This window comes from Chanos chanos, chromosome 1 (genome assembly GCF_902362185.1).
Source record: "Chanos chanos chromosome 1, fChaCha1.1, whole genome shotgun sequence".
Taxonomy (NCBI): Eukaryota; Metazoa; Chordata; class Actinopteri; order Gonorynchiformes; family Chanidae; genus Chanos; species Chanos chanos.
In genome coordinates, this window is record NC_044495.1 from 39,873,069 (window position 1) to 39,977,210 (window position 104,142).

The following is a 104,142-nucleotide window of genomic DNA, read 5'->3' on the forward strand; positions in this document are numbered from 1 at the left end:
TCTGTTGTCATCTTGTCTGAACAAGAACTTAGAGAGAATTTAGAACATTCCAATTCGACTCAAAATATGAATTACAAAATTGTGTGTGTTTTTTTTTTTTAAAGCAGGCTGTAAGATTCACTCTGGCATGTCTCACATCTCTCAGAGCTAAAAACAGAGGTGACTTGGTCTCAACAGGCCTATTAGACATCGTATACTGTAGGACACAATGTAATGCCACAAGTACCCAAAGGGGTGCAGTAAGTCATCTGCAATAGTATCCCAAACTGGGAACCACTCTTTTGATACGATGTCTATTTCACTGATTCTGTTTATAGAAATGGTTAGTTTTCCTTTCTGATTTTTTTTTTGTTCCTTCTCTCTTTTTCTTTATTTTTTTTATGCTTATGGAATGGAAAGAACAAACTGGAAACACAATGGCTATTCTGTTTATATCTTGATTTTGTTTATATTGTAACAAATTCATTTTTTGCATAACCTTTCACCCTGACTGAAATGCTTCAAAAATAGCAATAAAATATATTTGATTGATTCGTCTAAATTAGAATGCAACATGAAAACACGCCCAAACCCAAAAGAAGACACAACAGTTAACCATTTGGTTTCCTGTACATAAGTCAGTTTGTAAGACATCCAATATCTAAACTTGGTCAAAAAAAAAAATTACAGGCAGAGTCTACAGGCAGTTAACAGTTTGAGGAGACAGATGAAAACCAGGTGATAAACAAACAAGGATAAAAAAAAAAGAATACAAAAGGTGAGCACAAACAGTTACAAAGCTATTTGGATTGTAACTGGATACTTCAAACAGTTTTAAGGCTGAAGCACTGCTAGACGGACTCTCTGAACATTAGAACAAAAGTGTTCATAACCTCAGTAGAAGCACAGACAAAGACTGACCCAAGGCTAAAAATAAATCAACAATCACACGTTTTAAACAGTTATATCTGATGTTTATTAAACAACATCACCAACCTAACTAGTAAACAGGCACATTCTGTCATTGGCCAATGAAAGACTCAGGCTGACAGATACAGGAGAATGTACGGATTGAAGAGCCTGAGTTTTTGTGCAATCCTGCAAGGTAGGCGAGTCCTCATAAGGCAGAGTTATTAAAAAAAAAAAAGGCAAATCATAGAAAAACGAACTCTTCTGAATTGAGTTTAAACAGTTTGTTTTTAAATAAACAACACAAAGGAACAAAGTCTCTTATACGACAGTTGACAAGAGATGAAAGTTTCACATCTTGTAGGTTGTTCGTAGTTGTACGCATCCCTTGACTCAGTCCTCCACAGCTGACGAACAGAACAGTCCATTAATCCATAAACTTGCGGTTCTGGTTGGGACCGAATAAAGCCACTCGGATTTCTGGCATCATCTACAAGTAAGGTAGAAAGGAAGAGGGAAGAATGTTGAGAATAAACTGTGTAAGACAGCTGACCGCCCGTCTATCAACTTCTATCAGCTTCATGAAAACATCAAAGAACCATTTTTCTTTGAGACAGATGACATAACCTGAAATAGATAACATAGCCTGATAGGACTGTTGGATATATAACAGAGGGGAAAGGACTTTGATTTTGACTTTGTCATTATGGTGTTTCCTGATGTGCTCTCTCTACAAGTAAATTTTGGTCATTTCAAATTCAAATTTTGTCATCCAATTCCAGACTCGTCCACAGACTCCCCCCCTCAGCCCTACCTGCTGTGCTAGGAGGTCTAGCCTGCTCTCCAGGGTATTGGACACCTTAATCTTCCCATCGGCATTATACATCTCCAAACCTCCAGAGCTGAAGAAGACAGTATGTTACAGAGCACTGATTAAACACCCTAACATAGAGAGCCTGTCATATACAACTACAGAGTTATATCTCAGGGCTCAAGTGCGACCATTTCACATTTCTCGAGATAACGACATAATTAAGTTGTTTTCTTGAGATCTCGAATTAATTATGTCGTTATCTTGAGAAAACAAAGTTTTGTTATTTCGTGATAATGACAGAAAACAAAACAAAACAAAGCAAAGTAACAATGTTATCACGAGAAAACGGAATCTAAATTAATTGTAAATTCATGGCTTCTTAGGGTTTCTGTAATGCGCCTAAATATTTTTTCATGTTCGCACACCAACATTTTTACTCGCACATGCGAGTGAAATGGTCACACTGTAGAGTCTTGCTAGTATTGATAACAATAATATAGAAAGCACAGAATATGTATTTTGGGTCCCTTGGAATAATCAAAAATATTATGACAGAGAAGATAATGTGAATAAAACATTGTCTTCTCCACAGATAGCTCATTAACACAATATCAGTTAACACAGTACCATCTGCTACATAGTTTGACTTGTTTGAAGTGATTTTGTTTGAATAATCACTTGCTTGAATAGTCATGTACCATAATGGAGAGGTACTACCAAAAAAATTAAAATAATAATTTGCTCCGAAATGTCTTACATGTCCGGGGAGAGGAAGTTGTTCTCATCAGTTTGGACATCAATGTTACTCTTCACAGTGTTTTTGTAGATGGGGATATTCTTCTGAACTGCAGCCTAAGTCATAAAACATCCCCACCAAAAAATAAATAAATAAAAATAAAAAACATACATACACACACACACACACACATATATACACACACACACAAACATATCTATCTATCTATCTATCTATGTATAATACATACATTTATCTCTCTCTCTCTCTATATATATACACACACACACACACACACACACACACACACACACACACACGTAAACAAAGACATTTCTATTGTATAACATATATACTTCTATTTATAAACCTGAACAACTTCATGAAGGTCCACGCAAAGATCACCGATACAGCTAACAGCACAGGCATAATGCTGAGAGAACACAGCGGGGGACAAATCCTGCCTACCTGCACCAAGGCCAAATCTTGCTTACGACAGCGGATTACCACTTTAGGCTCCAGCAGCTGATAGAAACCCTGAGAATGAGGGTGAGAATGTGGTAACTGCAGTGACCCCATTAACCTTGTCATATCAGACATCAGTTTTAACTCTTTACATGAATATGCAATGAATATGCAGTTTACCATCAATCAAACCATCCTTTGGTTGCAGTGTACTATAGATGTTTCTTTGACCATAAAATTAATTTAATGACCAGTTTGTAGCTTTAAACACATTGTTGGTAGATACCAAAACAATAACTAGTCGGTACAGTTGACCAATCACCTTCAGGTCACCTTGGCAACTACTATAAGCACAAGTCTGCCTCTTAGATATTTATCATCCTTTTTACCTGTCAAAATGAATGATTGGATCTATACCTCAAATCATGAAAGGGAAGATAAAACATAGAGCACTTTTTTGATTCTGAGAGAGGCAGGCAGACAGATGACAGGGCTCATAACTGTCTTTACCTGTAAGACAAGTCCTTCCAACAGAGACGGGTACTGAGCTGGATCGTTAGCAATTTCAGCCAAACGTTTCCGCGCCTCATTCAGAAGATCCTGCAAAAAAAGTGAAATGTAGAGTGTTAGATCCTGAGAGAGAAAGAGAGAAAGGAGGAGAAAAAGAAAGAGAGGGAGAAGGGCAGAAAGAAAGAGACAGCGAGAGAATAAGAGAGAGAGAGAGAGAGAGAGAGAGAGAGAGAGAGCAAGAAAAAGAGAAAGACAGAGGGGGTGGAAAAAGACAGGGAGAGAGACAGAGTCAGAGAGCGAGAGAGATCTGTACTCTCAGAGAAGTCTCCCATACCGTGATCATGTCATCACGGGCTTTCAACACCTTCAGTCTGGCTTGGTTCATCAGATTAGACATTTGACTGTGGAACAGACAAAGTTGAGTGGCACAGCAGTTAAGCATTAACACAAGAGTTTTATGCATTTGATCACCACACTTCCCAAAAAAGTGACACAAGGTCATGCATTTTTCTTTTGAAAACAAGCAAAAAAAAACAACAACAACAAAAAAAACCCCATTAAGTTACATTTTTTTCTGTTGCTCAATCTGCTTCTCTTTTTTTTCATAGTACTCCATTATCTTAAGCCTCTGGGTCTGGACAAGTCGTCCTTTCTCAATGTTAAACTCTTCCTCTGCCTGTGGACATAGACAAACACAGACAACATGTAACACAAAGCTGCCTGCACTGGTCTGGGATCAATACATATTTAAAGACTGAAAGATTCCCCTCTCAACAGTACTCTTAAATGACCCTCCTTCCCCATTTCTGCTTTGCTGACGTCAAATAAAACTGATCTGGAATGTTGAAAGTATCAGCAGGCATTAATACACCACTGAGGTACACTTCCCCAAGTCTTAAGAAAAACCCTGTGCAATGGCTCTGGGATCAGTTCTGTATTCTAGGGTTTCTCAAAAAGAAGAGGGAGTGAAAGACTATCTCTCTCTTTGCTCTTAGGATTGTTGTCTGGTACAAACACTAAGGCAATTTCACGCTACCTTAGCATCAATTTCTTCAGCCTTTTCATTTGCCTCCTGTTCAATGAAAGCCATCATGTGCTTGATCTAAAGAGAGAGAGAGAGAGAGAGAGAGAGAGAGAGAGAGAGAGAGAGAGAGAGTGTATTGTGCCAATGTATCTACTGCATCAAAATTTATGCAAAGTTAGGACAGTTATGGCAACGGAAAAGTTTCAAACTCTGAGAATTCAAACGTTGCACATGGAAATTCAGGTAAAAGTTAGGTTAGGTTTAAAACCATGAATGTATACGTGAGCCGAGTGTTTACACAATTGAATAACATGACGATGTCATCGACTACAGCGAGTAAGTCACATAAAACCATAGGACCAAATGGTGAAGTTGTAATGTTGATTAGTACCAGAGACGGCCCAGTATGCCCAAAGTTATGACGCCGAGTTAGTTGGTTAGCTTACCTGTTTCTGTACATCTGCATCGCTGAGCGCCATGGCGATTCTTAATGTCAGTTAGCACTTCTACAAAAGTCTGAATGAGTTAATGCAACTTTATGTTAAAACGAAAAAGCGTGATTGTCTAAACAAAGCAAACAAAAAATCTGATCAGCACTTCAGAAACAACTTAAGAGAGTTCCTGAAAATGTCACATTTGATCACCTGACGAGGATGTGTGTCTGCTGTATCACATGATACTGACTTCCGGGTTAGTAAACGTATTCGTTGCTAAGAGGTCCAACTAAATTTCCTCAACATTTACATAACCTTCAGAAAGTACGCTGTTAAATTTCCCTTCTGAGTCTGCTGTGCATCTAAAAGAATAAGAATTGGGAATGAATATTAGACTTTAGATTTTTGTCAAAATGGTATTTATCATTACATCATAATTTTACTGGGCGGGAAAAATAACATCTTAAATTATGCAAGCCTGGAAAATTTTTAGACAATTCCAGGAATTAGCATGTTACTTTAGAAAGCTGCACAGTGTGCGTCCTGTAATTTTGTTTTACCTTATCTAGAAGAGCTGGAGAAAGCACATGTTATCACTAGTGTCAACGCAGGATGCTGACTGTGAGTTTCATGGTGTGGACACAAACGAGTTGCGAACATACAAAATGTTTCCAACTTTCTCCACAAACTGCAATGTATGGAACAATATGCACACGATGAAACATTCAGTTTGCCTCCCAGAATTAGGGAAATAAATATGTATCAGATTTCCATATACAAGCCATACTCTTTAACTGAATACCTGTCGTTTTATGTCATATGTTGGATAAAACAATGAAGAAAACTGTATAAAGAGTATTAGGAAAATATGAATGACCGTATAATGACAGTATCTGAGAAAAAGTTACTGACTGGGTCCAAGACCGTTTTAGTAATAATAATAATAATAACAACAACAACAAATAACTTTATTTGTCTAGCACCTTTCATACAAGAAATGCAGCCCAAAGTGCTTTACAATAAATAAATTACATGCACCAAGTGCTTCACATGAAAATAGTCACAGAATGAACATAAAAACAGGGAGAATAAGATAGAACATAAGATGGGGAATAAGACCCAATAAAATAAAATAAAAATACAGTTAAAAAAAGAATTCATAGACTGCAGAAAATCAAGTAAAATACAACATTTAAGAAAAGTGCAGCAGTGCATAAGTGCAAGGCAAAGAGCAAAAAAGAATTTTAGGCCTGTACCAGGAAAGTCATAGCTAGCTAAAGGCTAAAGTGGAGAGATAAATTTTTAGCTTTCTTTAAAAAAACATTGTAATAACTTGGACAGGGAAACAAACTGCAGTCTCCAGCTGGTTAAACATGCCAACAGCAGACAGAAAAAAGAAAAAAAAAAATGAATCATTGTATCAGGCATAAACAGCAGATACTGCTGAGAATCCAACATATGTTACTCGGAGTATAAGAGCTGTCAGCCTTGGTTAAAGTGAACCACAGGCAAGTCTGTCCCCATCAAAGCAAAGATGAGAGCGTGTGTATTCATCTTTGCCCTGCTGGCAATAGCCCATAGCAAGAAGCTCTTTATTGGGTAAGTTTAACTGAAGTTCATAGAAAGAAACAGATCTCAAAGCAGATGTTTTACATTTGATGTTTTACTGCCACAGTTCTTTTGTCCAGTGATCCTATCAGAATATCCCAAAAGGAATAGTGAGAAAAAAGCATGAAAATTACAGTATTTTTCATTCAGTTTCTGTGCACATAATTCTGCTCTTGGTGCACAAATTGAATCAACAATTCACTGTCAGTTTATGCTGTTACACGCATTGTTCCACTGGCCAATGAACTTTGATTTTTTTTTGTCAGTCACTTTAATCACTGTCTCTCCTGTGTGTTTTTTTTTTTTTCTTTTTCTTCAAGACACCAAGTTCTTCGAGCCAGTCCAGAATCCGATGAGCATGTTGAATACCTGAAAGAGCTCGAAGGAGATCAGTACTGGGGGGTATGTTGATTTTCTCATAACTTCGCCTTTGTCAGTATGCTCAGTATTTAGATGCATATGGTATTGGGATATGCTTTGTAAAACAATTCATAGCATCTAAGCAAAACATCTCCCTTGCCAGTCACTCATTGCCACAGCATAGTGGAAAGAGATTACATTGCACATGGCACAAAATGCCTTGAATGCTCATATTCAGTATTCTTGTGTCCTCTAGCTGGACTTCTGGACTCATCCAGTGTCCCCTGGTGTGCCAGTCGACATCCATGTCCCCACTTCAAGTCTTTACGCCACCACGAATTTCCTTACTCAAAACAAGGTCCCTTTCACTGTTATGATCAGCAATGTGCAGGTGAGAACAACAGATTAAGTAATCATTGATATTTATAATGACAAAAAAAAGCCACTTATATAATCATCTGAGAAGATATGAAATGTAAATGACACCCGGAGGCTGTTGTAAAAATATGCCAACCTGCGCTGTTTTAGGAACTCTTGGATAAGGAGCAGGCAGAGGTGGAGGAGAACTCCATGAAGGAACGCAATACAAAGAGTTTCAACTTTGCAGCTTATCACACACTAGATACCGTGAGTGCACATTTAAAATCATCCAATGCATACATGTATTTTGCCAAAATTTCTTCGACACACAGAAATGTCCAAAAACTTGAGAGAAAACTTTTTTCCTCAGTGTTTGTAATTCTTAACTGAAAATCAAAAGCACATTTGTAGCTAAGTGGATTACAATGGATTTTCAATGTGCCTTTACACATCCCACCTTCATAGATTTATGATTGGATGAACACTCTTGTTGCTGCTCATCCTAATCTGGTCTCAAAAGTGAATATTGGAAACTCCTATGAAAATCGCCCCATGTATGTCCTCAAGGTGAGAAATATGTATTTTTGATTGTCATTTCATTGGCTTATTAAAATAATGAGCAGCCACATGTACAGATATGAATTCACTTCTGAGTTTGGTGCATCTGTAATGGGCTGTGATTTCAGTTCAGCACTGGGGCAAACCGTCCTGCAATCTGGGTTGATGCCGGAATCCACTCCAGAGAGTGGGTCTCCGTAGCCTCTGCTGTGTGGATGGCCAACAAGGTAAGAGACCCAGATGGGATTAGTATACATCAGTGTACAGTGTCCAGAACATGCACTCACTGAGCTAAGTCACTGAGCAAATGCCCTTCTTGTACTTTGCCTTTTAAAACTTTATTTAAAACATCAGAGCACAGAAACCCTGCTTTCAACGTGTCCTCCTCTGAAATATATCTGCAATATTTTTTTTTAACTAATTTTTCTTTTTTCTTTGGGTCATGTAAATTACTTAAGACTGCTGTGACAACAGTTACAGATTTTTATGAATTTACTCTTTAGATTGCCACCGATTATGGTGTAGATCCCTCTGTTACATCTTTTCTGGGCAAAATGGATATCTACTTCTCGCTTGTCACCAACCCCGATGGATACGTGTACACCCACACCTCCGTGAGTCCCTGTTTGTCCTATTATTAGAATGATCTGCTTCGTAGATTATCAATTATTTTCAAGAGCAATAGTGTAAATAGGCAATGCTCAAATCTCTTGACCCCCTGAAATTTTTTTTTTCTCTTAGGACCGCATGTGGCGTAAGACCCGCTCTAGGAATGCTGGTTCCACATGCGTAGGTGTTGACCCCAACAGGAACTGGGATGCTGGTTTTGGTGGTATGTATCTGTAATCTTACCGCTGGTTGTCAATGAGACAGTTATACATGGATTAATATTACATTTAGAGCACAGAAACAATGCACATATCATACTTTTGAGCTGATTGAGGACTTCCATCACTAAGTTTAAAAGCCGCTTACTCTCCTTAGCAGCATGCTGTTTCAATTTTGGTTGTGTACTCATGTCCACCCAGGCCCTGGTGCCAGTAAGTACCCCTGCTCTGATTCTTACCACGGCCCCTACGCTCACTCTGAGATTGAGGTTCAGAATGTGGTGAACCTCATCAAGAACCATGGTAAATTCAAATCCTTCATCTCCATCCACGCCTACTCTCAGCTCCTCATGTATCCCTATGGATACACCTGCTCCAGCATCCCTCACCAGGCTGAACTTGTAAGTGCTCTCATTTCCTTTTCAACTTCCTGAGATTTTAATGATTTGTTACCAGTTACCACTCAAAACTTGTTCCTTATTGGCCATATAAGAATAAACTAATGATAAATATTGAGAATGTAGTAATGTTTAAGTCTGTGGTAGTTCAGTATTCCTGTTTGTTTTTGACACTGTTACTATAGGACTCTGTGGGAAAAGCAGCAGTCAAGGCTCTTTCTTCTCTGTATGGGACCTCCTACCAAGTGGGAAGCATCTGCAACATCATCTGTGAGTATTGGTTTTATCATACGCAGGCCTGTCACAATTATTACAAAACATGCCAGCTGACCCCAAAACAATATGAAATGTACAGAAATGAAATATATATAACATTTCCTGTCACAGATCAAGCCAGTGGCGGAAGCATTGATTGGTCCTACAACCTCGGCATTAAGTACTCCTTTGCTTTTGAGCTGCGTGACACTGGTCGCTATGGTTTCCTCCTCCCATCCACTCAGATCATTCCAACAGCATCTGAGACGTGGCTGGCCCTTAAGCACATCATGGAGTATGTTCGTGACCATCCTTATTAAGGGAACAGCAGCTTAAGCTTTGGCTAATAAAGACTTCTAAGTCAAACTGTCCCGTTGTCTGTTTTCCATGAAAATTTTCAAAACGGAATCATTTTTTAAAACATAATGCTGACTGCAGCTGTCACACTGGTCCACCAGCGTGCCTTGAACCTCAAGACATGCTTATCTCTAATATCAAATACTCCAGATATCCAAAATCAGAGGGTTTTAACTACATTGTTGAGCGTCTATACTCCCATACAAACCCTGTAATGCAAATGGGATTCACATACTGTACAGCTCATTCAGTTCAGCACTGTAAACAAACTCAAGAGTTCAAAATGGTCAAGTGTTTGAATTTAACTGTTTTGGGCCATTTGTCTGTTTCTCACTTTAAATAGAGGAAAGTATTTCATCCAGTTTTATTGATCCTATTGATGTACTTTCTGTCTGTGCTTGCATGTAGTACAGTTTGTTATATTCAACTCATTCAACAATCCATTGATTTTATGTTTGTATCTTAATGTAATAGTTTGATTGTCCAATGTCAGGAGGGGAAGACCAACTCAGCGTGTTGATAGTCTCTGATACAACTCTCAGAATTTAAAGACAATACATTATCGTGCATGGATTTGATGGATAGTTCTAACAGTTTGACTCTACTGACACCTAAAGAGCAGTTTAGTTTAGTCCAGCAGACAGGCTAGACAGGGGTCAAAATCCAGTCCTAGAGGGCCATGGTCCTGCTGTAGACCAACTAAATACAATCTCTGATTGGCTGAAGAGTGTGCACACCTGTTTTCAAGGTGAAAATCAACAGGTAACGAAGAGGTGAAAACAAAAATCAGCAGGACCCTGGCCCTCCAGGACCTGATTTTGACACCCCTGGTCTAAAGAATGCATTATGCTGCAATAGTGCATCATGCATTGGTATTTATCCTAGCTCTTATTTATCAGACAGTACCATTGGTTAATAGCTTAATTTAGTTGTCAAGGTGTTAGAAGATGAATCACCTTTGTAGTGTTATCAGTACATATCCTATGTGTGAAAGCACTTCTGACATAATCAGTAAGAAATATGATATGACAAATCCAAACAAAATAGTTCAGCTAAGAACCCTTTCCCTCTCTTCTATTTCTTGGCTGGCTTTCTAGTTTGATAAAATCTAGTTTGTTTGTTTTCTGGACAAAATCATCCTGCGGGATCCACTGTCTTTGAACAATGTGTTTTCCCCCTTCATTTACTTTTCATACAATGTTACTGTTTGTAGATGGAGCTACTTGCCAACCCTCCAGATTCTCCTGAGGGTCCCATTTTTCAATGCCCCCTTCCCCCGGTTCTCCCGACTCCTCATTTCAGCAACAAAATGACTTCATAAATTCACTAGAATGCAGGAAAACAGTCTCTGAAATTAACAATTTTCTAAGGGAAGATCCTCAGATACCCTGGTTAGGTTTGGTCTCCCAATTTAGGCTATGGTGTCTTTAGGTTGGCTGATCAACCATACTTATTCATCATTGACCATTACTTGGCTTTTCATCTAAAAATGCTTTAAAATTGTGAATTTGGCTGATGAACTTTTTAAACAAAATTCCTTGGGGTTGAGGAGTAATGACCCCGGCCCCTGCGGTGGGTAATGTCACAGAGGGCCTACCCATAAAATGCACCTATACCAAATCTCACTCCAAACTATACTGAAAAGCAGGCAGCCCTGAGAGTCTTATCCATTCATTTACCACGGTTAACTATTGGGTTTAGCGACGAGAAACGCCAACAAACCTGTATGCAAATTAGTAGCACGCGGCGTGTTACAACTGACCAGCCTCGTTTTGAAACGGCAGTGTGAAAAGTTTTGGACAATTTTTCCCGCGCTCTCAGACTACGCATAGCGATTTTAAGTATTTGTATGATATCAGAACCCTGTGCTCTAAAGGATTCTATACACGTAGTTTATAATGGGGTACTTGAAGCAAATTGATATAAAAAATTTTAAGTCTTGGCGAGGAAACCAAATAATTGGCCCATTTAAACGATTCAATTGCATTATAGGGACAAATGGATCAGGTGAGTCGACATTCGCTTGCTAGCCCATAATGTTAGCATACTCAAGTTAGAACGGAAAATGGCATGTCGTCTTGCTGCTGTCAGCTGACTGCATCAACCTTTTCTACAAGGCTGTGGGGTCGCTACACAAAACCTCCGACTCCGACTCCTCAGTTTATGGTACCATTACGACTCCGATGTTTGTAATTAGACTAATTATATTTCCTATATTGCCTGAAAGCACACAACATACAAGGCATTTCATCACTGCCAACGGGAATCATCAGGCTACTTTTTAGCACCCTAACCTGTTAAAGTTTGGGTTTAAAGGATATAGTTATGCGGTTGTGGCTTTTTTAAATATTATTTTTATATTATTTGTTAGAGAAGTTACAAATATTGAGTAACATAATAAAAAAAAATAAAACTTACAAAATTAAAAAAGAGGTTATATTTTTATCAAAAGGTTATGAAGCAAAAGGTGTTTAAAGAAATAAACTATTCAAATGCTATAAAAGAAAATCAAGAACATCCTACCATGTAACAGCATACAGTAAGTAAAATAGCATTTATAATTTTATATTAAACGGGACTATTTGTTGACTTTTGCTGCCTAGCCTAGGCCCACATCGTAATCATACGGGTGCGAAGGCCTAGCCTAGGCCTAAAGGTTGAACATGATTTTAGGGGGTCGGTTTATACGCCTACATTTGGTTAGCGTCGGAGTCCATACATTTTTTCCGACTCCAGTAACCAAATAAATGCTTCCGACTTCACAGCACTGCTTTTCTGTCAGTCAGTTGTTAACAGTAATTTGTCAGAAGAGGAACCCTAGTGGTCGTCAAAATGAGGTACCGTAAAAGTGTCCATTCCTTTACAGGAAAGTCGAACATAATGGATGCTTTGGGATTCGTAATGGGCGAGCGGGTGTCAAACCTCCGTGTGAAGCATACCAGGGACCTAATTCATGGAGCTCACATCGGTAAACCTGTCTCGGGCAAAGCCAGTGTCACCATGCGGTACTGCGCCGATAATGGCGAGGAAATCAATTTCTGCCGAAGCATTTCAGGTTTGTTAAAACACTTTGTTCAGCGATGACTGTCATATAATTAAGCTATAAGTGAATTCTTAAATTGTAGTGCAAATGGAAGTTCGTTTCTGCTTTGGCCATCTGAACCTACATTTCTGTCTAGGGGACTCGTCGGACTATCGCATCAATGGTCAACAGGTCACTCTGGCTAAATACACAGCGGAGCTGGAAAAGATCGGCATCGTCGTTAAGGCTAGGAATTGTTTGGTGTTCCAGGTATTTTCCCACACATTTTCAATTAGATCAATTTGGTGTTACACAGAACATTCCCTCGAGAAATAAATGCATTTTAATCCATTACCTGTGCACTATAATTAGTACTAAATGTATAGCAATAAAGTTTATACTTAATACAATTAGTGAAGTAAGACGGATAGTTATGGCATATCTCGCAAACAGTCTTTTCTGATAAGTTTTCTGTTCATGTTTTACTAATTACTAATTTTACTAAGTACTAATTTTCATTTGGGTTATGTTGATGGTATTTACAATACACTTTATTGTTAAAAGTGACACACGCCGCCACTAATTCAAATTTATGTCAGGGCACTGTGGAGTCTATCGCCATGATGAACACCAAGGACCGGACGAAAATGTTTGAGCGAATCAGTAACTCCCTCGATCTTGTCAATGAGTATGACTCCTCTCTGGCCGCCCTGCAGAGGGCAAAGGAGGACGCCCAGTTTTGCTTTAACCGGAAGCGAGCAGCCACTGCTGAGCGGAAGCAGCTTTTCAGGGATAAGGCAGAGGTAAATGGAAACAAGAGGTAACCTAGGAGAGCATTTAGCTGGCATGGATTTGGCACTGAATCATATGAATATCCATATATCAGGTAGTGATGTCCAAACAGTGCCCTCTTTTGCTTTTTGCCCAGTACATAAATGTTGTAATTTTGTGTGTTGACAAGCTCTTGTGCTGTTCCACAGGCAATGAAGTACCAGGCACTAGTCGATGATCTTGAGAAGAGCAAAGTCCAGCTGAATCTGTTTCAGCTCTATCACAATCAGAACGGTATTGAGACGCTGTTGGATTCGCTGAGGCAGAAACAGGAGGTTGTGGCGACCAAGAAGAGCACCCTGGAGATATGGGAGCAAGCAGTTAAGACGCACAAAAAGGAGCATGGACGTCTGAACCGCGAACTCCAGCAGCTAGAAAAGGAGATCCGGTAAATCTGATGCAAGTGGTCTCCACCAGTGTTTTTTGACCACTTAAAGTTCATCTTAACCTTGCATGAAATGTTTTGTACTCTCTCTCCTCTCTGCAGGAGTCAGGAGCAGACCCTTGGCCAGCAGCGTCCCCAGTACATCAAGGCGAAAGTGAACGTGACGCATCACCAGCGCAAGGCAGAGGAGGCGCGGGGAGCACTGCAGAAGAGTGAGAAACAGTGGGTTCAGAAGGAGCAGCAGGTTGAGGAGCTGCAGAGAGAAATGGAGGAGTTAGAACAAGCCTGGAGAACATTTGAACGGGAAGCAGAGAAACAGAGAGCAAGGACAGGAAGGGATGTGACCCTGGGGAAGGCTCAGGTTAGATAGGGAGCCAGAGAAGGAGTTTTATCATTCACATGTACTGTCTCCTGTTATGCCAGTTCTAGTTCTTACTGTCTGGTCAGCTAAAACATTAAGTGCAATGATGTTGGGCTGGTGTGAACTGCTTGACTTCACTATCTAACTGAGGATTGAATGTAAAAGTTACAGGGACAGTGAATGCACATGCTGCGATATCAAAATATGACGGGATGCTAAGCATTAGTGTTAGATTCTGAGTTTGGTTACCATAAGAATACAATGTCTTTTTTTTTTTTACATTGTCAAAGACAGTTATAGGGCAGATGTGAGTGAGGACGCCGGTTAACCCTATCTTATGTTACCCTAATGCTTGAACGGTGATGGATAAGCTAAGTGAGGATCTGTTTCCTGTTGTAGCTCGAGCACTATGAGGAGCTGAAGGAACTGGCCAGGAAAAAAACTGCTGTCCTCAGACAGAACGCTGAGAAACTACACTGGGAATTAAAGGCAGACAGGGGGAAGCTGGAATTTGACCAGAGGAAGAAAAACGAAGTTGAGGTGTGCAGTTTAGAGATGGGAACCTTTAGAATTTGTCTTGTTACATTGTTCATTGACACAAACGATGGAAGACTTTGAAATAGACTCTTATTTGACAATATATGTAGATTATATGTGTATTTTGTGTGTGTGCATGTGTGTTTTGATCTGCCCTTACTCCATTTGTATTTTTAGAAGAGGTTTCGATATTAGAAGAGTTTTTGTTAATCAGTTAAGGGTTTTCCATGTTTTTCTTCGCTGTATAATGTGTCTCTTTCGTTTATTCCTGATGCAGGCACACCTGAAGCAGGCCCAGGACCAGCTGGATGACCTGAACAGACGGGCTGAGAAACTAGAGGAGTACATGAACACCTGCAAGTATGCTTGTTCTCTGTCCTTTAATCCACCTAAAGACCAATGAACATCCAATCAAAAGCCTCTCTCCCTTGTGCGTCTCACCTATGTTACCCTACTGTCCCAGAGAGGAGGGAACAGTCCTGTCCTTTCCCTCTGGTCCCCCCCCATAACTCACTATGCCAAGAGATTTGAAATTACGCTGGGATAATATTTAGTCCGAAAAGGAAGTACAAACAAGATACTCGAACATAGTTTCTTGTTCTCCAGCTGTGAGTTCTATCCCTATGTTAACAGAAACAGATGCAGATGGAACAGATCTTGACTTAGGTTATGCGTATGTAATCTCCACCAGGCTTTTTGGTCTGTTGTCTTCTAATGTGTGGCTGTCACTGGTGCAGTGTGACGCTGGTGGAGCAGCAGAGGCAGGAGGAGAGTCTTGTGGAGGAGCTGGAGAGAGGACAAAAGCGTATGCAGGAGGTGAACGAGGAGCTGTCTGAGGTGCTGGGTGAGCTCCAAAGCGCTCGTATGGACAGTCACGAGAGCCGACGACAGCAGAAACGAGACGAGGTGCTGGACAGCCTGAAGAGACTCTACCCTGACGTGGTACGTTCACACCTCCACCTTCACAAGGATTGGCTGGCAAGGCTGTCAATCATGTTTCTGTTAACGTACACCATGTTTTGCGTTTTTGTTCCGTCATTTGGACTGTAGGGATTGGTTCACTGTGCCCTTCAGCTTAGTGATGTATCTGAAGATTAGAAACCATTATGACTGAGTTATTGTAATACCATCCACTCACAGAATTATTGTTACCATGTCAGCTGTGTCATTCCACTTTAGTGATTTCAGTGTTGTAGCCTGTCTGGGCAGGAGTGTGACAATCCTCTCATGAGGGCCCTAGGTCCTGCTCCTTTTCTTATCAACCAACTACATAGCTGATTGGCTGAAGAGGGCACACAGCTGTTTTCTGGGTAAAAATCAGCATGTGATTAATTGACTTAATTAATTTAGTCAATACACAAGGCAGCAGGCCCTCCAGGACTAGTTTTTGATTTCCCTGTGTGAGATAAATTGAACATACACCACTGGCCCATGGAGTCTCTACCCATTTAAATGTGTGCGGTGCATTAAAATGGCCACTAGATGGCGACAGAGACAGAGAATAATTGAAACCCAGTCATTTGTCTTGTTCACACTGCTGTTGGTTCTCATCAGTTGGGTCGCCTGGTCGACCTGTGTCAGCCCATCCATAAGAAGTACCAGCTGGCCATCACTAAGGTGTTTGGCCACTACATGAACGCCGTGGTGGTGGCGTCGGAGAAGGTGGCACGAGACTGCATCCAGTTTTTAAAGGAGGAGAGAGCTGAACCAGAGACCTTCCTGCCTATCGACTACCTGGAGGTGAGTCTGTTAGGATAATTATTGATTAAGACCGATAATTATTGATTAATGAATAATTAGTAAACATACTGGTTATGGGGGTAACTCTATTACAGCACAGCCAGTTCTTATCTAAATTTGTCTGGGGTACAAGATTTTCTCTTAAGCGTGGCACCTCACGAAAGGGACAGAGAAAGTCCAAAGTGCTGTTGTATGTGGCAAAAGTTTCTGGTGATCCGTTCGTTTGAGGTTGCAAGGGATGATGAATTGACTCATACCCTCTGAGTTGACTAGTCAGCATGCCAAGTTTTATTCTTCCTCCGTGGATCTTTTCTGTAGAGAAACAGCTGTTGCGGGGAAAAAAAACAATATCCTTCTCGATTTTACTTTTCACATGTGGCTGCTTTATTGACTAGCCCTCCTGTTCCACAGTCCTCTTTTTTTTGGGGGTGTGTGTGTACCAGGTGAGTCCTCTGAATGAGCGCCTGCGGGGAATGTGGGGAGCCAAAATGGTGGTGGACGTGGTGCAGTGTTCTCCTTCTCTGCCCCAGGTGAAGAAAGTGCTTCAGTTTGTGTGCAGGAACGCCCTGGTCTGTGAGACCCTGAAGGACGCGCAACATATCGCCTTTGACCGCACAGAGCGTCTCAAGGTTATTCTGCACACACCAGAACTGCGGATACATTAAGTCACATCCTTGCACCGATTGTCTTTTGGCTGACTGGTTACTGTGGCAACGGTAAAAATGTTTGTCATGAAACATTTGGCCTGTGTTCCTGGGGTCTTCATAGACGGTGGCTCTTGATGGGACCATGTTCTCTAAGTCAGGGGAGATTTCGGGAGGGTCTGCACACCTCCGCAGTAAAGCCCAGCGCTGGGACGACAAGACCGTGAGAACACTGAGAGAGCGCAAGGAGCAGCTGACTGCAGAGTTACGTGTGAGTGAGAGAGAGAGAGAGAGGGATTCTCAATGTAACTAACGAAACTACAGGCACACTCCACACTACAGGCTTACATGCTGCTGTGTGCGTGTGTGTGTGTGTGTGTGTATGTCTGTGTGTGTGTGTATGGTTGTGTTTGTTTGCATTGATGTGTGTGTTACTATTTGTATGATATAAACCAGGCTCTGATGAAACTGAAGCGTAAAGAGGCAGAGCTGAAGCAGGTCAGTGCCCATGTGAAGGGGGTCCAGACACGGATGAAGTATTCCAGCTCTGAAAAGGATGTGATCCAGAGGACGAGCCTTCCGGCCAGTCAGGCGGTAATTGGGAGTTTCATTGCCCTAACCCAACCACAAATATTAACAATACAGTATTATCACTGATCTATGGTTTTTGTGCGTGAATGTGTGTGTGTTTGTGTGTGTGTGTGAATGCGTGTGTATATGTGTGTGTTTGTGTGTGTCTGTGTGGTTGTGTGTGTCTGTGTGGTGTGTGATCTCAGGAGATCTCCAGACTGGAGAGTGAGCAGAGAAACCTGGAGTCTCAGATTCAAATACAGACTCAAAATGTGGAGATGAAGGAAAAACAACTCAGACAGATGGAGGACCAAGTCAGACAGGTGGTACTCCATAATTTTACCTTATTTTATTTATTTATTTACTTATGACATCCTGTCTTTGTGAAGGGGAATAAAAGAAGAATTTGGTTTTGACTCACTGTTTGCTGTTTTCTCTGTGCAGATTGGGGACGTGGTGTTTTCAGACTTTTGTGTGGAGATTGGCGTGGCCAATATCCGTGAGTACGAGCAAACACAGGTCAGAGAGCAGCAAGAGCTTGATGAGAAACGGTGAGATCCTCGCACAGTCGGCCCCTGTGTCTCGCAGTCGCCGCAATCATTTCTTTTGACCTTCACCTGATACTAGCTGTCTGTGTTCACAATACCCGCACCATCCCTTTGCAATGTCATTCACACTGAGTGTGAATGCTAGTGTTCTGTAGACTGGTAGTTTTATCTGTGTATCACTGTCTGGTCTCATAGTGTTTCCAATACCATTTCAGCTAAAGGTACTGAACCAAGCTAAAAATGAACAGCGCAGTTCTCTGAATCTGGGCACATTTATAGTTGCTGAGATGTTTCTGTGAGTAAGCTGACCATGACTTCAAGACAAAAAATTTGGGGCGCTGTCATCCTGACTTCCTGTGGTGTATCATAAAAAAGAAAAAAAAATCATATCAGATGTAATAGCTGCCTCAAACAGACGGTGTTCTCACAACTGGAACGTCAGTTAGTCCCACAGAAATGGTTTGTGTTTTCAGAGAAGTTGACTGTTTTTTGATATTTGTTAATGTCTTTAGTAGATAACCCCCCTCCCAAAAAAGTGAAACCCCGTGGTGAATGCGGTAAAGAGTAGGGCTTCTCTTCCCCAGCCTGCAGTTTGAGTCTCAGCGTCTGCGGCTGAACACACAGCTGGAGTACGAGCAGGGGCAGCTGGAGCAGCAGCGCAAAAAAATAAAACAGGCCATGGACACCATCAGCAAAGAGGAGAAACTCATCTCCAACCTGAAAAAGGCAAAATAATCACCCAGAAATGTCTTAGCCACGACAAATGGATTTAAAGTTTAAGATTTAAAATGGCGAGCATAGCCTGCTGGATGGTTAGCTTTGAGAGTACCTGCAGGGTATGGTTAGTGTTAGTCTCTTACTCAGTCAAGAACAGTAGACAAGTTCTGCTTTTGTCCTCCTCTCTCTTTCCTGAGCACGGTCTCTTCTCTCAGGAGGAGGAGAAGCTTCTAGAAGCCGTGGATGCGACCGAGTCCAAATTAGGAGATTTGAAGAACCTGCTGGTGGAGAAGAAGGACCTGGTCAAAGGCGCTTCGGCCGAGGTGGAGCAGAAAGTCAAAGGCCTGCAGGAGACTTCCAGGTTAGCTCCAGTTAGTGTGTGTGCGGATGACAATGCTATCTCTCATTATCTGTAGTGAATGTCTCCTTCTATTTATCATATGTAATGAAGGATAAAATAATAGCTGTTGTGAGCTATAGCATGTAGGCCCGACTCTCTGTCTCTTACACACACACACACACACACACACACACACACACACACACATGCTTTGTCTCTGATCTGTTTAGGGAGTTGGTGAAACTGCAGAAGGAGGTGATCTCCGTGGAGACAGTGTTGGAGCATAAGAGGCTGTGCAGACACAACCTGCTGCTGGCGTGTAAGATTGAGGCCGTACCCATCACACTGCTCTCTGGGTCCTTAGACCAGATCAGTGACGTCCAGGTACGGACCAGTCCTATGGAGACAGGCATGAGTGGCAGAGATGCGGAAATAGAGGGTGTAAAGCCTAAAGTACGTTTTCATTTTTATTTGTGCTTTGATGTGAGTTGCTGTCTCGTCCTAAAACCCAGCTGGACTCTGAGTCGCCGAGCATTAGTTCACTGGACATCTATGAAAGAGAAGACCAGATGGTGATCGACTACAGAGGACTAGAGGACGAGCTGAAGGTGAAGAATTCTCTCAGATGGACACACCACACAGACACAGTGACAGTAACCATCCTTTGAGAAGACCTAGCTTCAGACATCAGTTACTCTTAGGTTATCACTCTGCCCCACATTGATGGGTATGTGTGATAATAATGTGGTTTCAGCTCTGCATGTGTGTGTGTTATGTGTCGTGTGTGTTTGTGTGTGATTGCGTGTGTGTGATTACGTGTGTGTGTGTGTGTTATTTGTTTTATGTATCTGTGGGTGTGTGGGTGTGTAGGTGCTGATGGAGGAGGAGGAGAAGGAGAAGCAGCTGGGGTGTCTGCATGAAGCTGTGTCTTCTCTGGAAGGGCTGCTCCAGCGCTCCACTGCTCCCAACCTCAAAGCTCTTGAGAAGATGAGGGAGGTGAAGGAGAGCTACCAAGTGGTGCTGGAGGGTAGGACGCACTCCCTCAAGCACTTACACCTGTCAGTCTCTCGTCATCTCAAACCCACTCAATCACGCACTCTCTTATCAAATCTGTCAATCTCTTGTCATTCAAACCCTTTTTCACTCATGTTGCTGGCTTATTGTCTCATTTTATGGACTTTTTTTTGTTTCATGATGTTTTAAATGACGTTTTTTTTTTTTTTTTTTTTTTTACCTTGCATGAAGATTGACATTTCTTCAGAATCATCAGTTGCTGGTGACATGCAGCGTGCTCCTCCACCACATGCTCCACGGCTCATGTCTCATTGTCTCCTTGCTTTGTATCAGCACTGAATACATCAACAGGCCTTTTCTTTCACTGTTTTGTTATTCAGCCTTTGAATCCAGTACAAAAGCAGCTAAAAAATGCCACCAGGAGTTTGAACAGGTGAAGGCCAAGCGTTTCCGTCTGTTTAGCCAGTGCTTTGAGCACGTGTCCGTGGTCATTGATCAGATCTACAAGCAGCTCTGTAGGAACAGCAGCGCCCAGGTACCGCTCTGACTCAACTGCATGGTTACGCAACGGGCTGGAACTTGTTTTCTCTTAATATAAAAAAAAAAAAACACACAAAGAAACTAAAACAAAATAAACATACCCTGAGAAGATATTGAGCTGTGCTTGAGGAGGAAGATGAAATTTAAATCGCAGGTTTACCTATGATTTTACTGTTGGCATTATTATAAATCTTCTTTCTATGTCTGTTTTCTTGTCTTTGACAAAAATCAAATTGGTAAATAGAACCTGAAATTATCTGCAGCCTGGAATGAACTCTCAGGGATACTGAGAGACACTGACATTACATACACATTGGGAGGCATGTGTGTGTGTGTGTGTGTGTGTGTGTGTGTTTTCCAGGCCATCCTCAGTGCTGAGAATCCGGATGAGCCGTACCTGTCTGGCATTAACTATAACTGTGTGGCCCCTGGTAAACGTTTTATGGCCATGGACAATCTGTCAGGGGGAGAGAAATCTGTCGCTGCCCTTGCTCTGGTCTTCGCCATCCACAGGTACCACAGACAAAACAGGCCGCATCGAACAGGTTTGGCCTGCTGCTTTCACAGAGAACAGTCGCTAAACTGATAAGTCACCAGGCATCTGAAATAAATTTCAGCAACAGATTTAACAACAGATTTCTTATTTGTCCAATTTTAAGTGGATGGTCAAGGGGATCCTGTTGTTTTAGTTTAGGATAACGATCTCGTGATAACACAAGTCGTTCATGGTATTGTGCTTAACTGTAAAGGCCAATGAACTTTGATGCAGAGCAATACAGTGGCATTATTGCGTAATAACATTGAGAGGCTTACAGGGCTTATAGAAATTCTTCTTAAATAAAATTTCTTGTCGACATTTTGTGCTGTATCCGTTTAATAACATCATTAACATTAGCATAATTACTCACATTATTTTTGTCAACAGATTTGTGTTTTATACATAGAGAGAAAACAGCGAGAAGGCTAAAGCAAATGTGTGTTTTATACATAAAGAGAAAACAGCGAGAAGGCTAAAGCAAATATTTAAAGCCATTCAACCCATTGATATAATGAAGAAATGAGAATTCCTTTGTTGTATTTCCTGATAAAAGTATTGTTATTTAGTCCTCCAGAACCCTCAAAGTTGTAATAAATGGATTAGTTGTAATGCAGTGGCTGAGGGATGAACAGTGAGTAAAATGTGTGAATAATGTTTTGTGTCAGTTTCCGTCCTGCTCCTTTCTTTGTGCTGGATGAGGTGGATGCAGCTCTGGACAACACAAACATCGGCAAGGTACGTGTGACTGTGAATGTGTGTGTGTGTGCACGTGTGTGTGCGTGAGACTGTAGTTTAATGTGGTTAAATGTGCTGGGGAAATAGCTAAAACATGATGTTGTAGTTGAAATAGTGACATGTTGTTGCTCTTGTTGGACAGGTGACGAGTTTCATCAGAGAACAGTCTAGAGAATCCTTTCAGGTCATTGCCATCTCTCTTAAAGAGGAGTTTTACTCACGGGCTGATGCCCTGTTTGGAGTCTACTCTGAGGTATGTGTGAAAACAAAAACTCTTACACGCTCACAAACAGATACACACACACACACACACACACACACACACACACACACACACACAACTGGCATGAAAAATTCAGTGTCTTTGATAATCTGTCTGATCAGTCTAGACTGTATTTTTCTCACTAACAAAAACTGATGTTTACAAAGCATATTTATTAAAAAAAAAACACACATCACACAAGCACCTGATTTCATCTCCTGTTCTGTACTGGGTTAGAGTTCCCAGTCCTTCAGCTCTGAGTCTGTTGTACACCTCTACACCTCTGTGTGTCTCCCAGTTTAACCAGTGCATGTTCAGCCGCGTCCTCTCTCTGGACCTCACCCCTTACCCCCTGGACAACGACCAAGAGAGAGAGACGGAGATGTAGAGGAGAGGGAGGAATGAGGGCGAGAGGGAGGTGAAGTAATGATGTGATTTGCTGTGGGGTTAAGGCTGTGTGTCTAGACTGTTCCAGCTGTGTTTCAACATTCCCTCTCTGACGTTTAGCTTCGTTCAAAGGTTATGTTACAGTTTTGCTGCTTTTTGAAAAAAATGTTTTCTTTTTCTCCTTTTCTTAGGCCTTTCTGATAACTAAATGTTAAAGTAGATGTTGTGATGTTCCTTTCAACTTCACTGTGTTACATATCCATGTTTTAGAAAATAAATAACTTTGGTTTTCAAAGGAAGTGTATTTTTGATTTTACAGCACTTTTACAGCATATTTTACAATCAACTCCTGCAGTGCCAGTTACACAGTCTGCACAGTTATTTCCACGAGTTATTACGTTAGTACAGTTTGGTTTTTATCCACTTGTCGACAGATTATGTATACTCACCTGATGGTTTTTTTTTTAATGGTACTGAAAAAGCCAGACTGAAATTTAAGAACAAGACAGGTCTTCATCTTCCAGCCTGGCGTATATCTGCGTGACAGCAGTTATAGTGATGAGGTAGCGAAGGTGGCTCAGTCCATACATGGGATTGGGTATTAGAAAAGTGCATTATAAAGAAAATTCATTATTATTATTATTATTATTATTATTATTTATTATTATTATCATTATTACAGATTTGTCATATATACACACACACATTTATAAGCACAGTCAAACTGTGTTCTAGTCATTGTAAAATGAATTATATTATTATAATTAAAAATGTACAGTATATCATAACTTTTACTTTACACTTTCATGTGTAATAATAGACTGGACAGAGTTCTGACTGATGTTCAGCGTTATGACGAATTTTGAGGGGTACGAAACGATGAACCTTTGACTAAAAATGCTTCACGGTGCACAGAGGATCTTCCAAAACCAATGCAGTTATCCAGAAGTCACAGTGAGCATAAATAGTTTAAAAGGAGTGAAGACTATAATAAATATATAATAAATATAACCTGTCTCATCAAAAGCTGCAGATTTAAAAATACATAGAATTTCAGAAATTTTGTTAAAGTGCTATATGTGTGTCTCCCTCTCTCTCACAGACACACACACACACACACACTTTGTGATCTCATAATTACATTTTTTTAGCTGATGCTTTTATCCAAGTGGGGACTTACAAGTGGGGAAACAATTCAAGCTCCAGTATAATGAGAAAAGGAAGCTTGCATTGGCCGGGAATCGAACCCGGGCCTCCCGCGTGGCAGGCGAGAATTCTACCACTGAACCACCAATGCATTACACTGATTTGTTTACCCCAGTTAGGTGTGGCAATCCTTGGAATCCTCTCTCTTTCTCTCTCTCTCTCTCTCTCTTTCTCTCTCTCTCTCTCTCTCTCACATTATTCCACACTCTTCTGTGTGTGCTGGGTTAGTTGACTATGCCCTCGTACACAGTGGCCATCATCCCTCTTCAGAGCGGTGTCAGTAGCCTGGACGCACTGCGTTTCTTCCTCTGGGTCAGTATTTCTCTGTCAGGTGGGACTACTGAACTAACTGTTTGGTTTGCTGAATTTGGCTGTGTATTTTAAAATAATAATGTAAACCTCTTGAAGCAATGCTGACAGTAAGCTTTCACTTTGCTTATGTCAGGTTAGCTTTAGATTCTTTAAGTTGTCAACATTGTACGATAAGCCTGTTCTAAATTCAAACTTGACTCTTACAACACATAGTAGACACATACTGTAGCACTGGTGTGAGAAATTCACAGCTTTATTACTAACTGCTAGAAGGCACAACCACATGGATGGCACTGTTTTTATTGTGTAAAAAGTTTGAAATGAATAGCAGTATAAGTGAATTTTTAGCTGTTACGACCGCTTTGGGACATTTATGAGGAACTTTGAAGTTATTTATATCTGAGTCAGTTACAACTTTCATTTGTGCTAAGTGTCACAATCCAAAGCTCAATTCCCACACCAGTCCCAGTCTTACGCATGGCTCGCATCTCCCTGCTGTACTCAACACCTCTATTTTCATTCGGTTATGACCAAAGCATGATCTCCTCAAGTATTTAAATGAAACAAACAGCATAAATGTATGTGAAAATATCTTTGTTTTAGCCTTATGCACACATACCAAGACCAGCAACATAAAGAAGCAGAAATTCAAATGCAAATCAAATATTGAGCAGATATTATTTCAAAAAACTGGGCTGACTTTGACAATGAAGTAGAGAGAACAGTATAGATTCACTTTCTTAAATGTTTGCATATTTCAATAAACTAGATGTATCCTAGATGTAATTTTTTCTGGATGTAATATGACAACATTAGTCAAATATAACAGGTACTTCCTATTACCATCTCAGAGACATTGCTGAATTGGGCACTTTCTGTTGCTTAGAAAGTACCAGTAAAAATACCAGTTTATTCATCTAGTCATAGCTTCACAGTTGTTATTACGCTACTTGGTTCCTCATCTTGTGCAAAATGGAGCTAGCAGGACAGTAATCACAACAACAACAACAACAACAACAATCTTCTCCTTCTTCTTCTTCTTCTTCTTCAGCACACCAGCAATCCATTCAGCATTGCTTCAGTCAGCAGTATTCACTGTACTGTCTTTTTTGGGGTTTACGGGCTGCTGTCAAACTGAGGCCAAATGCTCTGCTCTGCTCTGCTTTGTTGCTGCAGGTGAAGAGGCTGAAAGATCTAGAGAGGGAGAAGGACTTGCTGTGGCTGGGTCTGCAGGTTCTGGAACATTCCTGTAACACAGACCTCCAGGACAGCTCCAACGATGGAAGGCTTGGTGAGGTGGGTTCAATGCAGAAGATGCTGGCGCTCCTCTTCCTTTGGAGATAGAGATTATGCAATTTGTATGCAACCGCTTTTTCTTAATCCACCAGATTGGCCCCTGGCAGTTCATCAAGACCTAGATGATCTGAATCAGATGTATTGGTGTATAGTTCATGAAACTGACTGCATGTGTTGTTGGTCTTCTGCCATGTGATTGTGTGTTTAACAAGTTTGTTCCATGGTTCGGAATGTGCCTGACAAAGCTGATTTGACCTCATCTCTCTAGAGGAACCTCGGTACCGCCTCTCTGCTATGGGAACAAATACAGCGAGTGAATAGAACTTTGAGTGATCTGATGTGGTATCAAAGGAGACCACACCCAGGCCTCCAATGTAGAAGGTACACATTTCCTGATTTTAGTCTAATCTAATATGCACCAAAAGCATGACGGAACTAAATTACAGGCTGTAGCACTAATGTGATGTTTAGTGCTGTAAAAATGTCTAAGGGTGTGTTTCCCCATTCAGGAGGTGAAAGGAAGGATGCTCAGTCTCGACTCAAAAAGCAAGGCTTCCCACCTGATGTATTCGGGCAAACCCTGACAATCTTTACGTTTTCACGTTATGTACTTGTATGGAACTCACTTTTGTATGTTGCAAATTTCAATACATTGATTAAAGGACTGGGAGACCTCAAGTTACAAGTTTCAGCCTTGAAACGAGGGGGAGTCTGTTGTAATGTTGTCCACTGAGGAAAAAAAACTGTTTACATTCCTCTAAAATAAAGCAGTATATAGATTATTTTGTGTCTTGGCTGTTTGATTATAACGAAAATGTGTGATTACTGTAAAATGGACAAATTGGACCTATGTTTATTGCACTGCTTTATAAATTCGTGTTGCAATAAATTGGCATTTATATTATGGTTATAGCTGTCTTACATAAAACAAACAAAAGAACGAACAAACAAATAGAAAAACAATATGCCAAGACTGCGGCTAGGTACAATAATGTCACTAACAAATCATTTATCTGCGATCTTGACGTTCGACTTTAGTACATACGCGTACTGCGTTAGTGCCGAGTCCCTTCAGTGGTGACATTTCAAGTTTCATAACCTCGCTGTCAGACTCAACCAGTTACAAGCGTGTTTGTCACAAAACTCAGGGAGGCAGGATGCATGTGCTAAGCTGTGGTCTTTTATTAAATCACAATCAGCATCCAAGTCGTGAACATGCTAACGGTCAAGATCGAGGACATGCAATCTAAGAATCGTTAAGGGTGAAGAGAATAAGATCCTTACACTAGGAAAACACATAGACTTAACACCGCACTGCTCGGTACACTCCTATGACTGAGGGGACGGAATGAGTCTAAATGGTGTTCATGAACACAGGGAGGAATGAGGCGATTGTATGACATAGGCGTACGTGATAGTTAGGTAATGGGTATAAAGCAGCAGTTTAAGTGGTTAGTAATCGGGAGAATATGAACGCGGATAGGTCTGGTCAGAGAGAGGAGGACACGGGGGCGTGGCAGTGTACCGCAAGGAACTGCTGGGAGAGGTTGGAAGTTCTGCAAGTTTTCATTTGAACTGTATATTTAAAAATGAAAACTGCTGTAACTTTAAACAACGGGAGGGATATTCCACTCGTGGGTCTGGGAACATGGCAGGTTAGTCTGAAATTAAAGGCTTGTTCTCCTGAAAGAAGACCAACACATGGCAGTCCTGAGCCAGAAACACGTATTGAACTAATGAAAGCACACTCTCCGTCAGTATTTCTTCTGTTACGTTAATGTGCACGCTTGTAATCTAGCTTTCTCTAATGTATTAAATTTAAAAATCACGTAGTTCGTTCATTTTTGCGTTGTCACCCACTACTCCGTATTATGTAACTCCTTCAAAAGAAACGTATAATCGAAGGCATTTTTGTGTACCTCTCCAGTCTCCTCCTGGCCAGGTCACTGAAGCTGTTAAGGCAGCCCTTGCTCTTGGATACAGACACATTGATGGAGCTTTTATTTACCAGAACGAAGCAGAGGTGGGAAACGGAATCCATTCTGCGATCGATGAAGGTCTAGTGAAGAGAGAAGACATCTTTATAGTCAGCAAGGTGTGTAATTTGAAACTGATTTTTGACACCCCCATATTTAAGAGGTGAGTTGTTAAGATCTAACGCAATAATTTTCCTATTTCCCATCAGTTGTGGTGCACGTTCCACGAAAAGAGCCTAGTAAAAGCGGCATGTCAGAAAACTCTTCGTGATCTTCATCTGAACTATCTTGACCTTTATCTCATCCACAGTCCAATGGGCTTTAAGGTATAACTTCACAAAAGTGTCTCATCTGAATTGTAAAGAAATTATAAAGATGACAGGGTCATTATACAGTGCATTAGGGTTACAGCTTGTTATATGTCGCTCAGGCTGGTGACGAGCTTTTTCCTGTGGACAGTGAGGGCTTCAATGAGGCAGGTGCCACACGCTTTCTTGATACCTGGGAGGTGAGTAGGTCGTCATGGCAATCTGTCTGTAACTGCTCTCTTCTTTTCTCTATCTTCAGACTGTTTTATATTTTATTCTGATAGTATTCCCTGTGCAATGGGATGACTTAACTAAGCAATGTCTATTGTCTGTGTAGTGTTAGTGTATTGTGTGCCTGTTGTGAATTGGCTGTCCATCAATAGAATATGCTGGTTTTTCTTTTAACTTTCCAAGGGTATGGAAGAGTTGGTGGACTTGGGAATGGTTAAGGCCATAGGTGTCTCCAACTTCAATCGTGATCAAATTGATGCCATCCTGAACAAGCCGGGTCTTAAGTACAAGCCTGCCAATAACCAGGTACTAAGAGAGTGTTTTCTCTTTAAGTGCTGTTCAATATTCAATAGAAGAGTGCAGCACTCAACTAGGAGACTCTAGGCAAGCAGTAAAAATCCCAACACTGTCTTATTGTCCTTTATGCAGAACGTTTGAAATCTAAATGTACAGAACCGCAATAAACCAGAGTTTGACTTGAGCTACAAACCCATGAGCTGTTTGCCTGTGAAATTTTACTTATGTCTATGTATCTCAAATGAGGATCAGGCCCATATCAGACAGACATTGCTTTCTCTGTCTGACTTTAGATTGAATCCCACCCATACCTGACCCAGGAAAAGCTCATCAGCTACTGTCACTCACAAGGCATCACTGTGACTGCATACAGTCCGTTTGGATCACCCAGAAGACCATGGTAAGGTCAAGGATGCGTTGGACAGCTTAGTAACATCCAGGCCTCATCCTGCATTGACTCTGTTGCCACATAAAAAAGTAGAGTGTTACCTTTTTAGTTATAAAGCTGTTGTTCTTAATCTTAATTGTTAGTACCCTTTGGACACCACTCCTTTTCTCTACCTCTGCACTGCTCTGATTAAGTGCTGCTTTAACTAAGCACTCAGGTAGAACAGAGCTGTTTGGTTAAATGAGTCTCAAAGACAGGAATTATGGCATTGTTTTGAAGTATAGCTGAGAGAATATCCAATAACTGATGTTTCATTCAATTTTTTTTTTAACTTCACTTCTTTTCATTAAGGGCCAAAGCGGAGGACCTCTCTCTGATGAAGGATCCAGTTATAGAAGCCATAGCAACCAAGCACAACAAGAGTGTAGCACAGGTGTATTATTTCATTATTTTAATATTATTATCATATATGTATGTATGTATGTATGTATTATAATAACTTTTGTGCTAATACTGAGTTCTTTGCCTTTATAGGTATTGCTTCGCTTCCATATTCAGAGGAATGTGATTGTCATTCCAAAATCCTGTACACCCCTTCACATACAAGAGAATTTTCAGGTACCTGCTTTTCATTTGGTTAAATACTGAAATATTTCTTATATGATAGTTAGAAATACTGAACTATTTCTTGGAGGGTAGTTTGCTGTATACAGTTAAGGCTTTTCTTAACAAAAGGTTTTTTTTTTCTCACTCAAACTCAGTCTCAGTTTCTTACTGATACTCTTGATGAAACTTTAAGAAAACTCCCCCCAAAAACACCCAGAAAAATATAACATTTACTTTTTTGTTTTTCTTAAACACTTGCCACAGGATTATATATAATCATTTATAACCAGTAAGCGATTTGTAGGGGGATCAAGAGGGATGCCATCCCCTTTGTTAGCAAAATGACCAAAATGCATCTGCCTCGTTAACCTGCCACCCCCCTATATACTCTATGGAGTAGTGTCAGTGACCATTGGGCCATCCCCCCTGTTGGCCATTGGGCCATCCCCCCTGTTAAAAAATAACAAATCACCTACTGTTGACCTGCCACCCCCCTATATACTCTATGGAGTAGTGTCAGTGATCATTGGGCCACCCCCCCTGTTAAAACATAACAAATCACCTACTGCATATAACCAGTTGATTGTGACATTGTTGTAAGCCCTCACAGGTGTTATGGATTCTGATTTTCATCAACAAACACTGTTATTACAGGTTTTTGCACAATATTCTCCAAAATAGTTCTGCAGTCTTTTTCTATTCCCTGGTTTTAGGTATTTGACTTTGAGCTGAGTGATGAGGAAATGAAAACTATTCTCGCTCTTAACAGGAATTATAGATACTTCGTCTATGAATCGTGAGTAATCCTGAGAGCCTGAGCATACATCTGACTGTTAAACTGTATGAGATCCAAAAGTACTTCTAACTATAATTTTTATATTATTGCAGTATTACCATCGTCATCATAGTCTTACTGGTTCATTACATTAATAGGCCTTTGGAGTTGTGTCTGTTTGGTGCTAAAGGTGACGTATTTTGCTCTGTGTGTAATGTCTGAGTGTGTTCTCTGCTTTTGTTCTTTCATTTTCAGAGGGCTGAGACACAAAGACTATCCATTCCACACTGAATATTAGAAGTAATTTAATGTCTGGATGTAAACTAAAACTAAGTAGATTTCTTTGCATCTGATGAATTGTTTGAATTTATTTTGAGAAGTACATTGCTGCTTAAAGGTACACAACATAATGCTGACCAAAATCAGGATAACGGAATAAAGTCACATGACTTAGCTCTGATGGTGTCTTCAGTCATTCTACAGGCATGTGGGGGAAATAGCCTTACTGATACTCTGAGCAGCTCATATTAGCGTAGTATAAACCTAAATGAAAATATACATTTTCACCAATATATGCAATAAATGGGATAACCCACTAGTAGCTGGAATGCAAAAATTAAAAAATGATTTGTTTTTACGCCAGTCGATGACGATTGGTTCATATTACACGTAAACAAATAACGTCATCATTCTGCGTCTCGTGATTTCACTGGGTACATCACAAGTTTCGTTAGCTTCAACTTCTGTAAACCTAAGGCGAAGCATTGCATCACAGAACGTAACAATTTCTGAGTTTTGCTTTTAGAAAATTTATGTTTATAGGTAGACAAGCTTAAACCCGCTTAGTATTTTTCTTTGTTGTCGCCTGTCAGACTGAATTTGAATGGCTGTGACAGCAAATACAAAGAAATTAATTAGCTAGCCTCATCAGCTTTACCAAACACCCACACCTCAGTTCGAATCGCTGTGTTCAAATTTTAACTGGAAGACGCGCACCGATCGGAGATTTGGTAGTGTTGAATTAATCTTGAAGGACGACAAACAAACGAGGGAGGTAAATTAAATCATGCTCACAATGTTTTGTATTTCATGCAGTCTGAGAAGTAACAGTTAGCTGGCTGCCTACTACAATAGATTCCCATGTAATTTGCTTAGATCCTTGCTAATGTACTCCTGCATTGTCTTACCAATAAAAAATATTATGTATTTTGTGGGGTGCAGTGAGGTGTTGTCTTCTCGATCAGTGGATTTGTTCGCATCATGGGCGCCGAGCAAAGTGGAGATTCGGAGAATAAGCATTCGGATTACAATGCCACGGGTAAACCACAGTGATCTCTCTCTATTATAGAATATATAATTAATAAATAAATTAAGCGTTACAGGATGTTATAAATGGAATACAGTGGATGGTGCATGAAGAATGTGGAGCTAATTGCGCACTCTCCAGTAATTGCAGCGGTTGTTTATCTGTCGCAGTTTTTTTGTAGTTAATAGGAAATTAATTTTAGAACTCAAGTGAGATGACTGTGTCAAGTGTTCATCAAACATGTCTTCCTTTCTCTCATGTCAAGCACGTATTGCACTTTTGCAAACGCAGTAACTCAGTATCGCGTGAATTTTTCAGTTGTACCTTCGCCGGCGAAGCAAAGAGCCAAAATGGATGATATAGTGGTGGTCGCGCAAGGAACACAGTTATTACGCAACATTCATAATGACCCTGACGTCATCAAATTACAAGAAATTCCTACCTTTCAGCCACTTTTGAAAGGTGAGCATCTTTAAATGCATCCTTAGGAATGCATCCTTAAATGACTTAACTTTGTTACATTACCTTTCTCATGTTGTTGTAGCAGAAGTGATGAAGTTCCTTTCCTCTCTTTAGGTGTCCTCAGTGGACAGACGTCCCCTAGCAGTGTGAATCTGGAGAAGCTGGACTCTGTTCAGGTCCTGCAGCTTTGTGTACGCTATCAGGATCACCTGCACCAGTGTGCAGAGGCTGTGGCCTTTGACCAGAATGCCCTGGTCAAGAGGATTAAAGAGGTACACCTCAAACTACAGTCTCACAATGTGGATACAGAAGCCGTGGCTTGGCAGTAACCTTGAGAAATAGCATTTATGTTAATGAACTTTATGGCTTTAAAGATTATGGTTGTAAGACTTTTTCTTGGTGGGGAGGGGTAGGGGGGGGCTTAATTTATCATTTCTGTCAAAATGATATTTAAAATATTTAGAGTGGTATAGTATTAAGGCACTACAACAGAATTAAAATTAGAATTCAAACTAGTTTGGACTGTATCAAAAGAAATAACCAAACCTCCCAAAAACACAGAGGATTTAAGGTACACTGTATGGAAGATACCATATGTATTATGGTGCACAGTTGAGGGTTTTTTTTTGTGGAATTCTGTGACCCTGATGAGCTGATTCTCCCCATATGCACCAATCAGATGGACCTGTCTGTGGAGACCCTCTTTAGCATCATGCAGGACAGGCAAAAGCGCTACGCCAAATATGCAGAGCAGATCCAGAAGGTCAACGAGATGTCCATGATTCTTCGGCGTATCCAGATGGGCATTGATCAGACCATTCCTCTGATGGAGCGTCTCAACAACATGCTGCCCGAGAGTGAACGGTTGGAACCTTTCAGCATGAAGCCGGATGGAGAGGCGAGGTAGAGACACCCCTTAGGACTCTGCAGCCACAGAACGCCACAGACCTCTTTGTTACATAACATGGAAAATGATGCTTGAAACCCCTCACCAGAGGACTTTTATTGTGACACAGCTGTGCGTTGTCCTAATACATTTGTAACAAGACGGTTGATGATAGTCAATGCCCCAGAATGAAATGATGTAAGCACAGGTGGAAGAATCTCATTATGAAAAAAACACGATGAATTCACGTGCTAACTTGGCTTTGATTCATATTAACTGATGAAAGATGAACTGTGTGAAAGAACAGGTTCATTTCTGATGCATATCTGAGTTTGACGTTTACATACCTGACCATGTGCAATAACTATTGAAACTGATTGTACATGGTCATAACCCTAGTGGTAAGCCCCTGTTAAAAGAAAAAAGAACATGAAAGAAAGAAAATGTTTGTTGTCAGAATAAACTTAAATGTAAATAGGCAGCTCTGGTTATTATTGTGCAAAAACATGTTTTCTCTTAAGTTGTTCATAAGTTAATAATATCATAGTAAATAATATCATGTGCTGATTTTCATGTCATGCATCCGCTGGTTTTACTGAAGTTAATATACAAAGAGTTTGAATTTTGTTCGCTTCTGAGAATCAGGGTGTTTCAGTACAATTACCTTGAAGAATAATTCTAATAATGTTGATTGTGTTGTCTTATTTAACTTCACATGTTGTGAACATTCTCTAAATATATGAGCCACCTCTAATACAGCGGTGTGCACTAAAAAAAAACACGTGAGGTTATATACAAACAGCCTTGTAATAACTGATCTGAGAGAAGCAAAACGCTATGTCACACATGCTTATGTCTGCGCCATAAAACAAAGCAATGCAGAATACGTCCATTTTGTGTGTTTATTGGTTAATAATGGATAGTAGATAAAAAAAAAGATGATAATTTGCTGTACCCTTTTGTAAGAAGGATACTATGAGTAGCTTTAGGTGAATGTAAGTTGTAAAGTCATCGATATAAGTATATATTTGAATATAAATATATTCAGTTTAATTTATATAAGGTTTAACTACAAAAGAAGGGTTAAGCTGTGAGAATTTTTAATCAGCAATTAAGTTGTAAGACCATTTAGCCAGAGCTGTGGGACAACTGAAATTAACCTTTGTACATTACTAAAGAAAACTTATTACGTCATTTGTTTTGGTAATTTTGGATCACGATGAACTTTGGACAGAGTTACCTATATTTCAGCGGTGTAGTCATTGTAATCTTTACAGTTTTGGCATTACAACATACTATCTCGGTCACAAAATCGGTTAGCTGGGCCATCGCCTGTTTGTAAGACTTCCATGGCTTTGGCAGTTTTCCTTTTATTTTGAAGTGACCCTCTCCAGTCCTACAGGTGGCGATAAAAAGCTCCGAAAGCCCACGCCTTAAAATATGGTAGGTAGATAACAAATCAATTTGTTTACGTCTCCTGGATGTTACCCGCCAGATTACGACGTCTGAATTATTTGGTCCGTCATTTGTTGATACAGTTAGGGCAGATCAACAAAAACCATTATGCGACGCCTTGGCTCTGTCCAGCAAAAGATCCCATGCGTTTTCTTAACCGAAGTGAGAGATGAACCATCCAGAAAACGCGAGTGTCAGGTAAGTGCTTAAATTTTAGTGGTTCTGTAACATTAAGGTTCCGAGAGTTTTAAATCTGCTTTACCTGTCATACAGCAATGATGAACATCTAACCAGGTGCGTGTTGCAGTAACATTAACACGCAGCATGCGCTAGCAAGCTAACATGGCTACTTGAACAGGGACGCATGTCGTCATTGTTTTATTTTTATTAGGTGATACTGTTATTTCAGATGTTTCGGCATGATGCTGTGTTTAATTTTTTTTTTTAATCCAACAAACCATTTGTTTAACCTCTGTCACCATGATATACATGCCGATTATTATTAGATTACAAGAATCGACACCTTAATTAGCCGGTTAACTTTAACTCTGTTTCTAGTTTCCAGTCTCTGGGTTTCACCGCCGTATAGTTTTGCCTAAACACGGCGTTAATCCGTCTCTGATTGTCAGTGGCAAAAGCGGACTAGATCAAAATTTGCAGCACTTTGGGCCCTTAAGACTGGCTTTATGAAATACTGACCCTTTACAGCAGGGCTGCCCCAAATACTCAGTAAGACACGTCTCCCCGCCCCAGGATAACGGTTATCAGCATAACTGTGATATGTGTGATAAATGCGACGAATACTTTGGCCCGTTTTAACGAACACACCCCCTTTCCCGTGTGCAGTTGTTTCAGGTAGTAGCGACAGAAAATTTGAATCCGATAGCACTCAACGCAGACGTTTACAGCGCACTTGCAACGGAGAAAGTCGATGGCACTTGCTGCTATGTCACAACCTATAAAGGTTTGAGATCCTTCTCAGTTAATTAACGTCGAAATTCCAATTGTCGATGTAATGGAAAATTATCAAATGTTTTAGAACCTGTACCTTTCGATTAATGCACGAAGCAAGTAGACTATACGCCCTTACTAAATGCATTATTTATATGAGCGAGGAAGAGCTGATGGCTGGTTCTTTTAAAGGAGAGCCATACCTCTGGGCTCGCTTGGATAGGAAACCAACGAAGCAAGCGGACAAGAGGTTCAAAAAGTACCAGTATTCTCAGAAGAGTACTAAAGGTAATCACTATCTCCATTAAATTTCGAGCACTTCATTCTCAATTATACAGTGGCTTTCATCTTCACGGTAGAATGACTGTTTCTGGGTACTCGAAAACACTGCTGTAACGGGTTGTAATTCGGTTTACAGTCTTCGAATCACTGGTAATCTATCAGTCAATTTTATCGGGAATCTGCGTTTGCTCAGGTTTCACTTGGAATGTAGACGAGGATTTCAGAGCGGTGCCTGACTCTTGGATCCCAGCTCACGGCGTCCAACATCAAAACGGCCAACCTGTTCCAGATGAACACGGACACATCCCAGGTTAGGTCAGCTCGTTTTTCACCCTATATCCTCAGTGTCGTCATACGCGTGTGAACAACAGACTGCTAACTGCATTGTGTAATTCGATGTTAAAGGATGGGTCCCAGTTGACAACGAAAACAAACAGTATTGCTGGCATGCCTCTGTGGTAAACTACGAAGCAGGGGAAGCTCTAGTTCTCAGGCCACATCCAGAGGATGAGGATTTGCTTGAAATCATCAATGTTCCGTTGTCCGAGCTCATGGAGCAAACGCTGGAGCTCATTGGAACCAATGTTAACGGCAACCCGTACAGTGAGTATGACTTCGACCAAGCCATGCATCTGTGATTCCTCAGATCTGTATACTTGTCCTCCGTGAGTTGTTAAAATGCGTTCTAAGAATGTACATTACCAGTGAAATACTGCTGCCTGCTAAATGACTGTGTTGTGCCCTAGGTTTGGGCAGTAAGAAACATCTGATCCACCTTCTGGTGCCCCACGGCGTGCTGAGGATTAGGAACGCTCCACTGGTAGAGTACCAGGCGCTGCATTCCTGGTTTCAGGGATGTCACGAAGGACGCGTGGAGGGAATAGTTTGGCACTGTAATGATGGGACTCTGGTGAAGGTAAAGTCAAATGAAATGTCCCTTCAAGTACTCTCTCTGACTAGTCATTTTTAGCTAAATGTTATGTTTGGGCTTATTGATATTATTCTTTAAGTCTATGTTTTCACCAGAGCAGCACTGTTCTGGTAGTTAGACAGCATCTCTCTTTGTTAATTGTTCCTGGCAAGCGACCGTGTTAATTTATGATAAAGACCTAATCACAGTTGTTGTTTGGTCTTTCAGGTTCATCGTCATCACCTGGGCTTGAAATGGCCTAATGGAGCTACGGTGCTTGCCACTAGGCCTGTGGTTATCCACGTGGAAAAGTCCGACAACGACAGCAAAGACTCGCAGAAATCTTTATTTACAGTTCTCTCAAGGTTCAGCGGACAACATTTCAATTGTATTCAGGACATCCAGTTTGAGGCCTGATCAAGAGGACAGATCCAAGAAATGCAGAACATTCCTACATTACTGCCATTGCTTCCTGTTTACTTAAAAAGTCTTATGAACTTAACCTTTGCCTTTGGGTGGAGATGGCCAAGTGGACGAAGATGTCAATTTTAAATTGTAACTTCTTCACAGATACAGACATCCTGTATATTCACTTCCTAGAACTGACTAAAGCAGGTGTTTAATACATGAATGATGCTGATTTTACTTAAAGCTGTGAAATTTTCCCCCTTTTCTCTTGGGATAGAGCTCGGTTGTTTGAATTTTATTTATTCAGTTATGTAAAGTTGAACTCCATCCTGCAGCATGCCAAGAAAGCTTGTGGTAATTTCACAGCTAGACATGAAGAATATAGTACACTACAATGTGTATTGTCTTCCGTTAGGAAAAAAAAATTGGCCAATAAAAAGTTTGCAAGTTGGTTTAAGCACCAGCTGAAGTGTATCAATTTGTGTCCCCATAGCTTTAAAAGACCTCACATTTCTTTGATCCTCAAACATTTTTTTATTCTGAAACTGTACATTATGCACACATAAATTAAGCTTTATTTAAATCTCTAAAGCAGTTGTGACAATCACAATACAATTGTCAAAAGACAAAAAAAAAGAACATTTTCTGTAGAACGTGAACAAATACACATTGACTGTAAGGCCACAAGACTTGGTAGCATTTAAGAGGAGACAAAAGTCCTATGTTCTCTACATGGTCCATTCTATTCAAGCACAGACATCCATCGTTAACTGATGGACACGTTTGTCGGGATATCTACGCTCACTCCGAATCGATCGCTCAGCTTTTTCAGTTGTTCCTCCAAAATGATGTTCTTCTTCACCTCTGCGCTGTAATTGTACTTCAGGTCCTCAAGTTCCTCGAAAAACGTCGGGTCAAAGTTTTCCAGCTCTCTCTTCAGCTTCCTCACTTCATCCTCAAAAACATAAAACATAACATCAGTTTAAATTTGAGTTGACCAGACACTTTGATATACCGACTTGATATAGTGGTATGTGGTACCTGTAATTGTTGTTTTTCAATTTCTGCTGCCTTCATCTGTGCTTGGAGCTCTGTGTATCCTAAAGAACAAATTGAGCATGAATTTTTCACAGTTTTACAAAGCCTTAATGTCATGTGAAGGCCCATTGCACATGTGGGCAGTTCAGTATTTTTTTTTAGATTTATATGAAGATATGAATGTTTTTGACAGTCCATCATCTCATTAAACTGTCTCACCTGGTCCAGACATACTGGTCCCAAACTGTTCTTCATACATCTGAAGCTTCTGAAGAAGTGCAGCTTTCTCCTTCTCCAGTTTATTATTGGCCAATCTAAACACAGTGTAAGGCATGAAGGATGCAAGACCGGATATTTTTCCACAAAACAACTTTGTAATGTGTTTTGATCATGGTCTACCAGTGAGTACAGCTGACTGATGTGTCCCCATACTCTGACAAATGAAGGGATTTTTGAAAGACATTTTGTAATTGGCGCATCTTAAAAACATCACTTCAGTTTACTCTGTCTTTTCCCCTATAAATGACTAATTGTTTTGCTTGAGGGGGTTGACATTACCTTGATTATTTTGCTTGAGGGGGTTCACATTACCTTGATTATTTTGTTTGAGGGGGTTCATATTACTTTGATTATTTTGCTTGAGTGGGTTGACATTACCTTGTGGATTGGAACTCCCTGAAAAGGTCGTCTTTTTTCGCCCCTGCGGGAAAATTTTTGAGGAGCTGCATCTGCAAAGGAAGATCAGTAATCTTAATTATTCAGTTAAAGGGACACGTATTGACTGAAGTTTTTTATCAGTGTTGTGGTTAGAAAAGATTCCCCTCAGATGATTGACAGTTATGCATGGCGGGATGAATGCACGATGAATGAAGTCTTACCTGCTCTTTAAGTTCAGTGATGACACGTTGAGTGTCCTGATCCTTCTCTTTGGCTTCTCTCAGCTGTAGCTGAAGCTCAGAAAGACGGGAGTTCTTCTGGGAGACTTCATTCTCGAGCTCCTTCATTTTAGTCTCAAATAACCTGTTGGCAAAGGAAAGTGAGAAGTTTGTGTATGTCACTCAATACTACTCACTCACCGCACTCGCATGTTGTACGCCGGACTGGAAATGTAAACAGTCGTAACCTCAGACATGTATGAAAAGTGATGACAGCTGCTGGATGTGCTGATGACAGGATGAGTAGTTTGTCCAAATTATGTCTAAATGCCTACAACGTGTTTGCTTTGAGCTAGGGCTCTGCACCTCTTCAAAGTCATCAATAGTTTGCATTGAGAACTCACACTGCCTTAGCACTAAATGCAGACATAGTAGGGATGAGGATCTGAGTGGATTTGTATAGATTACCATACAGCTCTGTGAGAGCTGATGGCTGTAAAGGATCTGATGCAGAAATAAACAGATGGTTCAGTGTTAAATGTCACTGAGTAAAGGCACCTTGTTACCACGGTGGATTTCCAGTTTTTGCTCTCGGGCACTTCTTTGGACGACCCTGTGGCCCGGGCCAGCAGAACTCTCTGTTTGGCCTCCTCCAGCTCTGCCTGCAGTCTCTCATTGGTCACCTCTAGACTGGCCTTGGCAACACGCAGCTTTTCACAAGCCTCCGTCTCCTGTGGTGGTATAAAATGAGGATGTATTTTGATAATGGAAAGTGAATAGTGCTGTCTCATAAACAAAAATCAAAATATACTGTACTGTTTTGATTATTCAAAGCAGTCTATTCCATGACTGTCCAAAGAAGTTTATTAGGATTCCTATTAGCAGTCCTGACTATATGGTAGAGTGGCAAGGAAAATATCACAGACATGGGGAAAAATGCCTGAAATTCTGATGCGCTTAAAAAATGTAGAGCCATTTAAGGGGACATAGACTTGAAGATGTTGCCTACGCTAAAAAAATTCATGAATAATATAAATGAATTAATATAAATGAACTATTATACATTGGTCATATCATAAATAGCCTAATCTATATAAACATTGTTTACCTTTTTAATATTTTTGCGAAGCTGTTCATTTTCCATCACGATTTTCTCTACTCCTTTTGCTCTTGTTTCAAGTCTTGCGGTTATCTGTGCCTCTGTCTGTGTCTTCAGTCTGTTGTACTCAGACTACAGCAGAGGGGAAAAGAAGACATTGTAGATGTGTTTCACACTTCTAAGTGCTGTTATAGCACACATAATCATCAGTGCGTCATTCCTCTATTCATTAACATTTTAAATAAAATGATTTAAAGTAATTTAACAAGAGCCGTATTCTACGGCGCTAGTTACTAAACGAGGTGCATTAGTTCCTTTACACCCAGCGACAACTGACAATAAGAGAATTATTGGAAAACAAAGTCTGCTGATACATTTGTCTTAACAAATTTCAAAAGCCATCTGCCATCCATCTATCTGTCATTTCTATGTCAACAAATCAGAGCAGCACACGTGGAGACAGAAACAATATGAATATGACTATTATTACTCCTAAGATTATTATTAGGGAAATGTACCTTAAGTTTTGCGTGTTCCCGCTCCAGTTCGGCCAGCTGCTCCTGAGCTGCTGTGGCCGAGGTCTTTTTCAAACCCTCGTTTTCTCTCTGGACTCTCTCCACCACCTTCTTCATCAGCCCGATGGTCTTCTCCAACTCAGGGACAGTCTTGCCACTGCGGCCGGACTGCAAAGGAACAGGAAATGGTTACATGTAGAGTGCGTGAGAGAGTGCGGCTGAGAGTGGCGACAGTTGAACGCCAGACGGGTGTGGCGTGACCTACCCCGCGCACCTGCCCGAGTTTCCTCTCTGCTTCGGCTTTCTCCTTCTTCAAAACCTCACACATCTCTTTAAGGTCGGTGACCTGGTCCTGCTCATGAAGACAAGCACAGAACAACGTCACGGTAACACGGATGGGTCTTGTTTATGTTGCTATGGGACCAAGGTGACTAGTAGATTGGTCTTTAATAATTCTGCAGTGTTGTAGATTGGAATCCCAAGAATGCCTCTGCTGCTTTGCCTTTAAGAGAGGGAATTAACCTCAAGCACTGGTGTGACCTCTAATGTGAACAAGAGTGTCAGCAAAAATAAAAAAAAAGTAAAGCAACGCTGAAGAAAACTCTATTCCACCTTTGACTGGAAGGACCTGCCCCCCCTCATCCAAATGCTCTGTTTTATTTTTTTTTTTTTTTAAACATGACTATATTGACTTTAATTACAGCTAGACAGACCTGACCCAGTCTTGACCCAGCAAGAATTTAACTGCACCTTCAGTCTGGGCAGATCCTTGTTGGCCTGCTCCAGTTGTAAGCGCAGCTCCAGGTTCTCGGAGGACAGCTTCAGGTTTTCTCTCTGTAGCTCGTGCTCTTTCTGAGAGGGGGTGCCGGAGCCTCTGCCCGAAGTCTGTGAACGTAACAAGGAGACCACATGTGAGACAAACTGGACAGACCCGTTTAAAACTAACAGCATGGTTCAGTGATGAGGACTGGAAAGAGACACGGCGGGTAAAGTCACTACAGCGCAGTGGTGGGTGGAGGTTGGGTGGGGTGGGGGTCTTCAAGAGGCACGCCAGAGGACCACAAACAGGAAGCCTAAAAAAGACCTAACATGGCCAATCTCTGCTGTCTCAGCGTTAGCTCATTGACGGGAAGGTCTTACAACAATACAGTAACACAGTGTTATTGTACCTTGAAAGACCTGTGAGGTTTATGTTTTTTTTTCGACCCCCTCTTGGCGTCCTTGGTGACGACCTCATGCTCTAATGGCCCTAGAATGTCGTCTGTGATGTCGAGCTCGTTCTCTGTGACGTCGTCGGTGTCGAGCTCTCTGATCGGAGAGCTCTGGGGGTCTTCGCTGACGGCGGCGCTGGGATCGGCGTCCGGTTCCGAAACGAAGGACTCTTCGGTTTTCTCATCGCCCGCTCGGTTCTCGGACTCCTCTCCGGCTTCTGTTGAGGCTTTAGCTGTTTGTCCGTTCTGCTCACCAGAGGCTTTTAAGGAGTCGTGCTGATCCACACTGGCTTCTACGTTGCTGTTTTTGAGTCTCTTGGGCTCTGACGGTGCCAGTGAATCCTGATCATTCTCTGTCACACACAATTCTCTTTCAGTGGTTGAGGCACCAGTTAATTCAGCATGGCCTTCTACAATTTCAGCCTCCTCTTGTACCTCCAGGTCTGACCCCTGTTGTTGAACCTTTGGCAGGTCCTGCGCATCTATGTCTGGCTCTGTCTGTGTGCTAACCTCCTCAACCTTGCCATTAGTCACTTGTGTCTTTTTGTTATACTCTCCTTTTGTTCTCTGTTTTTCCTCTTTCTCTTTCTGACCTTCATCTGCTCTCTCCTGGACTGGCAGTGCTTCGTGTACTTCCTCTCTTTCTCTATCAGCATTATCTGCAGCATCAGGTTTCTCCGTCTCACTCTCTTTTATACACTCGTTCTCTCGCTCACCTGCTGCCACGTCTGTCTCCTCTTGCTCTTCAGAGTTTGCTATCCGCTCATCATCAGATTTCACGGCTTCTGTTTTTTCTTGCTCGTTATCTCTGACAGCTCCAGTAAGCTGCTCTGGTTCTGCATCGCTGCTTTTTCTTGTAGAGTTGGTTTTGTGTACCTCTCCTTCAGTTTGACTCTCAGCTGCTGTTTCTCGGTCTGCTGTCATGGTGACGGTCTGGGTCCCTTTATTTTGTTTGACTAGCATTTGCCCCTTCGACAAAATGTGTGGACCATCCAACGTGTCCTTACGGTCCCCCCTGCTCTTTTGCTGAGAGGCACTATTATCTTTTGTTACAGAGGACAGGGCATCTTTAGCCATGCTGTCATCGAGGATGTGAAAAGTTGTAGAGTGAGCTTTTTTAGACAATGGTCTGGCACGAGTTGGTGAGACTGAACTTTTATCCTTCATATGAAGAGTTCAGAGTTGAGGAGATGGGTGCAAGAGACATTTAGGAAAAGGAAAAAAAGCATGCAATTTATTTGGAAAGAGTGTAGACAGCAGAAATCCTACTAGTTCCACTACCCTTACCTTAATGCAATTTAAAATAAATAAAATAAATTTTAAACAAGATCAACCCTTATATATCTGTGTGCACTTAAAAGTTTGTTTATCATGCCAGATGGCCAAACAGAATTCCTGAGTGGATTGAAAAGTGACAACATTTCAGGGGAGTCAAGCAGTTAATGGTAGTAGTGCTTTACATCTGACTTAGGGACAGTGCTGCAAGTATTCTACAAACGGGTAAAATTAAGTAAGTAAGATAAGGTTTTAAAATGTTCAGAGCCTGTGTGCACCTGACATTACATTTGATTTTTGCAGTTCAAACCAATTTTCTGATGATAAATATTTACCAGTTAATAGGTGGATAACATGGTACTGGACTTTTGCTAGCAAGCCAGAATTCAAGCCATCTTAAGTCTGGTCACTAATTTTCACTCACCCATTTAACTGTTCCTGTGGCTGCTAGCAATCACGATCGTCACGGCTGACTTAGATTTCAGTGTCACTAGAAGACCAAACCCATCAAGAAATCCCTCCCAAGCTTTGACTGTCAGACTGCAGACAGCTCACTGCGAAAGGTGACACTTACTGATGGCCTGGATGGAGGCTCCTTAGACAACTGATTCTCCAGGGAGTGAAGCTTCTCCTCCAGGTACTGGTTCCTCAGGGCCATATCCTCCATTGCCGCATCTCGAGGTAAGGCCTGCTGCTGTCTACAGGTCACACAGGTGAAAGGTCAGTGAGGATGAGGTAAAACTTAAATAAATCCCGAATAAGTAATCAGGGGAGTCGACGATGCAAGAGCTGAAGTGAAACTACAAGCATTACCACATGACCACACGCTGAATGAACATTTATGTTCAGATTATCAAAATTATAAACCTCTCGCCAATTTGTTTGTTTAAATGAGGAGTTTCTGACTGGAGGAGTAACAGAACTACTTTAACATAAATGCTTCTACAGAAGCTTTTAAGACACCTAAAGACTCACTTTATGGTTTGAATGAGCTGCTCCAGGTCTGCGTTCCTCCTCTTCAGCTCCTCTACCTCTCTCTCAGATTCCAGCGTCCGTGTTCCCACCACCTGGTCTGCCGTCACTCCGCGGCTCCTCAGCTTTTTCTGCAAAGATGCCTTTTCCTGTTCCAGCCTTCAGGATACAGACAAAACCCAATAATCTGATTTCATCCTGAGAGGTAACCAGAGAGTATAATCTATACTGCTTAAGTCGCAGAGATCGGCTTTCTGTGGTCTGAAATGCGTGAAACGAAAAAGCTGGTGTAAAGATTAGTGTGTTTTATCTAACCTGTTGTAGAGTTCCTTCAATGTGGCATGCTGTTTGGACAACACATCCATCTCTTTTTCCTTCTCTTTCAGAATATTCCGTAGTTTGTCCATCCTGGCCTGCCATTTTTTACCCTCCTCCCACCTCATCATTTCTTCTTTGGAGGACTGAAGAGAGAAACAGTTACTTCACTGACAATGTGCAACTTCATGTACATTAAAACAGGACTGACTGGGGGAAAACATGCAAATGAGCTGTGCATAAAACAGGTATACACAAACAAAATGAATGTAATATAATATAATATAAATATAATATAATCATGACAATGAACCAAACTAGGAATAAAATAATTACAGAGAGTTTGACCAGTGAAAGGTGTCAGAGTGAAGGAATTTAGCAGCAAGTGAAGTCATTTCTGGGTTTTACGTAATAAATTTTGGAGATACATTCGATCATTAGTCTCCTGATTATTTCTTTTTTGCTTTGATTCAATATCTTGTGGGAGTGAATCTAGGGTTAATAAGGGGCTATGTGATAAATTCAGGAACCTTCTGTGACATGTAAGGACTAAACAAGGGCTTCGTCTTCATTTATATTTTTGGTAATTTTGTACAGTTTGACAGGGTGTGTTTGGGTCAGTGATATGTAGGTAAATGAGTGACTGTGACATCGGCATTTTCAGACTATGAGTAATAAAATTCTACCTAAGTCTTATCAGTGCCTCTCAAGTTCCTGGTGACAGGTCATTTTTCAGACTAAATGAATGCTGACGTGAACATATTGCCGCACAAGTCATGATTGATTATAACTTAACAAAAACATCTTGCCACATTACATAGTTTCCACTCCTCTAAAAAAAAAAAATGACACAATAAATTAATGCTGACATCCACAAACATTGCTTCCTAAGAAATGACTGATTAAAACACAGTCTAATTAGTAACAGGCAAAAAACCCCCCATCAAAACATCTCTGATATTTTAACACTTAGCAGAGAACAGATTGTAGCACTTAGCACAGAGTGGTGATTGATTTCCAGCATTACCCTTTAGTTTCTAATAGGCCTACCAGGACTAAAATATATGACACAAAATCAGATGCTTCATGGAAATCCAGCAGGAACTGAACACCATTAAGAACGGTGGAGTTGTACTCTACATTCTGAAGTGACAGCAAGACTGCCGCTCATGTCAAGAGTGTTTTTCTTTTTTTTTTAAGAGCACGAGAGCAGAGTAATGATGTTTACCTTGTCCTCCCTCACGGTCTTTTTTTCCGTGTGTTCGGACATATTTCTCCTCTCCAGCTCTGACTCCAGCTTGCGAATCTTCTTCTGCAAAGCCTCCACTGCTGGCCCCTTTCCTTCACTCTCAGCCTGACCCTGGACGAACAAACACATTTGCGTCAAACCGGGCATGTACAAAAAAGTAACAATTCCTCGCATGTGGACACACTTACACATACTTCACCATCAGTGTGAATAGTATGCATGTGAATTATGATTAATATTTATTACTAATAATAACTGTTTTGATTCTATGTTAATATTATTAATTCTGTATTATTATTAACTATAGGCTACATTAAAATGTCTAAATATGAACATATAAAGTGTATAAATTGAGATGAACAGATAAAATAGGAGAAAAGGAATAATTTGTCTGATATGCAAAGAAAGAAAAAAACATGCTCCATACTCTGTGCTAATGCTAATGCCATGGAAAAAAAGGCAAATTGGGTAAAAAGCTTTCTTTGCACATTTCAGCAGCGAAGAAACAGTAATTTTGTGTTTGGAACACAGAGGCCTCTGTCTGACTGAAGCTTCTGGTAGTCAGAGAGGAAACAATGACCCTTCAACTGCTCCTCTCTGTCTAGACACATTGATTTACAGTCAAAGACAGCCACTGTCCTCCTGCACAGAACACACACACACTGATGTTTAGACACTCACACACTCATAAAGGTGAGAACCTCCCTGTCTGCTCCTCTGCTATCCCTCCATCAGCGGAGCATTGGCTTCTGTTACTCAAGTGTCCTTTTAAAATCACTGTGAAACCTATCCTCTTCTACAATGACCGGGAATACAAACAGGTAAAGAATCTCACTGAACAAGTGAAGGTCTATGTTTCCCCTCGTTTTACCTTCACTTACTCTATCAATAGGTTAAAGAAAAAAAAAAAAAAGGGAAAGGTTTTGTGAGGCCAAAACGAACAGCAACAGACAGCTGACTGCTCTGAGGCAGACGTCGCCACACTAGCTCACACAGATGCCAGCTTGATCATAAAATAAACTATATATACGAAACCCATGGTAACTCTGTGAGTTACAGCTTTCACTGCTCCGATTAGCCCACGTAATTTGTTTCAAACTATCAAAGTATCATATAACCAAGCAGGCCTAACTATCTTCAAGTGATTAGCTTAAGAGGTTCTACAGGCTGTTAAGAGCTTTGCCACATTTCTTGGAGACAGTGTGTCATGCTGATATTCGCACGGGAAATGGGTAGGAATGACTTTGCCGACATTGACGGTACGGTGTTAATGAGTTAATGAGACCGTCACTATGGCGATGAGGCTGACCTGGAGTGAACTGGTGAGCCTTTTGACCTTCTGTTTGACCTCCTCCAGCTCATCCTGTAAGGTTTCTTTCTCGCTCTGCAGTCTGTTCTGGGTCTTCTGGCTCCTTTGGAGTTCCCTGTTCAGGTTCTCCACCTCCTCCTTCAGAGAGCTCTCTCTCCCTCTGGTCGCCCGCACATTCTCCTTAGCTCCCTGGAGCTCCTCAGTCAGCTCCTGAACACGTGCCTTGGAGGGACGTTGGGACAGCACAAAGCAATGATTCTCAAAATCAGTATTTTAACAGAGCAATCTCAACCCTTAACACATTTCAAACACAAATGATTCAGTGTGTTTGGTAAATGAGTAGGGGAGACCCACAGATGTGTTTGGGTTTTTTTTTTGTTTTTTTAGTAAAACCATTGTTCTCATAGGTAAGAATAACAATCAGATACTTTTCTAATATAAATCAGACAATTTAGTAAATAAACAAACTCTCTTTTAACTGTGATTTGCAACTACAGTAGCCAAGCCTTGCTGACTATGGGTATAAATTGATCTGTTGTTTTGAGCGCTGCGTGTTTTCTAACGCTTACTCTCAGCTCTTTGGTATGTTTGTCTACAATCTGTTCAATGTTGAGGGTCTCCTCCCGTTGTGCCGCGTTAATGATGATCTGTTGCTCGGCGTGCGACATCAGTTCTTTACGTAGTTCAAGAAGAGCTTTGCTAAGTGCCTACAACAGGGGGAAAAAAACCCACATTCAACTTACAAAGTAACAACCTTTAGTAGGCTGTGAAACAGGAAATTCCATACAGCAAAGTCCAGCTAAGACTTCAAAGCGACGCTGAAAATTCTGTATAATAGAAATATGTATAATGAAAAAAAAAAAAAAAAAAACGAAAAAAAGACACCTCAGTAAAAGAGCAGCTGACTACTCCTTCTCCTTTACCTTCTGTTGTTTCTCCTTCAGGGCAAGCTGAGCCTTCAGACGCTCCACAAGATTCTTCATCGTGTTGCTCGGTGACCTGACGTTGGCCTCCTTTTGGGCCTCCAACTCTGTACGGAGGTACTGCACCTCCTTCTCCATCTGGGCCAACTGGACCCTCAGCTCCTCAGCCTCCTGTGCCAGACCTTTTGTCTGGGACACGTGACGCTCCTCCAGTCTGAGGAACGAGACAATGTCGAGTTGACCCAATTGAACACATCAACTCCAGCCAAACAGAATCTATAAATCCTCTGGTACAAACATGGAATACCAACCATGCCGACATTTTTTTGCTGTCTAACAGCGTGTTCCCAGCCTGGTTTGTCTGTTTTATGACTGTAGATAATCAAAACTTGCCTTTTCCGCGAAACTCTTACGTCCACAGCTACAAACTATCCGACCCCTGCCACGCTTGACCCCTACTGTCTGACTGACTGGCTGACAGGTCAAATGTTCCACTGGATTACTTGTTCTCTTGATGTACACTACTTGGCACTCCCTTATAAATACTCTCTATTGACGCCCATGCTGCCCTGTGTCCATTTACTTTTATGACGTAGGTTTTCTGGCACTCTATGCTGGGTAGCGCTCAGCATTTTTGAGATATTTTATGTCTAAAGGTGCATATGTATAAAGGTACAATATATCTTTAGATTATGGTACAACAGACTCACTTTGTCGTTATATTAAGAGTATAGTTGTTTGCTGATTATTGTTGACAGCATCTCAACTATTAGCACTGCATCTTCTTTCTGAGTTTTGTGGCCCATTAGCACTGTTCCTACTGGTATATGTCCATAGGTCACTCTTTTTCAACTTTTTTTTGCTCTTGGTTTGTATTTTGCCTGACTCGGAAGTTGCTTTGGATGAAAGTGTTAGTTAAATGAATAAATGTAAATGTACATGTAAAGGTAATTGCAGTACTGTGACACTGCAGGTGGCTCTTTCAAGAAGAATCTATCAAAATGATGACGTCAAAATGATAATGTCAACAATGTGGTTGACAGTTAATCTTTAAAAAAAAAGCATGCATTTTAAACAATATAGATCAGCACTGATTTAATATTTTCAGATGTTAGTCTTTAAAGTGGCGAATCTCAGTTGCGCTCTACTGGTTCTGTGGGCTTACTTAGCCATGTCCAGATTGTGCTCCTTGGCCTGTAACACTGAGAGCTGTCTCTGCTTGTCCAGCTCCGCTGTCACGGCCCTTAGCTTCTGTGTGAGTGAAGACAGCGAGTTGTCTTGCTCCGCCACCGTCTGCTCCATCTCTGCCAAACGCACCAGGTGCTTGCTGGTTGGGACGGCAATGGTGGGTTTTTTCATTAGCTCCTGGAGAGTGAAGAAAGTCAGTGAAGGTCAGTGAAAGTCCATGAAAAGTCAGGGAAGGTCAGTGAAAACTCACTGAAGGTCAATGAAACAACATAGGCTAAAAGGCCAAGACAAAGTGAGGTAATGAGGTTTCAGTGCAGATTCTTGGGAGAGTCAGCTTTGTAAATATCTCTGAAAATATATTTGTTGATTATATGCATACACTGTGCTGCAGTTTGGGGTTCATTTTCTGTCTTTAGTGACTCACCAGAGCTGTCTGTTTAAAGCGGTCTAGAGATGTCTCTGTGTGCAGTTCCAGCTTCTGATGCAGCGTCCTAACCACTTCTTCATGTCTTTTAGAAATCTCTTCCTGCTCCTGGAGTTTAAAAAAAGAAAGCGAGGGAAAAAACAGAGATGCAAGGATGGGCTGAGATCCAAAGGGAAGTGTCAAGTTACTTCTAAATGAACAGCGCATAGATCACTTTCTCTTCTGAACCTTTTAACCATCAGGTTTTGTTTAAGGCGCACGTTGAGGAACATGATAATACAAGGGGTAGACCCTTCATGTGGATGCCAAAACGTCAAAAATAACTGCAAAACACGTAACGCTGCCTGTTCGACCACAGGTTATGTCATCAGAGCATATTTCAAATGGCTGGGTCGTAGACACAAAGAAGACAATTACTCATGTTAGCCAAAATCTGCCTGTCAATACAATTCAGTCATTTCCAAGCAGCATGGCAGGTTCTGCACAGTTTCAGGCTAATATAAGAGAATGATATTGGTTTCTGCGTGCGTTACATTCCTGTTCCCAACCTTTTCTGTCAATTGAACCCCTCCGACCCCAATTACTTTCCACAAGTACCCCTTTGACATTTTTTTACTTATTGAATTTAAATTGACATTGACATTTCTATTGCATTATCACAAACCCTCTGCAGTACTGCCAGAAACCTCTAGGGGGCCACGGGCCACGTTTGATAATTGCTGCTACAGAGAAAAAAAAGGCGGTGCCCAACTCTTTTTCCATCAGCGAACACATGTGCTAGTCCTCACTCTCCTCTCTCTCTCTGTGCAAACTGACTATTTTAAAACTGAGTGAAAAGGGCTAAAAAAAATGAAAAACTTTAAAAAACCTATCTCGTGTGTAAAGTGTCCCACCTGTCTAGCTCTAGCTAGAAGATTCTGGTACTTTTTCAAGACCTCCTCCTTCTGGTCAAGACGACCTTGCAGGTTGTTTATGGTCTGGTGGGCGACCTTCAGGGCTGGCTGGTTTTCCGGGTCATCCTCCCGTTTGGACAGGTCGGCGAGGAGCTTCTCTCGTTCAGCAGTGGCGGGGAGACGCAAGCGTAGCTCGTTGATGACTTTGTCCCTCGATAAAATGTTCTGCTCAGCTTTCCAAAGGGCTGCTTCCTTTTCTTTCAGCTTCTGCACAGAGGACAAAAAGAAAATTCATTTAAGTATTTCAAATATATATGTGTGTGTGTGTGTATATAAAATATTCTCAATAGTAAAAAAAGTTCTCAGCTTCATAGTAAGAAGACTATGTCATAATCTCAGTTTCCAGGTTATGACATAATCTGGGTGGTAGACAGTAGACTGTAGCACCTCATCCAGGACTTTGCAGGTGGTCTGCGTCTCCAGGATGAGGCGAACATGCTCTTTGATTTTGTTCAGAGCGTAGTCCAGTTGATTAGCAAGAGGCAAGTTAGGATCTGGCAGGGCACCTGTTGCTTCCTCAAACTTAAAACAACAACAACAACAACAACAACTAAAGGTCAGGAAAAGAATCCACAGCATAGTCAAATACCTAAACAACAAATTAAAAAACATACATTAAATATCAATGCCCTGAGGATTATTAACACATAACAAAATAATATGCTACTAATTTTAACTTATTTAATAAGAATGACTAATCATGACTATACGCTGAAATCAAGCCCACACCTTCTGTGCAGTGCCAAGGACTTCATTCTGCTGTTTCTCATACGTGTCCAGCTGACGCTCCAGTTCCACTTCCCGCTGATCCCAGGTCAGCTGACGCTCCTCCAGAAGCTGGCAGATTGAAATCATCTCACTTAAAGTCACTTTAAACACTAATTTGCTATTCTTATTGTGCAGACCCCCCCCATACAAACCATACAAACAACAAACATGAAACTTTCTAAAGAACCATATCTGTATTGCATATAACTGTTGTATACTGAACAACACAAAATGAAGGAAATTCATGGGTCAGTTTCTTCTGTCCAAACAATGCTAAGTTTAAATGTTCTAATATACTAGTCATAAACACATATTTATGTTGAAACTTCTCACATTTTTCTGCTGTACCAACTCCTCCTCTAGGCTGCTGATGGTGCGCTCCTGCTCTGCCACCATGTTCTTCAGGTATCTGATCTCCTCCCTCTGCATGCCCAGCTCCCTGCTCCTCCTCAGCTCCTGGAGACGTGCCTCCTCCAACTTCTTATGCCACTCACTGACCTGTGTGCCCACATCAGTCCAGCAAGTCAGGTTTTTCTCATACAATTAAGGCTCACTATCCAATGCTTCGACAGTTAGAATATGTATTACTGACAGATTACTACTTGCTACACAGCAGTCTAATGGTTGAATTTTAAACCTTTTCACAGTAAGTAAGAATGCGGTTGCTAAACCTCTAGATTACTCAGGTTCTTTCCTCAGTCCAAGAATTATTGCTAATCTGGAATGGATCTTATGTCTAAGGAGAGGTGGGATTAAACACACTTTCTGGGCTCCCTTGGCGTCCTTGAGCGTAGCAGTGAGCTCCTCTAGGCCTCTAAGTCTCAGCTCAAGCTCATGGGCCTTCCCTTCTGCTTTCCTCCTTTCTTCCTCAGCGTTCCTCATCTCCTCCCTCGCTCGCTGTCGGTCCTCCTGCAGACGTAACATGGTGTGGGAGAACTTCTCCTGTTGGCTTAGTGGCAGGGCTCCTGAGAACTGCTGACGGAGGGCCTGTATGGTCTGCCGCAGGTGCCTTGCTCTCTGGCGCCCCTCCTGGCGGGAGTGCCACAGCGCCTGCTGCAGATTATCTGTCTGCTGCTCCAGCCGCAGTTTCTGAGCCTCCAGCTTACGCAGCTGCACGGCAGAGGCCTCCAGCTTACTGATGGCTGCCGTCTCGCTCAGCTGCAGAGCCACGATGTGTTGATGGAGCTTCGCGATCAGGGCTTTCTCGTCTGACTGAGCCTGAGGAAATTCGCAATGACGTAAAAAGCAACAAACAACAACAACAACAGAAATGCGCGGTACACACACACAAGAAAGCGTATTCAGGATCTGATATGTCACGGTGTAAATGAGATGACATAACACAGAAACAAAAAGGTGAGTGTCTGGATGTCGCTCAGGTACCTCACCTGGTACTCCAGCACCTGTTTCCTCAGCGCTTCTGCCTCTTTCTCTCTGCACTGCTGTCTGGCCTCCAGAGTAGACACCTGCATCTTAGCCACATCAGACACCTCCCGTAACCTGGACACATCCCCAGCCGTCAGCTCAGACTCTCACACACATCCTATACATTAGCACTTTAATAGTGTTTCCCAACACTGCTCCTCAGCACCCACAGCTCTGCATGGTCTGCCTGCTTAAACACACCTGAATCATCTAATCAGCTCCTTATCACAGGCTTGCTAATTGGTTGATGAGTTGAATCGGATGTGTTAGTTAGAGTAGAATGCTGTCTGAAATGCAGGGGTGTAGGCCTTCAGGAGCAGGGCTTTGAACTACAGTTGGGAATCCCAGAGATATTGGTCTGATCAAACCATTCATCCATTCTCAGTCTACTGTTTTCTGGGAAACCCATTGGTCTGGTACAAGCTATATTGCTAATCTTCCATATAAATCAATGTGCTACTATGCAATAACAATTTCAACTATTGATAAGCTGGAAGAACAAGCATGAGAACCTGAACAGTGTTCAAAAAAACTAAAACTCGATTTATCAGTATGTAGGGCAAATTTAATGATTTCAAAGCAAACGTTCAACGCAAAATGCAATTACGTGCTACGAGAGGGTTTTGCCCAGTATACCAGGTGGGGTGTTCCACTGTTGGACCCGTAAAGTGAAGAGGGGAGATTAGGCATGAAACCCAAAACAACTTCTCTGCCAGACGAGCTGGCTTACGACCACAGAGCTACAAATCTCTCTGTCAGACTTACTTGGAAACTTCGATCCTTGACTCGACCTGTGCTCTTTCCAGCTGGGCGATTCGTGCTCGATCAGCCTCACTCACAGCTTTGCTCACGCTGTTGGCCAGCTCATCTCTCAGCTCCCTCTCAGTCTGCTGGGCCTCCAGGTTCAACTTCGTTAACTGCACAAAAACACAGACCAGCATCAACACTGGGCTGTGCTTTGTTTGTTGTATAGTGAACACTGGGGAGTATTTGTGTATGTTGTATAGTGAGTTTGATACTGAGTACAGTGTGAATAGGGCTGCATTATGTTTATTGTATATTTTTTGTGATACTAGGTGTAGTGTATACTCAGCTGTGTTTTAAATATTGTAGTGTACACTGGGCAGTACTGTGTGTATTGTACAGTTTGTTTGGTACTGGGTATTGTGTATGCTTTTATTTTATATATTGTATAGTGCAGACTGTATTGTATATACTGTACAGTGGACAGTGCATAGCATTTATTAGATGAAGTATGGTTATTGTTTGTTGTCTCTTCTCTCTGTCTCTATGGACATGTTTATGTTGCTGAACAAAAGAATTTCCCCTGCAAGGATGAATAAAGCTTATCTTATCTTATATTATCTCCAAGGCCCCTGTTTCAACGCTTTTCACGCTTTTAACAAAAACACATGCTTGATACATATATTATGTAAATGCTTCATAGTTTCACTTTCAGTAACAATATTTGATATGTGTTTTGCTGTGTTTGTGTTACATAATCACCCACGTGACTCTCTTTTTACTTTTTTTGGACTCTTCCCCATGAACTAGTTTAGTTTACTCCAGTGTAAACTGATTTCTCTTTTGAAAACTTCATAAAAAACTGCCCAAACCTCAGCAAACTTGGTCTCCAGTTCGAAGTTACGCTCCTCCACCTGTTTGAGGGAGTTTCTCAGGTGCTCATACATCTTCTGAGCGTGCTCGGCTCTCTGTCTCTCGTTGAGCTCTTTCATCTCCAGCGTGGTGATCCGTTTAGACACGGACACGATCTCGCTGTTGGCCATGGCTTTAGCTGCTTTATTCATCCCGCTATCTCCACCTGCCAACAAACACCGTGGAACTGTTTAGCGCGATAGCTCAAACAGACACCTAAAGTAGGCCTTAAAAAAATGTCGGACTTCAGGATTAACCTCAAAACATTGCTTTCATCTTAAAACATGTCTGGACTACTGAAAAGGCCAGAATTAAAAAAAAAGATATAATTTATGAATAGGAGTATAATGTGGTTATGACAGTTGCCTGTTGAGCTGATGTGTTCCCAGGCTTGTTCTAACGTGTGAAGTTTCTCTTTGGTGATCTCTAGTTCTTTGGATATGGAGCTGATGTGATCATGGAGAGAGACGTTCTCGTTCTGAGAGGACAGAGCACACGGTGGAGTCAAAGAACCATAAATGTTTAAACACGGCCTTAAACATTTCAAAATTCACTGAGACAGATCATTTCACAGTGAGCACCCCACCCCCACACCCCCAGTGAATCTGGAGCTCAAACTAGTGCTAGCTCAATTATGGAAGGGATATGTGGAAAGCATTTCATCATCTCCAAACCTCTAAAGTTTCCATGGTAGTTGTTTTCTGAACAAGGTGGTTATCTTTCTGAAGAAGATCTCTGTATTTGATTGTCAGTTCAGTATACTGTTTGTTGGCTCTTTCCAATTCAGATGCAGGGACGCTGTCATCAAGAGACTTCTGTAATGCTGCCATTTTGAAAGCCGCCATTTCCTGTTTAAAAAGAAAAATCAGTCATGGTGATGGGACATTAAGGTTTCTAGTCGTAGATCGTCTCACAAGTTTTTTCTCAAAATGCAAAATGCAAATGCAATTGGGCTGTCGTACCTTGAATCTTTGCAGGTAACCTATCTTTTCGGTAACAGCGACCTCCATTTGCACAAAGTCGTCCTTCAGCTTGCCGTTCTCCTTTCTCAGGTGTTGTTCCAGCTCCAGCAAGGTGGTGCAGCGCCTGGTCAGAGACTTCTCATTCACCCGGAGAACTGTCATCTTACGGGCTGCTTCTGCCACTTGCCTCTTGGTCTCCGACGGGTCCTTTTCCAAAGCTTCCAGCCAGCTCTGGAAAACCACACGTAAATTGGAGTGATGGGTGAGTGACACGGACAAGAGAGATTATGGACTTCTTTATATTTTGATTTTTCATGAACAATAAAGTACTGAATGTCTGAAATCTATTTACATTGAACTCTTTAATTTTCACTGCATCCACTTCTTTCTGCTCCTCCAGTTTGGTTTTCATTTCCATAAGCGAGTCTTTCTCCTTTTGCCAAGATTCCTTCTCACTACAGCCAAATGGAGAGCAGTCAAATACAAATACATATCAAGGACCCAATGAATCAAAGTTTGACACAGTCTTGTGTCTTTGCTTTGACAAACCTCTGATATTCTTTATACAGTAAACCTTGCTGATGGCGGACCACAGCAAATTTCCTCTTGTACTCCTCCAAAGCCAAATCTAGCTGCTTGTTAGAGTCATCCTTGTTTTTGATCTCCTGAAAAGAAACGGATACAGGCATCGAGTCATGCAGACCTCAACAATCAATACATCAAAACTTCCCATCAGATCGCTACGCAGGCTCAGGACCTTCTGATTGGCACCATAGGATTGAGAGAGTTAACAAACAAAAAGATTAATCTGAGGGTTAACGTTTAAACGTTGTTCATCTTGCAGGTTGTGGCTGGGTTGACAGTCACCTGCAGGAGCTGGATGAGGTATTCGTTCAGAGAGTTTATGACCTCCACGCTGCTTGGGGCCATTTCCTCAGGCAGACTTAGGGTCTTGTGAACGACGCCGCTTCCAACTGACTTCTGCGCTGCTTCTATCTCGATCTCTAAGCGCGCGACCTGTTCGGACAAACACAGAGGAATCGTAATCTGCTGACAAAGTGGGTGTGTCATCTGAATTAATTTAAGAACTGCCGTTTCAGAGGAGGGATCTACCTTTTCATTCGCTTTCATCATTTCATTCAGAGTTTTTGCGGCCTCCTCACGGGCCTTCTTCATTTCCTGCCGCAGTACCTCATTGCGGCCTGTCAGCTGGTCTATCTGCGCCCTTAAGTGCAGGTTGGCATCAAATTTTCCCTCAGAGTTCTTCATCTCTAGAGCCTTTGAACACGAGCAGGTCAACATAAGCACGCTACGAAAGCACTGAGTAACCAGATAAGTAATGCAAATACACAAACGAAGATATCCAAAGCACCACATAGCTCCAGTATCCAAACACAGGATTCTCAAAAAACAGATTTATGATTAGCTGTTTGACGCAGGCTTAAAAAGTGAGAAGATTAAACATAACTTAAGGTTACCAACAGCATGGAACTCCCTTCAGCATCACTGCAACGCATCAGCTAAACTGAAGCCGACACGCTGGTCGTGTCTGATTTAGAAAACGCTAAACGCTTTTCAAAATCGGGCAAGTTAACTTACGCTGACAAGTCTTTCCAGACTGGGAATGTTCATTCCTATTTGTGTGGCCGCATTCTTCTGGGCCTCCTGGATAGCTTGTAAAATGTCTTTCATACCCTGTTCCAGTTGTTTATTTTCTTTCAGCATTTCATCCACTGCGGACAGAGAAAGGGAACTCTCTTGTGTCCAGTAAACTCAAACCCAGATGATTTCACATGCATTTTCCACTAAATTGCTGAGGTTTGTTACCAGACGCCCCCCCCCCCCCCCCAACACCACCAAACTAATGTATTGCTGCATTTTTTAAAATAGAACTTCTATTCAGAACAGCATTAAGACATCTCACATTTGGCTTTAAATTGTGAAGATTCAGTTCTCTTCAGCTCCAGCTCTCTCTCCTTGTGGTTTAGTTCCTTCTGTAAATACTCATTCTGTGAATGGAGAGCGACAGTACAGTCATTCTACAACTCAAAGAGAGCTATATTTCAAAAGACCAAACTCATTCTACCGATTGAACGTAACAAGCAAACATATTGTTAGTAAGCAAAAGGAGGTAACTGCATCATTTTGGGTTTTTGTGCTTCATTAACACAACTATTTAAAAGTAAGTGTTTATTTTGTTAAAAAAAGAGGAGAAGAAAAGAAAAGAGAAAAAGAAAAAAAGAAAAAAGAAAAGAAAAGAAAAAGTAGGACACTGGCTCTGCTGTTAATTAAAATCTCCACCTTCTGCTTTAACTCATTGTCTGTGGTTCTGATTGGGGTTCGAGTCTGAGTGATTCTGGCTGGCCTCTCCTCTTCATCAACTTCAAGTAATGAATTGCTGAAACCAGTGTTTCCTAGAATTAACAAAAAGATATTTAAGGGTCTGAAACTTCTCAGGCTTAGTGACAAAGTCAAGGGAAATTTAAACTGTTGAAAGCAGACGCATGTAACCAGCTTCATGCCCTTGTTTGACCGTCTGCAGCAACCAGTTGCGTAATGGATGTGTTACCTTTGTCTTTCACCAACCCTCGTATTTGCTTTTTAAGTTCAAGCCTTTCCTCCTCTAGACGTTCGATCTGCATGAGAGAATGTGGAAAAGGTTCGGGGAGGTCAAGAACAAACGCGGATGTATAATTGAGAATTGAACATTAAATAGGTATAATTGTGGAATTTACCTCTTTCATCAAAACTTGGTTTTCTGCTTTGTACTGTCTCTGTCTCAAAGCCTTTGATCTTCTGAATTCAGTTACATCCACTTCTTCTTTTGGATTTAGACCTTGTTTAGAGGAAAACGTAATACAATTAAAATATATTCTAAAAATCTGAAAAGGACATTGCGAGATGGCCTGAGAAGGAATTCAATCCTTTAAAAAGCTGCCAAAAAAATCAATAAACTAATTCAAGTGAGTCACAGGTTGCTGCTGTCAAACATTTTTATCTCACCAAGCCTCTCTCTCAGGTCCTCATTTTCGTCCAGAAGGTCGTTGATTTTCAACTCTAACCGGTTAATCTCTTTAGTCATAACTTCTATTTCTCGGTCTCTCACTCTGATCTGGTTTTTACAGTCTTTGATCTCGCCGATGGCAGTTTCCAGACCATCCGTGCCCTGAAATTACATAGAACAGAAACATATTTCAGTTTGTTCTTTTTTTTTTTTGCCCCATGAAACGTGACAGCTCAGATAGTCATAACAAAGTGAGTGTTCTACGTGAAACTTCAATGACCTTCATTCAGATGACTCTCTTATCCTCGGTAGCTTACGATTATCACAGCTTTTATCCATGGCAGAGGTCACATACTCCTGGCATGAACCTACACGTGCCTGAAGGTCAGGGTTGTGTGAACAGTGAGCCTTCAGGTTTGGGGTTTATACCCACAGCCCTCTGGACACTGGACCAGTTCCCCTTTCCCACTGTGACACTACGTTCTGAGTTACTCAAAAAATCCATATTGAAATCGTGACCTTATTTGAAATTCAGACATTTTTTGACCTGATGGTCTTGTTCCTGTCAAACCAACCAAAATGTCGGTCAGTCAAAGGCAGATCCCCCTGCCGAGTAGACGTTCGCTTCATCACCATCACATGCTCTGGGCTTCATACGACAGCCGTTTTATTGTGGTGTGGGAAGTAACTTTGTGTCTGACAGGAAGCGGAAAAGGCCCTTTATGTGTGTAAAGTTTGACGTGTGTATTTACGGATTCGTAGAGTCTCATTCGTTGAAGCGTGTCGCTGAGCTCTTTGTCCTTGTCTCTGGCGTCTGTCTCGGCCAGTTCGGCTACCCGCTCGGCCTCCAGAGCTCTTGTCTCGGCAGCCTGGAGCTTAATCCTCAGCTCCTCCGTCTTCCTCTGCTGCACGCTTGACAGGAGCCCTGATCAGAAACATGCGAGCGCCGTCATAAAAAAAAATCTTACCACAGAGAAGACTCACATGCAGGACCCAGATTCAATAAAGAGCCTTCCTATTACACAAAGCTTTAACAGATCTTCATGGATCATCCTGACAGTTCCACTCTGAACTTTTGACGGATGGATGATAATGTTATGAAGTAGGAGGGGCGCAACTCCACACGCGCTCGATTATCGACACATTGTTTCAATACGCTCTTAGTCGTCAGGTTACCGTGTTCACGTTGCAGCCTGATCCCGTAGGACAAAAAAAACCCCAAACCTTTATCTTTCTTTATTGGCTTCTTCAGTTCCTCGATGAGTGCTGCGTTCTTCTCCATTTCAGCAGTGTACTGCTCCAGCTGGTCAGACAGCATTTTAATCTGATTGTCTCTCTCTTGGACAGCCTGGAAATGAAAGAAATAAAACTGTGTTTGTGGTCGAAACATCCGACGGAGAAAGAGCAAGGGGGTTTAAGCATGTCGGTTTGAATGAAGTCAAAGAGAGGGGACGGTCAAAGCACGTGTAACATACGGACGAGAGAAATAAAATAAGGGAAAAGAATACGACAGAAGATACTTACACCACAGAGCTCATAAATGACCTGGGCCAGACAGGTAATCAGAAAAAACAGAAAGTGAAGTGCATGAAAGGTATGCAGCAGATGAAATAAAAGAAAGATGAAATCATTAAAGGTGCACAGATCTGGCCTACACTGGAAATGGTGTGTAGTGTGAGAACATGTTAAGGAATTTTGGCTAAACCAAAGACTTAAAAAAACAAAACAAAACAAAAACAAACCCCCCCCCCCCAAAAAAAACCACATTTTTGTGCCATTGGAAGAAAACAATGAGCAACAGATGTGCAAAAGGAAAAAAAGACGTACAACAGTTATAAGGAAGCTTGGAAAAACTGGAAGGAATGAGAAAAAAAAAAAAACGAATAAGTGTCAACATTTCTTTCTCTTCACTGAATCAAAAGAGGCCTTTAACTCCCTTCTATTGAAAAATCTCAAAAGGAGAAGAATGTGCGTCAATTTGCTCCACACCTGCTGGAGTGCAATGATGTTTCGCTTGTCCGAGTCCATTTGGGAGACTCTTAGCTTCTCTCTCAGATCTCTGATCATCTGCTGGTACTCCAAGATCTCCTCATCCTTCCCTGACAGCACTTTCTGAGGGCATACATAAGCACGGTGCATATCAGAGCAAGCAGGATGGACCAAAAAAAGATCTGTAAAAAGACCTGAACTCTTACAAAGCCAATGCGGAAACCTTTAACGAGGGTCAGGTTAATAACGCCTCGTGTCTCTCAGGGCTATTCAATGTTTCTGTTTCATTTGGACGACTGTAAGAACGTGAACGAACACTGTGAAAGTAAAAAGTGATTCAGTAACTGTTAACCTCAGCAGTTGTGATCGGGCCCAGATGATAGGCAAAGAATGAATTAATGTGAAAGACTGAAAGAAACTCTAAGGAACTGAACACGAAGCAATGCTAGGTAAAAGCAGAGAAACAATCTCTGCTGACATTGGCAGTTGTGGGGAGGTGAAGGAGGGAGCACGTACCCTCCACTCATCCACTCTGGCGTTGACTGTCGCCATGACTGGATCATCCTCCTCAGCCCTTCTCTGAATCTGTTCTGTCAGTTCTCTCACCTACAAAATAACACACACACACACACACGCCCCCGCACACGCCCACCCCACAGCCACACAAACACAATTACCACCACCGTGAAACTGATTCAATAAAACCACATAAAACTAAACAAAACAATACCACATCTGCATGTGAAATTTCTTATCAGAAGGTTCCTGTGGATCATCTGAGAATTTCTCAAGGGCTTTCCCACAAAACAGGAGACGCCTAGTTAAAAAAAATGCGGGTTATTCGTGACAAGGATGACTCACTTTCCACAGCCTGGGAATATATCATGCGATCCTGTAAGCAAATTTTGAAACCCTACAGATAAAAAAAACATTTCTCACACAATACAATACAAGGTGCAGCTGTCTCTAGACGGGTACTGTCCAGCCAAGCTGGGAGATTTTCTTTGCTCTCACCAATAGGTGTGATTGTGCACGAGAAAAACAAACAAATGGGACGAATGAAGTTCACAGCAGTCAAGCAAGCAAGCACACACACACACATGCACACACGCACACACACACACACACACACACACACACACTATTTGTGTACTCAGTTCTGCACCCTGCTCTTATGGCGCTCCATCGACGTGTCTAAACCACCGTACAGCTGAACTACCATTAATGATTTTGTGTTAGTTTATGGTTTTCGTGCTGTTTTACCTGAAGCTTGGCTTGGTCTCTTTCTTTTCTCAGCTGGTCCATCATGCCATCCGTCTGCTGCACCACGATCTTCATCTTGTTGTATTCGTCTGTCATTTTCTCCATCTCCTTCACCGACTCCTCTAGATTCTGCTGCAGGTGCTCGTTCTCACTCTTCAGGTGGGCGACATCACCTTCAGCACGCTGCGAATGGAATCACGCCGATGTGAACGTGTGTAAACCTTTCGATGTACCACGGGAAGTTTGCATTAGTGTCTATGAAAATGAGTTTGAGCTCTGTGTCATTCACTTGGAAATGAGTTTGAGCCCTGGGTCATTCACTGATTTGTTCTGACTGCCATCTGTAACTTTTTAAACAGGCCTCCCTTTCAGAAGGCCTCCAAAAAGAAGTCTCCCAGACACTGATGTTTCAGCCCATTGCTATGGAGGGGTAATATGGTCTGGGTGATGGTATCTGACTAAACCTGAAAATAAATCGCATACATCCCATATTACTTCTATATTTCATATTTCAATGTGCAACTTTCACAAAAACAAACAGAAAAAAACAGAAAAAGCAAACAGAAAGAAAACAACGAAAAGATTGTAAAACAATGGTTGGCCAAACGTTTGTTGGCTAAGACAATGGGCCATTTTTGTATTTATAGTCTTTCAAGTAAAGATTAACAACTACAAAAAAAAAATCAGGAACTGACCCATTTTTATTGGCAACAACCACAAACAGTCTAAGGGGGTAAGGCTTACGGGAATACGTCAAGACAGATATTGAAACAATGGAAGTAAATCAGTGATATATACCCTGCTTACTCAATCACCAACTCATTACGTAATGTTTATTGTACGCTAACAATCGTCCTGCAACTCATGCTATTATATCATTCTCTTCCAAGATGGACACACCACATTAAGCTATTGAAGGCCTAAATAAACATCTGCATATCAGAATTAGTGTGTGAGCCTATGAGAGAGAGAGAAAAACAACACCTTTGGGAGTATGCTTCTTTTTTTGGATTGGGGGGGAGGAGGGGCGGGAGGGTCTGTTTGCACAAATCAGATTAAAGGGGATTTTTGCGATGAAGGCCAGCATTCACTGTGGAGACGTTATGTAAGTCGGCCGCGTGTGACAGGTTAGATCAGTGTGTCACCACACCTGCAGCTCCTCCAGGCACTGGTACAACTGACGGTTGGCAGCGTTCAGCTTCTTTTGAGTCTCACTGCTTTCTTCCCTCGACTGGACCGGCTCTTTCTGATCCAGCTCTCTCCTGTAGAAGTCCACGTCCTGATGGAGCTGCTCATTCTGTGTAAACAGCGACACAGGATATTTATTTATTGTCTGCCGTGAAGACACACGAGGATAAAACTACTCTGTATGGGTTAACTGGGCCCTACTCTAAAAGAAAAATCTCTCTCTACTCTGTTTCACTTACTGTCCTCTCTCTCTCTCACACACACACAGATATTTCTGTTTCTCTTGCTAATGCACGCACACATGCACGCACACTTGCATGCGCGCGCGCACACACACACACACACAAACACAAACATTAACAAATCTCTCTGTCCCTCTCTCACACACACACACACACGCACGCACACACACGCACACACACACACGCACACACTCAGCAAGATTCTACATTATTACCTTTTTCTTAAGCTTCTTTATCTTGCAGATGTAAACAAAGGAAGGAATTGAAAAGGTGATGAAAGAGGATAAGAACTGCGCCAGCAACTTAGGACAAAATATGGAAATGAAGATGACATACAGTGTCGATATGACAGCCAGAATGAAATCAGAAACAAGTTTATCAAATTGAGTATGTTTTGGCGGTTGCAAGTTCAGAAGACAGACAGGTAGGAGCAGGTGTCCTCTGTTGGTTTTGACTGCATAGCTAAGAAAACTCAGTAAACAAACATGCACATATTGCGGTATGAGGTGAGGACATACCTCTCTTTTCAGCTTCCTGTTTTCTTCCTCTGCCTCCTCCGCTCGGAGGGACAACTGAACGACAAACGGGGAATAAAACACAGTTTTCAGCGTCTGTTAGTCCTGAATTCAGATCGGCAATCCTTTATTACGTGAGACGTTATTATGTAAAAGGGACATAAAATATTTTGATAAACAAAAAAGCCCCATACAGACTTTTCCTGCACGAGGCCTAAGACTGGTCTTGCCTTATGTACAACCAGCCTTATAATTTCAAACTTAAAGAAAGGAACACACAGACAGACACACACACACACACACACACCCGTAAGCACATACGCTACACGCTGTACAGAAACTGTTGATGATCAGGTCACAGTACTGACAACCCGATGCACATGGAAACAGCTGCACGGCCAAATCTGGTCCTACCTCCTCGTTTGCCTTCCTCTCTTTAGTCATTTCCTTCTCCAGCTGGACCAGCTCCTTCTCTCTGCGCTCCAAGTGACTCTCCAGTTGGCGAATTTCATCCCGCAGGAAGTGGGTGCCTCGCCCCCCCGCCGACTGATGAGCCATCTGGACAGAGAGCATAATGACTAAACCAAGGGGATAAAAGGGCTGTGACTCTATTTCACTGCCCGCATTGCTAACAAAGCAAGAATTTATCCACTGTTCAGTTGTGTCCACAGTAATCCATTAAAAAACTACTGAGGTAATTTTATTAGAAAGAACTCACTACAAATTTTTCTCATTTGTAAAACATACACAGTTGTAACTGAAACAAGCATGCAACAGAGGGGAATTAGCTATAATCCTCTTAAGACTGTCATTCTCTGGGAACTGCTCAGAAGCCAGAGGATGGGGTGACAGCAGGTCAGACAGAAAACTATATAACCCATGTGGACAGGAGAAATTTGTCTTATTTAGTTAAGCTAACAGCGTATCTGATTAAAACACAAAAGGCAAGCGTTGTTAAGGCGTTGGGTTCTGAGTTTGACATCGAATGTTTGGCGTCAATTTAACTACAAACCTATTTTCAGTAAGGCCAAGTCAGAGAGAATAAAGTGCGCTTTTTTATTCTTTCCTCTCATATTTTGCATTTTTGTTTTTTATTTATGCCAATTAAAATAGCTGGATCTTGGCTGATACTAGATGATTTATGATTCAGTTAAATGGCTTGAAGTTATTACTATGTCAATATTATTGTTACATATGATTACACTTTAAAGCACTGTCATAGTTTGAATAGTTCTCCGACATCCACAATCTTACCTCGAGTTCATTTTCCAACTTAAAGATTTTGGCGCGAAGTTCATTTTCTGTCAGAAAATACACAACAAGTTAGAACTGTCAACATTTTGACAATCTGTTAAGTAACATCAGTAGTACACACACACACACACGTATGCATGTATCTATGTATGTATATATGTATGTATGTAGACACATACACATACACTCGCTCACTCACTTGCTCATTATCAGAGCAGCTTATCCTAATTAGGGTCGTGGGGGGGGGGGGGGGGGGGGGGGGGGGGGGGGTGCTGGAGCCTATCCCAGCGCTCATAGGGCGAAAGGCGGGGGAACACTCTGGACAATTCGCCAGTCCATCGCAGGGCAAACACACAGACAAACACACTCACACACACATTCATACCTAGGGGCAATTTAGTGTCTCCAATTCACCTAACCTGCATGTCTTTGGACTGTGGAAGGAATCCGGAGCTCCCGGAGGAAACCCACGCAGACACAGGGAGAACATGCAAACTCCACGAAGAAAGGACCCCGGCCGTCCAGCTGGGAATTGGACCCGGGACCTTCTTCTTGTGAGGCGACAGCGCTGCCCACTGCACCACCGTGCCGCCCCCACATACATACAGACATATATATATACGTATATGTGTATATGTACATTGCTGTCTACACATACCCATTCTTGCTTGCTCTGCACCAGCTTTGTCGATGACATCACAGGCACAGTTAACTTCCTCCACTTTCAACTGGGGTAGAATTATACATTGTCAAGTACTGTTATGACGCTAATTCCAACAGACTGATTACTATTAGAGCCCTTAATATGAGCTGTATTCACAGGAGTTTGTACTCAAATAATTCTACAACAAATGCTCAAATATAATCTTAATCCATACGGTCTCAATATTTTCATTTAAAAGAAGATAAAACTAAAAGATAAAATAAAGATAAAAGATAAAATAAAAAACCTTCACAAGGGTCTGGGAGATTCTAAAAAGCTGAAGCATTTGCTCAGATCCACTGTCCTTCAAGTCCCGTGGCTTGACCTGCAGAGACACAATGATTTCTCAAGCACATTTCTTTAATGTTCAACTCTGGCTGATGGGAAATAAATACCTCATTTGTTAACTACTGGGATAAAAAAAAAAAAGAATATTTCAATGGAGAACATCTGTAGTATTGGGACTAGACCCCAAGAAGTTGTGTCAAGGCCAGCCATAAAAAAAAACTTCAATGCTGAAAGGTGCTCTGTCTTCTATACACAGGTAACTGCTAAAATAAAGGAAACACCAATGTAATGCGTCTCAATGGAGCTTTATGCGGATATGCGCTGTCAAACTGCTTCAAAATAACAATAGATTTGCGAAGTGGAACTGGAAGTCTTTTAAAAAGACACAACACCGTTCCTCTGCATGGAAGTTCATCTTTGGCTTTTGGTAATGATAACTGAAAAACATTGGTTGACTCATCTGGTCAACTGACTTTATCCCCTGCGCAACAGAGTACTGCCTGAGTTGTTTGCAAGATTTTATTGAAAAAACAATAATAATAATAATAATAATAATAATAATAATCATAGTAATAAAGGGGTAATACATGTAATAAGAGCTTTATACACTACAAAAGGATCATAATATCAAACTGTGAATTTATTTAGAGACTTAACTGATGTCTACAGTCAAACTTATTCAGATTCGCTTTTCCTTTCATTTCAAATCAACGTATGGACATCAGGATCGTGGAGTGTGACCTTCTGACCCAAGCTGACCATAGCTCAGCATCACCTTAGCCTCTTTTTCATGAAACATCAGCAAGCTGAGCTGTCTTTACCACAAAGTGTCCTGCTAAAAAACCTTGTAGCTAAAATAACAGACATATACATGCACGGTGCATGAATATGCAGGCATCATACTCAGGTGTTCCTTCATTTTCGCGGTTACATGTATTTCTAAAGAAGCCTAGCTTTTTGTCCATCAAAATGCAAGTGTTTTCATTAACCTCTTGATTAGCGAAGGGAATTGATACATCAAGATTTAACATATATTTCTACAGCATTCAACAATATCACAATAGATTGAACAAACTTACATGCACAATCATTTTGAACTGAAGCATGTGAGACGTTAATACAAAAACAAGGGGGGGAAATCGATTGTAAAAATATTATATATACATATATACATAAATAAACAAGCATGCACAAACAGAGAGAAAACAATTTAGTTTATTTCATACAAGTACCTTCAATATCACATCCATTGTTTCATCTGCATTTTTTCCCAGGTCCTCCGGGTCAAGCTTCATCAGTTTATTCCAGTCAGGTCCTGGAGCCATGTTGTTTGCAATACCGTTACGACTTGATTATAGGGTGCTGTCAACGGAAGAGCAAGGCTTTTGGTACGTCGTGCATCACTGAACAGTTATTTTTTGATAATTGCACGCAGAAGAGAGGAGTAACTTAAATTTTCAAAAAAATGTTTTAGTTATGAACCTCACCTTCATAATTCATACAGCTAAGGACCTGAATTAATTAGCTCGCACATGCAATTAACACATTGTTTATTTGCTTTTGTGTGTACCTACACTAGGCGACTGGGAACTGACTAGCTAAGTTAGCTGATTTGGACATGTTGAAAAACAAACGAGCTACAACCGTTAACTTTGCAGAACTGATTTTAAAGACTCTGGTTTCAGAAGTTTCTGTTGACTAACATAAACACTGATCTTTAAAGGCAGTGCTATTTTTTTTTACAGACATCACACACTCAACCATACCTTCTCATCATTTTGCGTCAATGATCAAAGCTATTCAGACGGTCTGATTTCTCGCGCCGCTGCTAGGCTACCACTGAAAACAGTCGTATGTCGGTATGTCGAAAACAGTCACAACTTAACGTCACTGTCGTAAAACTATACTGATATAAAAGACATGGGAATGACCTAGTTACTTCAAAACCACATATGCTTTTGAATTAACACATGCATATTTTCTAAATAAGAGCATATTGTCATTGACAGAGCGAATGTCTGAAACATGATAATTTGCTGAATTAAATTGGTAGGATGGTTAGTTAGGTAGCTAGTCGGCTATATTGTAGCAGACTCCGCCCAGGAAGTGGCCGGTTTATCTATTTGTAGCTGCTAGCTAATACAGGAATAACCGCGAGTAGTGTATAGTTTTTTACGGGACTTGCGGTTACAGACAGATACACGTTCCCGTTATTTAATCATTTACAGACATGAAAAGGTGAGTAGCCGTTACAGTTTCTGCATTGGTGCCATTACTGGATTGAAGAAGAGTGTTAATGTGAATGGTACCCGTTGCCCATTAAAATAAAGTAAACTGGCCTTGTAGCATGTGGGCTACAATAATAAGGCCAATGTGACATCCTAGTTAAGTTGTTACTTGCTATAATAGCGGTTACATTGACTTTTTAAAATTTCATCTCTATGTTACTGGAATTGAAATTGCAATTATGCTAGTAATTCAGGAATAACCAAAAGTAGGATTGCATTGGAGCTAAGAAAAAGATAGCCTGTTAGCTGCTAAAACCGTTAGCTCATTGCCTGCTAGTTTTATAGAGATGCGAGAGAACTGTTTTGAGCTAACTCAATATCACAGACCCATTCAATCACCAGAGTTCACTGCCACGAATTTGCCTGGAACGTCACTGTGGTGAGTCAGGGAATCTAGAGCAGAATGAGACGCTGTCTGGATGATGTCCGTTTGACGCTTTAACTGTCTACTCTTGACATGGAGAGGAGATGAGAAAAGTTTGGCTGCATGTAACATCGCTCTTTAACATTTTGACAGGAGTGATCTCGTGTAGCCATAGCCACCGTTGTCTCGCTCTTACTTGTTTGTACCATTGAGACAGATGCATGTTGTCTTCATTCAGCCAGTGTTATAGAGAAATACTCGGAAAAAGGTTTACACCCCCCCCCTTTTCTTTCTTTCTTTCTTTCTTTCTTTTTTTTTTTAATTTGCATTGTCTAAGAAGCTGAGGGCGTGAGTAAACATGCTAGAACATATTCTTTACTTTGTGGCCCTTGTAGATTCAATGGATGAGCATACCCTTGATATTTAAATCATACATCTAAACATATTTTGAAGCCAATTTGAGACAAAGTGTACAGAAAACCTCACACCTATCGATAGAAATGGTAGTTTTAAAGACCTCATACTGAAAATCTGTGAAGGTAAACACATGTAAGTTTTAGGTTACATTTTTCTTTACTCGTTGGGTAGATGCCACTTTGTCATTAGTTACTGAACACAGGTGATCATTTTGTCCTTAAAACACATTAAACTTTGTGGTTAATCTGATGTCTGGCAGGCTTATTGTTTCTTGTGGTTTTAAAACTTAAATAACTTCAGTGACTGTCAAAGAGTGGAAACTTCAAATATGATCACTGATCAGGTCACTAACCAGCAACGCCTTATGTGAAAGCGATCTGGTATTGATAAAACCTAACTTCAGTGTTACAGGGCTTACAGTGATCATATCGGAGGAGGGAGTCAGTTGAATTGGAACTAAGTTGCTAGGAAATATTGTATGTCTGACTCTAGACCGAAATGAGCTACATGGGTGTGGAAGTACACTAATAGGACAAATTTCACCACTAGCTGTATACATAGTCATAAATGCATTACTTTTCCCTATTACCCTTGAAATTCCCCTGGTATTGATGAATTTAGCCTCTTAAACTGTGTATTTACATGTCTACAGTTTTCTGATATAGTAATGTGAATAATTATGAATGACTGTCTCTGTGTGTCAGTCTGTGCACAAGTTTAGTGAAGACTAAACATGTCTTGTTTCTTAAGCATGATCTCACATTTAACTGAGCACACGTCCCGTGATTACAGTGCTCGATGAAGGCTTTCATCAACAATGGCTGTCGTGTCGTGGAAGGAGATCTGTCTTCTGGTTGGACTGGTGGCGGTCTGCTACTGGAACAGCCTGTCTTGTGGTTTTGTGTTTGATGATGTATCAGCCATCTTGGATAACAAAGACCTTCGTCCTTCGACGCCTCTTCGAAACCTCTTCCTCAATGACTTCTGGGGGACACCCATGTCAGAGGTAAAACCTTGCAGTCACTGGATGCTGTTTTGTTGTATTTACAAGTGATATCTTGAGTAAACCAATGTTAGCTTGATTTGATTGGGATGTGCCCTTCCACAACATTAAACTGCTGTGTCTGTGTGCTAAGCTACCAAGTAACCTTTCTGAATGACTGTGTGTTGACCTATAGTACTGTGGTGCTCTAGATGTATATTTCTGGTGCTGTGTTTCCATGGCAACAGTTACCTATGTTTGTTGGTTTCCTTTCTTGTGCCTTTGCTAGGATGATTAAAAAGATTCTGTTGTTCCGCTGTGTTTAAATTATTCTTTTTGTTCCAGCTGTGTTCACACTCTTTTCTTGTGTTTAAGTTTTAGACTATAAATGATTTTGAAAGTCAGAAAAATTAAGGCACCACACCAGGCTTTGTCTGTAGGTGGTTTGTTTGTTTTATTTTTGCATTTTGAAAGGTATAAATCAGGTCCTTCATTTCAAATATGTTGTAGCTTGATATCAGTCAGGGTGGTTTCTGTGTCAAACATTACGTATTGTGACTCGGCTCAGTTTATGAAGTTTACGTTTTTACAGCTATCTTTGGCTTTGTTCCTGCGTGCTAGAGGCTTAGAATACGCCACCTTGTTTTGTTTTTTTTTTCCCCCATCCAGGAGAGGAGCCATAAGTCCTACAGGCCTCTGACTGTCCTTACCTTCCGCCTCAACTTCCTCTTGAGCGAGCTCAGTGCTGCGTCTTACCATCTGCTCAACGTTGTTCTGCACGCCGCAGTCTGTGTCCTCTTCCTACGCTTCTGCCGTCTTTTCCTGGACCGCAGCTCCAGCCTGGTAGCGGCTCTGCTGTTTGCTGTCCACCCCATCCACACAGAAGCTGTGAGTATGAAAAAATGCCCACAGTCCCCAGTACTCAGTAACCTCTATGAACCACACAAGCCCTGTTTTTTCTTTTTTTGTCTCCTTTTTTTTCCCTTTTGCCTTTTTTTTTTTTTTTTAAAACAAAGCTCTCGGTGTAGTCAGAGGAATGTTGAGGATGGCCTGTAAGTTGTTACGTTTCAGTTGCGTCGTTTGAAGGTCTCTCTCTCTCTCTCTCTCTCTCTCTCTCTCTCTCTCTCTCTCTCTCTCCCTCCCTCCCTCTCTCCCTCTCTCTTTTGTCTTTTTTTTTTTTTTTTCCTTAATCTGAAGCAAGCCCTTGGGCTTAACCAATTTCCTTCTTTAGTGTGGCGTCTGGATTCTCTCTCCATAGATAAATCTGGTTTCATTCTGGGAAGTGAGGAGCTTTTCATGTTGTCTGTTAACAATGATCCCTTCTGTCTGTTATTTGCGTGGAGCGTATCTGTGTGTGTGTGTGTGTGTGTCTGTTTTTTGAATGTGCCTGTTTCTAATGGACTTTTCTTGCTTATGTGAAACAAACATATGGTTTTATACATTCAGTCTACTTAGTAAAATTACTACGGCCCTTAAAGAGACACTTTTGTTTCTTTTTACTCACAGACAAATATGTGATTCCCTTTATGGTTTTTTTTTTTTAATTCTCATGACCCGCCTGTCCAGCAAATGATGTGTGCAATTCCAGTTGCTTCCATGTGGTGGCAGCACTGTCTTAGAGCAGACAAAGTGGTCTTTCATAACAAGAGGCTAAAGGCACACTTCCATGACACTGTTTTAGTCTGTATTTGGTCATTGTTTTTGTTTTTTTGTTTTTTTTTTTTGCCGATGTTATTAATTTTAGAGGCATATTATAAAATGTCTCTGATTAGTAATTGGAGCATTGTTTTGTTTGTAACAGAGAACTTTAACTATATCTAAATAGGATTATCTTTTCCAGACAAATTTGCAATGCCGACAGATTGTTGCGTTTAGGGAGAAACAGCCAAGTTTTTTGCAGGATCATAAGCCTTGCAGTTTAGTAAGATTGATTTTGATGACTTTTGTTGTTGTTGTTTTTTATTAAACAGAACTAGTGGAACAATTATGATAGCATCTCTCATGATTCCATCATTTAGGGAAATAACATTTGGGTTGGACCACGTGAAACACATTTTGGTAAAGTTTTACATTTTATTGTTGAATGAATCCGTATTTTAGACAAGCCCCTATAAGAAAGTCTTTTGCTCACTGGTTCGGTTAGTCACTTGCAGGTTTGTCCTTACAAGAACCAGGTGTTTTGTGTCATTCTTGAGCCATGAGCCATGCTCCTTTCCTTTTCTTTTCTTTTCTTTTCTTTTCTTTTTTTTTTCTTTTTTTTTCTTTTGAGGAATGAATTTCCTTGTAGCTCTTGACATACTTCAATATCCTCTGAGGTATCAAGTTACAACAGAAAATAATTCACCAAATAATTCACTGAAATGCATTTCGTTAATTGAAGCAACCTGTACCCGTTGCAGTGCGCTTATAGGTTTTTTTTTTTTTGCTCATCTCCCCCCCCCCGGGTCAGGTCACCGGAGTCGTCGGGAGGGCTGAGCTCCTGTCCTCTATATTCCTCTTAGCTGCCTTCTTGGCCTACACCAAGTCTAAAGCTTTGGATCACTCCATTGGTAAGTGTCATTACCCCACTAACTGCTAAATGATAAAACTCCCTTGCCAAAACAAGTTCACTCTTAGGACAACACACGCAGGCTTGAACTTGTTCTCTTCTCTCTGGGCTTTCAGTGTTCCACACCCATAGTCTTAGAGTACACAACTCAGCCCTTCATTGGCATGTGTTGTTTTGACTTGACTCGTTTCTCACCTCAACAATTATGCTGGCACCGACTGTGAACCTCATGAACATCAACCTTTTGCAGTGGCCTCTGTGGAGATAAGAGGTGCTGGAGGGGCCCCCCTTGCTTTTACTCATCCCCAAGAAAATACCCCCGCTGCACACACACATGCGCACACACACATGCGCACACACACACCACCCTACCTTTGATCAAAGAGTTGATAAGACACTGTGATCAAGTCATTCATAATAACCTGAAAATGCATCGTAAACTGGTTTTTCTTTTTTGGCTGTGTTTTTTTTTGTTTTGTTCATGTGAAATTAGCCCTGAGAAGCACACCTGACAGTAAACTGTTCCAGATGATTCTCTTGATAGAAGCATTACTTGTTACTTTTAAAACATTAGGAAAATGTGACTCTCCTGATACCAGATCATTAGGCTTTGAAGTGGCTGAAATATTTACCTCTGGTCATCCCAAGCTGATCTTTACTTTGTTCATTTAGTTAAATTGCCTGGGGGCTTTTTTGTTTGTTTTGGGTTTTTTTTTTTGTTTTTTTTTTGCAGTTTAGCAACATACATATCTATTTTTTTAAAACAGTTCAACACTACATTTCTGTTCCTTTATTATGGCTGTGACCTACCATTCAAGGATTTTCTTTCTGTATTGCTCAATAAAAATATCATCGTGCTCAAAATATGCAAGTTGTGACCTTGGAACTGTGAAGGTGGTATCATCCAGTTTCTGGGATTTATTGTTTTGGCTGAACAAGACTGCTGCCATCGTTCCTTTATTTGTGAAGCTTTCAACTTAATGGTTAAAACGCTTACTCGTAAAGAGTTTTTGAGGTCTTAAAGTCTCTTAGCCAGTTGGTGCAATAATTCAGTGCAGATTGCAGCGTGGCTGCAGTAATGGGAATAGCTCTTGTTTTTGAAAACGAATGATCTGCAGTTTATGTGAGACAATGTTAACGTAACAACAAGCTACAACTTCTGCTCTCTCACTTTCCCACTATGGGTTTTTTTTTTTTTTTTTGGATCTGTTTCTCACACAAATTTCAGTAACTTCAGCACATTTCCCTGTTACTTTTCCATTAATCCCTCCACCCCACCCCACCCCAAAATCCTCTAAAACAGGTACCACTTCGCACTGTGTTTTTTTTAAACAAGGAAATGAAAAATATGAACCTTTTTAAGTACCTTTTGTTGTAGTAAGAGCCATTGGGTATTAACTATCATGTTTTTTTCCCTTGTAGTGTGGACACCCATTGCTTTGACTGTGATCTTGGTTGCAGTCGCCACGCTATGCAAGGAGCAGGGAATCACTGTCATTGGGGTATGCTGTGTCTACGAGGTGTTTGTGGCTCAAGGGGTAAATTATCTCTCATATGATATGATTTTCACCTCTGTTTCAGAACATTTATCCCATTTATAGGTGTAGCGGACACACCTTTGAGTGACCATGTGAAAGCACAGTGCAGATTAACCCACACAGTTGCTCCTCCCCTAATTAAGTGGACAAAAGATTTTGTGGACCGAACTTGTGTGAACTATTCCAGGGAGGACTTCTCCATGAAGAAGACTTTAATTTAATTTTTTCATTCACTGTGAACACACACACACACACGCACACACACACACCTCCTAACCTTAACCCTAACCCTAATCAAGTGAAATTTCCATGGAAGGATTTACTAGATCTATAGATTACTAGAAGATACGCAACTCATTCAGTAATTAACACAATTTGCTTTAGTTTTTGAACCAGCTGTAATTGGACGCCATGTACCAATATGCAGAACAGTATACTTCCACAGAAGTACAGATTTATTTACTTAAACACCTTAGTTTCAAAGCATGTGACATATATATGTACAGCATATGCACTAGGTCCTTTGTGCCCTTTGGGAAGTCCTTGGCATACTCTTTTAATTGTGCAATTTTGATTTGTTTTATATAACGGACTCTGTCATAATCCTGTTATGTGAATAAGGGCTTGCTGAGGGGAGTGAGGGTAAACAGCTGTTGTTTCCTATTGGCCTTTAAAAGGCTGTTCCCCTTTCGCCTCCTTTTGTAGCCCCTCTCAGCTTAATATCCACTAAAGCATGAAACTCAACATTTCACTCTATGTCTACATATGCAAGTTAGTTATTCAAATGCACTTTGCGTTTACCCCCCCCCCCCCTTTTTTTTTCTTTTCTTTTTATCTTTACAGTTCACCCTACCCGTGTTAGTGGACACGATGCTGCAGGTGCTACGAGGGAAGGACGGAGTGCCATACGTTATCCTACAGACTCTGCTCAAACTCATCGTTCTCATCATCAGCACTTTACTCCTGGTCATCGTGCGTGTGCAGGTCATACAGTCACAGCTGCCTGTGTTCACCAGGTGACAGTTAACACCGCGTTAATTAAATGGAAAACACCACGCATAATGCAGGTGGCAGGCGCTTTAGATGTACCATCTCGAATTGTGAAATCCACTCCCTGTTATCGTCTTTCAAACTGGGAGGAGGAAAAAAAAATCACGGATTAGAATTATCACTGAGGAATTTTGAAATGTGAGTTTACTGGCCAGTGTGGACTTCTTTCGAGATAAGGATTCTTCAGAAATGCGTGAACCTGTTTCGCTCTGACTAATCCTATAAAAAAATGCACTTATCTGTGTATCTGATCTTGTGCTAATGGTTCCTTTTTTTTTTTAAATAGACGCCAGCAAAATGTTAGGGATATTTTCACTCCCTCCGCACTACCCCTATCGGAAACAGTCTTGTATTTAATAGGAAAGGGCAAGGCCCGCATCTTTAAGTACTTTCCTTGTCTTTGATCATGTTCTTAGACTCGATTGAGATCAAATCCTGTACATTTGTCTAAGGACTGATCCGTAATCAGTCAGACATAAGCCACTGACTGTCTCCTGAAGTTTCTCTTATGTCAGTGAAGAAATGTTAGCGTGACGCTAACTGGAGTCAAAATACCACGGATTAACATACTTTTCGGCGTATATTTTGACTTGATTGGGGTTCATCAAACTCGATAAGTTTTTGGGACACTTGCCTTTGAACTTGCTTAATGATGGAGGAAGCTAAGGCTTAAGACCTTCCTTGAAAGCAGTTTGCTGTCTTATGGAGAGTGTCTTCTCTCACACACTGCTTGTCAACATTGTCTCTAATTGTTCCTGCTCATGCTTGCAGAGTACCTGGTACAGGGCTTTGGCTGCTTTAAACATATTTCACTTTATTTGAAAAAAAAAAACAAAAAACCTTAGTTCACTCCTAGCCAAATATCGGTGTTTAAGTGGTAAAGCAGATCAAATTAATGCTTCCTTTCCTGTGTTTTGTTAGAGCTCAAATGGGCTTAAGAAACCGCATAGTATTTTGGCTTCATATTCTTCTCACAAGCCCAGAAAAAATCCTATTCGCTTCAAATAATTTCTTTTCTTTAGTGATACAAAAGATGACGCTAGCCAAACTGTGAATCTCAAACTGGATGGTCCATTTAGCCAACGACCATATCTGAGGTCAAAACACAAGAGTGCGGTCACAGTGAAACAGTGGTTCTTACTGACCATCCATCCTTCCCTCTTTTCTCTTTTCCTCCCTCCCAGGTTTGATAACCCCGCAGCTGTCAGTCCCACCCCGACCAGGCAGCTGACGTTCAACTATCTCCTGCCGGTGAACGCGTGGCTCCTGCTCAACCCGTCTGAGCTGTGCTGTGATTGGACTATGGGCACCATTCCCCTGATTGAGTCTGTCTTGGATCCTCGTAACCTGGCGACGCTGGTGTTCTACAGCCTCCTGGGTCTTCTGGCTTACCATAGCCTTCGACACGCTCACAGCTCAGCCAAGACAGTGATCATGGTGGGTCTTGGGTTTTTTTTTGTTTTGTTTTGCTTTTTTTCCCCCCTCTCTCTGGGAAAGTAGTTTGACTTGGAAGTGTCAGACATCTCATGCTGCACTGAAAGTCTTTCCACGCTTCCATGCTTGGGAAGCAGAAGCTTTAAAAAAAAAAAGAACTGAAATCATTCAGGAACTTTGCAACTTCTGTCAGTTCTCGAGATATTAGTTTGTTTTTGTATGAGACAACCCTGTCCCATATAAAAGGAAAAAAAAAGAAAAAAGGATGAATTGTCTTGCTGATGTTTTCCAAGTTCATCTCATTTTTCTTTGTCCTCCAAAAGCTTGCTGTGTAAGAACTTGGAGATGGTCTCTGAGATTTTACTGGCTCAGTTGTTCATCTGATTATAATGATTGCTAGTCCCATCTGTGCTACAGACAAACATCCAAATAATGCAGACATTTCAAAAAATGGTAATGACTCAGATCTAGAAGTCATTATTATTTATTTTAAGATGGTTATTGGAGGCCTGCTGATAACATGATGAATTACTTGTGCCTCGCCATATAGATTTCTTATTTGCTTAAAGTTGCTATATTATATATTTCATCATATTAAATGTCTAGACTTTGTCTCGCATCAAGGAAATGCATTTTCTTTCCTGACATTTGGCCAAGAGTTCTGTTATTTTGCTCTTGTCATGAAAGATTTGATCTTTCTCTCTCCTGGCTCTATACCCCTGATGTACACTTGAGTTTCACCCATGTCTGACCTACTATACGCTCGCAAAAGTTCAGAATGTTAGTATTTAATCTATTCTTCTCCTTTGCATGAAAAAAAAAGACAAAAGAAAAAAAGGAGAGGGGGGGGGTGCGGCGGGAAGGAGGGTGGTTTCAGTTTTGTTCTCTTGTTTCGTAACAGCACGGTGAATTCTTCATCTGTACGTCTTTGCGATTCAGCAGGGTTTGGTGAACTTCCTTGAGCTGTTGGCAAAAACTTTCCTTTGTGACCAGGAGACCACAAATCATCATTAGTAGACAGGTCACACACACAAATACCCCCCTCCCCCTCCAAATCTGTGAACAGTTCTGTCCTGTCCCTATGAAAATGCTCATTGAACAGGTTGTCTGAGGATATTGGTCTGTGCTGAGTCTTCTTGGCTTGGCTACAATTATTTTATTTTATTTATTTATTTATTCTAAAGAAAAGAAAAAACAGTCCCCTCAGTGAAGACCCTCAGCACTCATTCTGTGCAAACAGGAAACGTTTTTGTCGGAAGTTTTTGGCCCTGTTCGCCTGAGTGTATGTTTTTTTGATATGTTTCGAACTCTCTCAAACCTCCGATGAACCATGTACCACATGCCGCTCGATGTCTCGCAAATGTGTTTTCGCCAGCACGATGGACTCTTTTATCCAGGTTGACTTTGGCTCCTCGGACAACGTGCAAATATGCTGAAGATAAAGTCCCCCCCCCTCCTCACTTGCCCCTTAGACTCCCGTTTTCTGCTGTTAAATCTACCCTAAACAAGCAGCGCTTGACGTTTCAATGCGCGATACCCTCTGAAGTTGTTGCCAAAACTAATTTTGCAGTTCATTTTAACATTCCATATAGCGGGACGTCAGGGATTGTTAAATATGTACATATATATGTGGAATTCTGTATTCTCTCCGCGGTTCCTGTTTTTATAAACCCGTAAATCAGACTTTCGCTGCGGAACTGATTTGGACATGATCAAAAAAGAGGTAAATTCAGTTGTGATTAAACATAACAAAGTGGGCTATTTTTCAAAGTTAAAGAAAAAAAAACACTCGCGGATTCCAAGCTGTCAGCGACAGTGGCCCTGGGTTTGCCTTTGCTTTGACGTCAAAATTAATAATTGTGTCAGTTTTGCACTTTCCATGAACAAAACCTGTAAATCCTAACATTACATAGAGTAGCCTGGCATGCATTGTGTAAGACTAGCTCATTAGTTTTTGATATTGCCAGGAAAAAAGGCAGTATTTGAAGAGAACTGTGATAACCTGTTTTGGTTGTTCTCAAAACATAAATCAAAGGTGTGTTTGCTAAAGATATTAACCAGAGAGAGACTTTATTTGAGGGTGACCATAGCAAGATGGTTACACATTTTTCTTCCTTCTTTCAGACTTTCCCACTTAATGTCTATCTTGTTTGTTTAATCCGACATAATTTGTTTATTTTGTCATAAGTAGTTCCTGTGGTCTAGCTGTTTGGTCTTTTTTCTTTCTTTTCTTTTCTTTTCTTTTTTGTTGTGTAAATCTGTAAAAATCTGGCCAAATTCAAGAGTGATTAGTATTAAAATTTATCCCAAGCCTGTCTGAGCCAAACAATGAGTCAACTGTTTACACTAGACGTTTGTTTGTCCTCACTAAACTTAAAGCAACTACTTGGACTAATCCCTGATTTCATTTAAGGATAACCAGTGTGTCCACTTCCTGTGCTGAGTTTGTCAAAGGACAACAACACCCCCCCACACACACACACACACAAAACAAACCCTGCTTAATTACAGCCTTTTTTTCAAAATTTTATTCTGAGATCTGAAACAGTGCAGACTCTTGTCGACGTGCAGCTTTCTTTATGAGAAACAGAGGCAGCGTACGTTGACTATAGTGTTTTCTCAGATGTAGGGGAATTCTTCTTTTTTTTTTTTTTTTTTTTATGAAGGTAGTTAGGTGTTCCAGACAGCATACCTGCATGCAGTTTCACACAAAACCCACTCTGGCCCCACACAGATATTCCAGAACAGTAAAGCTGGACCGGCTGTCTTATTGTTTTTGGACTGTATCTTCAGTCTTGGACAGCATTTTCTTCTTTTGTAATATTTTCTTTTTTTTTCTCTCTCTTTTTTTTTTTTTTTTTCAGCGGGAAGAAATGGCCTAAAACGTTAGATATTTCCGTTGTTTCCATTGTTCAGTTCCAGCTTGCCTGAATTGATTGTTCTATTATTTTTTTATCTTTTTTCCCTCTTTACATGCCTATTTTATTATATTTTATTATTGTTATTCATTCCTTCATTTATTTATTTTTTACATTTTTCTTGACCTGTGGTGATTATACTGAGGAGAAAATGTGGGCAAAATCTGTCCATTTGTCTGAGATTAACCTTAGTGAGGTTTGCATACATTCTGGGAGGTCATTGGTCTTAGTTTTTTGGCAGTAATATTAGCTTACACTTTAAAGACTGTAAACCCCATCAGTGCATCCCAAATGTACTATCTCTTCATTTCCCCTCCAGGCCCTCTCTTTCATAGGCCTTCCCTTCATCCCTGCATCCAATCTCTTCTTTCCTGTCGGCTTCGTGGTGGCGGAGAGAGTCCTCTACGTTCCCAGCATGGGATTCTGCGTCTTAGTAGCACAGGGCTTTAAAAACCTGTCGCAAAGAGGGTGAGTTATGCCAGCCTTTTTCCTCTGAATGAATTACGACCACAGCGAAACACACACTGTAGTGAAACGCACCGACTGTTGTGTTATGAACTGAATGGATATTCCCTCCCTCCAAAAATTTCTCTCTTGTAGAAACTTGAAGAAAGTCTCCTGGTTGTTCATGGGAGTACTTCTAGCCACACACGCAGTGAAGACTTTTAACAGAAACTGGGATTGGGAGTCTGAGTACACACTTTTCACCTCTGCATTAAAAGTAAGAGATGTTTTATACGCACACGCACACACACACACACACCAACACAAAATCGTTTCTATGTAAAACTTTGTTTGGATACCGTCACTGGGTTAGACGAGTTGGAAAGAGTGTTATTTGAAATGATGTTTTTCTTTTTTCTTTTTTTTTTTATGAGGTTTGGAAGAGTTTCACTTGTGACGTGTCTGAATTTCTCATTAGGTGAACAAGAACAACGCCAAGCTTTGGAACAACGTTGGCCATGCTCTGGAAAATCAAAACAACTACGAGAGAGCTTTGAGATATTTCCTACAGGCCACCAGGGTCCAACCAGGTTTAGACCCATCCATTTTTAATGTTCTGTCACTCTCTTTCTCTCTCTCTCTCTCTGGCTTTCCTCTGTAATTTTGCTTGAAAGCAACGCTTTTGGTCTGTTTTGGAGTTTTTCCCCTTTTTTGGAAACATTAACACATGGATGAGTGTGTTTGACTCTAAAGTGTTGATTATATTAAAAATGCAATACATCGTCACTCGAACAAAAGGTGTTGTGACAGATGTGCTTTTTTTTCAGGGACAGATATCCATGCTTTCTATACGCTAGTCATGAGAAGAACAGTTACTCTGTCAACACAGCAGATGGTTTCCAAGATAACAATTTCATGAAGCTGTTTGTTATCATTGTCTGAGAAGAGATATTAAGATTGACATCTGTTTTTGCCTCATAAAGGCCTCAGTGTCGCGTTTATGTATGCTTAAGCAGCGAGATGTTTGCTTTCACAGCGTGTGAACAAAGCTTTGGTCTTGTCTGGGTGTAGTGGCCTTCCCATGTCTGTGTAGATCTAACCAGACATACATCCCTGGGTGGAGAGACTTTTCATCTACCAGTCCACACACACACACACACACTTAATCACACACGCAGTCCATCTTATCAAACAATTATTACAAAAAGTTGTTTGCGCTGTGTTCTGCACTTGAACCAGCGGTGTCCTTGAGCGGATACCACCCTGTAGTGTTTCCCTAAGATTAACCCTGTGAACACATTAAGGCACAAGGATATCCTGACCTGGTTATCTTTATGAATCAGTTTACCTGTCCTAACACAGGCTTTAAACACTTAGTCAGAACCCGGAGAGCTCGGGGAAGCAATTGTTTTCAGTTTCCCACAACTGGGCCAAATCTGCTTTTTGGCCCGACTCCGCCAGCTCCCTGGGTTACTCACAGCGCTGATTAGTTTTGATATGGCAAGTTGTTCTTTTATTTGAGGGAAAATATTATTACGGACCATTTCCTCGGTAGAAACGCACACACATACACGCACACTGTGAATGCTTCGTTTTAACTCTGTTCCAAAAACCACAGAACCGTCCGTGGCTTTAATGTCACTAACGCGTCCGTTACAGATGCAGAAACTCGCAAAGGCACGTATATACAAGGAAACCCAGCTGTTTCTACCATGACACGGCAGAGTAGTAACATGATCATGTCATGACTACAAAACCAGTTTGATATCACAAATGAGCTTAACACACATGCACCTCTGTAACTGCTGAACATTTTGAATACTCAAGAGCAGGACAGATGTAAAGTAACGTGAAAGAAATACGACTCCAAACTTCGATTATAAAAATGCCCTTTGTTTTGTCTTTTTTTGAAATGTCACCAGATTTAATCTCTGTTCTGCAGATGACATTGGAGCTCACATGAACGTTGGAAGGACTTACAAAAATCTTAATCGGACAAAGGAAGCCGAAGAGGCGTATCTTGTTGCAAAGTCCCTTATGCCCCAGGTATGGAAAGAGTTCCATGCCAATGTTGTTTACTGTACAAAACACTGGAGTTGCTTTCGCAATTGTGTTGCTTTGTCACACAATTGAATATATACAGTATGTGTATATACATATTATAGTACATAATATAATTCTTTTGTGCCATAAAGTGACATTCAGTAAAACTGGATCTTGTGTTTCGTGTGTATAACTGGTGCCCTTGGATCCTCATGTCTCTGTTTACTTGGGAGCTTTTTGGATGTTGTTGATGTGAGCATGACTCAGACTGTTATGAAACTTTATCCTTAATTCTCGCCAACTAACTTGAATCGCTCATAGACAAAACACGATGCCTCCTTCTGATCGTGAAATTCGCCTTCGGAATCATTGCTGTGTCAAAGGCTAGAAGCAGATTGTAGGATTGCAGTCACAACGTGATCAAGGCTGGTCTAATTTTCCAGCTGATGAAATTTTGTTACCAGGACACAAGACAGACATTGCCTTGTTCTTTTGTTTCAAAGCCATCTGGGACTTAAGAAAAAGTCTCATAAATGTCCTTAAAGCACAGATCTGGACACTACTGATTTCTTAATTTTTATAGTGTATCGGTCTGTATAGTGTATATTGTAGTGTGTTTAACAGGTAATGACTATCAAATGTCTAATTTTGACATACAGTCAAATCAGAGCATGTTACCAAGTGTTATCAGGAGCGAAAGGTGGATGAGGGTCTACGGGTGGTGTCGGAATTTGTTTCACTTTTGACATGCGCAAAGACTTAGATTCAATCCATGTGTCTCCTCGGAATTTTGTTGTGTCTATCTTGCCTCCTTAACCGTAACAGCCTGAGTAATACCTCTCCTCTTCATCTGGCATATACCAGATTATTCCAGGTAAGAAGTATGCCACTCGCGTCGCCCCCAACCACCTCAACGTGTACATAAACCTGGCCAACTTGATACGCGCCAACGACTCCCGTCTGGAGGAGGCTGATCAGCTCTACAGGCAGGCCATCAGCATGCGGCCGGATTTTAAACAAGCGTACATAAGCAGGCAAGTCCATTTATCCCTACCATGTTCACAAAAACCCCCACCGTCATTCCTTCCCTGTCCCTCTTCTCCTGCATGTCTTAATCCTGCTGACATGTCTACTTCACAAAGTCTGCCCGTCAAAACTATTGATCAAAAAAGAGCTGTTGGTTTCAGCTTCGGTACACATCAAATATTTGCAGTATACCTTATGCAAGTTAATTTATGTCTGACCCATTGTGAGCCATTTTAGACAAATCCACTTTGACGTGTTATTTATGTAGGACAGTTGGAGCTCTTGACTTGTCCTCCTGTCTATGGGTAAAGGAAACAAAAGATTGAATGTGGTTCCTCACGGCTGTTTAAATCACAGCCTGACAACCTAAAGAGATCTAAGCATTTTTGTCTCAGTGAGATATTTTTAGTGTCAGCTCCCTCTGAATAGCAATCCCATGGATCATTTCGCTAAAAAAAAAAAAAAGTCAAACAATGTTATAAAAAAAAACAAGTATGATGAATCACACGAAAATCAAATGTACAATAAAATGGTACTTTACCATAAATCTGTATATATAGAAAGCAAATAAATAAATAAATAAATAAAATCCCTGCTGAACAAAAAGTGCACTGAATATGAGTTATGAGGTAGTATGTGTGTGTATATATATGTGTGTGTGTGTATGTATATGAATTTATAGAGCATGGGGTTAAGTCTTTCATTGCAGGTCGTTCATCTTATCTTTCTGTCTTTTTTTTTTTTTTTTCCTCGGTGTGGTGTCCAGAGGGGAACTCTTGCTGAAGATGAACAAACCCACTGAGGCCAAGGATGCTTACCTGCGGGCGCTTGAATTGGACCGCACCAACGCAGACCTGTGGTACAACTTGGCCATTGTCAACATCGAAATGAAAGAGCCCTCAGAGGCACTGAGGAACTTCGACCGTGCGCTCGACCTTAACCCACGCCACAAGCTAGCCCTCTTCAACTCTGCCTTGCTGATGCAGGAGTCTGGTAAGTACAGATCTTAGCAAGCGAGAGAGGAGGGAGAGAGAGAGAGAGTGAGAGAGAGAGAGGAAACACGCTGTGAGAACAATCATCTGACTCCCCCGCAAATTTTGACTCACAATGTGAGTCACTGTGATGCGTAATGGCCAATCATGGCAGCGGCTTTGTAGTAGTTCCACTTTTCCTGGCAAGGTTTGTTTTGTGTTGAATTCCAGCTCTAAAGAACCAGGCTCAGGATATTAGTCGGAGCTATTCAGCAAGTCATTTTTCTACAACTATAGCTATTCTTCAGCAAATATATATAAAAGTTCTCTAACTAACTACACGTTAATCACCCATAATTCTAATGAAATTAATTGTCTTGTTTAGCCTAAAGTCCCACCATATTTCACTTCTGTGTGTAAATAAAATCTGAGCCATATGGATTCTGAAATTTATTTTTTGGGGGGGTGAAGGCTCTGAATCACTGGTTTACTCAGAGATTAACACACCTACGCGGCAGAAATGTAAATACAGTGGAAACAAGTGTCCCATTGTCTGTCGTTCTGTGTCGAACAATGAGTGTCAATTACTCTTTGCAGAGGAGAAAGGTTATGACACGATGTGGAAAGAGCTGTTAATCATTTAGTTAAGAAGGTTCAGATTCATCTCAAAGGAGTTGTGTGCCCTTACCCTAGAGTCTAATCTTCTCTAGTCATGTTTTATGGTGTTATTCACAGTTTATGGGAGATAGCTGTCATGCTCCAATATGTTAATTAGTAACTTTAGACTGAACCATATTTCTTTCTCTCTCTCCCTGTCGCTTTGGTACAGGTGAGGCAAAGTTCCGGCCAGAGGCCAACCGTCGGTTCCTCACCTACGTGGAGGAAGAGCCGAATGATGCCAACGGGTACTTCAACCTGGGCATGCTGGCCATGGACGCCAACGAGAACGTGGCAGCGGAGCACTGGATGCGACGGGCCATCGAGCTTCAGCCCGGTTTCCGCAGCGCCCTGTTCAACCTGGCTCTGCTCTACTCCCAGTCGCAGCGTGAGTTGGATGCCCTGCCCGTTCTGGATGACCTGCTCGCACACCATCCTGAGCATGTTAAGGGCCTGATCCTCAAAGGCGACATCCTCATGAACCATCGTAAAGACACGCGAGGGGCCAAAGCCTGCTTCCAACGCATCTTGCGCATGGACCCCACCAATGTGCAAGCCAAACACAACCTGTGCGTAGTGTACTTTGAGGAGCGGGACCTCCCGAGAGCAGAGCGGTGCCTGGAGGAGACGCTCGCCATGGCTCCTCACGAGGAGTATGTTCGCCGCCACCTCGCCATCGTCCGCAGCAAGATCGCTGCCATGAGCGCCGCCGGTAAGCCACTGGTGCCAGCAGAGGGCGCTGACATCCAAAAGAAGCGGCTGCAGGAAGAGGAAGAGGAGGAGGAGGAGGAGGAGGGGGATGAAGGCCAAGGAGTCAGCCCTAGAGCCAGGGAGGGGGCCGGGAATGATAAGAATTTGCGGAAATCCTCCCCCGCAGAAAGCTCAAGTGGTGGGGGCGAGGGCCAGTCAAAGAAGCTGGAGGCTAGCCAGCATGACAAGCGGACTAAAACCAAATCCACAAAAGAGATTAAAGACATAGAAAAGAAAAGAGCGGCGGCCTTAAAGAGACTGGAAGAGATTGAGCGCATATTAAGCACAGATTAACCTTGTTGTTTATCTACTACCGGACTACTTTTATATAACAATTTAAAGCGCAAGAGACAGAGACTTCGTTTTCAAAACAAGCCCTTGTGTATGCATGCTTTAATGGCCCCCAAGTATAAGAGTGAGCGCTGTATTTTTCTGTATGAGTGTCTATATATATGTATGCGTGTGCATCTATATATAATGTAAATTGATATTATATATTTAGACACACACACATATTCATATATATATATATATATATATATATATATATATATATATATATATAATTTTAAAAAAATTTAGTCGACTGGTGTGTAAGGTTCTAGCTGAAGAAATACAGGAATTCATTAAGGGTTATGCCAGTGCTCAGAAGGAAAATTGGGTGTGTCTGTTCACAGCTTAATGAGGAAAAAAGCACAAAATGTGGTACTTTTTTTTTTTTTTTTTTCACAAAATCGTGAATTACAAGGCTCCGCGTTTCCGTTGAATGTCATTTTTATCATATTCTAATATTTATGATTGTATGTTTTTGAATCACTGGATTATGCTTAGACTCTTATTTGAGGTGTATGAATCACGTCTGTGTTTTTATTATTTTTTTTTTTTTTAACACAAGACAATGAGAGGAAGTGGTGGAGTGTACAGCGGCCCACGTCTTAGCAGGATCTGGGGACGGTTCTTGAAATAACCAGCTGCTGCGTACTCGGCTTGTTTTTTTGGAGTCCGGGCTCAGGATAACCCCTCTCCCCTTTTCTACACTGTCTTTGCATGACATCACTTCGTTTCCTACCAGTATTGTCTTTCGTGTGTTCACGTGTTAAGCCGTCAGTGCTTTTAATTATAATTTTCTTACATCATCTGAGAAGCTGATATCATCTTTAATTAAGACAAAACATCCTCCCCCTTCTTTCTCTTGCTCAGTAGCTCTCTCTTGTTTTTTGTTTTTTTTGGGGGATTTTTTTTCCGTGTGTTTGCGTTCATGTGGCAGGACTGGAGTTGTAAAGTCTTTGTATTGGTAGACCTGATCCAGCTTTTGTAAATTCACTCAAAGCTAAACAAGTCCATATGGCTTGTTTTGTGTTTTCTGAGATCTTAAGGTCTCAGATTCTGGATTTTTAACGGCATGGTCATGCTAATTTGGGCGTTTCCTTGTTTTCTTTTTTGTTGTTGTTGTTGTTGTTGTTTTTGTTTGTAGGTCAGCATAGCTGAGCTAATTTGTCTTTTCTTGTTCTCTTTTGAATTGTCATTGACCTACTGCTTCTCTCTTAACACTACACCCAGTTTAAGTCAGGAGTAGAGGAGGGGGAAAAAAAAAAATGTGTTTTATAGTCTAGAGAACATAATGTGTTTCATCTTTGTGATCTTGTGAATCGTGGAGGTGTTTTAGCCATTGTGCATTTTTCTCTCTTTGGTTTCTAATCATTTTGTTTGTTTGTTTGTTTTTGAGGGATTACTTGTTGATTCGTTGAAACTTGTCTCCTGAACAAAATTTAGAAAGTCTTCTCCCCTGATCATCGGACATGTCTTCACATTGAAGATGATCAGAAGAACTATTAATCATCATTAGCTTCCATTACCGTCAGCTGCCCTTCTCCCCACAAACCTGCTTGAACCTCCGTACCATCCCACTCAACAATTCTTTCATATTGCTAGTATTTTATTTATTTGTTGTTTTTTTTTGTTGTTGTTTTTTTTTTTTGTATTTTTACACCCTGAAACACTACATATTTCACTGAAAATAGTGCCTCAACTATTTCTTGCCTGTAATAATATAGTATTATTTTAAAAGCCCATTTGATATACTCAAATGGCATTTACCCAAACTGCTTACTCAACACCCACATCACACATTTGCCTTTGTTTGTTCGCTGTAGACCAGAAAGTTACTCTGCCAGAGTGTGGAGTTGTCAGATTTTGCCACTGTTTTATAGCAGAAAGTCACATCACTAACAGGTATTCAGTATTACCCACTGTTTTATAGAAGAAAGTCACATCACTAACAGGTATTCAGTATTACGTGCCACTCTGAGAGTGTCCAGCATCTGTCAGAATAAGGAACCCCTCTAAATGGTTTAACTCTACAGTTAGTCTTTTTTTTATCATCTGCTGCGCTTTTGTCAGTGTTGCACTGTGTTGTTAATGGACTGGGTGTTTTTTTTTGTTTTGTTTTGTTTTTTTCCTCTGTTGGGTAGCTTCATATTGATCTTTTTGAACATGTTATGCTTTCTATGTCTCCAAGCATCTGAGATGCCATTTCCAAAGACGCCTTTGTCAACCACTCTAAATGGTGAGTGTCTTCCAAACGATTGTACGACAAGGCTTCTGTCAAATTTCACAACTTTTTTTAGGGTGAATCCTTACAGTTGATGTCGTTTGTGGACAGACATTTTCCGGTACTTTCACTGTATTGCTTGTCAGCGGGAAATATTGAGTCAGCTCACTGACTGCTGTGCTGTAACTTAATACCACTGCTTGTGTGTGTGTGTGTGTGTGTGTGTGTGTTATTTTCTTTTGTTGTTGTTGTTGTTGTTTTTGATTTATCACCTTTTTATTTTTTGTAATGAGAACTAGGAGTGTCTTTTGACGTTTGGGTGGTGGTTTGGCAAACAATTTTCCAATAAAGATGGTTTCCAATGGAACACTCTGTTAAATGTGTCACTTTTTTAATATATTTTGGCAGCTGAAAATCAAAGGTTGTTGAATACATGAACAGCTCCTAAGCAAGTCAGCAGGAAATAGCATATGCACATGAGACACATTTGATGCTTGGCTGATTTTCATAGACTTGTTGGTACACCTGGGCTGTGGCTAACAGAAGACATTGCGATAGCTTTGATTCAGACTCCTTGTTGGGTGTAATTGCGTAAATATGTGCTGTTTTCAGTAATTCATCTTGCATACTTGGATCCCAGCCAAGTAACCGTATACACAAATATCACAGACTTTTTTTTTTTAAGTCATCATTAATTTTAAACACACGTTTAGCTGAATTGCCAACATGACATATTTCTGTGTATTCAACCATGAAGGTATACCATAGAGTTGAGTTCACGCCAAAGCTTGTTGTTTCATGAAAAAATGTTTGTTAAATGCAATGCATTTTCAAACTCAGCCTTATTGGTTTGCTACTTTTTTTTTTTCGTTGTATTTGTAAATCTCTGTGATTGCACACACACACTGTGAACAGTGAGCTTGTCTCTGCTTTTAACCCATCCAACACACCAGTAGTGAACACACACAACAGACACAGGAGTGGTGTTTGTTTGTGATGTGTGATATGTTTGAAAACTATGCTGTATTTATTTGATAATCAGGCTTTGTTTAAGAAAAAAAGGCATTGAGTTTGTTTGTGAATTGTAAACATGTTGCATTTATTAACGTTTGGCATGAATTGTTCAACCCCTGCTTGATATTATTACAACACTGTTGAAAACTCACAGTTGAATCACTTGCCTACTTTTTGGAGAGACTAGAATTACAGGGAACTTCCAAGATAAAGGAAAGAAGGGATACAAAGTATATAGAAAGCAGGTGACTCCTCCACACAAGGCTGATCTCTCAATTCAGTTAACTATAATGTACTATTACACTTAAAGGCACGTAAAAAAAAACTGGGCAGGTGCAGGCATCAAGAGATCTTGTTGACTGAGCAGAGATTCAGCAATGCAGACTGCTAAACCTGCTATTGTTAAGGAGGAACTAGTGGCTATGCTGATGTTCGGTTGAAGGTTTTGAGGAAAGACATCATCAGAATCAAAACCATGTACTCCATTACTGTGGTCTTTGCATTTCTTCATGAAGACAAAACAGAATATCAACTCAATCAGTTGACTGCAACATCATATCAGTCTAGGGCATGATTCGCCAGGCAGTTTCACCAACAGCCGTTTGGTGAGAGCTTCCCAGAAAGTGACACTATAGTTGGGTTAAAGAGCAGAAATCTCACTCTGCTCCACAGCTGCGTGCAAAGGGAACCTTACTGAGCATGTGTAATATGACTACCATTACTGTAGCTCGTTTCTGATTGGAGCAATACCAGTGTTACAACTGACAAGTCGCAACTGACTTCATTTTCCCTCAGGTTACAATGCTGACATGACAAATTTTTTTGACAGTGTGTGTTCAACCAGGAAAGTTTCAAAGCACAGATTCCAAACACCTTTGTCAGCATCATAAGATGGTGAAATTGAGCTTAGTTATACATACCTCTACAATCAAATTTGTATTTTAACTGTTTAGAGTAGGCTGTAGTGAGCAGTATGCAAGTTGACTAACTGCCGACTAAGTACTGTCCCCAAAACTACCTGATTGCTATTGCTGGGTCCAGAGTCTGTTCATAGCACATTGATAGGCACAACGTTCAACTGGCTTAGTGCAATGCATTGACATTAAAAAGAAAATGTACTTTTGAATACTTAAGTATTTTTAAAAGCAAGTACTCCAGTACTTTAACTCAAGTAAAAATTTTACTGAGCAACTTTTACTTATACTTTTACTTACGTATTAGAGTAATATTTGACCAGGAGTATCTATACTTTGACTCAAGTAATGGAATTGTGTACTTTGTCCACCTCTGTTGACAGAATTTCACTTACCTGCCTAACAGACAGTTTTATATGAGAGCCACTTGATGTCAAAAGACTCCACAGACTCAAAGGAAGCTTCACACAGGCCATTCAATACAAATCCCATTGTGGACTTCTCAAACGGCTCGGTGGGCATAAACGAAAAGCATCTTTAAGAAAGGCTGTAATCAGTGAGAACCCAAAGACATCCCATCCCGTAAATCATGATGGGCTGCAATAGCTGCCACATAGACTTTTATTGTGGCTGGAGACTGGCCAGAATCCAACAAGCTCTGGAGAAATTCAATCACCTGAGAGACAGGACAAGACTGTGGGTCCAAAGACCAGTCTGAACACCATGCAGAAAAGAGCTTCCACCTGTTGTTGTACATGCTGTGTGTTGATGGAGCATGCCCATTCAGAACAGTGTCCCGAACCCCTTGTGGACAATCCATCAACTGTCCCTCTGCCCCAGAGGCCACACCCAGAGGTTCAGCCTTGCATTTGAAACAACAGTTCACGTTTGTGTGGCAGCGGACATGGACAAGCTGCTAACAGGGACAGTAACAGAGGGAACCATGGCCTGGACGCTTGGTGAGGAGCAATAAGTAGGACCCGACAGTCCGTCCCCTGGCTGCGGCTGAGAGTCATCCAGATGACAGAAGTGGGAGGAAAGGCATAAAGTAAGCAGTTGGGCCATTCATGAGCTAGGGCATCCTGGCCCAGGGATCCTGGCTCGTCCATCTCCGCAAACCAAGTTGGGCACAATGATGACTGCTGGGTGGCAAACAGATCTATCTCCACAACAACTGAGCCACTTCCTTGTTGAAGCACCAGTCCCCTGCATGTATACCTCCCCGAGAGGATGTCCGCTGTATAGTTTGCGATCCCTGTAATATTCGCCACTCTGAGAGATAGCAGGTGCATGTCTGCCCACATAAGAAGCTTCCGTGTCAGGGCGAGACACCGCCTGGACCTCATGCCCCCCGATGGTTTATGAAGAATACCACCGACGTGTTGTCGGTCCGAATCAGCATATGCCTCCTTGTCAACTCTGCTTTGAAGTGTCGAAGTGTCAACCAAACCATCAGTTCCAGCAGATTTATATGCTGTCAGCAGAGTTCTGGGCCCCAGCTGCCCTGCAATCCCTGATGGATCCAAACCCCTCCCCATCTCGATAGAGAGGCGTCTGTCGTCACCACTTCTCTCCGTGCCAGCGGGGGCCCTAAGCACCCCCTGTAGCAGGAAACTCTGCTGATGCCACGGCATTAGTGCCCTGACACAACTGTGTGAAATGTGGGCAGGGGTATACCTGTGCTGTGTCGGGGACAGCCATTTGGATTTCAGCCAGTGCTGAAATGGACACAGATGAAGGAGGCCGAGTTTCACAACTGATGTCGCTGCAGCTAGAAGCTCCGCGAGGTAAAGCAGGGTCAAGTAAGGCAAGTCATGGCCTCTGTGGACCTGTGCAAGGATTCTCCTGATGGCAAGCTGTCTAGCTGGAGTGAAACAGGCTAGCATTTGCCTGGAGTCTAGACCCATGCCTATAAACTCCACTGACTGAGAAGGAGTGAGGGAACTCTTTGCCCAATTGATGGTAAACCCCAGGGCTGTCGCATGCTGCAACAGTTGCTGAGTCTCCATCACCGCCTGCTATGCAGAGGGCACAATGAGGAGCCAATCGTCGAGATATGGTAAGACTAGTAGACCTTCACACTGCAAGGGATCGAGGGCAATCTGCATGCAGCGTGGGGTTGTGGACCACTGTGGCTCGCACCGCAGTATGGAACTGGAGACGATATCCCTCTGAAAGCGTGCGCAGGAGCTGGCGAGGTGAGGTGATCTCTCTCCAGCGGTCGAGTTGGAGGGTTGTGAACTGCTGTCGACCCGCTGTCGACCCAAAGGAGTCAGTGGCGCAGGGCAGTGGTTCTGGTATCTTTGGGGGGGGGGGGGGGGGGGGGGGTAGAGCCCCAGATGGCCTGGAAAAGTGTGATTCCTGGCGACTGGATGGCTGCCCAAGGGCTGAAGTGCATCCCTGGTCAATAGGGGGCTGAGGCTGAACAGGGCACAGGGCTGAGCCACAGCAGGGGGCAGCATGATGGCAGGAGATGTGGTCATGGCACCATGACGGAGGAGCCTGTGTGGGATGCCTAAATTCTGGTTGAGGTGGTTGCAAGTCTCAGAGACAAGCACACAGCGTTCTAGGGCCTCTTGAGCACGTCCAAAGATCTGCCCTGGAATTAAACGCAGATCACTTAAGCTGTTTTGACAGGGCTCTGGTAGTGGGGATTGAGCCAACCACATCTGTCTCCTGGCTTGCACTAATAGCGCTAGAGTTCGCCACATTCACTGGCAATGGCACCAAGAGAGGCTTCCATTAACTCCTTGCTTGTAGTATCCACAGTGGACATAAATGATGCATGCATGGCTAGTAACGGGTGGGCTAAAGAATTACTGACTCTGCCCAGTGATGGTGTAGCACTGTAACCTCTTCCCAGGAGGTCATCTGTGCAACGGCATTCTGTATTTGGGCCGCGAATGATCTGCTGCAGGGCATCATCAGGTGAAATTATAAGGGAAGCAATACAGGGCTCCACTGTAGGCATTCTCCCAAGTCCAAGGTCCCACCATTGCTGTCAATGTACGAATAGTATGGTCTGTTCTGGATGACATAGCTGCTCGATATGCTTCCGTAAGAACACCAGTGAAGTCTGGGCACTGTGGCATGGGTAGCTCATCAGATAACCCTGCAGTGTGTCGCAAAAGAGATTAGATGGTCCCTACATGGCTTGTGGGACGTCCAGCCTAAGGCAGACTAAAGCTACCTTGAGTGTGCTCTGAATTGGGGCTGCTGTAGAAGTTGGTGCTGAGGTAGAGCTCTGGGGTTCTGAACCACTCTCGCTGAGTGAATGGGGTGAAGGGGCATGTGTTGTCGCAGGCCCCTCCTCACCGTGGGCTCTGTCCAAGCAGTCAGCGAACAGGGACTCAGAAGCAGTGACTGACACAGCATCCAAGTCTGTATGGGTGAATGGGCCCGTGCTATGCTGTGACAAAGATGAGGGAGGAACATGTTGCTCTTCCACAGTCTGTAGCCCATCGGCAGGAGTGGGGTGTAAGTGCTCTATACTAGATGATAGCCCAGATACCCTGCGAGCTAAATCTGCGGAGGAGGACCTCTTTTTGGCTTTAACACTTGGAGGGTCTGCAACTTTCCTTTTCTTATTATTGCCAGCACTCACCCCTAAGGAGGGGAGCATTGTGTCTGATTCCGGGTCTAGCCCAGCTAAGCGCAAGTGGCGCAGCTCCAAGGGCATCATGCTACAGGCTGGGCATGGGTTGGTCAATGCTTCATGCAGGTAGTTGCTGCCCAGACAGGATGGGCAACAGTCATGCCCATCCAACACGTCCATGATCCTATGACACTGTACACACCAGGCAGAATCCATTGCAGTAGTGATAGCAATAATGTGCCAGCAAGGGTGCTTGAGATGTTGCAGTGAGTAGCTAACATATAGCACCACTGATGCTAGCCACGTGAGCATAGCTAAGTACTAACGCTGCTAACAGTGAGCAGGAGCCTTAGCAGTATGCTGGATTCTTGGAAAAATAAACTAGAGTGGAGGCGATCAAACACAAGCACTCATACAATCTCAATTAACAACCCACAGGAACAAGGGAATTTCCAAAGGCTACTTACCATTTTCCTCCAATGCAGTTAGCGCATTATCCAGTGAGCCCAGGTGTGGAGAGCTGTGACTCCAGAGGGGCTGCATTTGTCTCAGATGATCCAGGTAGGTTTTGGGAAACTCTTTTTTTTAACTATAATTATTTCTATCTATTAGGACTATATGGATAACCTATTTACCAGGCCGTGGTTTGTGGAATCACAACATGAAGTGTAAATGATCTGGTATTTTACCTATAAGTATTGATAGATATGATGTGCCCACTCAAAATTCTGCCACTGGTTCTGGGTTTACAGGGGCTTTACTAGACAGTAATGACATAGGAAACTTAGCCTGCTAGTACCATATTGTAATGCAAGGCTACCTGTAAGTATAAACAATCTGAGCCAGTGTCCTGTTTTTTTAATGTGATTTTTTAATGCTGCTGTCCAACAATGCTCAACAAGACATCTACTATGATGTGTAGAGACTCAACACCATTTAAATGAAAATAATACTCAGTGGTGCAACACTGAGACATGCAAACATACACCTTGGTGAAATTTATGAATGTTATGCAACAGATTAATAAAATAAGCCTACCTTATGGGGATGTGCTCAGAGCCCAGTATTTGTAGTTGTATCTATATTTGTTGAGGCAGCAAAATTATTTGTATTTGTATTTGAATAAAAGTGGAGATAGGCTTAACAATCCTGTTTTTGTTTTTATTACACCTCTAATTTTAGGATATTAAAGTGTTAATATAAGTGCTCTTCAATAAACTAATATAATAATTGTGAACATTTAAATTGTAATATTGATTTATGGTTTTCATAAACCCAGAAATAAACATGTACTGTATAACCATAAACATAATTGAAAAGAAAATCATTTTAAAGCTAACATTCAGTTCCAAATCCACACTCCAGCCAATAAATTAAACTCTAAACTAATAAATGCCTATGTGAACATTTTGATCCCTGCCACCACCCGCCCTAATTGGAGGACGCAACCGTGTGACACGCAGGCTGACTGAGCAGTGAGCACAGCGTGTAGGTGAACTAGCTAGTAACTACATTGCCAGAGCTAACGTAGGCTACTCTCCTGCGTGGAGCATCTTGTGAAGTTATAGGTTTCACAAATAATGATATACTTAACCTTTTGGCGCATCACCACTACATTATCATAAATATCAAGACTTTGAAAAGATTATGCAAGAAACTGTGTCTGTTCCGCAGAAAGAACCACACAGACTTGGAGGAAATTGCCATGAGGATAAAGTCGGAATTTTACAAGAAAAAAGTCATAATATTACGAGGATATTTGTAATTTTAGGCTATGTGTCATTTTAGAGGGGAAATATCAGAAGGAACGTAGAGCATCTTGTGAAGTGGTAGCGTACTTTAGTATAGGTCTCACAAATAATGAAATACTTAATCTTTCGGCACATCAGCACCACATTATGGCAGGCTGCTCTTCTGATCCTCCTCTGCTCTTCTGAAATTCCAACTTAATTCTTGTAATATTATGACCTTACTCTCGAAATCTCAGATTTTTTTCCACAATGTGGCCCTAATACCAGTGGTGATCCTAGACTCTGGGGGGCCCCAGGCAAACAAGCCCATCAAGGCACCCTAACACCCCACACCCCCTAAAAATGCATTCAGTCAATTCAGTCAAAAATGCATTCAGTCAATTGTGTGTCAATTGAGCAAACGTCATAATCATTTATTTAAAAAATAATAAATAACACCATGCACACACAACTGACAAGGTTTCTGCAAGGATTTTTTCTTGCCGGTCCGGTCTCCGGAAATAATTTATTTTACCGGACAAATCTGAGTCTTTCCGGTCACGTTTCAGTAACAGTCTATGTTACAAATACAAATATAAAGTACACTTAGGTTGACGAAAGAATGACAAGAACCTCAAATCAGTTTGACTATATAATGAACAATAATGATTGATCAAAACCTCAACATTAGCCACTAAAATGTAGGCTATTACGAAACATCTGTAACCTATAATATCTGTAGCCTGTTAAAAAAAAGGCTAGGCCTACATGGTATCAAATGTAGCCTATAGGCTACCAAGTAACATTTTTACCTTTTTTTCATTGTGGCAAAGTCCTGCTGCCAACTTGAAATCAAACGTGTCCAATGTGTGTTTGCAGCTTGCAAGGCTGTTTCACTGTCAAAACACAAATGTCCTGTTTAGGGATAGTTTTCATTATAGTTACGTTTTGTATGAGCATTGTTGCCAGACATTTTGACAAGTTTTTTTTTAATAAATTTTACCAAGCAAAATCCGGTAGGCTAATTACCAGCTAATAGAATCCCTAACATCTGAGTATTTCAACAACAAAGGAGGAGCAACATCTAAATATGTAACATCAAACATGAGCAACATGGAAATATGTAACATCAAATATCAATTCACAATAATGCAAGCAGTAGCTAGAAGGGGCCCCACTTAGGGGTTTTGCACTGTAAAGTGCTTTTATGGGAAGTTTGAGGGGGTTTATAGTCGCCATTGGAAAATGTGCCCATATGAGGGGCCCCTTTTCCCAAATTTTCTTGTGGGGCCCCAAACATTTGCTTGGTTTGCTTCTCTTGATGGTGCGCCCCTGCCTAATACTCCGTCATAATGAAGAACACCAGCTATTTGACATGCCCCCCCCCCCCCCCCCCCCCCCCCAAAAAAAAATTTATTTAAAAAATATTTGTATTAAATAAATATTCGTAAAAACCCACTATTTGTGCTTTGCCGATTACCATATTCGGATTCGGCTCCACCCCTACTACCTTTTTCTGTGGAGGGACATAGGTTTAACTGTGGCCTCTGTTTGTGTTTGCTTAGTGTTTATTCCCTTGTTACTATGTTCACCTGTGTTAATTTTTGATTCCATGCATTAGTGTTAATTCATCTCAGTTTTCATTACCTTCTCATCTGTTCAGAGTCGTATCTTTGATCAAACCTACACCTGTGAGTTTCTGAGTATAACTGTGGTTGTGTTTTCCAAGGCTCTTTCCAAGTTTTTATATTCCCTGTTCATTTTTATTTCTGAGTTCTATCGATTAAAGGGATCTCTCTTTAGACTTTGGTGGTAGTCTAGAATTGGTTTTACCTTACTCTTCCAAGGGGTACTCTCCCAAATTGATTTGGCCATCGTAGTCCCAACAGATCTCCTTTCCTCTTTAACCAAACATGAGGCCCTCTTCAGTAAGGTCCTCTTCAGCCTGCAGGTCCTAGTTGGGTCTGTATGAGGCCTTCCTCCTCTGTGACCCCTGAATCCCCCAAATAATTCCCTATTTTCCCTAACATGACCCCTGTTGGTCCAGAGTGGCTTTGACTGTACATTCTGTTCCTTTGACTGGCTTTGAAGTTCTCCCATGTCTCTTAGGTTCTCCCATAAGTTTCAAGCCTCTCCCAAGTCACCGGCATCTCCTGAGCCTCAAGCCTCTCTTGAGTCTTTAGCATCTCTGAACTAGTAAAGAATTTCTCCACAGAGTCCAGTTTCCTTGTGAGAGGAGGGTTCACTTAAATTTCCAGGCTCCTTTGGGTTATCAGTTTCTCTCGGTTCTCTGGCATCTCTGAAATTTTGCACATCTCTCAAGGATTTGGACCCATGCCTGGGTGCTTTTTCCTCTAGGGGAAAGCTTTGCCCTCTTCTCACCAGGGATGGCCACAGGAGGGCTGCCTCCAATTTTGATATCATCTGGGAGAGGAGGGTGACATAGTCCTTGCCTGTGTTCCCTTGTTACTACATTCACCTGTGTTAATTTATGATTGTATGCATTCGTGTCATACAGTCTTGGTCCACCTGTTTCTCCAGCTTATAAGTACTGCCTTTTGTTGTCTGCAGTGGTATCTTTGACCAAGCCTATGTCTGCAAGATTCTGAATGCATTTGTGATTATGTTCTCCAAGGCTGTTTTTTCCAAGTTTTTTGTATTTCCTGTCAGTTTTTTTTTTTAAGTTATAACAGTTAAAGGTGTCTGTCTGTCTACAGCTGAGTTCACCTTACTCTTCCAAGGAGTACTCTCGTGAGTTAATTCCTCACATAAAAGAGTGTCTTTTTTCCCTCTACATTCTACTGAAGGGGTTCATGACCAAATTCACATCAGTGCTCTTCAAGACAGTCTTTTTCATAGACATCACTGCTGAATTCTGGGGCGTAGTTGCTCCGAATAAGGTGTAGAGGTGTCTCAAGGCAATAAGGGGGCACTTGGAACTACAGCTGCATACCAGAATTATCAGAGTGACTTGTACTGCTTTTTTCAAACTGTGAAACATAAGTGCATCTAAGGGTGTGTAAATAGTCTGTGTAAGGTAAACCATCAGCTTTTTTTTTCAAGCCAGGTATTTTTTAATACTATTATTTTTGCAACAAAATAAAATCATGATTACTTCATAAAATTCATATATTCATACAGTTTTCCAAAGTGGTCATTCAAGTACTTTCAGGTAGGTTCATACGGGTTCATAGTCCACAGATTAGTTTAGATTGCAGAGTCCCAGAGTGCTAGTCTATCCCTTGCTTGGGGTCGAAGTTTTTTCATTATGAACCATGGTAAAACCGATAAATAAATCTTTGGTAAAACATGCTGTGCACTTACTTTACGGACTTAGCCAAAGCTATAAACCCCCCCCCCCAAAAAAACGAGAAAACAAAACATGGGACTTCAACATCAGGTCAAAGTTCATTCAATGTAATTTATGCCCTGGTTGGATAATGATCATGTGGTGCTGTACTGAGTAAGGAAACATGTTGCAATTTCTGATCAGGAGGAATTCATTGTACAACCATAAGTGTCCTGGACCAAGCACGTCGGTGTGTCTCTGGGGATGCATGCACTGACCAGCCAATGGGGTCTGCAAGAAGTCTGATGTAGAAAAGAGATTGTCATCACAATGACATTTGATTCTACAGGCTGTTTAATATGATTATGCTCTCTGCCCATGTGAGGGAACGATTTATATTATTATTGGATTAAAGGTTCAATGACTCTTTTGTAACTGTAATGCCTGATTAAGTTTAAAATGGCCATGGCTGTAGTTTGGTCATTCTTGAATCCAGTCAATGGCCTGTAGACAAAGGCTAAATATGAGCTGGTGGGGTGGGGTGTGAGTGTGAGTGTGAGTGTGTGGGGTGTGGGGTGTGTGTGTGGGGGGGGGGGGGGGTTGTGCAAAGAGCAACTGTCGGTTTGTTAAGTTTGATGCCAATGCCAGCAGCTTCTCGACATGCTAACAGATAAGTCACGTCACCACAGACCCCAAGATCACTTTACCCAAAAATTCATGTTGAACAACGTCATCTAAACAGCCATTCCTAAATGACTCATAATTAATTTAGAAAACTGTGACGCACTGTTGGCTGAAGATTTTTGTCTGTGATATGCACAGGAGATGCTTTGTCATTCTGACATTTCAGAATTGCCAGTATCCGTGTGAATCAGTGAACCCCATGTATCTGACATGACATTGTCCTGAGCTGGAACTATAACTGAGTAGGTTAGTTTTTTTTTATTTGTTTGTTTTGTTTTGGGGTTTTTGGGGGGTGGTGCAGTCTGTTTCTGTTCACATACAAGTGTTCGGAACAGTTTGTGAGACCATATATCTGCTCTTGATTTAGTATGATCTTCTTTTATTGCCTCAGATTCTGAACATTTCTGAAATATCAGTCTTATTGCTTTCTGACTTCAATGCTACATATGGCCTTGTCAGTGGGTTAAGGTTTAACAGCCCCTGCAGGATAAAGCACAGAGTGCTGAATGAAAACAATTAACCTGATAACATCGCTCTCTGGCTCAGAAGTAATGAGGTGGAGAATAGTTTTTTAAGAGACGAAATTAACTTTTGAACTTTTCATCCTGCATTGGGGAGCCCAGTGTTTTTGCCTAAAGAACCATTCCATCTTGGTTTAAAGATATAATCATGCCTCTTTTGTACACACAGAAGCATCAAGGCTTCTGTTTTAAGCTGTCTTGGCCATATTCTACAAGAGAGTCCTGTCTTAATGTCTAAGCATAGCCACTGGCTTAACCTCCCTCATTGTGAGAAACTGTGGGAACCAGTGGCACCTACTGCAGTGTCATATGAGGATATGATTCAGGCCCCATAATATTCTCCCCTTCTCTAAACAGCTCCTCAGATGACCTACTTTTTTAGAGCTGCTCAGAAAGATAGCCTTCACACATATCCACTTGAAGTGGATAGGGTGTGTAAAAATCCATTACACTGCTTTTTGGTAGATTTCCCATAAAGAGCATTCTATTCTGACGTAGGTCAAGTCCTTGGAGATGAATTTTACTTTTGTTTGGATTTGGATGTGGGGTTTCTTTCTTTTTTTTTTCTTTTCTTATTGCTGGTTTGCAATCACGAGATGGTTATGACCTCAGAGTAACAGCAATGTTTAATTGAATAGAAAGAGATCACATGGGTGTGGTTAATAATTTTGCATGCCCCTTGTTCAACATGGTTGCTTTTTGAGAGACTCAAATAGGTAGCTTGTTCCCCTCAGAGTGTTTGCATGTGAATGTGAAAAGAATTCAGCTGTGATCCCATTTTGAAAAACACAAAAAACAAACTTTTCTGGGGTCCTGTGGTTTCACACATTTCCATAAATTTTATCGCTTAAAAAAAAAAGAATAAGTATATTAATTTTAAGTATTATACAGAAAAGATTGATAACTACTCCACAAAACAATGACCCTTATCTGTTGGTCAGCATGAGTAATGTTCTTTTGTTTGTTTGGTCTGCGTAAGAACATATCTCAGTAGGGACAGTACAGACTTATTTATATATATATATCACTTTTTCCCCTCCCTTGCTTGGAGGGAAGAGTATGCGCCCGTGTTTAATGGTGAAAAAATGACACACGATAAGCTCATGGCATTGTTTCTCCAAATGAGTGCCACTAGCAACACTGTAGGAGTCACAGTGGCTGTTTCCTGTGTGTGATGTGCAAACATCTATATTTAGCATTGTGGTCTCCAGCAGGGTCTTGTGAACAGCGATACAACGACCTCCCACAACAATTGTGGGAATTCCCAGGGTAGGCTCTGGGAGTCTTAAGCTCACATGGCTGCTTTTTTAGGGTCATGTTTTTTTGGCCATGCAATGACGGCTTATCTGAAATTTGTACCAGGAAGCTGGGGGGCTAACTGTCTTACATGTGGCTATGACCTTTGCCCCCAAGGAAGTGTTTAAGACTGTATTTGACTCCCACATAAAGGGATCAAATTGTTCTGAACCCTCAACCCCCCCCCCCCCCCCCCGCCTCACCACCACCTCTCATTACCCTCTCTCTCTCTCTCTCTCCCTACCCTCTCTCTCTCTCTCTCTCTCTTTTTCCCTGAAATAAGTTTACCCATTAGATTCCGTGTCAGCAAAAAAAAGTTGTGGTGACACGGTGGGTCATGTGATCCTTTCAGAAGCAGCTAACTGCTAGAATGAATCATTAGTCGTTCCTTGAAAATATTCCAGATTGACAAACTTTTGAGCTAGCCTGGTTTGTGTGTGTGTGCGTGTGGGTGCGCGCATGCACGAATTGTACAGAATAGCAACTTTGTCATTTTTTCTTTCTAATGTTCTCGGTGGGCTGAGCATTAGTTAAAATGAGATAAAGGAAGAATCACAAAATGCACACAATTCAGTCCCCAGCTGTAAAGTGCTGCAAATTCATCTTACAGTGTCAAACAGACAGCAAAATTTCAAACATTACAACTTTTTGTCTCCTTGTCATCATAGATATAATTCATAGTAGAAACAGCCCCAGTGACTTCGAAAGCATAAACTCTGAGAATAAAAAGTGCTTAATCCATATCATCAGCAGATACAATTTAATATATTTTGTCATAGTGTTCTATCTGTCTCTGTCTTCTTTTAACCTGTTTTTTAACCTACTGCATTAAAGCTTACTGATAACATCCTGGCTTGTGGAGGCTGGGGCCATTGGATCTACATACAATCTCTCTCTGATGTTTATGTTAGGATCACTGAGGTCTCCTCACAGCAGATGTCTTGTAAAGGCCGTGGTTAAAACACCCTGACCTCCTTGTAGGATTTTCTGCACCTGTTCTGTATAGACTATGCTTAACCAAGAACTCACTTCTCAATGAAATGCTCAATGCTAGATATATCTGCCTTGTCTCTAGACCACATGGATGTGGTGTTTCTTTGTATCTTTTTTTTTTTACATTGTGTCTGGAACATGTTTTGAATATTGTATTTACTAGTGGTTTTTTGCCATAAGTTCAATTCAATCATTGTCATAATGGCGCTTGTATAACCATCCAAACGCAGTTGTTTTAAAACATCATTGTGATCACTCCGGCTCATTGGCCAGATCTCTCTGGATTTGCTCTGCACTCCATTTCACATCTTTTAAAGATCGCTGACCGGGGAGATAGAAAACCACCAGTACCAAACAATATTTTATATAAAAAAGTAAAACTTTTTTATAAACCACATTCCATGTGGTTGACATTTCCTTTCACGTGTGTGCGTCTGCGTGTGTGTGTGTGTGTGCCTGTGTCTGTGCTTTTAGAATTTGCGTGTTTGTGTATGTGTGAAAAAAAGGCTCCACATTACTCAAAACAGATATTGCAGAAAAATAGTGGCATTTGTGAGTGGACAGGGCCTCTCGGGCAGAGTTGTAAAATCTTTAAAGAGATGAAAACACACTCTGTTCCCCAAGTTAGCCACTTTTCACTTTTTTATGAGGCTGTAATCAGTCACGCAGCACATATGGACTTTCAGATTACACACAAGTGTCATTCTTGAATTTTTGACCCCATGTGCAGTTTTGCTTGCACATTGCCTGAAACAGTGAACACACAGACTAAAACAAGAACAGCAACAACAACAAAGAATACCACAGGATCGCATGCATCAGAACGTTAACCTGTTCATTAGCACATGTACACACTGAGTCATTGCTTACTGTTATATGTAATATATGAATTATGGCTCACTGTCTCATGACTCGGAAGCATATGTACATGGTACAAGCTGACACAAGTAACCTGGATCCTCCATGACAATGAAAAAAAAAAAAAACAATCGAAAACTAAACTACAACTAATAACAGAACACTTAAAATGAGCATATTAAAATAACCACTGATAGTCAAAAGTGGTCTACAGACTAAACTACACAACATCTGCCTGGAGAGAGTTTTTTGGGGGGTGGGGGTGAGGTGGAGGGGGGTATATGGTTAATATCTACCATTTACAACCTTACATGCTTCCCTGTGAGGGGTTCATTTTTTAAAAAAAATCTGGGGGGGGTGTGTGTGGGTGGGGGGGGGGGGACTTTCATATAAACACAACAACTAGGGGTGGGGTCAAAAAAGGGTGGAGAGAAGCTTCAGTGCATCCATCCCCTCTGAGAGGAAAACAACAGCGTTACTGTTTCTGATTTACCGTTACGTAGTTTCAAAATGCGCCATAACAGACAAGGACACAACAAAAGGTCTTAAATGCCAGCACAGCATTTTGGACCGATGGCAACAAAAGTCAATGAAGATGTAGCATCACTTTCAACTAAAGGTCAGATTGCCACAAAGATGCGAGAAATAAAAGTAAATGGTCTCTCATAATTACCTAGTGACATAACTCTCCTAATGAAGAACATACAGTGAAGTGGACTTGTTTATCACATGATTGCACTGCCATACATGATGAAGCAGCACAAAAAAAAAGACTATTCATCTAATCTTTGCCATGCCCACCAATGAGCATAGTTTACTGTTTCAATTGGTGTCACTTTGATTAAGATTTCAAAAAAAAAAAAAAGTTTACTTCAGTGGGTAAAATATTTTTGCCCTGTGCACTGACTCAATTAAGTTATCCGACATCTGCTTCACTGCAGCTATTTGTGGACTGTTAATCCATGGATGTGAAGGTTAGCACATGTGGACTTGTCTGTTTCTCATTTACGTTTGGGTGTGCGCATGCGCACATGGTATACGCGAGGGAGGAAAACATCCACATTTGACGAATGTTAATGCCAGTTTGTGTTCAGGGGGTTGGATCACATATGAATATCACACAGTTATGTATCCTCGGCCATCAGCGTGGATCAGAGCATTTAACATCATCTACTGCGACCAGACATTATCCCCCCCTCCCCCACCAACCACCACCACCACCACCACACAGACATACACACACACACATTCATCTCCCCTCTCCACATCTGCCTCTAATGAGCCAAGCTCATGAACAAATTTGAATGTCCTTGCTCTAAAAGTCAAGCAGCCCACAAACAGCTCTGCAACATTCCACTGCTTTAAACCAGTTTAATATTACCTTACAGCTTAGGATGCTCACCATAGGTGATTTGATGTGGGGGTGATGTTATACGTTAGGGGTAAAAAAAAGAGGATGAGAAGGCTGGTTCTAGACTCCAGCAACACCATTAGTGTCTTTTCTCTCTTTTTAAAGCCACAATACACAGTTGCTGCTTTGATAGGAAGGAGCAAAACAGGGAGGAGTTCTTTGGGCAGTGTGAGGGGTGTGTTTGTGAACAAGTCACATTCCAAATGTGCAGGAGGATGTCCAGGAGGAGTCAGTGGTCCAACGGTAGTGCTTCATCTTAAAGAACAAGACACGGCAAGGTCACGACCCCATGGAAGGGTCAGAGGTGAGGCCTGAGGAGCTAGCCCACATCTTCTTTAGAGACATTAAAACAGGTCTACAGTTCAGCAGACACATAGGTGATAGGGAATCAAAGTGAAAAGAGAGGCCTCTACCACAGGGCGATCTGAAAGCT

General features: G+C 41.4%; 8 protein-coding genes and 1 non-coding gene across 11 annotated transcripts; 6 read left to right on the plus strand and 3 right to left on the minus strand.

Annotated features, from left to right (window-relative positions):
• Positions 1–674: 674 nt before the first annotated feature.
• On the minus strand, positions 675–5,040 carry atp6v1e1a (ATPase H+ transporting V1 subunit E1a). Of its 3 annotated transcripts, XM_030769507.1 has the most exons (9): positions 4,884–5,040; positions 4,450–4,515; positions 3,980–4,089; positions 3,748–3,814; positions 3,414–3,503; positions 2,907–2,975; positions 2,460–2,554; positions 1,703–1,790; positions 675–1,378 (listed from the first exon to the last, which is right to left on the minus strand). In XM_030769507.1, exons 1-9 carry the CDS (start codon positions 4,914–4,916, stop codon positions 1,316–1,318), a joined length of 681 nt encoding a protein of 226 aa, XP_030625367.1. In that variant the 5' UTR covers positions 4,917–5,040; the 3' UTR covers positions 675–1,315. The 3 variants fall into 3 exon arrangements, with proteins under 3 accessions (XP_030625367.1, XP_030625375.1, XP_030625383.1); XM_030769515.1 differs by lacking the exon at positions 4,450–4,515; XM_030769523.1 differs by lacking the exon at positions 3,414–3,503.
• A 1,365-nt stretch (positions 5,041–6,405) lies between these two features.
• Positions 6,406–9,557, plus strand: cpa4 (carboxypeptidase A4). The gene is made up of 11 exons (XM_030775853.1): positions 6,406–6,470; positions 6,800–6,881; positions 7,096–7,230; positions 7,368–7,466; positions 7,665–7,766; positions 7,886–7,984; positions 8,261–8,382; positions 8,498–8,589; positions 8,786–8,985; positions 9,168–9,252; positions 9,370–9,557. The coding sequence occupies exons 1-11, from the start codon at positions 6,406–6,408 to the stop codon at positions 9,555–9,557; spliced, it is 1,269 nt and encodes a 422-aa protein (XP_030631713.1).
• A 1,935-nt stretch (positions 9,558–11,492) lies between these two features.
• On the plus strand, positions 11,493–22,766 carry smc1b (structural maintenance of chromosomes 1B). The gene is made up of 25 exons (XM_030781528.1): positions 11,493–11,601; positions 12,461–12,649; positions 12,774–12,886; positions 13,216–13,419; positions 13,597–13,835; positions 13,935–14,193; positions 14,593–14,733; positions 15,008–15,090; positions 15,468–15,672; positions 16,285–16,470; positions 16,914–17,099; positions 17,239–17,385; positions 17,571–17,708; positions 17,891–18,007; positions 18,129–18,235; positions 18,817–18,958; positions 19,165–19,310; positions 19,520–19,673; positions 19,802–19,897; positions 20,160–20,316; positions 20,684–20,838; positions 21,205–21,356; positions 22,047–22,116; positions 22,259–22,369; positions 22,677–22,766. Exons 1-25 carry the CDS (start codon positions 11,493–11,495, stop codon positions 22,764–22,766), a joined length of 3,696 nt encoding a protein of 1,231 aa, XP_030637388.1.
• A 1,225-nt stretch (positions 22,767–23,991) lies between these two features.
• On the minus strand, positions 23,992–24,062 carry trnag-gcc (transfer RNA glycine (anticodon GCC)). Its single transcript has one exon. It is a non-coding gene; the product is annotated as a tRNA-Gly (tRNA).
• Positions 24,063–27,131: 3,069 nt separating this feature from the next.
• On the plus strand, positions 27,132–30,576 carry LOC115809587 (aldo-keto reductase family 1 member B1-like). The gene is made up of 10 exons (XM_030771313.1): positions 27,132–27,234; positions 27,507–27,674; positions 27,765–27,881; positions 27,986–28,063; positions 28,278–28,400; positions 28,685–28,791; positions 29,131–29,212; positions 29,314–29,397; positions 30,099–30,181; positions 30,416–30,576. The coding sequence occupies exons 1-10, from the start codon at positions 27,169–27,171 to the stop codon at positions 30,456–30,458; spliced, it is 951 nt and encodes a 316-aa protein (XP_030627173.1). The 5' UTR covers positions 27,132–27,168; the 3' UTR covers positions 30,459–30,576.
• A 407-nt stretch (positions 30,577–30,983) lies between these two features.
• Positions 30,984–33,593, plus strand: borcs5 (BLOC-1 related complex subunit 5). The gene is made up of 5 exons (XM_030783396.1): positions 30,984–31,214; positions 31,382–31,478; positions 31,785–31,928; positions 32,043–32,200; positions 32,608–33,593. The coding sequence occupies exons 2-5, from the start codon at positions 31,421–31,423 to the stop codon at positions 32,833–32,835; spliced, it is 588 nt and encodes a 195-aa protein (XP_030639256.1). The 5' UTR covers positions 30,984–31,214; positions 31,382–31,420; the 3' UTR covers positions 32,836–33,593.
• A 757-nt stretch (positions 33,594–34,350) lies between these two features.
• rlig1 (RNA 5'-phosphate and 3'-OH ligase 1) lies at positions 34,351–36,839 on the plus strand. Its single transcript, XM_030785144.1, has 7 exons — positions 34,351–34,467; positions 35,116–35,233; positions 35,413–35,508; positions 35,696–35,812; positions 35,908–36,105; positions 36,249–36,418; positions 36,641–36,839. The coding sequence occupies exons 1-7, from the start codon at positions 34,378–34,380 to the stop codon at positions 36,827–36,829; spliced, it is 978 nt and encodes a 325-aa protein (XP_030641004.1). The 5' UTR covers positions 34,351–34,377; the 3' UTR covers positions 36,830–36,839.
• A 747-nt stretch (positions 36,840–37,586) lies between these two features.
• On the minus strand, positions 37,587–66,748 carry cep290 (centrosomal protein 290). The gene is made up of 53 exons (XM_030781517.1): positions 66,656–66,748; positions 65,383–65,460; positions 65,091–65,160; positions 64,433–64,479; positions 63,593–63,736; positions 63,182–63,235; positions 62,879–62,899; positions 62,384–62,530; positions 61,234–61,416; positions 60,487–60,576; positions 59,971–60,093; positions 59,206–59,329; positions 58,734–58,906; positions 57,981–58,143; positions 57,713–57,813; positions 57,547–57,613; positions 57,279–57,391; positions 56,902–56,986; positions 56,577–56,710; positions 56,091–56,255; positions 55,845–55,994; positions 55,527–55,642; positions 55,330–55,432; positions 54,978–55,208; positions 54,690–54,863; positions 54,382–54,493; positions 53,976–54,181; positions 53,125–53,276; positions 52,323–52,434; positions 51,697–52,152; positions 51,268–51,432; positions 50,896–51,003; positions 50,554–50,688; positions 50,107–50,373; positions 49,214–49,321; positions 48,767–48,966; positions 47,602–47,815; positions 47,248–47,385; positions 46,679–46,900; positions 45,349–45,474; positions 44,121–44,266; positions 43,809–43,964; positions 43,408–43,531; positions 41,098–41,232; positions 40,613–40,699; positions 40,351–40,515; positions 39,842–39,964; positions 39,292–39,464; positions 38,737–38,878; positions 38,516–38,586; positions 38,078–38,172; positions 37,862–37,920; positions 37,587–37,775 (listed from the first exon to the last, which is right to left on the minus strand). The coding sequence occupies exons 1-53, from the start codon at positions 66,746–66,748 to the stop codon at positions 37,587–37,589; spliced, it is 7,335 nt and encodes a 2,444-aa protein (XP_030637377.1).
• Positions 66,749–67,576: 828 nt separating this feature from the next.
• Positions 67,577–85,284, plus strand: tmtc3 (transmembrane O-mannosyltransferase targeting cadherins 3). The gene is made up of 14 exons (XM_030776674.1): positions 67,577–67,661; positions 69,285–69,498; positions 70,144–70,362; positions 71,924–72,023; positions 73,445–73,560; positions 74,404–74,576; positions 75,795–76,047; positions 79,282–79,430; positions 79,563–79,683; positions 79,885–79,996; positions 81,349–81,452; positions 82,314–82,483; positions 83,242–83,468; positions 84,276–85,284. Exons 2-14 carry the CDS (start codon positions 69,310–69,312, stop codon positions 85,145–85,147), a joined length of 2,805 nt encoding a protein of 934 aa, XP_030632534.1. The 5' UTR covers positions 67,577–67,661; positions 69,285–69,309; the 3' UTR covers positions 85,148–85,284.
• Positions 85,285–104,142: the final 18,858 nt, after the last annotated feature.

Coding starts and splice junctions, on each gene's coding strand:
- atp6v1e1a (XM_030769507.1), bottom strand. CDS start 4,916: ATGGCGCTCAGCGATGCAGATGTACAGAAACAG. Junction 3,815..3,979: donor ATTGAGCAACAGAAAAAAAT/GTAACTTAATGG, acceptor TCTGTTCCACAG/TCAAATGTCTAATCTGATGA. Junction 2,555..2,906: donor AAGATTTGGCCTTGGTGCAG/GTAGGCAGGATT, acceptor TTTATGACTTAG/GCTGCAGTTCAGAAGAATAT.
- tmtc3 (XM_030776674.1), top strand. CDS start 69,310: ATGGCTGTCGTGTCGTGGAAGGAGATCTGTCTTCTGGTTGGACTGGTG. Junction 73,561..74,403: donor AGGTGTTTGTGGCTCAAGGG/GTAAATTATCTC, acceptor TTATCTTTACAG/TTCACCCTACCCGTGTTAGT. Junction 79,431..79,562: donor AAAAACCTGTCGCAAAGAGG/GTGAGTTATGCC, acceptor TCTCTCTTGTAG/AAACTTGAAGAAAGTCTCCT.
- cpa4 (XM_030775853.1), top strand. CDS start 6,406: ATGAGAGCGTGTGTATTCATCTTTGCCCTGCTGGCAATAGCCCATAGC. Junction 7,231..7,367: donor TTATGATCAGCAATGTGCAG/GTGAGAACAACA, acceptor GCGCTGTTTTAG/GAACTCTTGGATAAGGAGCA. Junction 7,767..7,885: donor GCCCCATGTATGTCCTCAAG/GTGAGAAATATG, acceptor CTGTGATTTCAG/TTCAGCACTGGGGCAAACCG.
- rlig1 (XM_030785144.1), top strand. CDS start 34,378: ATGCGACGCCTTGGCTCTGTCCAGCAAAAGATCCCATGCGTTTTCTTA. Junction 34,468..35,115: donor CCAGAAAACGCGAGTGTCAG/GTAAGTGCTTAA, acceptor TCCCGTGTGCAG/TTGTTTCAGGTAGTAGCGAC. Junction 35,813..35,907: donor TGAACACGGACACATCCCAG/GTTAGGTCAGCT, acceptor TCGATGTTAAAG/GATGGGTCCCAGTTGACAAC.
- LOC115809587 (XM_030771313.1), top strand. CDS start 27,169: ATGAAAACTGCTGTAACTTTAAACAACGGGAGGGATATTCCACTCGTG. Junction 27,235..27,506: donor TGGGTCTGGGAACATGGCAG/GTTAGTCTGAAA, acceptor GTACCTCTCCAG/TCTCCTCCTGGCCAGGTCAC. Junction 29,213..29,313: donor ACAACAAGAGTGTAGCACAG/GTGTATTATTTC, acceptor TTGCCTTTATAG/GTATTGCTTCGCTTCCATAT.
- smc1b (XM_030781528.1), top strand. CDS start 11,493: ATGGGGTACTTGAAGCAAATTGATATAAAAAATTTTAAGTCTTGGCGA. Junction 19,674..19,801: donor ACCAGATCAGTGACGTCCAG/GTACGGACCAGT, acceptor CCTAAAACCCAG/CTGGACTCTGAGTCGCCGAG. Junction 19,898..20,159: donor GACTAGAGGACGAGCTGAAG/GTGAAGAATTCT, acceptor GTGGGTGTGTAG/GTGCTGATGGAGGAGGAGGA.
- cep290 (XM_030781517.1), bottom strand. CDS start 66,748: ATGGCTCCAGGACCTGACTGGAATAAACTGATGAAGCTTGACCCGGAG. Junction 56,256..56,576: donor GTCTGGAAAGACTTGTCAGC/GTAAGTTAACTT, acceptor TCGTGTTCAAAG/GCTCTAGAGATGAAGAACTC. Junction 55,995..56,090: donor TGATGAAAGCGAATGAAAAG/GTAGATCCCTCC, acceptor TTGTCCGAACAG/GTCGCGCGCTTAGAGATCGA.
- borcs5 (XM_030783396.1), top strand. CDS start 31,421: ATGGGCGCCGAGCAAAGTGGAGATTCGGAGAATAAGCATTCGGATTAC. Junction 31,479..31,784: donor TTCGGATTACAATGCCACGG/GTAAACCACAGT, acceptor TGAATTTTTCAG/TTGTACCTTCGCCGGCGAAG. Junction 32,201..32,607: donor TGGTCAAGAGGATTAAAGAG/GTACACCTCAAA, acceptor TGCACCAATCAG/ATGGACCTGTCTGTGGAGAC.